The sequence below is a fragment of the Aptenodytes patagonicus genome, chromosome 2, assembly GCF_965638725.1.
Source record: "Aptenodytes patagonicus chromosome 2, bAptPat1.pri.cur, whole genome shotgun sequence".
In the NCBI taxonomy this organism is placed as follows: Eukaryota; Metazoa; Chordata; class Aves; order Sphenisciformes; family Spheniscidae; genus Aptenodytes; species Aptenodytes patagonicus.
This window is the reverse complement of record NC_134950.1, coordinates 99,184,127-99,328,305: the sequence shown is the minus strand read 5'-3', so window position 1 is coordinate 99,328,305 and position 144,179 is coordinate 99,184,127. Positions and strand designations below refer to the sequence as shown.

The window sequence follows — 144,179 nt, the reverse complement described above, 5'->3', positions numbered from 1 at the left end:
TCCAGCCTGTTCAGGTCTGATGTAGTCTAGCTAGTTGGATTTTCTAGGGTTTCCAAACGCCTGAGGACCCTTTCTGCCTTCTACCTGCCCTGTTCTTTTGGAGGTAACACACACCCACAGCGCTAATACATAGCTGCAACTCCTGTCTTTGCTAAGGAAGGATCGTTTCTGCGGGAAGCAGGCTTTCTGAAGACGGGCCACAGAGGCACTGAGGTGCCTGCAGGCTCCGGTTCACTGTCCGAAGAGCTGAAGCTGCAAAAGCTGGAGGAGTCCTTGTTGCTAGAGCTTGGTGCTTGCCCCTGCTTCAGCCACAGCAGCCCAATGCAACAGGGATTGCAACCCAGAAAACTCAGCTAATACGCTCTGCGGCCAAGTTGAAGCTGATACAAGTCACTTTGGTACACTTGGTCATACCTAGAAACGTAGGAGCAGGTATGTTAGCCAGGCTGCTGCATCTGCAGAGGTAATAACCTTTGGACCAGGGCAAGGCAGGCCATCCATTTTTGTGGACCTGAACCTGAAGTCCTGATCTTGCCACCTCAAAATAAATTAGTAGATACTAGCACCCATGGAGCTAGGAGCTGCAGCCAGCTTGGTTCATAAAACACAAGGGAAATGCAACTTCAGGAAGGAGACCAGCATGACCGGCTGCTAGCTATTAGTGAGCACAGAGCTTGGTCTGGGTCCTCCTATCTCAGATGTGAAGACCGGTCTTCGGCAAAATGTTCCACAAGCAATTTAACAACCCTGTTTACGTAGGTGAGCAACTGATTAGTCTGGAGATCAGAAATATTTGACAATGTTAAAAATGTGTTATGGGTGGAAAAAGCTAGGACTAACAAACAGGCAGTTTAGATAAAAATAAAAATGTAGACGGTGCTTGCTTTGTAAGGTGATTGATCAATCAGCTTTGGTTGCTTATCTCTTTCAGAGCAGAATAGACCTGGGGACAGATTGAGAGGGTTCTTTGTAGTTGTGGAGCAAATGGAAATTAATAAATTTACCTTTTGTACTCCCTTCCCCCAGGAAGGATTCCAGCAAGTGCCCCACTCTGAACTCATGTGCACTGAGACTAAGAAGCTGAAGTGCAACAAATTAGCCTTTCCCTCTTCCTCACCTCTCCTTCTTTTGCTAACTCCAGCTTTCTTGCTGGTGGCCCGTCAGACCTCGGTGCTTCCCACTCCCTCTCTACTCACTGCTTTTGACCTCAGAGGTCTGGCTCAATTTTCCCACTCACTGACAGAGCTCTTTGGATCTTGTCTTGTCTAACAAATTTCTCAAATTTCCTTTTAAGTCACACCATCACTTTATCTCTTTCTAGCCATACCACCCTCTCTCCCCCTTCATCCATGCTCCACCATGCAATGAGGGGAGTTTAAAGACTCCTCAGTACTGACCAATATGGAGAGATCGGTTACTCAGTATTGTTTGCATGACAGACATTAGTGCCTTTCTCCTGAGGTAATTAGATTTTCCCCTGCCTGCTTGGAGAGGCTGGCAGAAGGGCAGTGTGGTTGAACAGCCTCTGCTTGACAGCTTGTTCCCTTCAGGCCCCACAAGCAGCCACTGAAAAGCCTACTATCAGCGTTGTACTACATCTGTTGTTTCTCTAGAAATTACTAGCACCTGTGTTCAGGACAACCAAAACATCTGCAGCCATGTCTCAGAGGACACAGGAGCTTCCCTCATGCTCTCTCCTCCATTAGACGTTCTTTGCTTTATGACCAATGGGAATTTTGCCATTGAAGAAAGGCGTTGTTCACCTAATTGTACCTTCCCGCTTTGTGGGTTTAGATGAATGGCCAGGCCTTGTCCCAGCTCCACAACGACAAAGGGGTGCACACTAAACCTCCATCGCTCCCGATCCCTACCTGCATGGGAAGGAAACCTCCATCTGCAGCAACCCCAGTATCCCTTAACTCCGTTTTTTTAAAGCAACTCAGGCTCTTGGTTTCTTAATCATTTGTGATAACAAGACTGAGGGTCCTGAAGCACCAAGGCACTTCTTATTTCCCATGACCGTAATCCACAGAGGTGCTGAGCTGTGGGAGCCAGCAGCCGTCTCACCACGCATGGCACTGCTGGGCTGCACCGTGGAAAGCTCAAAGCCTGTGATCTGACTTTCCAGAGCTACAAAGCTCTTTTTTAGCACTGAAGCAAGGTTAGAAATATCCTCAGGAACCGGGACTGCCAAGTAAATCATCATAATAAAATGAAATTATTACTCAGGATAGCTCCCCTGAATCTGGTGCCTAAAAGACAGCCACAGACAACCACTGAGCTCTTCCCATGGGCTCTCTTATTCAAGGAGCACTCGGCCTGAATATCTGAGAGATCCTGTCAAAAAACAGAGTTTGCCAAGCAGAGAGGAAATGACTAAAACCGGAAGAAAAACATTTGTGGTTTCTCTCTTTTACAAGAAAGAGGGGAGATGGAATAAAAACGTACTCTTACAACCAAGCCTTCCCTAACGAACCAACGGGCAGATGTGTTTTCCTTGGGCTATGTTAACCTTACGGAGGATGCAAGAAACCCGATGAGAAGGGTTGGCGGAGGGCATTAGGAGCGGCGTCCCTGGCAAGGTAAGTGCCACCCGGCAAAACCCCTCCGCTGGCGTTTCGGAGAGGTGCTGCTGTCTAATAGCTGAGCCTGAACCTGCAAGTCTAGAAACAGTCTGGTCCCTCTTCATTTAGATGTGCAGTGACCTTGATTTTTTGAACAATCCTAACAACTAATTTGAACTCTGCTTGTTAAAGGCTAAATTATTTGCTGTTTCACTCTCATGGGCTTTTTTTGTTGAAATAATGTTTTCTGGGTGACCACTGACCATTGCAATTTACCTCCTCCGACTATTTGGATGCTGTTAAGTTCTTTAATGAAGACACGTTGCATGAGAAATCAGAGGAGTCCTGCCTCATTTCCAAAGGCAAATCAGGAAGTTGGCTGGCAGCAGAGAGCTTATCTGCAGAGTTGCCACCCCTGTTCAAGAAGGAGCCAAAACCCATGCACCTGCTGTTTGCCGAGGGGAAATATGTTATAAACTCTTCTGGAGAAAGCCCATCCTTACTCTAAGCTATGCATTACCAAACAGATCGTCAGCTCTTAATTATATCATTGATTGTATTTATCGGACACGAAGTCTCTCATTTCCTTTTTAGTGTTGAATATACAGTAAAGTCTTCTTCAGTCAGTCTTGGATGCATCAGGACATGCTAGTAGTTCTCTAAACAGAAGTTTAGGATGTAAGAAAGCTCAAAGATAATTTTAAAATAGAGTTTTAAAGACAAAAGACATAATTCTTTGCAAGTGGAAATTTCACCATAGATGTGCCTAGCTCATTCCTATTCATTCCTAGGCTTTCTAGCCTGTAGATTTTCATGTGGTTGAATTTTAATCACGATTTTTTTGCTTTATTTAGGCAACTCATAGTGACTGAGGAACATAACGTGATTGCTGCTTTGCTAGTCTGTGGTGTTGGGCAAGGTGTTTTCTAATGCTAGTGACATTAAAGAAGCAAAAAAAATTGCAAAAAAAAGCATCTGCGAACATTATTTGAATAACGACTACAAAGCTGTGTCAGCGGTACATGCCACTCTCTCTCACTTTCTGCAGCTGTTCACAACTGATCTGTGATTGTACAGAGACCAAGTACGAATACTCAGGAAATACTGCATGGTGACCTGCACCAGGCAGTCCAGCCTCTTTGAGATAAACCATTCAGGGTGTGACAGGATATGGCAATACGATATGATTTGGGTCACATTGTGTATTGTAAGCAGAAAATTAATTGTTCTGTCCTCTTTTGGCCTATTTGAAGGAATCATTTCCTGGGCTAAAAAATATGCTTGGATAAAATGCTTGTAGAGTAAATTCAGCTAAGTAGTTTGCAACACCCTGTGAATTTTTAAAGAGGGACTATTGCTTCTACTGCACTGAACAGTTCCCTTGTACTTCTCTTTTTGAGACCTGTCCGTATGCAGCCAGGAGGACAAGGAAAGGCTGGAGACACCTGTGTAGTGGCCAAACCTCACTAAAAGCAACCCCTGGCAAGCTCACTGTAGGTTGCTGAAGTCCATATCTACCAGCTGCAGATATGACAGCCCCCCCTAAGCCAGGAAATAACAGAGAGAAAATCCAGCTCAGTGCTGAGGCTTCCTCTGAAGCAATGTTGCTTCACAGGGTCAGTTAAAAAAGTAATCTATGCTGGTAAAAGCATCATATAAACAGTAGGCAAAGCTTGACCAAGGATGGGCATGGGAGTGTTGTGCTGAGGCCAAGTGTCTGGAACATGAAATTTTTTGTCTGCTTCTCAGGAAAACAAAACAAGGCTGATAATAGCAACTTGTGTTTCATCAGACAAGCCACACTGCCTCTTGGAAAGAGCTTTGACTCTCCTTCAGAGCCAGAGGCCCGCTGTGGCTTAAAGGGCTAGCCTGCACCTGATAGCAGAGATAAATGAACATGTTGGGTTGAAGCTTTGAAGGCTGGTGAGACACAACGCCTTGCAGCAGGAGCATTCAACATTCAGGCCTGTGACAGAGGAGGTGGGAGGAGTGCCCACAGGGAAGGAGGAATCTGGTGTTTCAAGAAGGAAGGGGGATGAGGAAGGGTGAAGTAGTTTGGGGAAGGTACGGCATTCTCCATCACCCTCTTAACAGTCCCCATGAACTCCTTCTGCCAGTTGTCCTGCCTACCCTTTCCCAAAAGTGAATTTTCTCCTTACCACTACACCATGCATTTCGATCTGCATGGTTTCCCACAGAGAAGCACAAACTTGAAGGGGCTATTACATAAAAACGTAACTGATTGCTGCACCAGCACCCCCTAAAGCACTAAACTATCTAATCTATCCTCCTAAATCCAAACTTACAGACTTTCTCTGCTCCTGGAGAGTTTGCCCCCAGTAATCAAGGTAGGCTAATTGATAATGATAGTTAAGATGATTCCATAACTACTCAGAATATCTTTGTTTGTAGGTTACAGGTTGTTTTTTTAAAAACAAAATAATTTTCATTAGCTTTCTCTCACCTAAATTTGCTCTTTCGGTGCAAAGCATTCTCTTGAGTGCTCTACCATACAAGCTTAGTGGCAGGCATTTTATCAGAAGCAGCATATTTTAAGCAAATATTGGCATTTTAAAGAAATTTTAAAGTTGTACTGTCAAGAATCGCAACTGGAAACTATTGTTCTTGCCACTCGGTGGAAAAACAATTTGAATGAATCAAATACTCTCCGAAGAGTATATCATGAATACTAAATACTCAACACACTCCCAACAGTGTCTGGGAAACAGCCTGAAAAGCAAAGACTGTTCTCTGTAAGTGATATAATGTATGCCATTACTTGGTTTGAAGCATGTAGTGGGCTGTGCTCAGACCCTCTGACATCCCATCTAAGACCAAATCAACAGTTTTCCTCTGTCAGCAGTAAAAAAGAGATCTAAACAAACAGATTCGCAGAATATTTAGGCAGGCCACTATATTATAGGGCAAAAATTAATGATCTTCAATTAATCTTTGTGATCCCTCTGATTTAAAACTCAGTGGTTGTATCTACATGGCAGGCCAGAAAAGAAGCTGTAAGTGCAACATGCCCCATAATTGATCCACCCTGTTTTCTTGCTGGAGAGACTCTCAAGATACTGCATAGACATCTTCCCTGAGGTAAGGAGCAAGCAGGGATCACACCCAGATGTATATCCATGTTCTTCCCTCCGTCCAATTACTGATCAAGATCCTCCTGTCCTGTGCCTGAACTGCACTGGGCTCCCTGCCCGAAAGGGCATCCAGACAAGTACCTGTTGCTGCATCTTCTACTTATCTTTCACAGAAAGCCTAATCTTGGTTTCTGGACCTTACTTCTTGTTATGGAAATGACTGCAATATCCATGCATTCAGCATGAGCAGGGAAAGCTCCAAAGGATTTTGTGGCTCTTAGGGATGCTTAAACCAGGACTGGTCTAAGCTCTGAGACATTTTCCCCTTCTCTAAGGTAGCTTCTAAACCTGTTGGCTTCCTCCCGCTGGTTGTCTGCCGGGGGGGGCCGAAGGGCTCTTCTACAGGGTGACAAGGAGTACTAGGGACTGAAACATCTGAGGAGAGGATATTTGATCATGTGGTCATGGAAAGAATTAAAGAAGGGAAAAGGAATTTTATTTTATAAAATCATCTGAACTGCAAGAAATGACCTCCGTTACCGTGATTCATAGGTTGAGGGAGGCTGCCTTGGCTAGCTGGGCATCACTGCGTCATTTCTTCACAAGTTTCACATGATGTGTTGAGACACATGGTGGCCTGGTGCAGGAACTTGGCCATAGGGGAGTAGGGGCCATGAAGCACCCACATCCCTATCCCCCCCTTTGCCCCTAGGCCACAAGGAAACAAATCAGCTTTCACTAACACTTCACCTCCCTCCGAGCAATGGTTTGTTCCACCAGTGCCATTTCTATTTGAGTCGATGAACTCTTGTTTGCCAATACAGCATCTCTAAATGTCTCATGCAGGACACCTCAGCAGGACTTTATTTTGCCTTATATTACTCTTGTATGGCTTTCTAAAAATAAGACACCCTTGTGTAACAATAGCACTGTTTGTTTCTACCCACCTTTCTGATTCAACGATCTTCTTTTTCTAAGCTGCAACCAAACAGACCATTGTTGAAGAAAAAGGAAAGAAAATGCCTAAGCAGATTTTCTACCACAATAATTGATGAGTTTTGACCCCTGCAGCCTGGTTCAAATATCAGACAAGCGATCTTGTGAGCTGCACACCCTCAATGCTGTGCTGAACTCTTCTTCTGAGCATAAGTACTCAGGGTAAGAAGCATCACTGACGATGAACTATCCCACATGTATTTCCTAGGAGGAGCTGTGCTTCAGAAAGCCCCTCTGAAAATCAAACTTCCTCCTTCCTCTAGTATTAACAGTTTGATGTTGATAGTCAGGAGTAGCAAATTATGCTGTTCCCACACCAATTAAACAGCAAATTAAAGGTGGCACAGAGCTAGGACTCCTGTCGCTCCCTGCCCAGGCCCCACAAAAACATCCCTCTTAACGCAGGCCACCTTGATCCGAGGTGAGGGAGGAGGAGGGGGAGATTTTATGGTCATTTAAGCCCCCGTGCAGGTACACAGCCCAGCTAGGCACGCGGCCCGCTTCAACAGAGATGAGAAAAGGGCTCCTTTTTTGCCTTTAGCGAGACAGACATTCTTCAATTTATTTTATGGCTACAGATGACATAGCTGTCTAGAGGCACTCTGGTGAGGGGAAGCAAGGAGGAGAACAGCCAGCGTGGGGGTGGAGAGCTGCAGCTCTGCCCCTCCATTTGATGTGGTCTCTTTTAAAGGTCACCCACTGGGACCCGACATCAGTCAAACTATTTTTGTAAAAACAACAGTGATCCCAATGAAGATTTATATAACACATTTGTGCTATAGCTCTTGGTTCCTTTTTCTTAAATTACTTAAAGCAATATAATAACTTTTGCAGGCATATCGTAGGAGACTGCCAACATTTCAAACATTTCCTTGATGTAGGATGATCACAATTGAAAGGAATGTGAATTTTATCCAGCCGTCGGTAAGGTTTTGTTTTCCTTAATCCCTGAGACTAAATCATTGGATAGTTTTTAGCCTCCAAACTAAATCTTAATTGAGACTTGCTGTCATTTAGGTTACCGCACGACTCTTCTAACCAAAGCACCAAGGAGTCTTTGAGGAAGGACTGGGACAGGGACCCTTAGCACTTCTCATTGCTGCGAGCTGGTTGTGCAAGAGAGCTCTTCAATACGTAGGAAAAAGCAATCAAAGTTTCTTTTCAGTATTAAAGTTTCTTTGTTTGAAGTGCTCTCCTAGTCAAACCTGTGAACAGTGTAACCTAGCCAGGATTCCCACAGACTGGTAATAAAACTGGCGGTTTGTGTCCCAGGGTGCTGTCATTTTGCTTTGCGCTGCACACACACGGGTGACTTTTTTCCCCCAATGTGAGAAATCAGCTTATCTCAAGAACTGTACAAAACAAAAACCAAAACCCTCCATCCCCCAGCAAAATTCACTAGCAGTTGGGTTTCATCTAGGCATCTGTGGAGGTGTTGAAGAAAACAAGCAGTTCAGCTGTGATGGCTGTGTCACTGAAATTAATAGTAAAGATCCTGACATGGGGGAGAAAATTAGGGATATTTTAGTGCCATATCTACTGAACTAATTTGGGATACCTCCAGGCACTCTGGCAGCTAAACGGCAACATTTTCCCTAGCGAAATAGGTTAGGTCCCTTTTCAACAGGAGCAGAGGGCGGTTTCTGTTCCCATTGCCAGGATCAGCCACAGATGCAAGGAGATGGGAGTGGAAACACCAAGTACAACCCCCCGTTCACCTTCCCATCAGGAACAAACCCACGCCAACACCAACAGAGCGCAAACGTCCTGCCAAAGGTGGGAGCGAGGGAGGAGGGGGAGAACAGCCTGTTTGCCATCTCCCTCAGCCCCACTACATCTCCATGGCATCCCTCAGGCAACATGAGGGATGGTCTGGAGGCTTTGTTTAATTTGGAGGAAAAACCTAGAAGCACTCACAGTTCTCCGCGACTAGTCTCGGGGAGAAGCACTTAAAGGGTAATGCCAAGGCTTAGCTTTAACTAGGATTTTAGCCCTGAGTCTCAGGTAAAGACTAATAATTTAGACTGACTGTTCAGGTTCTGCCAGCATTGGTGAAGACAGACAGGCCATTTTTCACCCCGAAACAAGTAGGGAAGGGATGAAATCCAGGAATCTCTGGAGGGACCTGTTTCTCCCTTTCTAGAAGGGCTATGGATTGCTAGCCTGGAGCTGCATGTCTAACTTTCTGACAATTAAAATTAGGTCAGAGGTGTCTGGGTTTCTGCACCATGGCTTCCCCCTTTTAAACAGTGAGTGTAACTCATTCCTCCTTCGCAAGGGAGTCACAAGGTTGAACGCGACAGTGGGCACACATCATGCACACAGTGCACTACCAAGTGCCGAAAAGAAAATAAAAAAGCCTGTACACAACCAGCCTGAGCACCTCTGCACTTCACAGCTTTCATTCCAAACAGCACCAGCATCTCCCAGAAATATATTTAACTGTTCCTTTTATTTGAGCTGTTGAGAGTTCAGATTCTTACTTCTATTTTGTATCAGGATTCAGGTAAATAATGAATCCCAGTCACCATTTTGCTTTAGGGAAGTATTCCCAGTAAACACCAATGGACTTCTGAATTTTTGAAGCTATTCTAAATGCATGGCTTAATGATAATTAATAATAAGAGTGACTGCTACTTCTTAGCACAGCTCTCAATCACTACAAAACTTCTGCCAAAATCCTACTAATCGAATAGTACAGGTTGGCAAGCAACTGACTGCTGCAAGAGATGTGGGAGCCCTGGCAGAGAGTCAGCTACATGTGTGCCAGCAGCACACACCAGCAGCAATGAAAGCTATCCGAGCGCTGGGCTGCACCAGCAGGAGCACAGCCAGCAGATATGGGGAAGTGGTTATTCCCCTTCGCTCTGTGCTCATTAGAGCATATCTAGACATTGTGTCCAGTTTCACACACCCCAATACAGGAAAGACACCCATAGCCTAGAGTGAGTTCAGTGTAGGGCCACCACGATGGTCACGGCTGGAGCACCTAACCTGTGAAAAGAGGCTGAGGGACCAGGGCTCATTCAGCCTGGAGAAGCGATGGCTTTGGGGTGATCTATCAGCAGCCTTACGGTACCTACGAGAAGGTTATCATGAAGACTGAGCTAGGCTCTTTAGAGGTGCATGGTGGGAGGATGAGACACAAAGGTTGTACATCGAAACAGGGGAGTTTCTGACTTGATGTGAAGGAAAGTAATTTCCCCCATGAGGACAGCCAAGCAGCAGAGCAGGTTGCCCAGAGAGACCATGAAGTCTCCATCCTTGGAGGTTTTCAAGACCAACTGGACAAAGCCCTGAGTGACCTGAGCTGATCCCACAGCTGGCCCTGCTTTGAGCAGGAGGTTGGGCTAGGTGAGCTCAAGAGGTCCCTTTCCTACCTGAATTATTCTGAGATTCTCATACTGTAAACTGTCGTTTGTCACTAAAGGTATAGAAACATCATCAGTCATCACTGGATAGCTCGAGAGCACACAGGGCAATTAAACTATAATAACCTGTGGGCCTTCTCTCCAATAGCATCACATCCAGTTAGTTAAAGATCTTCTGAGAAAAGAACTCAAAGGTTATCGTCATATAACTATGTGAGTGGTCATGACTAAATGCTGATCTGCCTCGACCTAGTCTGGAGCCAAGTGAAGCAACTGGAAAGTTTGAGGGTACACATCAGCTGGCTTGAGATGTAGATACCCAAACCTGGACTCATTATTGGCAACTCCATTACTCTCCGTGAAAAGACGTAAGTCCCTATCCTTAGGCAGAAAGCTAAAATAGGTCGGACTGATTAGTGCCTAAACACATTTACTCTCCCCTGACTATAAAGGGAGTCTGACTATGCCAGATGTAGCTGCATATAGTGCACACCTGTAAAGTTAGATGAGATGGATCCTACCCTTATTGACTTCAGCGGGGGTATGGATTATGCTTGGAGCCTATCAAGGTCAGCACAGTCAGGCTCAGAAGTAAAATATACAAACTCCATGCAGAAATACACTTCTAGTGCATTTTCCAATTTAGAGTTTTATTCCCACAACTTTGCGATTGTAACGGTTATTTATTGGGGAGATATTTTCCTTCCTGACCATCATGGGTAAAACAGTCTTGAGGACTATAAGAAGAGACTGGGTGAAACTTCATAGTGAAAAACATGAGGAAAGCAGAGGAGAAAAATACCCGACTCTACTAGCACATCTTACAAGTTATGAATGTACTGTGGGATCCAATAACTTTTCACTGAAGCCTACGTACATTGTGCCAGACTTCTTCCTGAGTCCACAACAGAGGCAATACGAGCCTGTCCTCATGTGCCATAGCAGTGGGAAAGGCTGGGGCCATCTTCCACGTTACCAGGGGAGAAGCTTCCAGCAGATGGGTATGAGCTGCCGAGGGTGAGAAGGGCTGTGGGGAGCCTGAAGAAGTTGGGGTTAATGCTGTAGTTTCACAGCCTGTTTCTGTTGGCAGAAGCAGGACGCCACAGGGTGAAGTGAATCGAGACGCCGATCCCGGTTAAAAATAACGGCGCGGGAGGGGAGGGAGGTTTGAGGGTGAGGAGAGGAGGGCAGCGGCCAGCTCTGCTCCCAGCTGGGCGAATGCCCGGGAGGCGGCAGCAGCCCCGATGGGAGCAGGATGAAGGGTGGGACCACTGCTCTTGGCAGCCACCAGCTTGTGCTGGCTGGGACCCACTGCGGTGGAAACCCAGCGAGCTAAGTCTGGGTGAGGGAAAGTGGAAGAGGGTCCGACTGTGGCCCGAAAACACAACCAGTGGGGAAACATGGCAGAAAAGAGCGAGTGACCAAAGATGAAAGACAGTGTTGTTCCCACACCCTGAAAATGTGTTTATCCTGGTTAGTAATTCATGTAGGTTGGAAATTAGAATAAGGTTTCATTTCCTCTTAATTTCACTTATTTTCTTCAGTCTTCAGCATTTTTGCCTCCACAAATAAAACAATGCCCAAACCAGAATCCCTTCGGCATCCACCCATCGTTAGTGTTCCCTGCAAAACAACTTCTCTGTCAGCATCCTAGTGATAGGCAGAGCCACAGTATACGGATGCAAATGACAAACAGGTCTCAGAGAGAACCAACAGCTTGCGTTAGGCAAACTGAACTTAAGAAAACAACAGACAAGCTTTCAAGTACACAAGTCTGAAGAAATGCTGCGTGCCCAAATCTTACGTGTTTTCTCTTAGTGAATATGCCAGCCTACTAGAAATTGTGGCCTACTCCTACCAGCCTTCCCTCTCTTTTCAGTGGTGTTTAGTTTCCAGCTCCCACTGTCCACGTTTCCATTTTATTTTACTTAGTTTTATAGTGGCTGATCACTCCATTCTTCCTATGTTTACTAAGCCACTTCCAGGCACCCACCACCTCTGTACCTACATAATGGAGCTCATGAGAGAAAGTGTTAAAATGGGAGAGAGATGATCAGGAGGGACGGCATGAGCCATAAAGGTCCTCCATGCAGCCAAGACACTTGTTTTTGTGTACTTCAGAAATCCTTCAATACAGACCAGTCCCTCAGTATTCAGGTCTCACCTCTAGTTTTCTCCCTGCATGTTTTCCCCCTCTCCTCCTGCTGGTATGAGAGCAGGCTCCCCAACACTTGCTCTCTAAGTAGCTGGCAGCAGCCACACAAGAAACTATGGCTTGTGCTGCAGGTGTAGCCACAGAAAAACACACACTGACAAGCCACACATCTAGAAACAGCCCCCATCCAAAGGAAAGTATTACAATTACCATCATTAGCCACTGCCTAATGTGGCTCTCAACCCCCAAACACCCAGCAGAAAATTCAGATCTCTTTCAGTCCCCCTCTTCCTACATTTGGAAAGTAGCTTTGCAATTCTTGTGTAATTACTCAGAAAAAACCCCCAACAACCAATTATCTTCTCCTTGAGTCATGCCACTTGCTGGCTGAGTGCTGCCGAGTAGCAGGCTGAATTTCCTGAGTGACCCAAATGAGATGGCTCTGTGGAAAGTTGACACGGTGTTTGGGAATGCCAAGCCAAGCAAGCAAGCAGTTTATCAAAACAAGCTTTTCTAAATCTCTCCCATGAAGCAGAACAAACATGTGGGCAATGCCATTGCTATGAAAGGAAGATATGCAGGACCCCAGTCCTTAAACCTACTCTATACTTTGGCTCTAGCATAGCTGTGAAAATGAATACATTAAAAAATCACCCCATCAAAAATTTTGATCATAGCGAAGGCCCCAGTGTAGGCACAATCATACTAACATTAGAAGTCCTTCTTCTGCTGGCAAAGTTTATTCAATTTGGGAAATTAATCTGAGCTACAAATGGATGTAAAGTTGATGTTCTTCCAGCCTCCCGAGAAGTCAAAGTGCATCAAAAAACCATGAGATGCGTTACTCACTGCCCGTGCAAAAAGCCTTGCTCTGCAGTGTTTGTGCTGGAAGTAAGAGGAAGGCCTTACAGAAGGAATCAAGAGGCTTCTCAAGTGCTGCAGGCACTTTGTCCTGGCCCGAGGCACCTTAAGCAGGGTTGTTCAGGTACAAAGCGCTCACATACAGGATGGATACTCACATGCAGACACATTCTACTGCACCATTGTAGCTCACACATGCCAGACAAGCTTCATAAATTGCCCATGCTGACCTCTGCAGTGGTGGGGGCAGACCATTTATCCAGCCAGTTATCTCTACATTGAGTAATGACCCTCTATGCCTCTCTCATTCAACTCCGGTCTCCCTATCTGAGAGATTAGTGACCCCCTGCCCCTCACTCCTACTTTACCCCCACCACACATCACACTCTCCAAAGTGCAATTACTTCATATAAACCGTATCATGAAGATAGGTGTGCCTGCTAGCCTACTCCTTTCAGCCCACTAAGTTCACAAGGAATAGATTTTCAGGCTGCATATGCTACCTAACATAAAATGCCTCCTCTTGCATCCAAGTGCAGCCAAATGTCTATCATTTGTGTTCCTGCTGCACCTATGTAGGAAGAAAACATGGTGATTCTTACTTCACAGGTGTACAAGCCAGTACTCTCAGTCACTGACAGGTTCCTGCTGTCCCAAAACTAGGATTAAGATCCCACGGTGGAGCAAGAAGTTCCTCCTGATCTAGACCTTCCTACGTATATACGTACAGTACATCTGTTACCTCTCAGTCTTTAATGTATTTATGCACAGAACTTTTCCTCACAGAGCAGCAGAAAGGGAATCACACGTTTCTCTTCCCATCTTTCTTTGATGACCACAATATGCCAAGCTACCTTACAACCTATAAAATGCCTACCTAAGTCAATTTTTCATCTCTATGCTTTGTTCCGAATTTGGGTGTGGGTTTTTGTTTGTTGTTTTGGGGTTTTTTTTTAGTTTGCCTAATATCGTGTTCTACATTATTTATATTCTGATGATATGCCAAATTTGAAAACCAATTGTAAGCTGAGATAAATATTCAGTGCCTCATGGACCCACAGAAGCGCCATACCGGTATTTTCCTTTGTATTAAGAACTTTGTCTTCAGCTCAAAAACTGCAGTGAAAAGGCTTCACCCTTACTCAGTATTTGCAGCGTTCAGAAGTACAACAAAACCAATAGTAACATCCTGGCTGTGGGACCATAAAAATCATTGGCAGCCATGAGATGACAGGGGTTATTAGATTTCATCCTTGTTTGTGTTTTGAACAGGTTTGAGATACTGACCCAAAGTCTGGCTGACCCTCTCTCCAGCAAATTTAACCACTAGGATAGCATAAAGCATCCGTAGGGCCAGACTCGCCTCCCTTAAGGCTCCTGCGTTGCTACCGCAGAACTACCCCAGTGACCCCTCTGCCGGGTCTTCGCACGTATTACAGCTCCCAAGCGCAGGACACCCTTCCTCCAGGGACCGAGAGAAAGCAGCACTAAGTTAAGGGGACAGGGGGGTACCCTGCCTGCTTTAACGCACACCAGGAACAGCGTTGAGTTAGCAGGTGGACTAAGCTAAACAGAGCGTACCGTACGGCTTGCTGGTGGTGAGCGGCAGTGTCCCCGAGGAGCTCCGCGCCTGGCTGGCAAGCTGAAAGATGGCACTGCTGCCTGCTCTGCCATTTCCACCTGAGATGCTCAGATCAAACCAAGTTTCCCTACACCACCGCCCACAACAATCGAACATTTGGTTGTTTCCAGGCATTCAGTGTTTTTACTCCAAATTGCTAAAATTATGTGGGAGAAATCAGTTCTCTCTGTCTAGAGCCACTGAAACCAGTAAATTCACGTAGCCTGACCTGACTATATCACCCATAGTATTTTTATCACACCACTTGTGTCTCACACAACCTTTTGTTTACCAGCATCCTATCTTTTTGAAAAAGATTCATTGCCTACTTACAGACTTCATCTAACAGGCGAGCCCCACATCCTAAGTTAAGTGGTTAGTTGCTGACACTGAAAGCAAAAGGCATTTTTAGTTGCCTGTTTTCTAATCTGAATTTGTCCACCTTCAGCACCTAACGGTTAGATCTTGCTATATCCAGAGACAGTGTTCGATTATTAATTATCTCTTTGCTTTCAGGTGTTAGAGGAAGAATATAAAATCTCATCTTCAACAAAATAAACTGATTTAGCTTCTCTTGCCTCTCTTTAGATGGCATGGTTCAACCTATGCTCGTGCCGCTTGGCCATTCTCTATTCTCTGCCCATCTGTCAACATCCTTTTAAAAGCATAAACACCAGGAGCGGACTCAGTATTTCAGTAATGGTCTCATTAACGCTTTACACATGGAAACATCACCTCCTTGACCTTTACACAGCAATCTGCTCTAATCCGAGACAGTAGCATTTGCTTTCAGGTACACTGTATCACACAGGGAGTGCGTGTTTAGCGGATTATCCATTACAACAATGAGCTGACTGAGTCACTGGTTTCCAAAACACAGTCTCCCAGTCAAATGGCATGGCTCTAAAGGTACGTTTTTGGTCTGTAAGTACCTTGAATTTGACTGAAGATTTAAATACGCATTTTTTTGGATGAGACGAGTTTACCAAACAATCCAGAAGACCCTGAAAAACAGTTCTGTCATTGACATTGTTCTTTATTACTTCATCAATGGTTGCATCATCATCGTTGTCTTTGCCTAATGAAATACGACATGCTCTCAAGTCAAAAACCAAGAGACCGAATAGCTCTGAGCCTAAGAATGAGCCCTTTGGTATATCTGTCAGGAACACCCATTCCGAAAGCTTCCTCATTTATAATTACTTTAGAAAGTGTGACTATTAGCCAGATTACAATTCACCTAATGCCTTTAATTAGTCTTATATATTTATAGTTTTGTTTTTTACTCAGAACATCATGTGGAACAAAATCATATGCCTTATAGAAATTTCAATAGATGTATGTTTAAGTAGATATCAAAACCATTACCTCCACCAACCAAACAGGTGGCATCTTACAAAAATTACTTTGCAATTATTTGACAAGACAGTTTTCATAAAACTACACTGATTACCATGAATTTTATTACCACCTTCTGTCCCCTTCCTAACTTCCAGTCCGTATCAGCCTTCCTGTGATTTGCCCCAGAACTTACCAGATTACCACCTGCTCTTCAACTATTTGAGTCATCCCTCCCACCTTTTCCTTATTTGACTTAGCTGGCTGGCTTTGGCTTCAATGTCTTGACAACTGACTTCATTATTTTCCAGTTCTTGGTGCTGAAGTATGATGGAGGTACAGGTGTAGTAAATGAGAACACATTTTTCCTCAGACAGCAGTAGAGAAAATTGTGATTCTGTCTTGGCCATTCTGATTTCCTCTACGCGTTGTCCCCTCTGCTGGGTTAGAAATAAAATTTCTACACACAAGCACAAACACGGTTGCTTTTAAAAAAAAAAAAGAAGGTAGAAAACCTGGTTAAAACTCTCAAAACTTTCACCTTTACCCTTCTTTTGGTCAGGGGAAGGAACCTGCTGTAAGAGGTGCAGGTGGAAGCTATCCCTTCTCGCATCAACCTCTTACTGAGCTTACTTGAAGTGATGCAACTCCATCACTTCAAACCGCGTCATTTGTTAAGCTTTGTGCAGCGCTTAAGACAAACAAAGCCCGATCCGACAGGTCCCTTCACCAGCGCTGCAGTGCACACGACCAGTAACAAGAGGATAACCCTACTGCCCTCCTTCAGCACCTTCTTTCCCTGAAAGGAGCAACAGGTTTACTCAGGGAAAAGAGAGGTGGCAGAAGCATTATGGAAAGAAAAATCTCCCTTCTCTAAGAACCTCAGCTCTTGATTCCTCTGGTTCATTCAGGATAACCTCTCCGTTGCACGCACTAGGCAAAGGCAGCCACCGAAGGTGGAAGGAAGGGATGACTGACCTTCAGGAGATGTCCATTTGTGTTTGGTGCATCTCTGTGCATTGTCATTACCCTGAGTCTGCCCAGCTTGCGCTGTTTAAGGAAGGGATAAAGCTGTGATAATTTGAGATTGGCTGCCTGTGTAAAATGATAGCGAGTGACAGGAATGTCCCAGTCTGGGACCAGTAAGATGGATTACTAAAAAGCAGTATCCCAAATTCCAGGCTGGAGTCTGCCGCTGTTTCTAGTTACACAAATGGTAATGCAATGCTATCTATCAATTCACATACCAGTTAGCAGTGCTACCTCACACTAACTCGCTGCTAAATGCCTGCAACAGGAGCTCAGGTGACCTTCCAAATCCAGGTGGAATGTTTTAAGAACTGAATTATTACTTACATACCATGGGAAAGTAACTGATACCCTGAAGTGTCTTTGACTAATGTATTTTGTCTAACATTTCATCTGCTCCAAAATTGTGTCCGATTTATCACTTCTGGCAAGAAATAGGATCACTTGTGTGGCAAGCTTTACTGATTAAGGTTGAAAACAATTTGTACAATGTTATTGCCACCTGTATTGAAGAAGGAACAGCTGCTACCCCTCACACCAACTTTAAAGGGTAAAGACGGATGGCTAGAAAGCTGCATGCACATTTGTGTGGGAAGCATGAGGAAGGGAAAACGCTGGCAAGACCCATGCTATAAGCACATCTGGACTCAGGGAACAGACATCCACTATTGAAGGAATGGCTCCCTGATGCTCAGCTTTGAAAGTGGAACAAATATTTAGTGCTGGCTCTGAATTTTCCAGCTTTCGAGTTCAAAACAACATGAAGCAGCCTTTGCAGCACGGAGCCATTCCATGCCGATTTGCTCATTGTCTTTAGCTTATGGGGCTACTCTGGGGATGGCCAACCTTCAAGAGGTGATCCGCTATGCCTTGGCTGGCTCCAGAGTCAAGCCAGCAAATATCAACTCAAGGTTTCTGAAGGCCCCAGTAAAACTTGGTTTAAGCATCATTTTCCTACTGATGGCAATACTTAGTAAACTAGGTAAGGGTTAAGGACTTCCTGGAATTAAATAGGAGGCACTGGGGGTGTGACAGAACATGATTAAGGGGCTTTTGGGAGGGGGCCTTGTGCAAAGTCTTGGTCTCCACCTTCTTCTTCCTCTTCATCAGGGATATTGCTTCCTCTCCCACAACTTGCCCTGGCATTTTCCCCTTGATGAACACGCTCACTCCCAGCAGGAAGGGCAGCAACAGCTATCGCAACAGGAGAGCGGCTCAGGGGCAGGGAAATCTTGCACTGAGCTAAGTTGTTTGACATCAAGCATGTTTATCAAGAAGCAGCAGGCACGCTGACCTGCTGGAAGGGACCTCTTTGGTCAGCCTTTTTTAATTCAGGAAAGGGCGAGGACCGCTCATCTGAAGTGTCAGGGGAAACTGGAGAGAGCGTTATTACATAAAGCCTCTTTCAACCCAGTCCATGCTGTATTCTCAGAGCAAGTCCTCTGGGACTTCCCCAGCAGCTCTACTGCCATGCTCCCACCTCTGAGATACTCCTCCAAAACTTCAAGTTGGAAAATTAAAAAATTCAATATGGAACAAACGAATAATAAAAAAGCCCATGATTGCAGTGACGGATGGATTTGCTCAGGCTCTGTTCATAACAAGTCCTAGGCTGCGACTGTTCTCATCATTGGCTCTCAAAACACAAAAGCAGCAGAAAGCAGGGGGGATAAAAATGGTAAGAATAAACCTCTGAAGGAGGGAAACAGGGGGAAATTAAGCACCAAGGCAAAGGGACAGAGAGGAGAGTTCTTGAAATAAAGTCCTACAGGAGGTGGGAGAGCAGAGGAGTAGGTCAACCTCCACCACTTCCCTCCCCATCAGCAAACAAATCATCACTGCCAGGATCTCGTCAGGATTATTCACAAGCCTGTCTCCCAGCAGTGCCAGCAGCCCTACACGTAGCGTTACAGGTGGCTGTGGGACAAGTAGCGGACAGGGAAGGTGAACGATTTCAGTCCCACTTGGTGATCCTGGATTGATGGAAAACCCTTAAATGTGGGACACCGCTGCCACTACAGCCTACTTGAAAAGCCTTATGTCCATCACAAGAGATCTCAAAGATGCTCCACGCTACCGATATGCATCTTTTGTGGTCTGTGGGGGAAACACCTCCAGTTGTTTCACCCCACTCCTTGGCATGGCACAAGAGGGTCTGGGCACAGCTATCGTGGCTGGACCCCTGGTTCCTCCCTCTCTTCTCCCTTCTTGTAGGGTGAGGATGTCTAAAGAGGCTGGAGGGGGAAAGAGCCACTAGAAGAGAGCAGTGGAGGTAGGATCGGGGTGGAGCTCAACAAAACTCAGTTTTCATTTTGTCCAGCCTCTGGGTACACGCTCACGCATTCAACAGCACTCCACCACACAGCCCTCACTTCTCCACACCCCTCTGTTCGGAGATACCATGCCTTTTTCTGTATGAGTGCTGTCTGGAAAGCATCAGAGAGAAAGCAGGTACCTATAATATCATGTAGGAAAGGCCTCTGGTTTGAGTAATTCTGCTAAAAGGCTGACTGAGTCAGATTTCCTTTCCTCCTCAAACAATATTTGTAAGGTTATCTATTGTGGAATATGCAGCTTTACTACTGAATCCATAACAAACTGGACTAGAAACAATCCTCCTATGTGGGAGAAAATATTTCAGGCTTTGAGAGAATTATTCTAAAGAAAAATCCAGATTTACAAAATACGAAAATCTGAAAAAACTTATCCATTCTTTCCACCATTGTGTTTTTTTAAAATCTTTGAGCACTTCAAAATATGTTGATTTTCTTGTTTCACAGTTCTTAAAATTACGTCAAGTGTTAAAATGAAGGTAATTTTGAGCTGGAGTTTTTAGTTTTAGGCTAGAGTTTTTCTACCCAAAAAATATCAAAATGAGGCATTTTAAATAAAAAAAAAAATCTGAAATTTTACAGCTAAGTCTCTTAAAATTATTAATTCTCATCCAAAGGGTTCATTTTAGACAAAGTAGGATTTTTTTTTTGTTGTTGTTACTGTCGTGGTTTAACCTCAGTCGGCAACTGAGCACCACGCAGCTGCTCGCTCACTCCCCCCCGGTGGGATGGGGGAGAAAAAATGATCTGGAGAAAAACATTCCCAAACAACTTATCTCTAACAAGGCTGTCAAATGTCTTGTGTTCGTGTCCCAGGGAAACTGTTTTGTAAACTGAAACTTACTGCTATTGCAAAAGCAGGAAGAAACTCCTCTGACCTCCACAGCTTCCACGCTTAGGAAAGCACGTTCCAGTGCCACCAAAAAAAATGACCTGTTGTAATAGTCCTTTGAATGCACAATCTCCTCCTCCATCATCCGTCCAACAAGAAAAAAATGCTTATATGCAACTGTGAGTTTGTGACCGCTGGCAAACTGAAGGAGATATACTGAAACTGCTTTCTGATTGCCCTTGCACGCACCTTCAGAGCGCTACCAGGGCCACCAGAAGGTTACAGATCCCAATCTTGCCCTGTGTTAATCATTTAGCACATTTGGAAAATGTGCCATCTGATGAATGGTAAATCCATGTCCTCCCCCCAAGGTTTGAATCCGCTGCCAGATTTGACAGAGCTGGCACAAGCCATGGGATTCACTCTTCTTAAAGCAGATGGTCCCTATGGAACCAGGGTATGGATTCAGGGAAAAATTGGGAAGTGGTGTTTTAGACCCACTTCCCATTTGTTGCATGTAAGGGCAATCACACATTTATACAGGTGCAGCCAGGGCAGCTGAGACAAGCAAACTCATTACCACCTTTTCTTTTTACTTGCTACTGACGTTTTTCCTTTGAGATCAGTCTCAGCTGCAACTGAACACACAGTTTCCAGAGGCAGATCTCTGGAGGAGGGAAACCACAACTCTCCGCAGTACTCCAATAGGTGACTTTTTCCACCATTGAACTATTTTAATGAAGACATGACACCCTGTTTGAGGGCTGCCCAGATTAGTTCTTCGCAACTATACTGCAATGACCTGAAGTGATCAATTATCAGATTTATCTGTAGCCATGAGCCACAGTGCACGAAATAATGCTTCCACACACAAATTACTGTTCTAATTGAGTCTGAATGGCCCAGAGATCAGAGCAACATGTACAACAGCTGCTATTCCCATTCTTGAAATAAGGTGGCTGCATGTGGTCCTGAACACAGCGCGTGAAAGAGATGGTCCTTCCCCACAAGACAAGCAGAGGACATCCATCTCCTGGTCAGAGCTATGTGGCATACCACTGGACTGAGCCCTTGAGACCACTTTCTGCCATGCACCAATGTAAACGTGAAGTAGGCTTATTGACCTGGCAAGGGAAATACTCTGTTTTGACTATCGGACTCTGAGTGATTCCAGATTTGCACCGCTGTGGGCGAGAGCAGTCCCAGCCCCATGCTGCGCCGTGGCCAGGGCTGTCATGAGCTGAAATCCCCTGGAGCAGGCCAAAGTCAAGGTCGGGTTTTAGTTCCTCATACCATCTCCTAGAGGTGGTACACTCTGCAGCGAAGCTGCTGGAGCATGAAAGTCTCGAGAGTTGCTTTTGTACGTGAGAAAACCATGAATACCAGGGTTATTTGCCCGGGCTGCTCAGCCACCTAACACGCCACGTTTCCTTACAGCGCGGGCAGCCCCGCTTGCCTGCTGAAGGGCGTTCGGCCCGCATGCCGCCTCGTGCTCACTTCCCCGTCTTTGCCGTGAGCTCATCTGACCCCCGAGCCAGCGCATTCCAGGCGAGCCTTGAATGCAACAGTGCAGACATCGCTACAAACAAGTGTTTTTCATTATTGTTGGAGTTTAACGAAAATAGCTTCCAGAACTTTGGAAAAAAACCACCAAACATATATATATGTAAAAATTTATGTCAGAGGCTTGCTGAACTTTGAGAAGTGTTTGCTGCCAAGTGGTACGTCCTTTTTGTCAGCAAACCCAACATATACATTTGGGCTCAGATGACCGTCTAACTGACATGCTAGTGAGATGTTTATCTAGGGATGTAACTCGCTGTGATTGGGGGCAGAAAAAATCCATAAAAACAAAAACACAAACCAAAAATGAATGGCTTAAAATGTCACAAATGGTGTTTTCATATTTATCCCAATGCTGAAAACAGTTACCCTTTGGCAAATTTTCAAATTCTGATTATTTGATAGTGCTGCAAGTAAGCCAGGGGAAAATAAGCATGAAAGGGAATGAATTCCTGAAGCAGCACTGGACTGGCGCTGAGAGGAAAGCATACTCAAGATAACCTCCAACTATCATGCACGTCTCATAACACAAAAATGGATGAGGTACTATCTATAGGGCTTCAAATGAGTAGTTGACAACTGACACTTAACTATGCACATTTAAATATGTATCTTTCTTAGGTAACTCCCGCCTTTCACATAAAGACATTTGGTTTCAATAAAAAGGTATGGGATTTTTTTTTTTTTTGAACACATGAGAATCTAAACTAGTTCTTTTGTCTGTAATTACCGTCCTGACAGCTCAAACCATGATTTACTTCATTAGCAGTCATTCATCTCATGAGATACGTCAATAATAAACTACTGTCACCTTGGATGCAAGTCCCTTCCACTAATGTTACAGTGCTCTAGATAGTCCAACAAGTCTCAACCTCTTATGGAAAATCATTCATAGCAGCTGAGGGAACCAGAATATTTCTGCCAGCCTGCAGGTATAGGAGCATTCAGTCAAAGTCAGCTACTCCACTGTAACACACGGTGTTTAGAAGATGGACTTTGCTGGCCAAGCCCCTTGTCTACCTTGTATAACATATCCTGTCACTATGGCAAGTGTTTGTGCAAAGCAGGGGTGGCAAACATCTTGGCTAACAAAGTTACAGCTGAACAACCAGCTGGTTTGCTCAAGTTCAGATTTAGAGGGGATCCACAGACTAAGACTTCATTTGCCTACTTTGTCCAAGAGGCCCAGTTTAGTAGAGAACTAGAGCTATTACTCACGGGTTTGCTAAAACAAAACTGGAGGCAGTTGTGGTTCTCCTCATACCCTATAGCTCAGCTGCGATGCAAGGAAACCAACATTTAATTTTGTTCCTCTGTCTCACTTGATCACCCATGCCTCAACTCTTGTGAACATACTTAAACTACCTAGTTGTAAAGTCTTGCGGGAAAAGGGGGAGGGAGTACTCATCTGGTCTGCTTTCAGCTCTTCAATATTAACTGTCTGCAAGTCTAGCCTCTCAATCCACCGGTGCCCTAGCGCTCAGGCCAGAGTCACAGAGCAAGTCATCACTAACACAGTACAAAACCAGGAGAGCCATGCTGAGGTTCCCAGTTCACCTCACGTGGTGGAGGGAATGTAGGCACCAAATTTAACTGTCAATTAGCCAAGTGATGAGATTAATCATCATCCTGCCAACTATGGCAGTTTCTACGTTTCTTTATAGTTCTAATTTCATGCTCCTTCCCCTAGAAAGTTCATATTAGACCAGACCACTACCCACCCCATCTTATAACAAAACTGTTTAACTAGATTATTTGTCCTCCTCCTGTCAAGTCCAAGCGACATTTACAACTACTAATTCAATGAGCTGATGCATTATTGCTGACGAAGAAATACGAGTTGCAACAAGCTTTCAATGGCAATTGTAAAAATTGAAGCAATGCAATTGCTAATTACTCATCCAAAACACGTGATAAATTTTAAACTTGGATGCTCTGCTATGGTTTTGCTCATTTTTCTTATGTGCTTTGTTTAGAGTATGGACTTAGGCAGCCAAGAAAGCCCCAAAAAATGGGAGAAGACAAATAAAACCAAGAACTGGGAAGAGGTGAAGTCATAATATGGGAAGTAAATGGACCAGGAGGTCCACAGGAGTTAAAGAGCATAAAGCCTTTAAGGCAGGATGAGGGGCTGGATCTAAGTGATATTTCCTAACACATGACTTCTGAGCGGGGATGACGAAGCGGGTGCCTCAGAGCTGTGGAAGAGGTCTGCGTAGCAATTATTTTACCTCCCGTAATATAAAACTGGTGAGGTAAACCAGGCAAGGTCAGAAGCCATTTGCAGTCCCTCTGGACTGAAAGCTTCTTCCTCACTTGCCAGGGGCTGGGTAAGCTTCAGCTACTGCTGCTACAACAGAAATATTTGAAGCGTGGCTCTCAGCCGCACACATCAGAGCCCAGCATCCCTCCTCACACTGGCATTGACCTCAGCTGGCGCTAGCGTGTGAGGCTGCAAACTGCATGGGGAAGAGGGGAGCGTGCTGCTTCTCGTCATCTCTGCCGCGGTGGCAGTAGCTTCTGGCAGAGGGGTCAGGCACACCAGCACGGGTGGCAACATCATCAGCTGCTGCTGCAACTAGACTTGAGAGGAATTGCAAGCCGTGCCTCAAACTCTGGGTGGGGTAAATTGAAGTGTTTGATGTTTGTCTTGCCTTAACTCAGAATGGCTTGTTCATAATGGTTAACTCAAGGGGGGGGGGGAAGTCACTTCTTTGTAGCACCAGTTTTGAAGCCAAACAGAGCTACTGACCTATAACCTTCTCTCCTGCCTTTGGCATAGCATAGAGCAAGCGTGCGCTAGCGTACGCTCAGGCGGAAGATCACAGCTGCAGTTCTGGGTTATGTTCACATAGGCAACAGCAGTTTGTGACGATGACTTCCTCAAAGATACTGCCTGTATGCCATGGGTGCCAGTCAGAGTGCTCCCATCCCTCTGACAAACACCTGGGCTTGCACAGGGTGGAACACTGTCCTCCTGACAGCTGCCCAGGCAGAACCCAAGCACCTGCAGCTCCTCTCCACTGCCACATCAATCTTTATTGCTCATTTATTGCCCAGGACCAAGCTAGTCCCTGATAAATTGAGCTTGTGAGCCAGAGACTGCAGAAGGATACAGGCTGATGCCTGTTTGCCCACTGGCAGACACCAGGGGGGCTCCTGGCATGCTCATGGGAAGAGTGGGGCTCTGGGAGGCAGCTACGGGCATTGTTTCACCTCCCTGAGGCTCTGCTCTGCTGCCTGTGATTAATTCTTCACTTAAATTAGAACACAGGGACTCCTGCTGATACATGCACTTCCAACAGGACAGCCAAAGCTTTATTTTCCTTTAGCTTTTAACTACGCTTCTTACTCTGCTTTTATATTAACTCACGTCTGCTTTGCCTGCTGTTCATTAGGCTCTTTATTACCTCCTGTTTTGTGTGACTTACCTCCTCCTACCCCCATGCGCAGTTAAAGACTCAGTGGGTGGCAAACATCATGCTTACAGCACTGCGGATGGGATAACGCGAGTCTGTAGATTTGCCCGGGAGCAAGTACGTGTATAGGTGTAATAATCTTCCCTAGGCAACTCATTCAGCAAGGGTACGGGTTTGAACCCTAGCGATGAGTCACGCCTCCAGCTTTTCCACTACCAGGTTGTACCTCCCAAAGTGTGATGTGCCTGAACAGAGAAAGTGGCATGGCCTGGTGCACACTGAGCACTTACTGGTGCAGTATTTGATCCCTATCAATCTCTTTAACATTGCTCCATATTTGCAAACATGTTGAAAGAGGCCCAAAGCAACAGCTTATACCTGAAAGTTCATGAAACTGCAAAGTACAGAAGTGTACTTCAGAGCTTGCATCCATCTGTTGTAACTGCCCATGCTGAATTTCCCAACATTTCCCTACTGCTCTGCGACAGAAGGGAAAAAAGCTGCCAAACACTCAGAAGACTTAGCCCAGCTTGTTTTTTCTGAGCACTGAATTAGCGTTACTTAACAACAGGCCCAGCATGGTTTGCTCAGGGAGCCGACAGAGCTCAGCCCAGGAGCCACAGAGCACGCTGTTTACAGAGCATCGGCAGCGTTTGCTGTGCCACATGGCACGTGGAGCAAGGCTGCAATGTCCATGCTCACCTGACGTGGAAACACAAACAGATTTCATCCACTTCCAGGAGCAAAAGGCTAGAAAAATTAATCTTTGGTTTCATTTCCTTCCTCTTGCTCACCTCAGGCAAGGCAGTTACCATCCTGGCGCAACCTGTCACCAGAACCAAGCACCTTGCATCAGCAGCATATGTGCTGCCCGCTGGTTTTTTTGTGAATTAATGAGGCTAACACAGGCAGCCACCAAAGCTGCTCTTCTCCCTTGTCCATGTGAAGCTCCACTGCAAGGGGAGTCCTATTGACCCAAGTAGTTTGTCTGCCATCATGCGTGCCACACGCAGCTGGTACTGCAGGGTTCTGCATCAACCTGCTCGCTTGTATCTCTCAGGAAGGCTGAGAAGGTCCGGGTCCCCGCTCCCTCAATTCTCTCCATGCAGACAGAATACAGGTTGGAAGAACAACAGAGTATGGGGTTTAGACAAATATATATGTTTTAAATATGCATATATATATTGCATATATATATATATGCACACACACAGATCAAACCTCCCTGCTACACCTCAGTCCAGCACTCCTAGCATCAAAAATGATTACAGATTAGAAGAATACTATAGCTACAAAGTCAAGTACTCTGAATCTAGACTGCGCAAATAGCCTTTATATCTGCATTTCTTAGCTTTAGTCTTCACCCATATGCATTTTATCACATACTATTTTTCCATAAATCCCCTGCCTCATTCAGTGCCAATACTTCAAGTGTTAGTCAGGGGCTGTGCCCTAGTAAGTATCCTGTCTAGAAGGACCCTGCTTTATTTGTTGTAAAGTCGTAACGTGCTGCTGAAGTAGTGAACGCAGTTTGTTGAAAGGAAAATCATGGTCTCTTTTACAAAAAAAGTTTCTGTAGTCTCAGATTGCATCCATAGTATTTGCACAGTTCCTACAAAATGCCTATTACCTTATTTAACCCCAGGCTTTGAAAATAGATACTTCATATTCATCTACTTCCAATTAGTTACACTGAAATATTTTTGGCCTGCTTTGCTGGAATAGTAAGCGTGCACAACAGCAACCAAAAGCAGAGGGCTATACTTAAATTGATCAAGTAGTATAAGAAAAATGTTATGTACAAGTAAGAAGGGTTCGGGATTTTCTCCTCTCAATTTCACAGTTCGTTTTGACCTGAAAACAAATCTAGTTTTCAGTTAAGTGAGCCTGTGAGCAAAGTTGGGTCAAAGTCAGAAAATAGTTGTCAGCAAGTATTATCAAAAATTCAAACATTTGGCTTTACTGTTTTCCAAAACAAAACTGTTTAAGAACACAGGTATCTAAATTTTGATATAAAAAGCATGTTTTAAATGGAAATGAAAAGCAATATTTTTGATTGCATATTTCTCCCCCCCCCCCCCCAATAATTATGGAAGAAGTAGACTTCAGCTGAAAAGAGGTTTTGGAAATGTCTTTCCCCATCCATTGAGAAGTGGCTCAGGTGAGATGCCTGATGGCAGGTGCAGCACATCCTGCCCTGGATGATGCTGGATTAACGTTCTGTGCTTCTCTGCTCTTTCCAAAGTATCTCCTCTCATCATTAGGCAGATAAACACTGTATGGACATCTACAACAGCAGCACCACCTGACAGCTGAACATAAAAATAAGTATGTAGTTCAGGGCTGAGGAGGACATACGGTATTGTTGTGGTTTAACCCCAGTCAGCAACTAAGCACCACCCAGCCACTCGCTCACTCCCCCCCCGGTGGGATGGGGGAGAGAATCAGAAGAGCAAAAGTAAGAAAACTCACGGGTTGAGATAAGAAGAGTTTAATAATTGAAATAAAATAATAATAATAACAGTAACAACAACAATAATAAATTGTAATGAAAAGTAAAATGATGAGAGAGAGAGGGGAACAAAACCCAGGAAGGAGAAAAAAACCCCACACAAACAAAAACCAAGAGGTGATGTAACCGCTCACCACCCGCTGACTGATGCCCAGCCAGTCCCTGAGCAGCGATCGCTGCCCCGCAGCCAACTCCCCCCAGCTTCTATACTGAGTATGACATCACATGGTATGGAATATCCCTTTGGCCAGTTTGGGTCAGCTGTCCTGGCTGTGCTTCTTGTGCACCTCCTCGCTGGCAACACATGGGAAGCTGAAAAGTCCTTGACTTAGTACAAACACTGCTCAGCAGCAACTAAAACATCGGTGTGTTATCACATTATTCTCATGCTAAATCCAAAACACAGCACTGTACCAGCTACTAGGAAGGAAATTAACTTTATCCCAGCTGAAACCACGACAAGTATATACCAGATAACGCATGGAGCCATGCAGCATGAAAAGGAAACAGAAAGGGAGTGACTACACTGAGTGATAAAGAGAAAAGTTTTATCATTTAAGCAACTTAACCTCAAGTAAAGGTCATACAGATGACCTTGACTTCGGCATTGATTCATTTTTAAAAGCACCATCAGTATCATCAAAAAACACCAATCAAACATTAATAGGATGCTTCTAACATCACTTTCTTAATATTTTACAATAAACACACTGAAACAACAGATTTTCACTTATGAAATGGGCTCTTGTGAGCAACGTTTACACCTCTCTACTAGAGCTAGTGCAATAACCCGCCATTATTCCTTTTACGGTCCTCCTCCCAGAAGGTGAGACAGACAGCTTCCAGCAGGTTTGCAGCCTGTTGCAGAGAAAGGAAATGCAGCCCAAACCTCTGCTCCAAGGCCTGAAAGAGAATGACCTCTGGGGTAATGCTCTCCAACCAGTTACCCTCCAGCTTGCTTAATAGATTGAAAGGTATTTATGGTTTAAGTGTGGTGGTTGAAGTTGCAGTTCAGTAGCAGCCAGTAGAGGCCCATCCCACGCAGCCACGGCAGGAGCAGCTCTCGGTTCAGGAACTGGGGCTGATTAAAGGATCTGTGCCTGCAGTTTGACCCCAAAGCCATCAACCCATCCAGTCAAAGCCTGGCAGACACATGAACATCTTCAAGCAGGATCTTCCAAGTGAGAAGCATCAGGTGATTCTCACTGCAGGTTACTCGGGAATTCGGGTACATTCCCTGTAGTTTAAATTAAATGCACCCCTGCAATCTCTCAGCTCCCATGCCCTTTCTGAACAGCAAAACCAAACACCCATTAATCAAGGTTTATGCCTCAGCCATCTATCCCTGCTCTTCACCAACTTCTCCCAGCTCTCTTCACCCCTACCTGCTAACACTTTCCTCTCCATCTCTGCATCTAGCTAGAAGAACTCTTCTGACAAGCTCCCCTGTGAGCAGAGCAGGTTAGATGGTTATTTCCAGCTACAACAGTGACTGTTTTCTGGGGTCCTGAAAATCCTGCCATCCAGAGTTGTGAAAGATGAGACCCTCCTGTGATGCAGAAAATGTGGACTCTGTTCCCAATGTCACCACAGATCTTCTGCCCGGCTCTTGTACATATCACCTCAGGTCCTCATACCAGTGCTTGCTCTCTCACTGTTACCTGCTCAGGTGGAAAGGACTGCCTGTGTAGCCTGCCCCTCAGGCTGTTCTCCTAATTAGAAACTGATAACTTCCCGTGGCACTTCATTCAGCAGAGAGGCATTTTTCAGTGCTCGAAGAGCAGATACCTGAAAGAGCAACTTTCAAAATACACTGGTGAAAATAATATAGCAAATAAAAGGGGAATTCAGTGTCAAGCAATAAATAACCTGTTTGTGAAGCAAAGGCACAGAGCAGTTGTTCATTATGGAGCAAGAGGGGGGGAAAAAAAATGCCTTATGGCAGATCTGGAAGGCATGCGGGTTGTACCTTATTTTCTTTCCTCAGTGCTATGAAAGGGTACAAAGTAAAATCATGCAGTATATAGAGCAGCAGTTAGCCCTTTCAGTACAATGTGGTCCTTCTTTAGAGGAGGGGGGCTTAAGATTGTATGTTTGCCTTTCTTCCTTAAACACAGCTGACAAGGATTTCTTTAGTGTTTTTATTTAAAAAAGGATTTTAATTGGATCTGTCTTTCCATCATTTTTTAGTACTATGATTTACCCTGGTAAACCACATGGATCATAGAAGGATAATTTTGCTCTTGGTACCATTTGGCAAAACAAATGTTTTCTGTGTGCCTCAGACTGCGCTATAGGAATGAACATATTAATTGAAATGTAAGGGTAATAATCCCAAAGCACTCATTTGAGAAACCCTGTTTTACTTCTGGAGTGCTGTTTGGTTGCCTAAGCTATGAAGTCAAGTGCTAGCTGAAAGCTCAAGTATCCTGCAGCTTTTGGTTCACGGGATTTAGCACGAGGTTACCGCTGCCTAACATGAAAGCAAGTAATGCAACTCCCTTCGAGATTCTCTTAAGTAAGCAAGAGGGATGAATGCTGTAGGCACTTCATAGGCAGGTTTCATGCCTCACTCTTGGGCAGTGGAAAAAACCCAACATACCAACAGATGAAATAATGTGCCAACAGACTTCAGACTCTCACTTGATGCCCTTAACAAAAGGCCATCCTGCTTCACTCTGTTGTACGGATCCCTCAGCTAGCGACTCCTCCCAGCTATATGGTCCTTCCTGGGCTGAGTACGCACCAGCAGGTCAGTAACACATCTTGGGAAAGCAGGGGCATTGCTTGGATCAAATACCTTGCCTGTCCTGCCATACCTGAGAGTTATTGCTTCAGAAATAGCTCAAACAGCCTGAACTACACTCTTGATCCACAAGCAAAGGAATCGACACTGGCGTTACTGCACCCTACAGCTATGCCTGTAAGATTCCCCACACCTAGACAAACCCCAGCAGTGTCAGCACATCTCCCAGGTCACAGGAGAGATGCACGTTCAGCAGGAATAAGAAATCCTGCATGAGCTGTTTGACCCCGTCACTCCCTGATGGGAGACAAGGCAGGCACAGACTGCCCTTCTTCAAGGTCACACCTTGCAGAAGAAAAGTTGGCCTGGTGGGAAGACAGAGAGGGAATTAACGTTCCTGCCCTCCGCTCTGAGAGCAAGGATCACAAGCAGTGCATGGCTCGTACCACAGCGGCTGGAGAGGAGGAAGAAGAGAGCAAAAGCGATTGCTAAAGCTTCTACAAAACAGAGTCCAGAGAGATGAACTAAGAAAGGCCAACACCATCGGTCCTGCAGTGAGGGAACTAAGAAAGGCCAACACCATCGGTCCTGCAGTGAGGCAGCACATACTGCTTTCATGAAGAGTCCTCCTGAAGTTGTCTCTCACCTGGCCAAACTCTTTGGCCCAATGTCTGATCACAGTTCTGGATGCATATTGAGCTAATACACTGGGCTTGGTGCAACAAGTCACCTCTGGCCCCTTCATCCCTCAGGACACTTGCTGTATTTGACATATGGGGAAGTTTTTGATCCTGTTCTTTAAATCCTCTGCAGGTTGGATGAGGGGTGAGAAATTGGGTACAGCATGTTGAACACATTTTAGAAGTCGGGGGCAGGGGGAATAAACAACAAAAAACACAACCAGCATCTGGCTGCTATCTGCACACGAAAATACAATTTCTTTTTCTTCCCTGGGAAGTGCTGCTTCTGTGCTTAAGACCCAGACAGACAGGAAAAGTCCTTGCCAGGACATCAGTTTTCCTCATTTGTTGGGAGCAGAGAAAGGAGGCTGCTGTGCAACCTTTACCAGCAGTCTGTCTCGCTGTCAGCTGAAGGACCCTACAGCTTACTCAGTGCCTTTGTTATAAATCTGTTTCGGTTGGGAGCAGGGGCAGGTGTTAGTGCCGTGATGTGAGCGTATTTTAAGGCAGCAGTCATTCCTGCCTCGTTTTGTGCAGTTGTGTCCTCCACAATTTTTGGACGAGGCATTAATGTTGTCTAGAAGAATTTGGGGGCGGGGGGGGAAGTCATGCCTCCTGGATTCTCCGCATGCTACCAAGAGGACAGTGAAAGCATTTTGAAGTTCAGGAGCCACTGTCATACCTCAGAGACACCCCCCCTGACAAGTCAAGAGAAACACAGTCATTTGTGACAACCACTTTTCTGGATTTGGAAGTACAAATAGCGAAAGTTACTGAGCTCTTCAAAAAAAAGTAAGTGTGCTCTCCTTCAGATTGACTCTCCTGGCAAACGGAAAAGATCCCAAAGCCAAGTAACTCTACTCAACCTCTAGCTCATCCTGCACGTCGCATGCTAGAAGGATTACGTTATGGCTTACTGCAGCCGTACCCTGAGCCCATCTAAAACTTCACACCCTCCACGCATAGCATAAACTCTTCGCATCTTCCTTTAACTCACAATTTTCTCACAAGCTTGCTCAGCTATTTCCTGACAACTCCCATGGGTTGTTGTGTGTGGGGTTTTTTGTTTTGTTTTTTTTCCATGCAGTTCAGGTCTTTCTTTGAAACATAAAGTGTCTCACAAAATTCACACGGAGGAACTGGTTATCAGTGGACAGTCACCTATATACCTGAATACTCAGGAGGCCAATTCCATGCACGATAGCAATTTTTGCTGAGGCCCTGCCCTTATTCTGATAAGGGACACAATGTTATGCTTGGGTTACTCAAGACAACAAGCAGGTTTAAAAAACAAACCAAAATGACCTCTGAAAGCACAACTGGTCATTTTAAAGCCAGATTAATGATCTCCAGTATAGAGATCAACCCTTTGTTTTATGTTTGCATAACCCATATGGTGGTCTGGCTCTAGGCACTGTCCCAATATGAAGAGCAACAAAAATATTTTTAAAAATGCTAAGCTATTCAAACTCATAAAATATTGTATTTTCAATCCACAATCGTGGATTTGTTGTGATTTGGTTTACTGGCTGCATTTGTCTCAAAGCTTGTTCAGTGAAGCCCACAAAGGAGCCGATTTTACCCCAGATGAGGTCTGTTTGACCTTTTGGTTCTCCAGCACAAAGCTGCGACATTAGGCTGCAGATCTGCAGATGAAGGAACTGCATTCCAGAGCTATTGAACAACTCTGGATATCAGCCTTCCTGATAAATGCATTGGGAGCAGTAAAGTAAGGCCATGCAGCATGCATCAGTTTATGATACCTGCCAAAATTTCTTAGCCCTTAACAGGGATACAACGAAAGGTCACGCCACTGATTAAAAACACATATTACTGACAGTGGCAAAGTTATTTAATCATATTTTAGAAAGAATCAGAGTTTTTCCCTGAGGTCAGTCTTGTGCATCATCAGGAGAGGCGTGCAGGGAAACCCTGCGCAGTGCAGAACTGTTTGAATTGGCAGGATGGTAAGTAAACGGAAAGACATTTTCCTCCTTTGTTCATCTCTGTTTCATTGACCTTTTCTTGCAGAGGAGGGAAAAAAAAAGTGCCTGGGTCTATGAAGAAATATTTGGAACAAGGAAATCCTGCAAGTGAAAAGAAGTCCTACAATTGGGAGAGGCAAAAACCAGCCGCTGTAACCACAATGCTGGATTTCCTATGGAGATAACCATCGCCGATGCACAAAGCTCCTGTGTTCCTTCGATTAACATACTGCAGGTGGAAGCCAAAAACACTGAATAATGGTAAGTTTCACTTTCTACAAAGCAGAAGCTGTTTTAATAGAAGCATAACTGCCTTTCTTTTCAGTTCAGCAAGAAAATACTCTCTTTCTCAGAGGCTGACTGAACACCCACGTGGTTCAGAGGTCAGGCAGAGTGCTCCTTGTTAGGTTTGGTCGCAACCAGTCTTAGTGCCAAAGCTAGCAAGAGCTGCTATCCTGGGTAGGGATAACGCTGCAAGTCTTGGTAGTAAATGTATCTTTACTGAACATACTGCCAGGAGGATTTTCTCCGGTGAAGAAAGGGAAGGCTTGTCTCTAGTAAATGATGTCTCAGGGGATTGGTGCAGCCCACTGGGGTACAGCATCTAAGTACGAAGACGTGAGCGACTTCATCCATCTCTCCATTAGAGGAGAACTTTTGACAATTGCGCTGATCACTTCTCATACTTAAGGGAAATTTCTAGATGTCAACAGGAAGAATTCAGCATCTCCTATGGACAGTCTAAGACATTTTAGGAGGCTTTGCACCCCACCACTCTGAAACCTTCACAAATGCCTGACTTCACACTCCCCATTTGCTGGTCCGCAGCACCATATCGGCCAAGTTCCCATGCAGAGGACACCACAGGTAAGGCAAGCAGGTTCAGGGCTGAGATAGTGAAAGATTAGGACATAAGAATGCTGCTGACCGACATATTTATGAAGTATTTCTTCTCTCTATCAGCCTGACTAATATGCAAACATATAGGCATGTCCGTGCATTACCATGCACCTACTCTCCAGCGTTTGAAGTCTAGATGGCCCTTGAGGCAAGAGTCACGTCATGCAGAACAAAGCACATGTCAACACTAACTCCATGCCATTATAAACATTTTATCAGTAATGAGACCAAACTGGAGCTCAGCAACAAGCTTAACTTTGCTCCTTAGCTTTCACCCCCAAAGAACAGTCTTAAAAGCTACATCCTTACACAGATGATAGAAAAGATAAGGAAGCACATTTATGATGTAATTACGTAAATCATGCCAACCTCCCAGTAATGAACCCATTTCTAATTATCCTGGAGTCTTCTTATCTTGCATGTGCCGCTTGAACACTTGTTTAAGGTGCTGCCAGGGTGCCTGTCATCAGTAGGACAAGGTTGCCAGTAGAAACTTTGCAGCAGAAACCTGAAGACAGGCTTGCATACCTGTCTCTTCATCTCTAGCACCATATTCACCCTCGAGAAAACTATTTTAAAATAAAACCACAGCGCAATTTTGAAAGGGGTCTGGGTGAAAGAAATCAAACAAGAACTCAGAATCAATGATTTCATAAGCAACATAAAAGCAGATTTCTTCACTTGTTACTGCTTTGAGAAAGGAAATGTTTTCTAACTTTCAACAAACAGGCCCAATGTAAGGTTGTTTTCTAGCTTGGTTTGACAGGGAACAGGAGGAATCTCAAAGTTTTTCTTGGAACCCATTAAGATCCCAAATCCAACCTACATGTCTTAATATTTTTCAGTGATTCTTTTAACAGAGGTCTTTTTCCAGAAGCCATACTAGTTTAAGGCTTACTCCTTGTCCTTCACTGCATTTATTTTCCTCACCTTTTACTGTTCCCAATGTAAATTAAAGTCATGGGTCTTTATACCACTTTTAAAGAAGGTAAGTGCATAAATAACCACCAAAAGTGTGCCCTGCGTAAGTCATGTCAGTTATACAATGTGGTGGGTTGACCCTGGCTGGACACCAGGTGCCCACCAAAGCCGCTCTATCACTCCCCCTCCTCAACTGGACAGGGGAGAGAAAATATAACGAAAGGCTCGTGGGTCGAGATAAGGACAGGGAGAGATCACTCACCAATTACCATCACAGGCAAAACAGACTCGACTTGGGGAAATGAGCTTAATTTATTACCAATCAAATCAGAGTAGGGTAATGAGAAATAAACCCACACCTTAACAAACACCTTCCCCACACCTCTACCTTCTTCCCGGGCTCAACTTTTCTCCCAATTTTCTCTACCTCCTCCCCCCCAGTGGCACAGGGGGATGGGGAATGGAGGTTGCGGTCAGTTCATCACACATTGTCTCTGCCACTCCTTCCTCCTCAGGGGGAGGACTCCTCACAGTCTTCCTCTGCTCCAGCGTGGGGTCCCTGCCACGGGAGACAGTCCTTCATGAACTTCTCCAACGTGAGTCCTTCCCACGGGCTGCAGTTCTTCACTAACTGCTCCAGCGTGGGTCCTTTCCACGGGGTGCAGTCCTTCAGGAACAGACTGCTCCAGCGTGGGTCCCCCACGGGGTCACAAATCCTGCCAGCAAACCTGCTCCAGCGTGGGCTCCTCTCTCCACAGGACCACAGGTCCTGCCAGGAGCCTGCTCCAGCGCAGGCTCCCATGGGGTCACAGCCTCCTTCAGGCACATCCATCTGCTCTGGCGTGGGGTCCTCCATGGGCTGCAGGTGGATATCTGCTCTACTGCGGACCTCCACGGGCTGCAGGGGGACAGCCTGCCTCACCATGGTCTTCACCATGGGCTGCAGGGGAATCTCTGCTCTGGTGCCTGGAGCACCTCCTCCCCCTCCTTCTTCACTGACCTTGGTGTCTGCAGAGTTGTTTCTCTCACATGTTCTCACTCTTCTCTCCCACTGCAACTGCGCTGTTTCTGCCCCCCTGTCCCCTCCCCTTCTTAAATATGTTATCACAGAGGCGCTACCACCGTCGCTGATGGGCTTGGCTTTGGCCAGCAGTGGGTCCGTCTTGGAGCTGGCTGGCATTGACTCTGTTGGACACGGGGGAAGCTTCTAGCTTCTCACAGAAGCCACCCCTGTAGCCCCTCCGCTACCAAAACCTGGCCACGCAAACCCAATGCATACAATTAAACATTTTCTCCTTGTCATGATGTGTTTTATTGAGGTATAAATCAGGACTAAAAGGCGATTTAGCACAGACAGGAATTTTATGGAGGGGGGTGCAGATCCCCTGGGCTTGTCTGGAAAATGAGAAACATACTCATAGATGATACATCTCACCGGGTGCAAGATTCACAGGAGCTAGAGAGCACTCCGTCTAGACTGAGATTTAACTTTCTTATTTAAATCAAGTGAAATAGGACTGTGTTGGATGCAATTGCGTAAAACCTTTCTGTGTTGGATTAAGGAGGTTTTTGCAAAGCCCAGTCACACTGAAGAAATTGTGCGGGCAGAATGGAGCATTGCCAAATCACAGGGAGTAAGCAGGAGCTGAAAGGTAGCAAGTGACTCCCTACATTTAGCAAGGTTTTAGCTGCGCTCACTTTCTTTCTTCGACTAAGCAGAAACTTTCCCTTCTCTCCTGTTACTAAGGCAGGTAGATAGATGCTTGTGGCAGACTTTGCTTTCTTCCAGTCAGGACTCTCAATTGCAGACCCTCCTTATTTCTCTCTAGGAAAGTATAAACTGAGGTCAAATAAAAACCCTAGGTTTGCTTGCATCCGGAGCGTGCCTGGGAAATGACAGCAGGATTCAGGTATAGCTTTTTTCTTACTCTCAGGAACTGACCAAAAACACCGCCCTGCACTTGGGCCAAAGTGCTCAGCTAGAAGAGAGAAGGGAAGTCTCTGCCTTGCAGCGCTGCCCGGCAGAGGTGAAGTACACATCTCATAGCCCACCAAAGAGAGGAACAGGATCACTCCATCCTCCATTAGTCAATGGAAAGGGGGCAATCACATTTGTCTCAGTGTCCGCCCATGCAGACATCCCCTCCCACTATATGCCCCAACTCCATATCCGGGATTTACAGAAAGAAGCGTTGGTCCTTGGCTATCTTGCTAGTGCCACAGTGTTTTATTTCTCCAGCCAGCCCTGCACCCAAGGATCTGGGGCACTAGCATCCATCCCACCTAACAAAGACAATTAGGCCAGGCTGTTCTCTGCACAGTCAATTGAAACTGGTATTAGACTGAGTAAGCCCTGGAGATACCTAGCTCTCAGCATCTCAGCTAGGCTGGATAAATTTCAGCCTTCCTGCCCTGAGAAATGTAATTTGTACCTAACACTAGCACCTTCCAAACAACAGCCGACTAAGGTCTGCTCACGCATCTTAATGCTTGCATGGTAATGGGGCAAGGGCAACATCGTGCCCTCTGTGCACAACCCAACCCATTTGGCAAAGCCATGCCCATGCCTGAATTCAGGGGAGCTGCGTAACTAAATTAAATTGTCCTCTTAGCTGCTCATTTGGAGGTAGATGGCAGACACAAGGCACAGCAGTTACTAACAAGCTGAAACAAGTCTGCAGGCTCAGATGGCCCCCACGCAAGTTATATTTGAATCAAGTACCTCCCTCTTGATGTGCAGCACCTTAAAGCACACAGCATTAATATTTTATCCTTATGAGCCTTCCACTGTCCAGCGCTGCCAGCTCACGATACATTTTCTGGAGCACAAGACTCAGAATACGTGCTGGTTTCTACAGTGCCCTGCCAGCTCCCAGATTTTGCAAGAATCCCAGCATTCAATTATTTTTTGTTTAGAGAAAGTTTGTTTTGTTTTTTTTTTTACTCAGCCCTCAGTGCTTTATCTGCTTCTGCAGTTCAGGCAACAAAGCCAACCTACCTGGTTTGTGCAGGCAGCTGCATCATAACATGCCCTTCCTGAGGATGTCCTCATCCCAATGTGTCGTCGGGGATTTTCACGGCACATCCCCTGATGCTTTGCACTACAGTAAACTGAACTGCTCTATGACACTTGTCCAGCTAATCATCCCCATCCCCTGACCTCCTGCCCAAGATTGTTGGCTTCCAGCTGAACATATACACCCTGCCTATTTATTAGGGTTTCCAAATAATAGCTAATCACAGGTTTGGCATCATCAGCAGGTTCTGAATCAGGCTTCAGTAGTACTGCCTGACCAAAGACTGGCAAGGGAAAAGGCCCCTTGCCAAGGGGGGAGGGAAACCGTGATTAATAACTGTATTAAAACCCACAAAGACAGACTGGGAGGGCTGGAAGAAGTCCACGTAAAGAGGGTGAGAGCTGACAAGAGAGTGAGAGCTGACAAGAGAACACAGTACCTTTCAACCATCTGTTTTGTTCCGTACTTTAAAGGTGCAGTAAAATGTATTTATACCTGATTCCTTAGTTTACAAGGAAAGCAAGTTGCCTTATAGGTTTTAAAAGTGGCCTCAGCTGAGCAGCAGTTCTCCCAGCCTGGATTTTGGGGATTACATGTCACTCCATGAAGAATACTTTCATTCATGGAGCCATAGTTTTCCATCTATAACCTCTACTTCCAGTTGACATTGATTGTTTATTTTCCTCTCCACTGAAATACAGGAAGATGAAGGCCTGAAGTAGCAACTGCTTGAAATATATGCAATTACAGAAATATTGTGTACAGAGCTTTAGGTCATTAAAAATTACCATGGAGAAATTAGTGGTGTTTAGTGTCCAGTGAAGCAGCAAGAAAAACAGAGTACCTCATAATGGATCTTGAAGAAAAATACCAAGTGCTTGGATTTTTTAGTTTATTTTTTCAAAGAAAAAAAACAAGCTTCAGACTGGATTAGAAGTGGAGGCAGAAAATACACAAACTTGTAATGTGGATAGAGGGTTTTATATGCTTTCCATTCCTTTCCCATCTGCTGTGCAAGTAGTTCTCAACACACATTGGCCACGGTTTATCTAAAGGAATCCTTCAAGGAAGCCTGGCCTGGGGAGCAGCTCCTGCATTTGCTGTTCTTCAGTGCAGGAGTAAGGCCTCAGGGACAACTCATAAGAAGGAAGTCCATCCCCTAACAAGCCTCACATGATAGAGTAGTCCTCAGGAGATGCTGGCAGACAAAACAAAGTGTGGAAAAAAGCCTAAGCCCACTCTGGTTTACGCCTGCATTCAACCCAGTAACTCCTACACTGCAGCCAGGTGCAAGTTTAAAGCTAACTTAGTCCTCTCTCTTTTCTAAGTATGACAAAGTGTAAGTCAGGCACATCTCAAGCTCTAACCTACTGGAGAGTGACGAGAATCAGAGATACAGCAGAAGGAGACATTTAGCTGAAGTTTGGATTATGGATTAATGCATCTTTGACCAAATAGGGAAGGCATCACTGAGTTACAAGGATGAGTGCAGAAGGGAAAGCCCAGAGACCCAGATGCCATGTTCATCAGCTGCTGAGTAACCAGGTATTTAAGGGCTGGGCTGTTCCAGCTTCGGTGACTCCTCACACAAGTGTTTAATATTACCTTGCCCAATTAAAGCCAGCCTCTAGTCATTACATTTCACTGTTGTGTAGAGTTACCACAGTGTGTATGTGGATCACTAGGATTCACGTAAGAAGCAGCTGAAGTTGTACACTCTTTGTAGCAATATACAGCATTTTTTGGATGGCCGTTTTACATAAACCCCTATTGCATTATCACCATTACTATTCTGTTGGAGAAGGGGAGATCCAGAATAGCAAACTAAATACAGATACATACAAAAGGGCTGGAATAGATCAGTGCTAACATTTAATGCTCGGAACCAACTTTTTCAGGGCCAGAAGCAGTCCGATACTGGGGGGAAGTCAGGGAGAAATCCCTTTTGCTTTTCTTAATTTTGATCTGGCTGAAGCCACTAGTGCTGAACAGCATGAAGGGAAAACCAGAACAACCCCCCTTCCTTTCACAGTTTCTCTAACCTAATCCAAGCCAGAAATACTCAGATTTTTACAAGAAAGACTGATCTATAGCACGCCCAGCAAAGAAAGACGCAAAGTGCAGTGAGGCAGGCCACCCTGAAAGCTGCCTGTGTGTGTGAGCAGGCCCATGCAGGTTAATAGGGCTAGCCACAACACCTGCAGGCTAGGCTCAGACTCAGGGTAAACATTTGCCTTTCAAAACAAAAACAAATGAAAGGCTTTGGGTTGCCCCAAATGAACACAAATATTTTCCTCTAGGAATTCCTCTGTTTTGTTTTTTAAAACTAACAAAGAGCAGGCTAGAAGCAAAGGGGCTCTCTGAAAACACCTTAAAGCTTTATTTGCTTTAATCCTAAAGCAAGAGGATCTAGCATCTACTTAAGTCCCATGAATGCATGCATTTCTTATCCGCGGCATTACAATGCCATTAAAGAACACAGGTTCACCAGTCTGCCTACAAATGATAATGTCTTTACTTGCTCATAACGTCTGCTCATTTCCCAGAATATTTTTAAGGAGCCTTATTTCATTGTATTCTTTTTCTCCCTTCTCTCATTCACGACATTTCCTTATGCTCATGATTATTTATTTGGCATGGCATTTTGTTGTAAGAGAACAGTCAGGCCCTGTGTGCATACATAGCACAGAATTTCCACTTTAAGAGAGCTGGGTTTTGTAATTTATAGATGGCACAAAAAACCTAACTTAAAGAGTGAATAACCTTAAGCCTAGAAAGGTTGAGAGATGTTATCTGTGTATGGCTTTTGGTCAGTCAAATCAAAGTCATATCATTACCTTCAGCTTTTGACAACTTTTGCACTGGACCCCGATTCCAACATTACACCTTGAACCTCTCTCTGCTATTGAGCCTGAAAAAACATCTTGACTATATGCAGCTGGCCTGCTCAAGGGGACTGCAATGCCATCAGCCGTTGCACCCCAAGCCTGCTCAAGGGGAGACAGGAAACACATAAGGTGGCTTGTCTCAGGCTCTCTGCTTGAGAACTTAGAGGCAGCCCCAGCTCCGTAATTTTCCCCCAGACACCCAGAACTTCTCCCTGCCCCAGATGACTTTTTTCACGGTTGAGCCCAAAGCCATTTGCAACTAGTAGAAAGACTTCCTCTTTCCAGTGCGTTGCAGATCTTGCTTGCTGTCACGAACACACCATACTTGTCCAGGCCATGCAGCAAACAGAGGTGCGCTTCCCTTCCTCACACAGCAAAGGATGACGGCAGTAACATGGGCCACTCCTGCCTGCCTACAGCTATGCAAACCCTAGCAGCCGCTACCAACACCTGGAAAAGGAACTGGTAACTGCTTCCCTCCCTGTTAATGAAACATTTGAGCTACAGCCATTGTTTATTCAAGGACCTAATAAAAGATGACTGTGGCTATTTTCTACTTAGCATTATTAGTTAAACAGAATTTGATTGCAGATGGAGAACAGCCATTGTGTTTTATTACCAATTATTTGTTTCCTGGCATTTAAGGACAGATATAGGTTGGCAGATCTGTTCCCTTAGGCTGTACACACTGCAAGGTGTGGCCACGCTCTGTGTTTACAAGCTATTATCACAGCTCATCGTTGGCTTTTTCAACTCCAGGCATGTCAGCAAGACTTAAAGGCTCTGTGTGAGGGAACATGAGAGGAGTTTGGTTTATCTGCTATCAGCCAAAGATTGCTGACACGCTTTAACTATCTCTTAATAGAAAAGCTATCCACCAGAGGCAATCATTACTTGCTTTCAGCAGAAGACCTCAGCAGCCTTGAACAGAGATGAGCAAAAAGTAACCTAAATGGCCTTTATATGTTTTAAGTCTTTCAAGTGCAATGCAAAAGATAGCCCCAACCCACAAAGTTTAATTCGGCTGGGTCATGCTGCTCCCCCTACGCTGTGCCAGACCAGACCCATGGAACTACGCCTGCAATAACGGGGATGCGAGCTTGAACTCTGTCAGGCCCATCTTTCTGCATTAATACTGAGATGCATGCAAGATCCCACTCAAAATTTTCAGCTGGTGCCTATTAAAAATGAGACCAAGCTAATTAAAACAAGCAGTGGGTGTTCTATCAAGCAAATATCTTCAGAAATCTTTACTGGCTCCCAGTATGTAGTGGGAAACAGTACAAAATACCACTGCTGAAAGTCTCTCAGATTTCTTTGCCATCAGATTTCCTGGTTTTCTGGCTTTCCCCTTTGCTCCTTAAGTGGCAGGTGCCCCAGGTTCCCATTCTGCAAGGTTTGGTGTACTCTTCATTTACAAGGACTTTAGTAAATGACAGGACTGGTAGTGTCTTGTAGGACCTGATTCTCAGCGTTTAACTATACTGTATATATACAGCTATTGTAAGAAGTTACTGGCAGATCTCTTTCACAGTGTGCTTTCACCACCTGACAGAGCTTCCCTACCCAGCCTGACAGCTGGAGTACACAGGAACCACTGTATTTGATACAACTAACTGTCCGTCTAATCCATGTGCTGGTTTTGATGTAAAACCAGCTGCCTTGCCAAGACACAAATAACCTAGCAGTTTCCCCAAAGGAGAAGCTTCTCCCTAACCTCCATTGGTTACAGGTCAGTTCATGCCTCAAGTCTGAAAATTTATAGCCCTCCCAGTGGCTTCTAACCCATGCCTACCATAAAGCCATCAAATACCTGCTGGTACCCAGATTACCACTGGGACAGATAAACTCAACTGAAGCAGATTGATAGATCCTCCTTCCAGACTCCCCATGGTCCACGTGACCAATCACTACCCTGAACCTTGCCACCCTCGCTCCCCATGACCGTCCACGAAGTCATACCTTCATAAAGCCCGGAGATACCAAAAGTGCACTTACCTATTCCTTTACCTTTTTTCCTCAAACAGAAAGTTTCAGGGAAAATGTTTTCAGAGAGTTACTGAGTCCAGTTGCAAAATGCTTTCCTAGTGCCATATATAGCAGCTGATGTAGTTAATGCCTGACATAGATTGTAATATTTTAAATACAAAGCTCAATGTTCTGCTGACCCTCCCTAATGTTACATTACATTTCAGTCTAACATCTGATTGATGACCCAAATGCAGATCAAATTTGCAGCAAGTGATATGCAGAACATGTTTTCCAGCAAATCTAGTTAGCCCAACTAAATCCCCCAGATTTTTCTTTCACATGGCTATTTTCTGTCCGGTACAATGGTGAATATCAAGTGCCATAATGGGAATTTTTTCTCATGTAAACCATTTTGTATTATTTCTCAATAATAAGCAGCATAAATAAATTCTTATTTCTCAAGACTAAAAAGAATATCTGATGTCACAATCTACACAATTTGATACCATTAATGAATGTGTTAGGACTGCCTCCTGTGTGAGCTTGTACAATAGTACGGCATTTGTTAGCTTGTTCAATATCATTACAATCAACTTGTAAATTCAGATTTCATGAGAGACAGTTTTTGTTCTTAAGCAGCAGGACTGCTGGCAGCATTGTGTATGTTGTTGTGTGCAATTGTGTGTGGTGTTTTGTGCAATATCATCTGCAAGACTTTATTTTAGATCATCCCCCCTCCTCCCTCCCCAAAATGTGACTAGACTCTCTAAGGGTGAGAATAGATCTTACAGTAGATGATTGCGACCTAAAACTTCATGGGGCCTCAAAATAAAATTCCATCTGTAGAGAAAGAATAAAGAATCAGCTGCAAATACAGCAAGATTAATGTATTAATCATCTGCTGGCATGGCGCGGTCTGGGAAAGAGGCTAATTAAAAGGGATTTGTGGAAGGTCATCTAGGATTACCTTCTACTAAGAGCAGTGGCAAGACATTTGGGTTACCAGTGATTTTTGAAAGTTCTAATTAAGGTTCTAGAAAACAGAAGTTGTACCAAGAAATTGAGTCCTCCAACTTCACCTACACTGGAAATATGCTCTTCATATTAGCTCTGCAAGCATTTATGGCTTTAGGAAACCTGGAGGAGCAAAGACTGGGGCTCTATTCTCTCTATAACCTAAATCCTCTTTCCATAAACTATCAGTGTGACTTCCATTTACATCAGTGATGGGTGGAACATGGCCTGATGAGGGAAGGTAGTAAAGTCCTGCTGATTTTATCAGCTGAAGCATGTGATACACAGAATTTGTTTCCCAGCAAATTAAACTATCAACCAACCAAATTAGGGAGTTGAAATCCCAGCTCTGCCCTTCTGACGGCAGCGGGTATGAATTTTGCCCAAAACACATGGTCTCAAGTTTTTAAAAGGAAAACTAGAGAATGAGTCCAAGGGCACCTCCTTTTCCATCTCTCATCCATTTGGAGACGCTGCTGTGCACTTCAGAAACAGGTGTTTCATACTCCTGGTTTTACCTGCTACCAAGAACAGCTAGCTCTTTCCTTGCATGTAGGGAAGGAAAGAGTTCACTTACAAAACATCTCTATGCATGATCAAAATTGTGTCTAAGAACAGGGACAGATGCAGATATACATGTTTTCAGAAGCAGGTGTCCTTCAGAGTGCCATTTGTAAGAAGAGATACAGGCTGTGTCACTGAGGGGGGAGCCTCCTGTGAAAAGAACATGGTTGCTCCCTCGAGCCAGTCTCGGTCAATCACAAGTGACAGCGTCCGTGCAGGAAAGCTGCGTTCCCACACTTCGGACCATCACTGGACCTTCCGCCTTGGCTTCAGAACAAAAGAAGCCGCATTGTCAGGGCTGCCCCAACCCACATTCTAGCTGAGGAGCAGTGAGGGGTGGTACAGAGGAGTAAATTCAACAGCTAATCCTTACAGAAAACACAAACTGTCATGATAGAGCCTCCTGTTTGGAAATGGAAGCGTCTTACATCCTCGAGCCAGAAAGAGCAGAAAACCTTCCTTACAGAAGCAGCAAGAAACAAGACAAAGAACCTTTTTCCTTTGCTCAGTAACAGCCCACAGGAGAGATACTTCGTGGGTTTGTAATGCCCTGAGCAAAAGTAGCTTCATGCACAGATGTGGTTTGGTGGGATGAACGATGATGTGCATTTAATTCCTATTTTGAATTACTGAAGGATGGTGACTAGAGAGGGTCATCAGCCATAAAGTTCAGATCCAGGTCTGAAACAGCTCCAAGCATTTCAGAGCACAGGGTCATGGGGATGGGGCTTGGGTTTTGCTTCGGGTGATTGGAGAGAAAATGGTCAGCTACACAATTTAGCTCTGGAACCATCCCCGAATTTGTCCAGATTCATGGCCTTGGCTTGGACCCATTAGCAGTAACAACTGTGAGAGAAAGCGCAAGGGAGGAAGAAAAGATAAAATAATGGCATAAGTTCCAGTAGCTCCTGGAAAAAAATACATTTGACCTTTATTATCTACTAACTTCTAACTCTGACGCTTAGCTCTGGTTTTTGCTTTTAAAATATTGTCCCTGGCAGAATGGAGTCTGAAGAGAAAATAGACTCTGGAAAAAGTGTGAGACTCTGGGGAGACAGTTATTTACTGGCAGTTTCACAACCGCCCCTGCACTTCTAATGAAATTTCATTTGTCAAATTCAGTGCAACTTGGTGACAAGCCAACCTTATTCTGCCTTTTAGCTTAGAAACATCCTTTTGGTCTCCTGCTCCCAAGCATACCTTTATTTCATTTGAGAAAAAAAGAGTTGCAGCTTGTAGTTAAAAAGCCGGTCTCAAGTTCTCATGGACACGATTTCTTATTTTAATATGAAAAAGGAGTTAAAATTTTGAACTGGTGTTAATAAAACATGCTCCTCACCAAAGTACTTCAAAGGGAAATGTATTCAGCTTTGGCAAAAAAAACCCCCACAACTGGTTGTGATTTTATAGGGACTCACCACTGTCTGGGATGAGGCCACCTAATAGGAGTCTGGACTCAGCATCCTTCCAATGTAGGATGAAATCCGTAGCTTCTAAAGCGGGGAATGGATCTTACTTCTTATTGATGTCTTTTAATATGTGAAGCCTGGTTTGTATACATAGCTTGTGTTACATTCCAGTGGTGGGTAAAACAGCTAAGCTATTTTGACTTATCCTGGTTAAAATACTACTTTAAGCCCCTTGAAAGTTTTTGCATGTTTAGGTCTTAGGGTAGAGTTGTCAACAGAAACAGTCACAGGTTTTGTTTGGGTTTATGGAAAAGGAGAATTAAAAAAAAAAAAAAAGAGTTAGCACAAACAAACTCATCACACTTCCCCCATTGTTCAGGGAAAAAAAAAAAAGAAAAAAAAGACAGTGATTTATTTTAGACAGCCTGAATAGCTGGAGACAGAGATCTGAAATATGGCAAGGAAATTGCCACCCTAAACAAGTTCCTTTGAGCAATGTGATGATTTTTTTTCTTTCTGCCTGAGTTATGAGTCCTTGGAATGCACATACCATTGATTTGCTTGGTAATTTGCACAAACAGCTCTTCCTGAGGTCCTAAAGCCACTGTATATCCCAGAATGGAAATATTAACATGATACAGAGAAATGGAGTCCGATTGTTTGCCAGAGTCAGGCTCCCTAACCTTGTAAATGGACACAAGCAGCGCTGGCTTCTCCCATGATCAAAAAGCAGTTCCATCCTGCAACTAAAATACATGCGCTGTCACACATACAACGGTGAACATACATACACACCCCTGCCCTTTGCTGAAGCTTGAAACTTCTGTTCTAAACTACCCAAATTCATCATGGAAGCATCACTGCTGTGGTATCAAACACCTCCTGGTTGCACATCAGGTGGTGTGATCATCCTCTATCACATAGGGCCCCTTCTTCTTCCCGACAGAAATGTTGTTTGTGCAATGAGTTATTTTCTTTTGTTAAGGAGGTTTGTTAAGAATTTCCCTTTAAAATATAAAAATAATTGATATAAACATAAACAAACATAAATAGTCTAACACCACAGTTTGATGGGATGAGATTTGTGTGGGTGGTTTAGGTGCCTAACTGCCATGTTCTGCACAAAGCCTGTGGTTTGCATCCTGAGAACCCAGACCTCAGCCTAGAGACACTGAACCCCATTTTCTCTTTCATTCAGCTCCAAACTGCTTTGTACCTAATACATGTTACCTACTGGTCCTACAGCAGGCCTGTTCATGACAACCACCCAAAACCCACACCCAGGAGGAGGCTACAAGGACTATGCCTCTCTCTTATCAAGAGGCCCATCGGCTAAATCTTATTTCTGAGATACCAGAAGCGAGAGCTCAAATGTTTCGTTGCCTGATGTGAAGCAGGCACCTGATGCTGGTTTCCCAAACTCCTAGGAAGCCACCTTAGCCACTATGTTACGTGTTGTCCTGCAGTGGTCCTCCCACTGTCTCACTAGATGGACTTACTTCACTCTGCTCCCACACGTAAACTGGGACAGAGATAACGCAATGCAGAAAGTGAGAGGGTAGATCAGTAACCCAGCAAGCTGGACACTCACCTGGGATGTGGAAGCTGGGCATCAAGCTGCCTTCCAGCAAACATTCAATTACATCAGAGATGCCCACCAAGTCTCAGCAGGGAGTCAGAGACCCAAACCTTAGGACCCCTCTTCTTTCAGCCAGTTCTTCATCTTCTTTCAGCCAGTTCTTTGCCTGAAGAGTGGGCAAACTCCCTTCAAACTCTTTCTCTAATACCTTGCCAGTCTCAGAGGCCACTGTGATTGGCGTTGCTCACAGCCTCCATCCTGGGGATGTACTGCCAGCATCCTCTCATCTGTCTACCTCCTCCTACAGCGGCACAGCTGTCAAACAGAGGGGTCTGCTCTTACCTTTCGAGGAGCACGGTGGGCACCCTGATTTCTAGCAGTAGTGGATTAGGTTCAGTGACTCACACAGCTCAGCCTCCTGTCTAATTTGAATTTAATCTTAGAAAACTAGGGCTGAATGAGACCTCATGAGATCATCTAATACCATTTTTTGCCCAGAGGCAGGGTCTGATATCCCTAGGCTAACCCCAACACATGTTTAGCTAACATGCTCTGGAAAGCATATGAGAAAGGAGAGCCCATAACCTCATTTGGATACCTGCTTCAGTACTTTATGCTCCCAGAATTTATCCTATTTGTCTTATAGTCAACTAACTAATCTTTGCTGCAAAGTTGTTTTCTTCCTCTCCCACCATGTATGAAAGAAAACATTAACTTGGTCTAGAAATACTGAAATTGAATTTCAAAGTTAAATCTTCCCATTGAAGCTAGTCGTTAGTATGACAATTTTGCAAAGCAAAATAAAAGGGAATTGCTAAAAAAAAGTAATCTCTTAATGCTGTGTCACTGTGTATGGGGCCTCCTTTTGGAGCTTTGCTGTGGATGTGGCAGCTCTTTGTTTATTTTGAAGGGATAAGTTAAGCAGTCACTCAAGGATGGGTAGGAAAAGCCTGAGGCTGGAGATTACCATGTAGCTTTCTACTTAGACTGGAATGAAAATAGGTCTAAATCCATTGAGTACACAAAATATGTTTGCATACTTAGTGATTGATAATAATTATGGTTCCCTATAACGACAGTAAATGCCTAGTTGTTATTTTGTAACCTAAGACAAATGAGTAGGGTATTTGTTTTACTTAAGCTGACAAAACTTGTAAAAGAGGCCACCACAATGACATTCCAGAGCACAGGGAGAGCTGTCATTTCATCTGCTGGCTGATAAAAAAATATATTATTTCATAATGTTATCCTACTGAATAGCTGATGACTTGCACATCCCGCTTGCTGGAAGGATCCAAGGAACTAAACATTAGCCAGAGAGTCTAACTCGGTCCTACCTCAGCACAGTATAAATAGTCATGTACACCAGCAGCAACAGAAGAACGAGCTTGTTCTCGAGAAACCCATGGAAAAGTCTGACCCTCATTTCCTTACACAGAAGAAATCACATAAAAGCAACCAAGCTGAGATTCAAAATACTTGAATACAAACTATATGAAGAACATGTGTTAACTGTCAGCCAAAAAGTACCTAAAAATCCATCCTAGTTATCTAGGGAGGGAATGGGAAACAACATGTGGACAGTTTTTATAATGGATGATCATTAAATCCTGACCTTTTTTGTCGGGTTCTGATTTTAATGGTCAGAACTCAATTATGCAGGAAGAGGAGAGATTTTCAGCTGCACGAAAAAAAGTTATGCAAAAGCGCTACCAAACCCACAAGTTCGGTTAACATGTAGAGAAGTAGAGATTTGCAATAACACGTATGTTGAAAGCATTACAGCAACCACACATATTCCCTTGTGCTTAGTTCCGAAAGTCAGCTACTAGTGCAGCCTATGTAAATGTGCAACAGGACAAAATAGCACTTCAGGGACCCGCACAGCTCGGTAAACTTGTCAAACTGGTTCTTAAATCGATCTACAAAATGTCTATCTCTATGTGTGTGCATCTTGAGGGGGGGCGTGTGTGTGCCTGGTTTCCTAAGGAAATGAAAGCTTAAGGGATAACACTCTGTGCGTGTGCATGTATGTATTTCTTAGAAAACTTCACCACGTGCATGGATGACCATTTATCTGAACTTAAGAAACTCACGACTCTTGACTTCCAGGGAGCCAAGGCTGGTAGCTCATCCAGAGCCTAGCCCATTGAGATGAAATTCCAAATTGCCTGCGAAGTCCTTGATGTACATAAAGCAATACCACCATGAAAACCATCTCCTTGCAATGCAGAAATCCCCTTTGTAGCAGTTATGCAGCTGCAAGCTGATTTTGCATATTGAAAATACCGGGGATTTGACTTTGCAAAAGGAGATGATCTATCTGCACATAGAAGTACCCCTGCACATTTTATAAGCCAGCTTCTTTCTGCACTTTTAGTATTTGGGATTAAACTTTGGCAACAGATGTGGTTTGCAGGTCTGGGAGATATTTAATTTATGGGCATTCTCAAAGCAAACTGCTCAGATTTCCAAAGATTTGGAAGATTCATATGTATTTAAAAATACTTTATTGCATTTCTGTGGATGAGTTCCAGATATTATGGTGTCCTGCAAATGCTTCTAGCTACCTCCTTTATGGCAGCCTGGATTTTAGATGAGGTCTTATTCACAACAGGCAAAGGTCCTTTATGGCACTATCTGAGAGAGCAAGAACTGTTTTGCTAGGTAGGACACGGCCTTAATCTTGTTTTGCTAATGTGAACTAATAAACTGCTTCAGCTGTACCCAAAGCTATGATGAGTAATAAACATGAAGTTTTAGTCTTCTAGTGGATGGTGTTTACAGTGATGGACACTCACAAAAAGATTGGTCTAGAGGAATGAGTGGTGCTAGCAGTACAAGCGCTCCCTGGAAGAGGGAGAAGTAGACCAAGAGCTAACACTTCTGAAAGGGTGTAGAACATTTTAAAAAAAAAAAAAAAAAAAAAAAAGAGGAAAACCCCCAGATATTATAGAGATTTTATTCTCTCTCATTTAAAAATGCAGGAAAATATTTTTAAAAGCTTAGAAGGAAAAGGAAATAAAAGAGTCTTTCACACATCTATACTCATTTCACAACTGGAAATGGGGTACTTCCTCAGACTTAGAAACCCCACAGTTTCACCCTCCTTTTATGCATGAGAGAAAAATGAGAGAAATTGGGTAGAAATACCCCAAAATACAAACATGTTGTTTCTCTTTCCAGAAACTAAATAATTACATTGACATAAAGGTCATCTGGCTTTGTTTTAAAATCTCTGCCAGCAAAACTTAAACAATTTCATGTAGAAAAGCATGGGGGTTTTTTTCAGTTTGCCTCAGTATTGTTACCTGCGGCATACAGATCATTTTGAATACACAGAACTTATTTGCCATTGTGTCACTGTCCTCAGGATACTGTGTTCATTTGATTTCATGTACCAAAAATCTGATACACTGCAGTCACTAGCTAGGCTGTCATAAGGAGCTATGTGAATGCTATTTCCCATCCTATCTGCCTGTATTTTCAATATCAGGGGACAACATTAGTAGGAAGTACAATATTCATAGATATAGCATGGAGCAGAAGGAAAAGAAGAAGTATTTTTCCCCATTGTCTTAAAGGCTTCCTTCGATAGTGAAGCAGGAAATAGATAATTTCTGTAAGGTTAATTAAGCTCAGAAAAATATCTTAAGATATACAAGTTAAACAGTTTTGTGTCCTAAAGTAGCAGCCATTTATAAATCTGCATAGAGGAACAACACAATATAGATATATTCCCAAAGCTATATACCAGTTGGATACGAGTGGTTCATATTCCAGGAGAAATGAAGGCTTACTATTCTAAAAACACCTGCAGAGGCAAGGGGAAATTCCCAAGTTCCTTAACACTCGTTTTTTGCTAGGTGAACTGCAATTCTAAGACACTTTCTGAAGAAGCATGAGAAGGTAGGGAACAATGACTTTCAGCAAAGGAAACCTACAGAGGGAAAATGGTGACCATCTTGACATTTCCAGTTCTTCCTTTGTTCTATCACCCAGAAGGGGATCAGGTTAAATTTCTCCACATCCATTTACTGCTTTTTAAATGCTGAACTAGAATGATGGAAAGATTCATAGGTGCAACTTTCAGAAAGGGGGCAAGGGGGACAATTTTTTCTCAGTAGCCACCCAGAAGCCCATCCCATCAAGGGCTAGAGACAGTTTCCGACCAGAAACAGCTGTGTAAACTCCATCTGATTTTTGTCCTTTTGCAGAGGACTAGCAACAACTGCAGAAGCCAAGGATCTAAATGGAAGTAGAAGGGAAAGGGAAGAGAAGTTTTTTGCTTGAATCTCTAAGTAGAGGCAACTGAAAGGTGGGAAGCAGGTCTGGTATCTATTGCAATCTAGTAGAAAGACACTGGACCTTAATGCAGTTCAAATTAACAGAACAGTCAGTCATGGATACTGTGAAAGTAGAGGCCATTTCACACAGCCATTTCTAAAGGCCAGATCCTTGGTTAGTGAAGATGTGTGTTGATTTATTCAAATCATTGGAACTAGGATGATTTGCACTAAGCTAAAGGACAAGCCTCAAATTTTTACGCTCACCCTTCAGTCTGCACTTGACACCAAGTGGGGCTTTATTTATATTTCAGATAAATCAAGTTTTAGGGGTTGTTATTGAAAAAAATAAACAAGAATTTTTAGCCGTTTCTTTTCCTTACACAGGAGGATACCTTAAAGGTGGAATCTCCAACTCAACCTTTCAATAATCAGTGTAATATGGCATAAAATAGGAAATAAATATGTCAAATTGATTTCACATCCTTTTTGTATATAATTTTTGCAAAATTATATACCATATTAATCAACACAGGTGCTTGAGTCAGACTTGGTTACTCTTTCTCAACCAGAATATTTACTTCTCAGTTGGACTTATAAAAGAAGATAGACAATTTAAGATGAACGATTATTACCCAACATGAATAAAGAAAGCAAATACCAGTGCTTTGAATGAAGCATGCAGTCAGTACTTACTGACTGTGTTAAGGTACATTTATTGTACTTAAAAAGCAGGGGGATGTTTTACCATATTAGTTGTAAACAGGATAAACTGTAAAATTAGCATCTTTACATGGGGATATAATTTGCCCACATGCAAACATCTTAATATTCATTATCAATTAGAAACTAGATTACTGAAAGCAGGAATCCTTTTTAGAAGGTAAAGAATCCAGTATTTTGTTATTCTGACTGAAAACACCTCAGTTGATGAGTAGCATCACTGAAATCAGTTATGATACTTCACAAATAAAGTTGAATACCCCCTAGAGAGAGTTTTAATAATCTGGCCTATATAAGACTTCTGTAAGAGCTGCTGTGCGCATCACCACTTAGGTATTTACATGCCAGACTGGTAGGAACAATTTGAAATTTAAGCCTTTAGAAAATATTCAGAGACAAGAATGACCTGGGAGCAGATCCTGAGAGTGCTATTCAAGGGGCAGAGCATTCAGTTCCCCTGGCAGCCTTTGTTCCCCATGAAATAAATTACACTATCAGCAGAACAAAACATTGCTAAATGTATGTAGAATCAGGTGGGCTTCAAACTGTTAGAACCGCTTACTAGAGTGCAAAAATGGAACAACACTGCTGGGTTGGTGGAAAGGTCAGGGACTTTTTCATCTGTATTTGGTATTCTTTGAACTTAGAGAATTATATTAGAGAGAAAAGAGATGCTCGCATGCTAGCACATCAAACTGCCTCGCTGTTAAACTGGGGGCCTGGCATATTAACCACAAGATCCACCCATGAGCAGAAGCCCCCTTGAAGCTCTTTCACTGTTCCAGGAAGAAGCTGCACAGTTGCAGAATGGGGCTGTAAATATTAGATTAGATATAAATATTGCATACTGCCATGGGTAGTTTTGGAAGATGCACTGTGAAAATCCAACTAATGCAAGCTTTTAGAAACTTTCCATTGCTGAATGTTATGAACAGTTTAGCAGACCTGAGGTTATGTTTGAATAAAAAAAATAAGCTGGAGAATGTATCTAGTTCCTCTGGGTTAATGCAAACATGCCCTGAGCTAGCTCTTTGCTTTTGCAGTCCCCACACTACCATGTCTGTCTTGACTCTATTTTTTACCGTATGGGCTGAAATTTTGCAGTAACATCTTCTCTATGTAAAATGTTACCTTCTGTTAGAAGGCTGAGAAGATACCCAAGGTCCGCCAGCAATTACTGTCTCTTAAGTCATCGTACGTGGTCTCCAGCCCTACCAGGAGAACGATGAGCTGTTTAGGTCAGAAGCCATTTTGACATCGTTGTGCATCCCATTAAAAATCCAGATGAAATCAAGACCAAAAGCAAATCGTTGTGAAGCCCGTGTTTCACACTCAAACCAGATTTATGGGAAAAAGGACCCAACCTATGTATGATGATTATGCTCTAAACATTTTCTTTTGAGAAAAAGCCACTTCAGCATAAATGTGATGGTCTGGAAGTTTATTAAAATGTAATGCATATAATTGGTCTAGTTATTTTAATACCAACTTTTCCTTGAAATGAAATAATTATTTGTAGCCAGGTGGTGGTTTTAGGGAAGGGTCACTTTTTTTCATTATGGGGTTGGAGACTGGGAATTATGCAATAATTTCAAGAGCTTGTCCTTAAAGATCAGTTTGCTAATTGGTTGGCCAAATATTTCCTTAAAACTTCTTTTTGGTAGCAGTTTAAAACTATGATTTTGAGGGATTTTTTATTATAAAGCTATTTTTTTTTGTTCTCTAAAGGAGAAGAAAGATGGAGACATGATTTCAGTGCTAGCAGTAAAGAACTCAGTGCTGAGTATGTTCAGCAGTTCCAGTTCTGTCAAATGTAGTGCAGCTGCAGATTTACTAAGGAGCATTAGCAGGCATTGACCCTCTGGCCAACAGCAGCGAGTATGGCGAATGCTCCCAGGATGTGGGTGGATGTTTTAATTGCACAGCTATGCACATCTCCTAGTCACATCAGGGCTATCCTCAGCACCTAGCACAAGAGGTGTCCACTGCTTGCCAGTGAGTGGAGGAATGTCATTAATGTGGTGAGCCCTTTTTCTTCTCAATTTATTAGCAAATCTATCAGGAAGGAGGACAGAGAACCTTTGGTCCTCATGCATAAAGACCCACGGACTGCTGAGCTCCCAGCAGAGTGTTTCCCTCCCTGAAGATATAAATGCACTGCTGATGAACCATGACTGCCTGCCAGCAAAAAGGAAAGATAATCTTCTTTTCTGTGTTACGACATTTAGCAGGATTGGGTTCAGTGAATGAACAAAGCTTCTTCAGTGACACAGCTAGTCCCCACGCAACGAGCCCTGTGTTCCTAGAAATGTGTAGCCCTTCCGGCAGAAGCTTCAGAGGAACCACTGCATCTGCTTATCCCCCTCATTCGGTTTAAGGAGCAGAAGTCCCCACCTACATTTCTCCCATACTCCTGGGAAGTCTGCTAAGCCTCTCGTAACTGAATGAGAATTGGTTGCACAAACTAGCTCCCGTGAGCACAGTGAGGCCCTTTGCAGACTCCAAAGCCAGAGGGCTCAGACTTAGACCTCCTAAGCACTGACAAGGACTTAGCAGATGTTTGGCAAGCAAAAAGATGGCATGTAAGGATTCCTTGTATAGTGCAGCTTTGTGGGTATGGAGTCAAGCCAGGATGCAAAGTCTAGTTAGGTACCTGCCATGGAGGTTGAGAGAGTCAAGATTTATTGTAGTGGCACCTTCAATATGAGCAGAAGCCAAAGCAAAGAGTAAGTAAGGGCTAGTTTTACTAAGCACTTGGGTGAAAATCATTGTGCTGCATGTCTCAATTTGTCCCTCTGTCCTTCTAGTTATTGTTCTATTGTCCTACTGTGCCCAGCGTGCAACTTAAACCTGAGTCTAGCCTTCCTAGCAGGCTAGCTGCAGTTCAGAAGATTAAAACAGTGGGTTTCATCCTTTTGCGAAGAATAATGGTGAAGCATTTGTCACGGCTAGCACCACACAGCAAGCTTTCTCAGAATCCATTTTGGTGCAGCTCTACATCACAACCTACAGAACAGGAAAACCACATCCTTTCTGAATATGAGCATATGACCTAGAAACTCCCAGTGTGAGGTGTGATTTCACTCTAAAAAACCAGAAAGACACATTTTGTAGCTGCAGCTAGCAAGGTAGTTAGATTGCTGGTGCAGAGAGTAGGATATTGATGCAGAAGTTACTGAATCAGTAATGGATTTAGGGGTCTTTTGTTTTTAAGTACGGCACAAATTAGTAGAAACAGAAAGCAACTGAAAAGAGTCATTTCGCTCTACCGTATCTTTGCCTTCTGTGTGCATTCCATCAAATGAACAGGCTTTTTAGAAGTCCTGGGAAAAACTTACTGGCTACTTTGAGCACTGAGATGCTTGACTGCAATGAATCATTTTCTGTTCCTTGCTGGACCAGGGAAGAGGTCACTTTGTATTTACAGGATAAAAGTGGCAGAGGTCATGGCCGCCTAAGCAAGCAGGCTGTGACAATTTCACAATGGATGAATTTTCACTTGGCTGAACCTTAGGGACCGGAAACTGGCCTGGATTTTTCTACTACTATTACTCTGACTACCAAATCGCTCCTGCTCCCAGAATTCCCGGACCAAAATTTTACCTGGAAACAGCTCAAACATATTTTGAAGATGTGATGATTATTATTTTATGTGTTTTCTCCTCTGCATGTCTGGTTTCTGCCAGAAGAAATGCATTTGTGGACAGGGGAGATGCAGGTCTCAAAATCTAGCTCAGCTTTGCTGAGCCAGGACATTTGGATATCTTGGCCATGATCCCAACAAACGTTCAGGGGTTGGATTCAAAAGGCTCAGGCACCCAACCCTCAGCTGTCCATGCAAGGATGGGCATAATGCAATAGGACTTATTGGATATCCCTGCCTTCCTGGAGTAGCAGCTATATGTCAGCTGGGATACCCTAAGATACCTGTCCATAGACTCCATGCTTAGGCAACCCAGACCCATCCCTAGCAGACCCACATTTACTTTTGAAAATCTAGCCCTCAAACATTCACATGCCTAAGTGAACCGAACCTCCAAACCACTTTGATTTTTGAGGGGAAGGAAGACACAGACACGAGAGCAAGGGAAATCCAGCTAGATGCTATTTGCAGCATTACAACACAGCCAAGGATATAATGAGGGAGATTCAGTGAAGATACAGCAGCCCCATCGAGCAATGTCTGTGCTCCCCTATTAAGCAATCGTGTCACAGCCGAGTAGCCAATTCTCCCTGCCATTCAGCTCACGGCTGCCTGTACCTCAGCTGTTTTGCACTTCTTGTGTGATCATGAGCAAATCACCAAGTGCCTCAGTCTTCCTTCCTGCAAAATACTGATGATACTACTACTCTATCTCAAAGAACAGCCAGCAGTTCAGAGATTGCTGACCTACCACATACGCCAGGGAAAAACCTGTAGTAGAGGATGCAGTAAATTTTCTTAAATGCACAGGACTACGTGATCAAATAGGTGTATTACATCTCTGCCATATATAGTTCTAGGTCAATATATATTTAAATACTGGGAGATGTTCTTTTAACCAAAATTTAACCACAGTGTGGTCAGTAAACCATTGACAGACTATAATGTATGTAATCCTTCCCTTATTTTCCTCTGCTAAAAAACACAGCTAAATGAACCAACTTCTTCTCCAGTACTCCTTTTCTCACATTAGTCATGGTTGTGGTCTAGAGATGGGTTCATATTAGCATCTCAGCACTTGTTTTCTAACCTCATCTGGTCCAAAAGTGTCACTCTCTGCAATCAATTCATTTTTGAAACCTTGCAGGGGAATGGATCAGAGAGTCAAGACTAGCAGGAAAAAAATTCAAGAGATGATTTTTCTAATAAAAAGGAGCCATGATACGAGCAAAAACACCCCCAAATTCTTTTGAAAAGAAATTGGCCAACCTGAGAAATATCACAAATTGTTTGTAAGTAAGTAATGGACAGAGAAGGAAGCAAAATTCATCCAGCTCATATTAGCCATCTGGCTCTGAACTTTGGAACTTAATACTGTTATGAAAAGACAGGTTCTTGATTAGAGAGAAGGTAGTTGCTGCTTTGAAGGCTGGACTCACTCTTAAGTTAAACCTTCTCATACCCCAACAGATTTTTCTGTATCTAACCACATCATTCATGGTGAGCATTTAGAATTCATCTATATGAATTCATCTACATGTAGTTAAGTCAGAATTATTACCCTACACACACGAATGCAACTGTCACCTACTTCAATGTAGCTTTACCAGCTGGACTGGTCCCAAGAGGCAGTAATCACTCATAAAACTGAGCAGCTTCAGTACAGCTTGTGGCTTCTCAACACCACCAAGATCTTACACGAATCAAAGACAGATGCAGTCTCTAGGATGTATGGCTAGTTTAATTAAGTGGTTATATCATGTATATCTATAAAAGTGGCACACCTGATAGATTTTAGATTATCTGGGGACACCTGCTAACATACAAGACATCTGAAGTCTAGAACCATGACTATATAAACATGTCACATGTATGTTTGGTTTTGTTTTCTGAGATGCAGAACAAACCCTGCAAGAGAAAACAATACCACAAACATTAAAGCAGAGCTGAAAGCTGTCCAGAGCTGCAGGTGGAAAAATTCCTCTCTGCGTCATGTGTCTTTCGTTGTATCACTGTGCAAAGAAAAGGCTGAAAGATACAGATGCACTTTTTATTTACCCATATATTTGGGTGAAGTAGTGATAAATAGCAAGAAGGAATATAAATTCACAAGTTTTTAAGGAAGTCTCTTATTTTTCTAAAGAGTGAAATAATGAAATAACCACTGTCAACCTCAAAGAACAGAATTGAGGTCAGCAAACAGAGCAGCCGCAACGCCTGAGGGAAGGGGGCAGGAGGAGCACTTGCTACTCACCATATGAATGGCAAGCAAAGAGAAAAGCAGACCTGACCTTTCAGGGAGACCTGGAAACAGCCCCAAGAGCACTGGTCATTAAAACAAAACAAAACACACAAAAAGGCATTAAGAAAACCTCACTCCAATGGGAAGAGGAAGTGGTTTAAGGGGATTAGCTCCCGAGTAACAAAGCTCCACTCTTCTTCAGACTGCTGAGGAGTCCCAGAAATATTCTTCTATAGCATTGATGGGGCTCTGAAAACGGACAAATGTTGGCAACTACTCAACAAATGATAGTAATGGGAGGTGACATCTCTGGACCTCAACCAGCTAGCACATAATTGTCTCATTTTCATGGTTTGTCAAATTAAATTTAGACTTTAGCGCTTTGCTTGTCTTGCGCCGTTATCTCCTTTCCAGAGCAGAACACAGAAGAACATTTACAACTTTACACTGACTTTGACCTGCAAACACAAATGCCAGCCCACAAAAACTAGTGCTGAATCATTTCTTTTCCCACCTGCAACCTCTTTACCCTCTTCCCCTTCATGTCGGTCCATTTCTTCATGAGTGGCTGTCATGCATCTATATCACAGAAGCATTTCAGAAGATTTGGTGGATTTGTACTTGATGAGCTGCAGGGAAAATTCTCAGTCAGGAGCCTTTCATGGTGGGCAACACACACAGTTCCCCTTTTCTGACAGTCCTTCTCCAACAACCATAACAACAACTACAAAAACCACAACAGCCTAGTAACCTATTTCACAAAACTGAAATGTCCTAAAATCTTGGGATGTTACAAGCAGACACAGTGGCAAGGCATTCATGGATACAAAATAGACAGCAGTTTTGCCTTGGCACTGTAAGACTGGGATAGCTGACTAAGTCTTCTCTATCTTGAGACTAAACAGATGATACCGTGGAGCCACAGCCACACTTGAGTCAGCTTTGCTAGGACCGGGATTACACCCTCTCATTCTTTTACTGAAGTAACAGCCTCTTCAGCTGTGCAAACCCAACTCACCTGGAAGTACTGCTATTGAGACCAGACACTTTAAAAGCATTGATGCTTTTTTGAAGCTGGCATTAAAAGTCTGATGTCTTGCTGCCTCAAGGCAAAAAATATCAATCCCTTGAGCTTCAAAATTATTCAGAGATTTAGGCTTTAAAATGGGAGGGAATTTATGGACTCAAAACAGGGCTGAAGTTAAAGTCCCTGAAGTTGGTTAGTTGGTTGTGTGACTTCAGGAGACTCTGAATTTGAATCTAAGACTCAACAGAGAGCAGTTGTAGAGATGGACAAGGAAAGAAAGGTATCAAAATGAAAGCAGGCAAGACAAGTTTCAGTTAACTGCATGGGGACTTTTTGGTATGACTACATGCTAGATTAGATCTGAATTAGTCTGAGTTTACCACAGACTAAGAGGGGATGTCTAATACCACCTACTTCTGCTCAAGCTGGAAATACGAGAAAAATTCCCTCTGCTTGTGGTATTTTGGCACTTCTGGGTTCAGAAATCAGTATACAGAGATGAATAAAAATTAGGGAAAGGCCTGAACCAGAGCTCCACCCAATATCCATAAATTTGAGAACTCATTGCAGATGGTGCAAACTTTGTGGATAAGTTCAAAGGGAGATGGATGCAGGAGAAAAAAAGCTATGATGACTTCTCAAAATCTTGAAAAACATAACTCTTCTGGAACACAGTTTTGTTGCACAAGCAGACAAAGACTCATCAAGGACCCAGTTCAGTGAAGCACACACATACAAATGAATAAGGAAGGACCTGAGCACGTGCGTAAAGTTAAGCACGCGTTCAATCACTCCACTGAACACAGGTCATAGGTTCTACTCCCTAGTAGTCACTTCCCATTTGGAAACCCTTGTCAGGGAGAGAAAGGGGAAGAAGGAGGGTTGTTTAGCATGATATTTTTAGATAGATTTTTAATGGAATATTTGTTAAGCTTCCTCCCACCCCGACTCCCCCCTGCCCGCTGTCTGGGTTTTGTGTGTGTTTTTTAATGGTTAGCAATGCATCACAGTACGGCTGCTGTTTAAATATCTGCCTGAAAAAAATGTAGTCTGTGCTTAAGAAAAGTGGTTTGGCACAAACCGGACATTTTCAAACATCCATTTACCAGATGGATCACTTTGTTCAATTACAAAGAAAAAAAAAAAGATGGTGAAGGAGTTGAAAATCGAGTGGAATGTTCCTAAGTACACAGCATTGTTTACTATCTGCATGTCTCCTGGCATCGTGTGAGAAACTATCAATAAGCTCTTCAAAAATGTTCCTTTCCTTTAAAGCAGTCTGCATGTTTAACAATAATAAAAAGGCAGTAAATATACTCTACAATAGCCTGATGGAAAAATGTGCTAAAGTATTTCTATAAATCAAATGTAGCAGTTTGGCATCAGCTCTGAGGCAGTAAATTTAGTAAATTAGGACCAGATGATTTTAAAATAGAATATTACATAACTTTCTAGTGTGATATATATATTTTTTAATTTAACACAAGTTTGTCTGTCTTCATAAAGTTATCTTGGCTGCTACCAGAATGTGGTTCGGTCTTTAAGAACCATACTTTTTGTTATTTATCAAGTACAGAATGTTTTAAGTATCAAAGTAAGGAGGGGAACAGATTTCTCAAAAGACAGAAAAGGCTATAATCTGTACTGATCCACATAAGGTGTGGGGTGCTTTGTATCCCTAATGCCCCTGACTATTTCTTTCTCATTATTTTGATTAATAATAGTCTATTTCTCTATCCATCTTCCTTTTCTTGCCCTTTTTCCCTTTTCCCACAAATTCAAAGAAATGTCTCCCTCCATTCCTCCCCACAGTGGTTACAGCTCCTACAAATGCAACTTGGTCCGACAGACTTTTTCACCCATGTGCTTAGGTCAGGAATCAGCATTTGGGACCTTGCATTTCTTATGCTTTCCCACTTTTGATCTCTGCACCAGAAGATCCATCTCTGAGAAATAAGGAAAATGAAATCATAAGACCAGTCTAAGGAGCCTATTCCACCAGCTTTAGTCCAAACCTTTTGACCCTATCTACACATATATACCTGAAACCTGCTCTCCCAGCACATCTTTGACTTTCATGTTTCTGAGCCAGCGTTTACACCAGATGGTCATGTCAGACCACTGCTTATGTTCTGGGGACAGGGGATTGCACACATACGGCCTTCATGGTCTTCTTTTTGGGCAAAGACTCATCCATACCATGATCTTTCACTGGAAGCAACAACTTCTGGAATAGCTACTGTGGACCCATGCCACGGCAGCTGTGCTCACTACAACGCAATACAGTGCCTTACTTTTGACAGCATGACTAAGGTCCGTTTACAGTGCCTACGTACTGTCTAGAGAGCCAGAGCCAACACACTCTATCTCAAAACTTTAAAGGAGAGCCTCTCCAGTACCCTGACACTCCCAGGGATTTTTAGCAATGGCTTCCAGATGTACATTCTCCAGGACTTTATGGCACAACAAATGAGCTAAGCCCCTCCTCAAAAGCCACGAGTACGTGTGGAAACAGATCCTTACAGCTCCCAGACAGGGCTGAACTCTGAGGAGGTGAGGAGTCAAATCCTTGTGTCAACCCTTATGACTCAAGCCCTCATCAGACTTCAGGAGCAAACACCATGAGTCAATTCGGATGTGAGGGAAAGGGCAGACAGAGAAGAGAACATAGGTGTTGAAGGAGGGACCAGCAAACGGTTGTGTGCAGCCTTCCTTTCATGTGATCCCAAGACTGGTGCTTCTATCAGCTGTGCAAGTGTAAGTATTCAGACTGAAGCAAGCCGAAGAATAACTGTGATGCATACTCATGAGAGCCGAGTTATCTGCAAGCGCTGCCTCCCTCAGCACAGACAGTCTACTATGAGGAGCCAATTAAGTCAAAGCCAAGGCTTGGGATGCTACGCAGCATGGGCCAAATCCTGGTCCCAGTGACGTCGAGGGAAGCTTTGCCAATGGGAACATAATCTGTCCTTTTCACCCCATCTTTGGCTACCCCATTGCTGGAAGCATTCAGAGTTTGCAAATGACAGCAATGGAAAAGAGAGGGAACAGATTTCCCACATTCCTTCTCTTCTAGTATTGTTTCCTTAGAGTCCTGCAACACGCAGTAATGCAATGATCTTTTCTTTAAACGACATCAGACTGAATTGCTTGTTAAAAATAACAGAAGAGAAGGAGGGGTTTGGAAATCAGTCATTTTCTTTTAAAGAATGATTTTGGGAGAGTAGACCATAAACAGATTTCGATGGCAGCAAAGATAACCATTTTTGGCAGTTTTGTGGAGATGCAAATGTACGCTGAGTATGAGATAAGAGCTTAAACACCAACACCCAAAGAAGAGAAAATAAGTCAGACAGTGTGAGACATTTCACGTGCCGTTCTCTGTTGTTATGGCTGTCAACTGACCTCCACAGATCTGGCTCAGGTGAAAGAGAGAGAAGATGATCACTTTCCTATCGTATATAGTGCAAAGTCCTGCACCTGGTTTGGGGCAACCCCTGGTATCAATACAGGCTGGGGGATGAAGGGATTGAGAGCAGCCCTGCCAAGAAGGACTTGAGGGTACTGGTAGATGAAAAGCTGGACATGAGCCAGCAATGTGCGCTCGCAGCCCAGAAGGCCAACCGTATCCTGGGCTGCATCAAAAGAAGCGTGGCCAGCAGGCCGAGGGAGGTGATTCTGCCCCTCTGCTCCGCTCTGGTGAGACCCCACCTGGAGTACTGCGTCCAACTCTGGAGCCCTCAGCATAAGAAGGACACGGACCTGTTGGAGCGGGTCCAGAGGAGGGCCATGAAAATGACCAGGGGGATGGAACACCTCTCCTATGAAGAAAGGCTGAGAGAGTTGGGGTTGTTCAGCCTAGAGAAGAGAAGGCTTTGGGGAGACCTTCTTGCAGCCTATCAGTACTTAAAGGGGGCTTATAAAAAAGGTGTCGGCAAACTTTTTAGCAGGGCCTGTTGTGACAGGACAAGGGGGAATGGCTTTAAACTAAAGGGGGTAGATTTAGACTAGATAGAAGGAAGAAGTTTTTTACGCTGAGGGTGGTGAAACACTGGCACAGGTTGCCCAGAGAGGTGGTGGATGCCCCATCCCTGGAAACATTCAAGGCCAGGTTGGATGGGGCTCTGAGCAACCTGATCTAGTTGAAGATGTCCCTGCCCACGGCAGGGGGGTTGGACTAGACGATCTTTAAAGGTCCCTTCCAACCCAAACTATTCTATGATTCTATGATATACTCCCTCCAAACACCTCCAAAAGCAGCAAATTTCCCTGAAATTTCTCAAGCCTCAGAACGCCTCCAGGCTGAGACTTCATGGGAAGCTTGGTGGTAAAGGCAAAACAGGAGTTTCCCCTTTGGACTGATTTTTTTTAAAATCCCTAATTTGCTTTTTATTAAATTTTCATTTTTGCTTCCCCTCCTCCCACTGGAAAGAACTGGTTGCTGGCTAGTGGACAACAACTGAGCTGCTGGCCCTACCAGAGAGAAATGTTTTTGGTGCTATGAAAGAGTTGCTGGTGAGAGATGGGGAGAGGGAAAACACGAGGATATAAAATATAACAACAGCAGATTACCTTTGCTAAAGAAGTGTGGGAGATACGCAACAAAAGGTTCTTAAAACCAGAGAGAGCAAAAACTACGGGCTTTGCAAGCAAAATGGACACAGTTGGCTAGTTCGGTCACAGGACGATTCCTTGGATGATGTGTAAAACTGACGGACAATTTACAGTCAGGAAAGCTTGTATTTTAGGGTCAGTTTTGAGTTTTTGCCAAGTTAAAGTAGCGTGCATTCTGCAAATCAGGGGGAAGGGGAGAGTATTTAGACAAGGGTTTCTTTGATACTGGCTCCCTGAGATGGGGCTAAGATGCAGAATGCTCTGCACAGAGGATTCATGGGATTTCAAGGATTTTGATGCAGTATTTTAAATCTATCTAATATATGTGTAAGGACTTCAACGCACCCCCCTCTTTATACGCCATTTTGTAGCTTCATGTTTCTGTACAACCTCCTGCCTCACAAATTCAGCGGAAAGTGCTGGCACGTGTGTTTGGAAGTGGGGCTCTCCACCCTGTCGACTGCAGGGCTGGGGAGGCAGGAGGAGGGGAAGGAGAGGCAGGCAGGAAGAGTAGGTAGGAGCAGGGAACCAGAGACTGGAAAGAGCAGAGCCATGCGCTACCACGTTCAAGACAGCTTCTGGGGATGGGAATTGCTGCATATTACTCTGTGTGTGCACGTGTGGAGGCGAGAGAGATCACACCTGCTGAGAAAAACTTACTGATGCTAGTCTACAAAACCTTATCTTTCTAGACGTCAAACAGGATGTCACAGGAAAGTGAACCTTTAATTGTCCACACTCACACTCCTGCTGTCATGAAGGAACTCCTGTGCGGGTGGGTTATGTGCTCTTTGAGTCAGGACTTCATTCCCATAAACCCAGTATGGCGGACACATGTATTCAAAAGAGCCTGGGGTGTTTCCAAACTGGGATAATAGTGCTGTGGCGGGCTGGTTGGCCTCCACCAAAAAAAAAACCCCAACCTAAAAACAAAAAGAAAAGAAAAACCCTACTCAATTCACTCCTATTTTAACAATTTTAATACCTGGTGGAGTAATGTAACATGATCCACGTGGATAAAATCTCAGCTCCAGAGTTTTGCCCAAACTGGGGAACGTTAAAGTAGAAAGTTCAGGTAAAGATCTGATCTTTTGGATGCCAGCACTGTGACTTCTTACGACTGCATGAAAAGCTTAACATGCCTAAGCTTTGTGCCTAAGTTTCTCGTTTGAGGCAATTCCGGTTCCAATTCTGGATTCCTTTCACCTTAAACAAGCTGTGATGTCTAAACATACATTTCCTCTTGAGCAACCTCCCTATATTACATTTATCATATTTCATCTGCACAATTGTGAACCAGAGAGAACAGAAGCCTTTTGCAGTCTCCATAGTTGTGCTATTTCTCAGCTTTTCTTAAGAAAAACAAAAAAAACCTCTTTTGGCATCAGTAGGTTGAATGGCATGCACGCCACACGTCTGGAAGCAAGCCTGTATTTTTTAACCCATGTATTAAAAATATTCAGTGCCGGAGGGGAAAACAAAGGAGTGTATTCTGCGAGCACGACTGTTAGACTGGTTTGTTTGTTTGGGAAATGAATAAGCCTTTGACAGTATCTCTGGAAGGAATAGGCCACTGCGTGCTCCGTCCTGACATTCTCTTCCCTCTCCAGTCTTCCCCACATACCTTACATTCTTCTTGCCCTCCGAACACCACCAGTTCACGGGCAGGCGAGCACTGGGGACCCAGTCCGCCACAGCCCTGCACCCATCTTGAAGCCACCGGCTTCTGCCATGTCTCCTGCCCAATGCACCAATGTTATCTGCACCAGTGCACGTATCACGGTTCGCAGAGCTCTTACTTGCCTCGGCTTTGCAAAGTGCGTGTGGCAGCTCAGCTACGATCGCTGCTGTCTTCCACAAATTCCTTCCAATGCTGCTGAGAACATGAAGTCCCCCTGACTCACGTGCTCTACACCAGCCGGATGGCTGGGGAGCTGCTGTGCTGCACGGACCTGGAAAAGCTATTCTCTTCCATCCTCATCTGCAGTTAGTGCTCAGCGTTGGACCAGAGATAAATTTACTTCATTTCAATTTTACATTCTCTCCTTTCCTTTCTCCAGCGTGAGATGGGTTCCTCATGCTGTTTTAATAGTGATTCCGTTGTTTCCCTTTCCCATGTTCATTTTCCCTTGAGAAGGTCACCGCCTGCTTCTCGTAACAAGTGGAAATTGTGGTGGTATTTATTTTCCTCCTTTTTTTTTTTTTAAACTGAACAGACTTTTCAGTTTTTATTCACTGGGTCAGGCTAGCGGCTTACTGATAGCCAGTGCCAGAATATCTAAACTCCAACTGCCTTCCATGATTTCTCAAGCTAACAAAGGCTGGATTCACTTTCAAAACCTTTTGGGTGGGAGGACACCAGTGTGTTTCTTTCTGGCTGGCATTTGAAGCAAAACAGAGAGGACAGAAGGAGCTGCATTTATTCCCTTTATCTGAAGGAGGGTCACTAAACAGGGCCTTGATGGTCGACTTTCAAAGTTAAATGAGCGATTCCTGAAGAAACACTGCATAAAATGTCCTTCTTGAGAACGTGAACAGCTTTTGTGCTTTATTGTGAAAGGAGGTGGAATGTCTGTAAGATTAGTTCATATATATTAAAGGAAATGCAGAATTCTAGAGCAAAGCAAGTGAACTAGCTCTGTGGTTAAAAGGCATCTTAGGTAGAATGGCAAAGGACAATCAAATTTAAAAAGATACTTCTATTAACAATTTTTATTCTCACAATTTGACCCTTGCACTTAAACCTGAGCACTACAGCGATCGCTACCCACCCTTCTGTCTGCCAGGGCAGACTTCTGTTACTGTTAAATGTAATAGACCGCTTGCTTGAAAAGATTTCCATCACTGGTCAAAGAAAAACAGAGCAGACTTTGTTCTGATTTGCTGAAATGCAAAATATTCCCTTCTTTGGGTGAGAATGAAATCTTTTTCTCATTATCTCCTAGAGAGGTTGGAGAGGGGGTCTTTCTATGCAGACAGATAAAGAAGCCTGCCCATGTCACTGGTGGATTTTTGTTAATGTTCTTTTCAGGAAACAGCAGCGTTTCATCTTTTTTTAACAGATTTGTCCAAGCAAGCAAATTCCATCACTCTGAGTATGTATAAAACCATTCTATACTGAAGAAATTCCATCCACTGCATACCCACTGAACCAGTCCGGGTAGCGTTATAGAGGCGGCAGGACCAAGGCTAATTACCACAACTCCTTTGCTCGTAAAGTGCAGTGGCACTATAACTAAATTAATTTTAATCCCAATCCCCTGGCCAAATATCACAGCAAGAAGTGATGCAGATGCCACACAACATTATTCAAAGGATAGTTAGGGCTTTGTGCAGGGAAAAAAAAAAAAGATGGCTCAGTGTTTCCCAAACACAGAGCTCACAGACCTTTCCTGAAAAGACTCTCTCAACTGTGAGGGAGACACTCTGCTGTGTCTCTCCTTTTCAAGTTGTGTCATGGGGAAATAGGAACAAGGGATTTTTGTTTGAGTAACCTTTCAGAGCAGGATATCTGTCTCATGTTCTTCTCCTATCAATTGTCACAGGGCGATAGCTGGCTGATTTGCTTCAACGGGTATTCCCTTCCCAGCCTGGCTGACAGCTCTGTTTCACGTTGTGTGCTGAGAGTTGTGGCGGGCAAGCCGCAGAGCCCGGCTGTCAAGCAGTCCCTTTGGCTACCCTACCATTTCATCTGCTGCTGTATCGCAAATATCCCAGAACCCCAACTGGCAATCAGGAGGGCACTGGGAAGACACAGACCAGTGGTGTGGTGAGAAATAAAGCAAGCAATAAGCTCACCAGGATGGTGTATGAGAGTAGGAGACAAGCAGTAGGTTGCCCAAATGAGCAGGAGTAATATTAATTGCCCTCGGCAAAAGCAAAGAAACAAACAAAAACCGTTGATCCAGGCACAAGATGAAGTCACAGAACCCATTTGCTACTCCGCTAGAATTGCAGCGGCATAAAATATGAGGCGGTGAATCAAGCCATTGCTGTGCTGTGAAGCAAAAAGACACATTACATGAATTACCCTCCTGAGAACTTCAATAGGGCCCTGTAGTTATAAATCCTGGCAATATAGCTCAAGTTGCCTCTACAACACAGACATCAGTAATGCCAGGTCTTGGCTTCCTCATCAGCATGTTCCATTGTATAATTGAGCTGATTATCCAAGGCAACCAATTCAAAACTTTCCTACACTACACCTGAAATACAATATTACATAGTAAAGGCACAGCAGTCGACAAGGTCATCAAGAAAAGCAAAGTGCTTGCACTAACCACAAATGTGTGCTTGCCGCAATCCTGACTTCTTATAGTAATGCGTCAAGGTTAGAGGATCATATTTACAAATCTCTCTTTCAAGGTATATCTAATTCCTGATATTTGTGATAGATCAGGGAGCTCCGCCACGCTGCTAGCTCTGCTAGAAGTGTTGCACTAAGCGGGAGTATTTCACCCTTGGGGAAATTAAAAACCCCCTCAAAGTGCAAAGAAAACCTAAGTCGGTAAACGGAGTAGGTGAGAGAGAGGGAGGGAGGGTGGGTGCGTGAATAAAATGAGCAGTGGGACTTCACTGAGGAGGTGGTGTGTGACGGCAATCTCTTTTTCTCCCTGTAAAATACCAATTCTTGTATCTGCTTCTTCATAATTGTAAAGTATATCTATCAACACCGATAGACTTTGTGGTTTTGTGCCCAAAGTGTCATTCCAGTGGCATCTACTTAAAAGTTTTTAATATGAGTTATGGAGAGCGATAAAGGCGAAACAATATATACAAGGGAACAACCCAACTAGAATTTTACATTAACACATCTGTTACCTCATATTAAGATCAGTCCGGGACATTTTACGTACATTAAAAGCAATGCAAGCTAAAACAAAAGCAGAAGGCACAGCTTTTCAAATGTCCTTAGGTTTCATAACGTGATTGTAAAGTATTCTGAAAAAGGAAAAACACCAATTACATGAAAAGTATCACTAGTGGTGGGATGACTGGAAACCAGATGCACTCTGCATTTAAACATAGGTGAAGTCAGAAATACGATTCTACTTTTCTTATTTTTGTCTCTGATACTTATCCAATTCTTATTAATGTGATTTTACAATCTTTAATGCATTTATCTTCATGACAATGGTGCCACATAAAGAGATTATACAGAGGTTATTCAGGGAACAAGATTTGGATGCTAGTCCAATACCATGCTAACAGCTTAGCCATTGCATCCTCTGTACTTAGGAGAAATTTTCTCCTCCCAGGAGAAATTTTTAGCCTTGGAGTATGAAGGGCAAAAACATGCAAAAAGAAAATAAAAGGTCAAACTCTACAGTTAAGAAACACTCCAAAGAGATTTGCACTCTCCCAATAGTAAGCTGGTTATGCATAATCACTGGAAGAATTCTTAAATAAAGTGTCTAAGGACACACCATACAAATGAGCTGTATTGTCTTGAAACTACGCAAATTTATTTTGATGCTACCCTTAAGACAATGCTGCCTCAAACTCAGCACATATAAAATATTATCTATTTCAAGTATCTTCTTGGAAAACCAGAAGAATCAATATCAACAACAAAAACGGAAAGAAAACCCCAGAGAAAAACCCCCATGAGGGGTTATGGCCAGTGAAGCTATAGCACTGTGTAGGGAGCCCGTTCACAGCGGCATGCTCTGCACTGCAGAAAGCAGAAGCTCACTTTTCTCACTAATAGCCAAGACATCTTTTGTACTGACGGGGACTCATACCGACGAAGTATTAGGGCATGTGCAGTCAAGAAGACGCTACAGAAAAAAAAATATTTTTACATTCATTTAGTAAAGTTGTATAGTACAACCACATATTTTATGCTGGAACTAGAGAACAGAGGAGATTGCAGATAAAAGTATGACATTCTTTAGAAGCCATGAAGCCATTTTAGCAATAGGATCCCTCTCTAAAGGATTAGTCACATGAGAATTTAAGGATAGCACTGTACTATGGAATGAAGTTATGTTTGTAATCTGGTAGTGCAAGATTATTCTTTGCTGTTTTTCCTTAGACCACTAGAAATAGTCTTGAGTCCATCTGTGACCTAGAAATGTTGGGTAAGATCCAACTCGGGCAAAAAGGAGAGATTTATTTCCTGTTCATCTAAACAAGCTGGAGTATGTCCCATATACAAAGATTCCTATTATGTGCACCATATTAATCATGCCTGATTAAGGAGTCTGACTTAAAAAGCATGGAGAATCACCACACATTTATTTTCCCTGCTCTTTCCTGTCCCCGAGATACCAGAGTTAATTATCACTCTCTTCCAAATAATCCTTATTTGCCATGGTCACTCTTTATAACAGACATCACTAGATCATTAAAGCCATCTTGGCCTCTGGTGTCTAATCACTGTTTAAATAGCAGGCTTTCCCAGGTGAAGTGAACACTTGGTGTTTTGAGAGGTAGTAGCTAGAAGACCATCTTTTGGGGACAACCGAGAACAAAAAGTGATCGGAAAGACAGACTGGAGCAGCACAAAGTACTCAACCCCTCCAGAAGCTGCACAAGAAAAAGGCCATGACGGAAAGGATGGACGGAAGGGGTTTCACAGCGGCAGGCAGGTTTGGCAGCACACAGGGCCCTCTGCGCAGTCCGGCTGGCAGAGCAACCTCTGGCCCGGCAGACCCCAGACCAGGCCAGGCTGCGAGGGGCGTGTTTGGTGCCTCACCACTTTGTCACTTGAAAGCCACTCTTCCCAGAGCTGCCTTCACTAATAGCCCGGACGCTTTGAACCTTGACAGGCCCAGAAATCCCCCAGCACAGGAGGCAGCAGCCGGGGCGGGGGCGGCAGACAGAAGGCCTTTTGTTCCGAGTGTCCGTTTCATACAGAGAACTCGAGGTGAGCGGCTTTTGAAACGGCACGGGCCGAGTCGCCGGGTCACGGGAAGCAGGCCTGTCAGCCCTCGCTCTGTGCGGGGCCATCTCTCCCTCCACATGGAAGGGGGGACCCGCTCACCCCGACGAGGCCGAGGCCGCACCCGCTCCCCTCAGCGCCGCGGCGTTAACGGCCTCCGCGCGCGGCGCCACCGGCAGCACCGAGCGGGGGCGGAGGGGGGAAGGCAGCGGGCGGGGCCGGGGAGGGTCCACCGTGTCCCCGAGCGTGGCCAATGAGGGGGCGCTATGCAAATGAGCGGGGTAGCCTGGCGGCGGGGCGCGGAGAGGCGGCGGCGGTGCGGCGGGAGGCGGTGTAGCGGCCCCGCGGGCCCCCTCAGCGCTCCGCAGCCATGAAGTACAAGGTGAGACGGCGGCGGGGGGCGCGGGCGCCGTCCTGGGGCTGGGGCGGGCGTTCAAAGTCTCACGGGCTGGTCAGCGGCTTCCCTGGCGGCCCTCGCTGAGGGGCCGCAGCCCTGACAGGGGGCGGGCGGCGGCCGGTTCGGGGTTCCCCTCGGCACCCCTTAGGGCAAGCGGGTACCGCTGTTGGCCCGGCGGGGCGGCCAAGCCTCCCCTCGCCTGCTCCGGCGCCGGGTCTCCAGGCACCGAGCCCCCAAGGGAGGTGCCCGGGGGGGGGGGGGAGGGAACGAGGGGGCGGCGATAGGGGGGCAAGCCGGAGGAGAGCCCCCGGGTGCTCTGGGGGTGCTCGCCGTGGGGGGAGAAGGGGCTTTTCCCCCCGACCCCCGGCGCTGCGGGTGCCCGGCCGCTGGCTCGGCGCCTCTCCCGCTTACGCCGGCGCTGGCTAACGGTGTGAGCCCCGTATCCCGGGAAAGGCGGGTTTGTACGCGATGCCCAGCATCGGTTTGGGACAGGTATCGCTGCTTCTCCCCGAGATGTAATTCACCCGTTTTCCAGCCCTTTGTGAATGTCTTGTTCTCGCAGTGCAGTTTTTCAGGGTGGTCTGTTTGATGGGTCACAAGCAAGGAAAAAAAAAAAAAACCCAAACCAAAACACAACTGTATATTTAAAAAAATGGGTAGCCTATCCCCCTTTCCCACATTAAATAAAATAAGTGATTTTAGCTTAACCTTTTACCAGAGGGTTTTTTTCAGAAGACACAAATGTGGAGGCTTTCATCCTAATATTACTCTACTTAAAAACGTCTGGGCAAGGTACTGAATTGCCCATAGGGCATTAGATTACTGTACAGACATACCGTAATGTTGTGTGATTGGAAAAAAAAAAGGGGGGGAGGGAAACTTTCCTTCCTCTGCCAAAAATAACTTCAACATCAATAAAAAGGTGATTTCCAAATGTCACACATTATATACTTGGAGACTAACTTGCTTTGGAAGTGAAGTCCATCTTCTTACTGAATTTAGGTGGTGTAGTGTAAGAGAGCCCTGAAACTATAACATTGTATAAGGCTTAAACGTGGGCAGAATGAGATAGGCAAGTGATACCTAGGTAAACATACACAGATTTTTGTGCTTTTCTTTATATCTCTGAGCTCAGCTTAAGCTTTTAGGATCTCTGATAACCAACCTTTGGGAAAGTTCAGAGTTAAGTTTTCAAATCTGCTGCCAGTTTCTCCATCTCATGGTGGTTAAGAATAACCAGGAAAAAGAAATTATGTAAGAGAGAGACAGACAAAGATACTCCCCGAGTTTGAAAATTTTGATCTGGATCTGATGGCTTTTTTTTTTTTTTTAAATTCTGTCTCAAACAACTGACTGATTTGAAGTCTGAGATCAAATTAGTCTCCTGTCCCTTTCTACTCCCTCTCAAATCAGTTCAGGTAGACTTTATACCTGCTTAGAACAGCTGCGGTTCTTGCCACAAAACATCAGGCTCTTGGGGGTAAAAGAGCAGTGTCACTGTCCAGAGCTCATAAACTGCTTTCCAACTGCCCATGGTTAAGCGACACTTGTATCCCAGTGGCAAAATAATGGTCCTGCATAGTTATACAGTTTCCTGACTTCTCATGTCACCATCTAGCCTTTCTCTACTGCAAGAAGATCATGCTTCATATGTAGCCCAGTGGCACTGCAAGAATAGGGACCGATAAGGTGGCTCAAAAGGGGGAAGGCTTTCCTGCTCTGTAATGTTTCCTTTGCCCTGTCTGGTTGGAATGAGCATTTTGGTTTGGGTTTGTGATTACGTAATTCTAGACAGAGAAAGCTAGACAAAGACAGACCAAGCCATTTAAAAAAAAAAAAAAAAAAAAAGAGATGAGGGTTTTGGCCTCAAAAACCTTCTTGTCAGACTAGGGTGTTTACTTTTCCTGGGAAATGTGAAGTAGTTACTTACACTGTTTAACTAGGACAAACATCCTTAGAGCTATTTCTTATCCCTATATAAAGAAAATACCTGCTCATTCAGTCTCTGTTATTTTCTTTCTTTTTGTATTTTCTTTCTTTCATTTTCTATAGGAAAACAAAAGTCCTGTAGTTTTTATTGTATACAGAAAATAAAGGAACAGAGCATGCTCATGGCCTGCCTGGGGACATACCGTTGCTTAAGAGGTGGCTTAGCTTCCAGGTGCAGAGTTGGGTCTATTTAACTGCTCCTGGTCTTATATTGGGGCCTGTCATTCTTTACTTTCATTGTGATAGTCCTCATTTAAAGCCTCATTTAAAGAAATGATTGAGATGCTTGTTATAGTTTAATTAGCGTACTAACAGTTGGACAGAACAGGAACTGACTCGTGTGTGAGACCCTGAGTACGTCTTTCCATCACTCCTGGCTTCACTTTCAGTGTGACTAAACCCAAGATCACTTCTGGTCTAGAAATCCTTTCTGCTGCTCAGTCTGCCCTTTTTTTGCTCAAAGGTTTTGAAAACTTGTTCCCTCTTTTCTTTCACCTAAGTTTCTTTTATTGTCCATCCCACTCTTCAAACATTCTTCCAACATAATACTGAAGTCCGAGTCCTCTGAAAGCCAGTGGGAAAATCCCTGTGGATTTCAGCAAGTTCAGAATTTACCTTACGCACGTCTCTACGCTTCTGTCTATCTTTTGTGCACTGTGTGCAATTCAGTGAAGATGTGACTGTTTAAAGCAAAGACAAATTTGACCCCAAGTTAGATCCTGTTCTACCATTCATGTACTAATTAAATATTGGAGAACACAAAAGTTACTCTAACTGAGCCATAGGTAATGTTAAGCATAACAAATACTTGTATGTTGGTTGTGAGCATTTCTTAGTCCTACTTGTCTAAAAGCTACTTTAAGAAACTAATTCCTGTAGGGTGCAGTTGTATTGTCACCATACGAAGAACTGGGGTATTGCCAACAGCATCCTTTTGCACTAAACCTCCATGTACCACAAAACTGCATCCCATCAAGTTCTCACAGGGTGCTGCTATTCCAGTATTCTGTAATCCAGAAGGTAGGATCAACCCTTTCTGAAACCAAACCCAGACTGTGATTCCAAGGATGAAGCAGTTACAGCTAAAATGTACACTGTAGGAACAGAAATACCAGTGGGTTACCATGATCAGAGAAGAACATGGAGAGGATATATCTGGCCAGCAATTCCAATGCCCTTATTTCGGGCAATAGAAGTGTGACAAGCAAAAGGGAGAAGACATTATCATAACAAGGCTTTTGTAGCTTGTTGGCTGTTCACAAGCAAGACAAAAAAGAGGGGGAAGGAGAAAAGGGGGCTTATCTGTTTACTAAAAGATCCAAACAGTTAGTGAAAGAGGAGAGGGAAAAAAAAAAACCTACATTCCTTACCTCATTTAAGCCAAAAGGAATGACGTAGATGTAAAGTATGAGGTCTTGATTATGTATTTTTAGACAATTTGTTGGGCAAGGAAGAAACCTAAGTAAATAGGGTTTGAAATGCCTGCCATTTGTGCTAAGGCACAGTCCTGTAATATATAGACTTGATTACAATGCCTGCATGCCAAGACAAACAAAATAGTGTCACTAGGAAGAAATACTATATTCCCAACCAGAAATGCTTGTGAAAAGCTGCTTGTAACCCTGGCAATGAAAGACTAAGTGTCGGGCCATGTCAAGGGAAAAGGACTGCCTGTACTTTACTAACCAAATCCTCTCTGTTTTGTTTATTCCTCACACTCCTCTTTGTTTTCTTTTTTTTTTTTTTTTTGTGTATCAGTGATCACAGGGTGACAATCAAACTTAGAAGTAAATAGGAACTGTAAAACCTTATAAAAGGTAATACTAGATGAACAAACCAACAAGGGAAGAACTGTCCAAGTTTGTGCTGTCTCTGTTACTGTTATGAATTTGCAATGGAAGTTTCGTGATTTTTCTCTCTCCTCTGTGTGTGTAAGGAAGGGAGGTGGCAGAAGTCTGGCAGGGTCAGGCCTAAATCAGCAGCAGCACTAGTGAGATGTAGCAGTAGGACTGGCTCATACCCAAAGCTTGGAGGGCCACTGTCATTTTCAGATTCCCACTCTTCCCCACTGTGGCCTCTGTGTGCCCCCCTTCCCCTCCTGCCTGTCCCCCTGCCCCCCCGTAGACTTATGTACTGCTTATAAGCCTCCAATTTTGGGTCAAGTATGTATTTGTATACTTAGTAGAGGTAAGTGCCTCAATACCTCAGGGTATTTGAGAAACTCCCACGATAGAATTTGTTTGCCCTCCAAAGACTTGGTAGGATAGCAAGGTGCCGTTAATTCTGTTTTACAGATGGAGGTGCTGAGGCTTAGGGAAGTTACAGGACTTGTTTCAGAGGAAGAGCCATCACAAAGCGTTACAGCTAACACCGTGCAGTTTTTTTGCATGATTTCTAAAATTCTATGGGTTTATGCTAACAGCTGCTCATGAGTAATGTAGCTGTAAGTCTATTTCATCAAGAAACTGGTAGTGTAATCTGTCTCTCTCCAGTAGTTCCTAGTATATGATGGGGAAGTAGAACTGCCACATGAACAGTCTTCCTTATATTTTTGGTAGTTCCAATTCAGTTTGACCCTAGATAGTACAAGAGGCATTGGATACTAATCTGGGGGTTTTGCTTGTGCTTTTAAGGTCCTGCTAGAGGTTGCAGTCACATTAAACTGTTAGTTTGCCTTGAGGTACCTTGACCCAACATTAGTTATTCCAAACAGTGCCATACTATCAAAAGACCTGATCAGAAGCGATCCTACCGGATCCGAGAGCAGGAGAACTGCCTAATAGCAAGACATTCATTTGTCCTTTGCAGAAGATGTTTCCATAAAGTACATTTCAGGAGAGTTCTGTACCCTTCTAAGCCGATAACCACCATTTTGCAGAATACAGGCTAGTCTTTGGAGAAGTCTCATGAAGCGTTATTGTGAACTCGTTAAGCGTTGGACCACAATTCATGAGACCACGTACAAACTCACCTTTGGAATCTTATGATCTCAAGCACAGCAACAAGCAGGTTTAGAAAAGATTATACTTGCACTGATATCTTATCACTGAACATTGAACTCCTACGTGTGGTGGCTCAGGAGAAGCTTATATTATTGAACTGCCTGTGCTCCATTACAAATACCAGAATCATTGCAGCAAGGCCAGGTGCACCTAGTGAACCAAATAAAAGTTGGAATGAGGCAATTCTCCTGAGTCACACACCTCCATGCACCACTACTGGAATGGGTGTGCCTACTGGCTACTTTGGCCAGCTTCAGAAACAGTAGGAGACAAGAAACCTATTTGTCTTCTCACAAAGAGCTTGCACTCATGGTAGTCCTTGGCCAAGCATGAGGTCCTGCTCTTGCACAGAAGTGCAGGAGAAGAGGATGTTCCCTCAGTATCTGGAAATAGCAAACAGCCTTGTGCCTCTGTGCATACAAAGAGTAGAAAACCATGACTAGAGCACAGGGCTTCCTCCTTGTCATATTGCTGTTATCAAAGATGTTAGGGGCATGGGAATGACTTGCATACAATAGATGGGCTTAGGTCACTTAGGAGCCTAGGTAAAGTCACTTTGGCTTTGCTTATTTTCTTTGGACTAGCTTATCGCAAACATTTATGTACTTAAATCCCATTCATACTAACAGCAGTTAGGAACCCGCTTGTCTCTAAGATCTAGAGTTTAATTTCATTTTTAAAGCAACATAAGCACTTAAGAGGAGCATGCACAGGTGTCTGCCTTAGCTGTAGCAATGGTAGAGAACCCTTATCTTCTACTGTTCCCGCTTCTGGCTGCACTTGATGGTGACAAGTAGCTGAACGTCTTGAGACATTAAAGTCGACACACCTCTGCAGGAGCCCACATTCAGTGATGTTTGGAATCATAAATGTGCAAGTCACTTCTCAAGATGCTTCTTTATGCAATACATGCTCTCTGAGCATCCAGGAAAGCAATGGACATTTACCTGTTACAACAGCACTCTGACTGCTGAAAGATGCTTTATGCTAGGTCTTCAGTAGGATTGATCAGACAGTCCTCTGGGACTGTACTACAAAAGAATATTTATGGCATGTATTCAGCAGTATTTGTTAAGTCGGGCTACTGCTGAGTAGAGCTGCCATTAGAGGTACTCCTGGCTGCAACTCTCAGTATCAGTGAAGCTGGATCACTTTATAGCAGCTAGGAGTACAGCCCTTAAATATTGCCACCTGTCTATCACAGGCTGCTCTTGGCAAGTGACCTTTTTCTTTTGCCTTTTGGTCTAGACATTACAGTAGTGGAAACTCTCTTAATTTTAAGGAGTTCATTTTTCCACAGCAGATTTGGACATAGCTTGCATTTGACAAGAAACAGGACTGCTAAAGCTATAGTTTGCAGTCCTAGAAACTCAAGTGCATAGCATGACAAAAATTGTGTATTTTTTTTTTTTCTCTATAGGGATGAGGCCCATTCTCGCCTTTCTATTTTTGTGTTTGTTTTAAAAACAATTCATGCACAGTCAGAGTGGATTAGCCTGCCCAGAAAAGGAAGAGTAATAAGAATGGATTTACTCTACAGGAATGCAGTCGGCGCATCAGAAGCCCTTTCTTAAGCAGGCCTCATTCACAGCAAGGTTGAAATTTTTAGCAGGAGCAATACTGTGACTCATTTGGTGACAACAAATCTCAGAAAACGCTGAAGGATCCTAGGAGTAAATCTCAATTCTTCCAATGAATGTCCTGCTTATTTGAGGGCAGGGGGAGGAAAATACAGACCCTGAAAATTCAGTGATTCTCTTTCAAAGGAGTTTTTTGATCCAAAGGGTTAAGTACAAAACAACTTGAAGTGTGCACTCTCTGTTTAACATACAGCTTGCAGTAGGTAGGATCATGAATGCCCTTATCCTATGGACTTTACATCCAGCTAAAATGCTTAGGGTAATAAACCAATTTTTATTGTTATAGAAGGGCCTAGTTTACAAGCAGATATCTTCTCTTTTTTCTCTCTCCCTGCTTATACTTCTTTATCTTGTTCACAGCCCAGAAACTGCACAAACCAATCTCTCATGCGATCAGTAATACAGTTAAAGTTGTATTTCAGCCTGAGACTAAGCATAGTAACTATAACTGGTTAAAACGCACCCACACACTCTCGCTCTCCCTTCTCCAGGGGTATGCTTCCCTAGAAAATGTCAGCTTCCCAAAATCGAGTTGTTCTGGGAGGCTTGTTGACTTTTGGCCAGTGCCCTGTGGTATGGAGAAGATCCTGACCAACCCTGGCAAGCCTCATTTGCCAGCCAGGCCCTGCTCCCCTGGAAGTGTGTCTGATTCACAGGCAGCTTGCTGCCTGTCCCCCCACCAGCCTGCTGAGGGCTGGCAGGAGCCTGGAAACATGAATTCCCAAGCTTGTTTTTCTTCAGTAAGCTGGATTCTCAGGGTGTCCCAAGTTGCGGCTGCTGTGTAGTATCCCAGATGGTGACACTAAAGTGACAGAGAAGGGTGGCTTTCCCTTCTATGGAGAATTTTTGGAGAGACTTGGGGAAAGAAGAGCATGTCCCAGTTCAGCTAAGTTCTAAATCTTAAAGACAAAAACAAACAAACAAACAAAAAAATCATACTTTCCAAAGCTGAAGACATCAGACAGAAATAATTTGGTGACAATACTGAGGTCCTGTGTCTACATGGCTATGGTTTCTTGACAATCGAGTTGTGATTGTTTCCCCAGAGCTGCACAGAGAAGGGTTAAATTTGGGAGGAGGGTTTTATTTTTTTTTTTTTAAGGAAACTTTGTCTGGGAGAAGACTGCTTGCAAATGCCAGAAAATGGAAAACTGAGAACTCAAAACACAAGTTTCAGGATTCTTTCTTTCTTTCCATCCTTCCCCCCCCCCTTCTGCTCTGTTCCTTCAATTTTTAAGCATTCAACATCCGATCTCCTTTCATTAAGTTTTTAATTGCTTGCCTGAGGGAAAGAGGTTAGGTTTTCCATCTGCTTTTTGATTTTGATATACTGCAGTTTAATCACAGTGAGATCATATTTACTCTAAGGCTATTGTTTGCATGCTTTATTTTTTCCTCCTCCCCCCCCCCCGTTGATGTCACAGAAGGCACACAGCCCTCAGACAGATTTGAAAAGGCCTTTTAAAGTCATGGAACTAGATCACACCCTTCCTTGGGTGGGGGGAAAGGAAACTGGTTATGAGGGTAAAACATACACAGAAAACTTTGCGAGTTAGGGTGTGGTGGAATTTCCCAAAGTATTAATAGGTCTTGAAGGTAAATCAAGGGATGTGGTTTGCATTCCCAGAAAGAGCAAAAGAAAATGGTATTTCAGCACTCCTGTAAAACCCCAGAAACTCAGAGGGCAGGGGAATAAGATCAGGATATGTCAGTGGATCCCTGCTCTGCTTCACTATAAATGTTACTGTCGTTAACCATATCTGCCTTCTATGATAGCTCCAAAACAGGGTGGGTGGTCTGACAACACAGGAGCAGCATGCATTAATCTCAGGGGTGTTCCCCAGGGCTGAGCGAAAGAGTATTACCTCAGATATGCCGGTTTTTAGCATAGCTATGACCTGTTGCATCTCACTGCACAGACTCCAAACAGAAGGTTGCTATGTATTAAAAGGGAGTTTCCACTTCTGTTAAACTCCCCCTACATGCTCACTGAGCACCTCAGAGGTTTTGTGCAATTCAAATGGTGTTTGTGACACAATACATCCATCTTTCACTGGATCAGAAACAGAAGGGGTAAATCAAGTCCTCATTTAACATCTGACCTAAAATTATATTTCTATGATTACTTTTGTAATGCCCAGGAAAGCAGAGCAGCACTCCCACACCTCACATCCCCCCCAACTAAAAACAAAACTGGCCAAGCCAAAACCCAAAACTCAATCAAGAGACAAAAGAATATCATCCAAACAAACAAAGCCTGGCCTTATTGTCCTTCTAGCCAATGTAGAGTTATCTTTTTGTTGCTCTTAATAGATACAGAGACAGAAAACTTTCTTTTCAACTCACTTGTCCAGTCTGAAATGTCAGGCACAGCAATGAGCTGATGCACTCAGTGCAGAACAATGAAGTATTTTATTCACACAGGCCAAAGCTTCAGTTAGGATCTCTTGCTCTAACCTTCATTTTCACATTTTTCCTTTTTTACTTCCTCCCCACCTTTTCCACCCTCCTAATTCCTTCTTTTGGATTCATGCATTTGGATTCCTTCCTAAGTTGCAGGTTAACCGCTGTGCCTCAGTTTCACAAAGTACTTTGCCAACTGCCTGCAAAAAACTGGATACACAAATATCTCCTATTTGCTTAAAATGGAACAGTTATGCTGAAACAAAAAAAAAAAGTGTTCTCAGACCAGAGAGCACTCGCTCGCTCACATGTTTACATTACATTTGAATCCCAGCCTTGGGCAAACTGATGGATCGCATCAGCATCTTGAGCAGGAGTGTGAAGTGCCTGGGCCCTAGTCGGTCTGCTCGCTGCCTGCCTGCCACCCCTGCTGCGTAGAGTATTGTGCTTGCAAAAACTGACTGAGTATATCCAGAGCATCCAGTAGCCATAATGCCTACTTCGGCTTACCCAATGTGAACCAGTAAGGAGGGGACATTCCCATTTTTCATCGTTACTTTCTGCGTAACTGGTCACACTACAAAAAAACCCATCCAGAACAAACTCTGAAATTCAGGCCTCTCAGGCCAGACGGAGGGGCTGGGACAGCTTGGTGGAACACTGAAATAAGACACTTGCCTTTCTTCCCTGCAGACCCAAGGTTTTCCATATCACAACCTCTAGGCAGCTTGGCGTACTTTAGCATGACTGACAGCCTCTTTTCCAGAGATGCATGGGACTAGACGGCAAGGATACTTAGGGTGGATGAAGATATGTCCTCCTTAAAGCTCTGCTCAGGCTGTTAACCTCATAGCTCACTCTCTCATTAGCTGTAAAATCAGCCTTCCAAATCCGTGCATGGAAAACTGCCTTAATTTCCATCCAGCAGGACTTGTAATTATTTGGGCTAGCAACACTTGACCAGAAAAGTATCTGCACTAAAACAAAACTTGTTTGTTTGGGTTTTTTTTTTGGTGGAAGAAAGCAAGAGAGTGCCTAAAAAGTGGAATTGTGGGCTTTGCCTCTAAGAGTCAACTGAAACATTACTATGCTGAGCATTTGCAACCAGGCTCCCTCTTTTGTCATTAGCTGTGAGCCAAGGAAGTTCACAGTTCCCAGAGCCAGCAGGCAGACCCACAGTCTGAATGAGATGCTAAGGGCCTTTCAGAGTCCTCTTGCTTAAGTTGTGGTAACTGCAACACCCTGGTAGTGCAGCGAGCTCTTTCATACATGTTGTGGTAGCGCTTCCTGCCTCCTCTACATAGCTATTGGCTAAAGATAAGAAGTAAGTACCTGCACACAGCTTGTTGCTAGCGATTAGCTGTTACAGGTCTGCACACATGTGGGGGCTGTTACAGCCAAGCAGCAAGGTGCCATTTTGCAGTCCATTCCCCACGTCAGTGCCCACAGGGACATGTCTAAGAACATGCCAGTGCAGCTTTCGGTGTACTAGATACTGCCTTTGCTGCTTGCACTGCCTTCTTCCACATTTGAGGAGACCAGCAACAGACATTTTTCAAGGCTGAATGTCTTACTCAGCGGCCTCTGTCAACTTGTATTAAGTAGCCATCATGAAAAGTTGCTTATAGATAGACCTGCTACCTACTGTGCCTCAATAGTTTCTTTCCTTGCAAACACAGCACAATAAATTCTTTATTTCAGGGGCAGTGACAGTGAGAAACAGAAAAGGAGATGGGAGTTAAAAAGCACCAATGTTAAACTGTCCAATGACTCTTGCACTGAAGCCCTTCTGTCAGAAGGCACAACAGAGCCTGAACTTCCCTCTCTTCTACCAGTACTGCTTGTAGTCAAACTATTTCTCTCAAAATAAAAAACTCAACTCTGTTGGATTCTCAGATCGGTTCTTCAGTCTCACAGGCAAATCATTACTATTAGGCCTATTACAACCACAAGGGTACGTAAATGCTTAAGCTTACTTTGGAATGACAGTGATTAATTTTAAAGAAACCTAAAGCACAAACAAGGGGTAATGAGAGAGGGGAATTATTAAAAATATTATGTGATGGATAATCCATCACATAAAATAAATCCAACCAAAGTGAAGCTACTGGTTTGTGCATACACTCCTTTGGGGTGTCTCTCCCTACCTTTCCTTCCTTTGTTCCTCTCTTCCTTCCTTCTACCTAAGCTAGCTAAACATAGAAGAGAAGCCATTTTGCATTTTAAGAAACAGTTTATCCAATAATAGAAAAAAGGGGTCCCACCCTTTTTCAGTTTAAGGGCAACGGTGATTTCCCTGCTTCTATTTTCACATAAACTCTACACATAGGAAGCAGTATTTAAAAACAAGACAAAGCAGAACAAAAGAACACACCCCACCAGCCAAGCACAGAGCAGGGATCAGTATCCACAAGCCTGCGTGCTCTGGAACATCCTCATATTGCACCTCTGAGGGAAGCGACTGAAATTCTTCGAGCTTATGGTTGGTTGAACCTTTTCCTCGAGCGTTCATTCATTGCAGAGCTGGCTGAGGAGTCAAGTCAGCAGCCCTACACTAGGAGCTTGGCACCACAACACTCAGCCCTTAAAGAGTCCATTGTATTTAATTTCATAGCGTGTCATTTATTATTCCTATGTTTGCTTCCATGGCTGTGGGCACCTCACACGCTCTTGTTACCCACGTCACTGGATGCGTTTACTCTAAGAGAAAGAGTAGATGTTTCCACCACTCTCCTTAACTCTTGCCTCTTCCGCCACTCAGCCTCATCAACAAACAGCCTTTTCATCCTCCAAGCCACGAATTACAGAATTCTATCTGTTCCCTTCGTTGCAGAGAAGGCCAACCAAAACAGATCATATTTTTCAAGGTGTTTTCATGCATCTTTATTCAGCTGCAGGCATGTTAACCACCAATTGCAGTCGATTAAGAAGAGAGGAGACACCTTTGACTGTTCTATAGTAGACCTCATTTATGGATCTGAATCTGGCCTGTAATCCCATCAGCATCTGAGAAGAAAAATAATTTAGAGTTGTACTTTTTTTTGCTTCAGGTTCTCCAAGTAGAACAGCTGACAGCTTTCAGGGCAGCATCTTTTGCTCTTAGTCAGGTTTTACTAGGACATGCATCCTGGACACAAAAAGAGAGAAGAATCTAAGGTGTGCAGAGAATACAAATTACACCTTTCCACGGTTTATCTAATGGACTTGCAGCTGGCATTAAAGGAAAATTTGGACAGAAGTTTAAAATCGCAGGTTTACTTTACCTAGAGAGAGCTTGAAAGCTTTACTTTTGTCTCAACCAATGTAGAATGTTGGGACCACAGGCACTGTAATCTGCATTTAATCTAGAGAGTATCCATTCCAGTTTTAGTTCTTTTAGACAGTTTCTGACACAAGGCATTGACAAAGTCTGCTGAGCCTTTTCCTCCAGCACATTCTAGCTGAAATCCCCAGGTAGCAGTCATTAGGGTCAGGCTCCCTTTCGCTTTGACCTGCTGGTGTCTGGAGTAGCACTTTATTTAACAGAAGACTGAAAAACTTCCTTTTTTTCAGTGATTTTACAGAAGATGCTTTCTACTGCACTCAAGAGGCCAAGGTTAAGAGGAATTTAAGCTTCTTGAGAACAAATGTTTTTTTTTTTTTTGTTTTGCCTGTACAGAGTATTAACACAGTGGGGGCCTGACCCTGGCTTCAACTTCCAAACATCCCAGTATTACTAGCAAGGCTTGAGGATACAAAAGCTGACCTGAATCTTTCCAGTCAGGGATTAGTTGTAGAGAAGCACTCATTAATTGGAGTATGGCTGCTGTAACACAGAGGGCTCAGGAGAATGGAGCTGTATATAGACCACAGGTACTTTCAGATTTTGAGAGCACCACTGCACCTATCATGCAGCTGATTTAATTGGACCGAAGGAGAGCAACAGAGACTTCCATCCTTAATCTTATTTAAAGAAGGTGGTAGCTGCCAGTATGTTCATTTTATGAAGCATGGCTGATTTCTATGGCAAACCAAAATTTTTTCCCTATCTAGGATCAGATCGTTTCTCCCCTGCCATTACATAACTTGAATTTGTAGTTCTGAATCTATTGCCCTCCTTTTTTTTTCCTCTTTGTATTAGAAATATAAAGGGACTTCTGTGCAGCTTGTCTTGGAGCTTGTTTTGGCAACTGGCAAGTTTCTCATCAGCCCTTTCTCTATTGCCAATTTGTTTAGGAAATGGATGAGGGTTTTTTAGCACTTAGTCATACAAAAAGGTCACTGCAGTGCCTTTGCCTTCTCGTATCAGATGTTAGTGCTTCTTTGGTGCCTATTTCACAGACAGATGAGTGACAGATCCATGCCTCTAAAAGCAAGTCCAATTAATTCCAGATAACCCTTCCCAGCTGATGAGTCCAATGAGAGAGAGTGTTGTGAGATGTGAGCTATGATGCCCACAGTATCCAAAAGTTATTAGAATTTGTCAGATCAATCCAGATAAAGCCTACAAGTGTTGAGGGTTGTCTTCGATCAGGACTTCTTTCTGTGTGTGGAAAAGTAGAGACTATCATTTTGATCACCACAGCAGGTTAAAGGTACCTCTGTGGTTTTCAAAAGCTTTCCTGATGATCTTCTGCGGTGACAATTTCATTTTTCTCAAGACTGACTCAGCTGACTAATGAAAGCAACAGTGCCATTGTTCCTGAAGCTCATATTAAGAAATCCTGTGGAGGAAGAACAAAGTCAGGGAAATACTGAAGACACAGAAGGTTTGCTTAGCAGGAACAGTGCCTACATTGCTGGCAACAAGCAACAGGCTTAGTGTTTGTGGTCCCAGTGCTTATTTGCTTATTTGGAGGAATATTTTGCCTGCTTCACTGCTCCATCAGTGACTGATGCTGGTAGCATGGCTCTGGGCTATTTAAAAGGCCTTGGGGAAATTGCTGTGAAACAAGTGGCAACCAATTAGTATAATTCACATGCTGGTGCCTGAGTTAACACTGACAACAAGAATCTGAAGCTGTTTGCAGCAAAGTAGTTCTTGAAGCACATCCAGAAAGTATTAACATGCTGCACGCCAGGTGGTGGGAAGGTCACTGGGACAGAGATAATGAGCAACTGGAAAAAAAAAAATTCACATGGGAACTTTTATCTGCTCTAATTCTACCACCATTCCAGCTTTGTTCCAAGAATTGCTTTGCTGTAGAAGCTAAATCAGGCTTTTCAAATACCTTTAATCACCAAAGTATAGAAGAATAAGCATTTATTGTTGATTTTGCCTGCTTGTTTTGTGTCCCCCCTGTAATCTTCCTCCTTCTTGAAACAACATCCTCTGCAAAAGTCTCCTTTAAATAGTCAGTTGCACAGGCTGGGCTAGTCACGTTAGTAGATTTCGCCTGTGAAAGACGAATTAGAAAGAAATGTAGAAAGATAAGAGATTAACTTGAATATTCAGACTAGACAGGAGCTTTTCTTTTCTGAGCTCCTTGGGCTCAGCTAAGCAGCCAGGTCAACACGGCAAGAGCATAGATGTAGTGTTCAAGAAGAGACCACTGGTTTTGACCATGCTAAAGAATAATTTTACAGTTCTGCCAAGGCATGGACAAAATTGCTCCCTGCTTTATCTCTCTTCGCATTTCTTAGTGTTGTTGACTGATGAGCTGAGTAGACGTACATCAGAGAGAATAGTGGGCCCCAGTGCTGCTGTTTACATGGGAGTTCAAAATGGCAGTCCTGCTTTTCCAAGCCAAAGCTTAATTTATACTGACCTCACTAATGGTGCTGATGAAAGGCAAAGCCAGTGTTTCTCATGCATTTGAAAGCTGATCCCCCATTCAGAGAAGAGAAAACTGATCTCACGTACCCTGTTTCAACACCACGTCTTGGAAAAAGCATATTCATCTACGTTTTATGTGATATCTGAGCTTCCCCTTTCTCCATCCACCAGTCAGTCCTTCATACAACCTCTTGGCCGTATGCTACACTTAAAAGTTGAACTGAGCAAGGTCAAATGGAACTCTGCTGTCTTGATGAAGCACAGAGATAAGGAAAAAAAAAAATCAGTGTGTGTCAATGGGACAAGATACAACAAGTGGGGGATAAAAAAAAAGTTTTGTTATATCCAAGAAGGAGGATAAATATGACAGATAAAACCACTAAACTGTACTTGACACTGTCCCTTTAAGAGAGGGAAGATAAATCTTCAAGGCAGCTGCATATCCTATCTTACAGTGGATTAGCACCATTTCAGTGTGTGTACTACATCCAAATACTTTAGCTAGAATACTCCAGATCCAGGGCTCCCTATATTTTTTCAAGTGCTTACAATTACTTTATAACCGTCTCTGCTGACTGTCTTCAACGAAAAGCAGGCAGGCATGGAGCAGTTGTTGCCAATGCATTTGGAAACATCACCAGAGCCAAGAAATTAAGTGTTGACGGCCTTTGTGAGGGGTCCAAGAACGTCAGTACAGACAGCCTGCCTACTTTCCATCGAATACCTAAGCTTGGCCAATTATTCAGAACTGGATGTGCCATACAGGCCTGTAAAGAAAGAGGGAAGGGAGCTGATTCAATCCGTGAGAGGAGATGGCGCTTGTTAGTAACACATCTGTACCTCACAGACCACAATCTTACATCAGCTCGGAGTTGGCTTAAAACTTCTTAGCAGAGGTACTGCTGGTAGCATAGCCACAACAAAACGGAGGTCAGGGCAAGCTGCAAAGCCTGCCTGAAACACTAGGCAAATACTTGGGGGTAGACCTGTGTGAAGTTCCCTGTACTAGTATTACTGCTCCACTTGACATCATCAAGCAAAACGCATATAAGTATGCTTAAATATGTTGACACAGGTCAAAGACACTCCTTGGCTGCCGTTAGACTTCTCCCAAGTTACATATAGACGCACTTTATGGTAATGTTTGGTACCTAAATTCTTGCACTCTTTGACATAAAGACAGGCCCACATAGATTGGTACAGCTTTCCCAGTGGCAAAGGCATGACTCCTCTGGAGTCACTGGACACATTTTTTAAATAATGTTCTCTTCTAGATCTTTCTACAGAGAGTGGGACTCTGAGGAACCTTATCCTTTGAGGTTGGTTTTTTTTTTGGTGGTGGTGGTTTTGAGGCAGCAAGGGGGGAGGAAGCTTTTTACCTATTAAGCTAGCGCTATGCTGCACTGTGCCACCAAGGAAGTTTACAGAAAGAATGAGAAGGCACAGAGCTACATACCAACATGAGCATTGTAGTTCAAAAACTATGACATTTTGTCAATTTGTATTTTAGGCTGGTTTTTCCTCGCAAGGTGGTCTACAGATCCCTGACATTAAGGAGCCTGCAGGTGGCAGCTAAGAAAAGCCAGCCCACTGTCTTTACACTAATGGGATCTGCACCTCTACTGGAAAGTCTTTTGGGACCCTGCAAATGTAAAAATGTTTGGAAACAACTGCTCTGGATTATGTCCCTGAGCGTCTTGTTCAAGTTTTATTTTAAATATCAGCTGGCTAGCTGTGGCAGTACACAGAGCATATTAATAGGGAAATCGATGTCAAGAGATGAAGGTACAAGCCCCCAGTCACAGGAAGAGAATCTCAATGCCAAGAGCAGAACTCTCCTGACTTCTGTCCAGGTGAACAGACCATGTAAAGAGCTTCTATCTGACCTAGTATTACTGGAAAAGTTCTCACTAGCAGTATTGCTAATGCATAAGCCTCTCATTTCTCCAAACTGGGACAGAGGAATTCTGTGCTGCATTATTTTCTGTGTTATTTTGATTTCCTGCACACTTCTTTTTCAAATTCAGTTCTTATTTCTCTCCCCCTAGAATGTGCTTGAAGTTTTAGAAAAATTCTAGCTTGTTTGTTCATTTGTTTGTCTTGCCCTTCTTTCTCCACAGAATCTTATGGCAAGAGCCCTGTACGATAACGTCCCTGAATGCGCAGAAGAGTTGGCCTTCCGCAAAGGAGACATTTTGACGGTGATAGAACAGAACACCGAAGGTCTCGAGGGATGGTGGCTCTGTTCCTTACATGGCCGGCAAGGCATTGTTCCAGGCAACCGTGTGAAACTCCTGATAGGTCCAGTGGTACAGGACAGTCCTGCCCAGGATATGTCCAATTCAGGATTGATGCATCAATCCTTCAACCAGCAAAAGATCTACCAAGTGCCAAGCTCACATGCCTCAGCACGGGACCCTGTCTACCAAGTGCCACCTTCCCATCTGAATCAGGGAATTTACCAAATACCCACTGGTCACGGTCTAGTGGGACAAGATATTTACCAGGTGCCACCCTCCATGCAGAGATGTATTGACGGTCCAGCTTTGACTAACAAGGTGCGTGCATTTGCTTTCATGTCATAGCTCCAAAGCAGATCACTTGTGGTGACCACCAATGAAATGGTTAATGTCTAGTGATAGCCTGTGGGGGGTGTGTGTGTGTGTGTGTGTATATATATATATATATATATTTATCCTTCCTGTATCTTAACTATATAAAGTTACAGCAGTAACTTTACTGCTGTGGGAGGAAAAGAAAGGCCCAGTTCTTAACAGCTTGCTTAATTCACAGCTGAGATACACAGTAGAGCATTTCAGAGCTGTGCTATTGCAGCTCCTAAAGGTGAGGGGAAGTATGTGATCTTGTGTCCTCACAGGCTCCCCAGGGAGGCTGAAGCACATCTGGCCTATGGCACTCCTGCATTATACGCTCAAAAGAGAGCTACTGCGGTAAGATCAACTCTCCCACAAATTAAGGAACAGTTACATCATCTGCCCAAGTAATTTTTGTTTAATTAAAAATGATGTACTGCCTTGCTGCAGAAGTCCCGATGGGTCTAAACTACTAAGAGAAAGCAGTGATTGACGAGACAAGGGCCATACTTGGAAGAGCGAGGGAGTAAGAGGATGGTTATAGTGAGGGATGTTTTAATACCAAACCTAAAGTTTATGAGAGTGCACTTGATGTTTATCTACAGCTAAATTTCTTGATTGAAAGTGGGAGCTGCAACAGCTCCATAGTGCAGCCATTGTTGCAGCAGCTGAGAGCTCCCAAAGCTCCAGTGAGAGGTGTTGCGTTATGTGGGTCCCCCCTTATTCCTTCTGTCCCTCTCAGGCTCTCCCCATCTCCTATCACTCCCTCAATTTTACCTTCACAGGGTACGTGCCAGGCACCCTGGTGGCACACAGTGCCTTCGTGGCTGAAAAGGGTTAGGGAAAGTACCTGAGGGAGAAAGGAGATTCTCCCGGCCTTCCAGACCCCTTATTGCCAAGCCAAGAAGTTGTTCCTACAGTCCTTCCATTCCCAGCTCAACAGCTCCAGCTATTAGCATCCTCCTTACCTTTAGAGCTTAAAGCATAGTATTATATCCAGTTTATGTGAGCAGATGTCGTCTCTGTCAGGAAGTTCCTGACTGGTTTAAACTTTCATCTCCTAATTTAGATTGGAAAGACAGTCTGTTTCAGGTTTTTCCCCTGCCTCACCCCCAACTCAGCCTTTTTAATATCAGGCCTTTGGAAGATGTCTTCTGATGCTTTTATTTCCTTGCTATAATTTCATTTTCCTTGATAAGAATAAATGGATTTTTTCCTTCTGAGCAAGAGGAAAAGATCTGTGAAATCATTCCAAGTCAAGTTATAAAGAGGTTTGTTTGCTCAGCTTTTCCACAATTATGCTTTGTAGGGTGTGCAGGAAGATAAAATGAGAAAATTGCACTTGCTGCACAGGTAGAGATAGGATCTTTGTTGGAGCAATTATGTGGGTTTTCTTGAGAAATCTCACATCTTTTCTCTCCTTTTCTCCTTTCTCTGTAGACTAGATAGAGTGAAATCTTTTTCAGGGGCAGTACAGTTTACCTATCCACAGTAGCATTTAGATACCCTCCAAGGTAGTTAGTGAACACCTGGTAAATAGCCTATTGATGTGACAGCACAGAAGAGATCACATTTTAATGTATGTCTGCATGAAACATTACAGTGCTATGCAGAGATGCCTCAGCTAGCCAGCTTGGGCCACAGGAGATGCACCATACTGCAGAGCTGTGCTGAAGTCTGTTGGGAATCCCAAGATACTAGCTCGGAATAAGTGCTATGTACTTTAATTTTAGGACCTGACCTGCCTATTACATGACCATTAGCATAGTTTACTTAGCATAATGCAAGGGTGTGTGTACTCTGCACAGCGTAAGCCTGAAAGGAAAAAATTCTCCAACTGCATGAAAAGTCTCTTCTCCCTCTCTCCACCTCCACTGAAACTAATAGGACATTCTGCATAAACCTGGTTGCTACAGGGACTGTGTTAAAACCCTAGATACACTGAGAAAATTAAAACAAAGATTTCAGTTAAGTGCAAACTTCTTGATGAGATGCAAAAATCAGAGGCACGAAAGCACCTGTTTTCTCTAAGTTTCTGCCTAGAAATTTTTCAGCAAGTTTGAATATGCATTTTTCTGAATTCAAGTCACCTACTTCAGAAAATTAAGACCATTTATTTGGCTGACTTATAACTTGTTTCATTTAATTCCGTGCAACCTATGAAAGGTCAGCTATGCTGCATAAAAACAAATGGCTATGCTGCCAACTGTAGAATAAACTAAACTCGCACATTTACAAAGCATTTTACCCTCAGCAAAGTAGCTACCAACCTGCTTAGCACTAACCAATTCTTGTTACTTAGGATAGGATCGCTTTAATCCTGACTTTAAATTTATTTAGCTTAAGAGTCCTGAGACTCAATATTCACTGTGTATTAGTGGCAGGCTTGCTGGATGGCAAACCTCATGGCAGTGTCCTGCTTGATCAGAGGCAGACATGTCTCTGGTCCCTTGGAAGTGCTCAGTTCTACACTAAGAAGAGCCCATTGGGATTGAAACCATGATAGACGAGAGAACTGTAAGGTTTTCAATCAGGGAAGAGTCTGAGGTAAAACATACTCCATTCTTTATCATCATAACTTTGCAAAAACTGATTTTTACTGCTACAGCTGCAACTATCTGCTAATGCCTTTGTGAAAGAAAAGCCTAATTAAGGGGAAGCACTTTAGCACTTGTCTCCTTTGTCTGAGGAAACAGTCTGTCTTCCAAATCCTCCTCCTCCTCTAGGGATCAGTAAAACAATCCTTAGTATTAAGGAAAGCCGGAAATCTTGAAGATTTGATTTTGGGAATCTTTGCTTTGACTTCCAAAATGATGAATCTCTTTTCTCAGACTTGTGACACCTGCCCCAATGGCTTAAGTGAGCCACTCTGCCTCCTTCCATGAGCAGACACGGCTGGTCAGCAAGCTGTACATTTTGGCAGTTTTAAGGACGTTGAAAGGTTTTGCTATGCTGTCGTCCTATATGTAAGCCTTCTCCCTTCCCATAGCAGTAGCTAGAGAAGACCATGTCCTCTAGACACCATTATAAGCAGGACCAAGCAACAGTTTTATCCTATCCATTTCTGTGCACGTTTGCCTGTTTTCTTTGTGCAAATGTGTGGTTTGGCTGCCGTACAAGTTTTACAGGCAAAGCTTAGGAGCTGCTGTCAGGCAGGAATTGTCTAGCCTCAAGCAACAGTAAATCAACAGCAGGCATGTTATAAAGCTGTGCTGAGGTAACACATCTCATTAGCCCGAAAGGCAACGCAAGTCAAAAAGGAGTCCTGAGGCAGGTAATTATAATGACGAATTGATTCTGGCCAAGCTAGTTGTTGACAGCAGAGCTGTATCGGCTCCTTCTATCAAATAAAAATACCACCTTCTAAAACTTACCCTACAAATGACAGAGATAATGAGGGATGGTTTAAAATTAGCCTTGGTTAGCCCCAAGCTTTTATAGCTGTGCTGCAAGTTTAGTCACAAAATGGTTACACCCCTAAGTGTGAAGAGTGTCTGAGGAGAATAAAGATACGAAAGCTGTATCTTAGAATTTATTCTTTCTTTTTGTGCTCTGCCTTCAAACTTACTCTCTTTTGCTGCAACCAGCAAAGAGAAGGAGCCTTCAAACAAATCTGACATTCCGGAAACCTGGGTTTTATCTTTGCCATAGACTCCTGCATAGTCTCGAGTGGTGTTTTTGCACCTCAGCAATCTCATCTGCAAAATATGTGGGGTAATTATGAGGGAATTCATTCTGTACAGACTGCTTTGAGAACATCCTTTGGGAAAGGTGCTGTCAAAGCACAAAGTCTGTTTTGCATCTGTGATTAATCATTAGTTCACACATGAGCTTTAAACTGGGGAAAGCTACATGTAAAAAAAGTCACCACTGTAATTTAAACACTCTTTTTCTGGTTCAGTGTTTCCCCTAACGGATCTGTTGTGCTGTCTCTGCCATCCTGAAAATAGCATTGGCCAAAAAGTTTAAGGGAAACATTTCCTTGTTGTAAAACAGTTTTGACAAATTCTGAAAGCTTTCTGTAGGAACCAGTAGCTTTCAGGAAAACTTTTGATCAAGGGAAATCAGCACAAAACAGAATATGAGGCTGATGCACCACAGCTGTCCGACCAGGGTAGAGGCTGCACTGCAGGGGTTACCAGCCCTGAACCACAGGTCCCACAAGGCATGGACTAACTCAGGCAAACAGAGATTAATGCCAACTTGGAACACATCAGCTTTTTTGTTTGTTGGTCTGTTTGAATTAGAACTTTACAGTTCAGGAAACACTCAGATTTATCCACCTTTTAGAAGTGGATAAAGCAGAATAGGGAAGGAACTCTCATTCACACGCGAGCATCCCTGACCTATTTCCAAGTATAAACATGCCCTTGACAGAAAACCCCGCCATCCTGCGACCTCCACCTTTTTCAAGAGTTCACTGCCTTCAGCAGGAGGTTTGGGTAAACCACAGCTAAAGGAATGGACCTTGTTCCCTGGTCTTTATTTGTGTTAGAGTCATGTTGGTTGAATCCATGAGAAAGTGGAAACACCACCCCACAAGCAGCACCACCCTGACAGTTGTGGCACAGACTTCAGTAGCAGAAGCCAGTTAGCCACGTTAGGACGTTTTTCCCTTCCAATTAAACAAGTACTGTCTTAGCTGTGAGGAAACAAATGGCAGCATATAACGTTTGTTCCAAAAATAAGCCTGCCTTTACATTATTATCTTTTTTCTTGCCTATTTTCACATTTATGAAGCAAGAAGAGACATTAAGCATAGTAAAGAGTTGTGTGGCAGATATATTTTGTCATCAAAAAACAACAGGAGCATATCTAATATTTTGTAGTTTGTTGGCAAAATGTATTTACATTCCAAGATAGAATAACGTCCCCATTTACCCTCAAGTCTGAAATACCACAGCTTCCTGTGATATGGTTTACTTAAATGGCCCAAACAGTCATCTTATAGTCCCTCTTTTCTACTGCTTTCACATTACAAATTCTACTTTGGGGATTTGTATCCCTCATAACAAAATATTGCTTCAGTGTTAAAAGTGCTGAACACACAGCAAATTTGCTCAGTGGAGCGGTAATGGTAACACATACCTCAACACTCAGTGCTCTGTTTCACAAAGTGCACTCTAAAGGATGAAATTCTCTCAAGTTAAATGCAAACTCAGTGGTAAAAACAGCACACAGCCTTTTCCTTAGACTCGGGAGTTTCACTTCTAACTTTCTATGTGACATTAATAGGAGAAAAGCCATTTTACTGATTAAAAAGCCTGTGCAGTTAATCTATCCTCAGTGATCTCCATGAAAACCAGAGTGAAGAAACCCTCATCCACAAGTCAGAGTAAGCAGTAGTTAGTCACTGATGTGATTTGTAGAGAAGTATTTTAAGAAAAAGACTGCATTTTATTAGGCTGAGCAAACATATGAGCTCAACATTACTCCCTGTTTCTCCCTAAGCGCAGAGCTCTTTTTAATCAGTTCTATTTGTAGACCAGAGGCATGCATTTTTTCCCTGTAGTATCAGAAAAAAGGCCAGTCCTGCAATCTCATCCAACAACTGAGGTCCCCAGGGACACAAATCTGCCTGCACAGGCACAAGTGCAGGATCAAACCTTAGCTAAAAAAAGAATAATAATAAAAAGAAAAATGCAAGCTTATGGGCTCTTTCTTGGTGGTTAGAAACCTAACTGGACCTCTGGTTACATCTGAAAACACACTAACCAAACACTAAGTTTGAGTAATCTAAATTTCCCTGTAAGTACTAAAACCCAAGCACAGCAGCGGAGCATTTTATGAAAACGTGAGTGGAAAACTGATTATTCAAAAAGTGAATCTCATGATAAGGAGGAAGTGTGGTTTCTGGAGATAGGAAATGGATAGATGAAGACAGGTTGCTGACGGTCAGAAAACATAGTTCTATTGAAATCTAAAGGCTTTGCAGGCATTCAATGATTTTTGTAGATGTTCTGTTTTGGAGGAAGACTAACTAGCATCAGAATATCATCATTCCACATGTCTGGCATGAAACATTTCCATTTTTCTTTTTTAAATAGCAGTAGTAATATTGCATCGGTTTTTAAAAAAAAAATTAATCTAAATTAAGCTTTCTCCCAAAACAGATTGTTAGAATAGAATCAAAGTGAAATTAATGTAGTTAAGTTCTTAGGAGACAGAAACCTTGCATAAGACAGTCCCTCCCTAATCCTTAAAAGATACTAACATATTCCCATTGGGTCTTATCATCACAGTTTTTTTATATGCACAATCAGTCCTGACTGTGGTCTGGTATAATTATTATATAGATGCAACAGACAATTAAGGATGGAGTTTATATCTATTTAAAAGGTGTCTATCTTCCATAAACTTGCCAAAGCAAGCTATGCTAATCTAAACACCAGTTAATAGGAGCACTTGTCTGTACAGCTTCCCCGAGAAACCCATACAGAAACGGAGCCAGAATATAGCTTGTGAGCCATAGAGCCTCTACAAATCAAATTAAATCGAGCTTCTTCCTGATGGAAGGTTTTCTTTGCCTACTTCTCTCAGAGCAACATAGTTCCCAACCTAAATGATTAGAGACACTTCCATTGTTTCTGCCCAAGTGTACCTCCGAGAGCACTCTTGTGGAATTGAAACTCTTTGGCAATGTTTCATCTCAGCCATTTTTTTTTTTCCCACTGGGAAATGCCAATTCACCAAAGCTGCAACTGGTGACAGGGAAGGATCTGTTTTGAGAAATGTCTTAAAGGAAGAAAGAAAATATTTGAAAGGAAACAAGAAGTCATGGAAATACCCTACTTCAACAATACCCAAATGAAGCTTCCCACCCCCCCCGCAAAAAACTTTCCATCTAAAAATTCATTATAGGAGGGAAGAAATAACAGAAATAAGATGAAGCTCCTCAAAAGAATTAAAATAAGTTGTTTGGACTGAACCAAACTGGTTTATTGTTTGTGACCCTTTGGGATTTCATGTCACTCACAACAGTAAGACTGTCCTCTGCCCTACCTGTCCCAGCACCTCATCTTCTCATCCTTTTTCTTCATTTCCTCTCCTCCTCCAAACGTACCCTAAATTTAGGCTTCTGTCTTTGAGACGAGACAGCCATAGTATTATCAGCATAGAAAACAAGTGCATGTTTGCCAAATGGTTCCTCGTGTGACAACCTTTTTGAAATGGGAAGTCTAGACAGACTGGGATGGCCAAAGCAAGACGCTGCTTTAAGTATTTATCATGGGCAAGATACCAAAACGCTGAGGTGCTGAGTTTCACCACACACTTTTCATTAATCAAAACTCCAGCTCAAATTTAATCGCAGGTTTCCAGAGAATGCTTTATCAGATAAATGTATTTCTCCACTAGAAGAACTTATCACACAATAATTTGGGGATTTTGTTTCTCCGTAAGATCTATCCACAGACATTTATTTCAGAGTGCATGCCTGTTCTATCACCAGTACTGTAATGTGTCAGCTCATTAGCCCTGTTGGCCAACACATGCAGAAATGGTGATGTCACTGTCTGTCTAAAAATGAGTAATTGTCATGGGGATGGCACTGGTAAAACTCTTAGCAAGCGTATTGGACAAGTATCCTATTTCACACTTCTCTTAAAAATGCTGATAATTTAATAATAACGGGTATGTTTTGTTCATGTCTCTTGTTCTCTTCCTCTCAAAAAAATGGGACATCCTCAGAAGTGTTGGTTTGACTCTTTTTAATCACATTTTGTAAGCAAGAATGACTCCACCAGAAGCTAGGAAATACCCCTTCCCAGTCAGCCTTGCAATTCAAGGCCAGCCAGCACCAAGCCTGTTCCACTGAAGCAAGCAGAAATGTTGCTCATAACACAACTGGCAGAAAGCCCTAGAGTTGATGTGAGTGAGAACAGGATCAGGTCACAAAAGCATCATTAAAAGAAAGAAAAAAAAGCAGTAAAATCTTGTCAGTTACAAAATTGTTGAGCTTTTTTGTGCCTTGTACTGCTCATTCAGTAAGGTCTGTAGAGAGACAGACCTTTGTATCTGCATTTAGTTTGCCATCATGAACACCAGCAGCAAGCAAAAATTCAGCACGGTAATCCAAAGCTACAGCTGATGCAAGTCAGCACCATTCCACTACACTTAATACAGCCCTGTCATTTTATGCTAATTAGAGCATAGGTCACTTATGTAACTCCACAGATAAAAACACCCACACAAATAAAAAAGTTGTTTGGAAAGACAATAAACCTGCACTTTAGATTTAGGAAAAATACAAAGCCGAAAAATAGGGTAATGAACCTGTTTTTGTGTGCTGACTAATGGAAAGGGTCACACCGGAAGTTGAAAAGTCAGGATTAGGCTAGTTGCAAAGCAGTTGGCTATACCCATATCACCAGCAGTTGAGGGTTTGAATTAAGGCCAGCTCGTGATTTCACACTTTTTATTTTAAAATCAGTTTCACAACTTCTGCTATACATCTTCAAGACTCACAACCCAAAACTTGCATAAATCTGGTTGAAATAGTACGACCTCAAAAGGAGAAAAGTGTAACACCCATTTTCATTACTTGTTGTTATTTGCATTACAATACCATGGGGGCGTTTTTTAAGACTGGGCATCTACTGGTAAGGCACTTCATAGCAGCATTTAAAAGTTTCTGTTTAAATCCCTGAGCCTGCGAAGTTAAGCATTTTTAATTTAACACACCATGAATCAACGTCATCTGGACATGCTTTAGCCCTGAGAGCACGTATGGTTACAGCAGAAAAGCAGATCTTCATAGGTATGGGTCTTGGACAACAAATGGACATAAATGGATGGGCCCAGGCCAACTGTATGAGGTTCAACAAGGCCAAGTGCCGGGTCCTGCACTTCGGCCACAACAACCCCATGCAGCGCTACAGGCTTGGGGAAGAGTGGCTGGAAAGCTGCCTGGCGGAAAAGGACCTGGGGGTGTTGGTCGACAGCCGGCTGAACATGAGCCGGCAGTGTGCCCAGGCGGCCAAGAAGGCCAATGGCATCCTGGCCTGTATCAGAAATAGTGTGGCCAGTAGGAGTAGGGAAGTGATCGTGCCCCTGTACTCGGCACTGGTGAGGCCGCACCTCGAATACTGTGTTCAGTTTTGGGCCCCTCACTACAAGAAGGACATTGAGGTGCTGGAGCGTGTCCAGAGAAGGGCAACGAGGCTGGTGAGGGGTCTGGAGAACAAGTCTTATGAGGAGCAGCTGAGGGAACTGGGACTGTTCAGCCTGGAGAAAAGGAGGCTGAGGGGAGACCTCATCGCTCTCTACAACTACCTGAAAGGAGGTTGTAGCGAGGTGGGTGTTGGTCTTTTCTCCGAAGTAACAAGCGATAGGACGAGAGGAAATGGCCTCAAGTTGCGGCAGGGGAGGTTTAGATTGGATGTAAGGAAAAATGTCTTTACTGAAAGAGTGGTTAAACATTGGAACAGGCTGCCCAGGGAAGTGGTTGAGTCCCCATCCCTGGAGGTTTTTAAAAGACGTGTAGATGAGGCGCTTAGGGACATGGTTTAGTGGGCCTGGTGGTGTTGGGTTGACGGTTGGACTCGATGATCTTAGAGGTCTTTTCCAACCTCAATGATTCTATGATTCTATGATTCTATGAAAGCGTAGGAGAAAATAAGCAGGTATTTTGAAGATAGAAACAACATCAAGAACTGTAAGTTAGTTCTGTATCAGGGTAGTATTTCTCACGTATCCTTATCTTCACACATCTTGAATCTTACTTCTCAGAAAATTCACTGAGGAACTCCCGATCAAAGACAAGCAGCAGTGTCACTATGTGTGTTGATATCACATTTCTTTCTGCCACACAGTAGAGCTGATAACTCACTCAGCCCAGAAAAGAAAATACAGTCATTTTGGTTGATTTCCTCTTGCCTTGCGGAAACGTTTGGGCTCATAGTGCTAGAAACAACTCATAGTTGCAGCTACAAGCCCAGTGCACTAGGAGAAATACCTCTGTAGGCTTCTTCCCCTCTCTTTCAGCTTGTGAGCCTTGATCAAAAGCCCTCCCAACAGTTCAGTCTTGGCAGAAAATACTCTACTAGACCATTTTATAGTGGCCTGATGTTCATACATTATTTAAGTTAAAATAAAGTGTTACTATTTGATAATCCAAAGACCTATAGCAGCTTACAAAAACAAACATTTATAAGAGCAAGTATCCTTAGCATGCGTGAGAACGAAACCCCAACCTTTACTCACTGGCAGCTAGGAAACACATTGTATGTCATCGTATATAGCAAATAAGTAACTCAAGGCTACTGCTTCGTAAAAACATTTTTGCTTTTTTATTACAGCAGACTGAGTGATACAATAGGTATTACTGTCAGGAAATTCATTATCAGTCACTGGAAATCTTGATGCAGCTTGCAAAAGACAAGAGAGGAAACACTATGTGCTTTCTGTAAAAAGGACAGAGTTTTAGCCAGCTAGCCAGTTTTTTTCAAATACCCAGATTACCTTAGAGACTCTTTAACACAACCTTCTTGCAGTTCAACTTAGCCACAGAACCTTTCCCAAGAAAAAAACATTTAAGGAGACACACCTAGCTTCCTAAGTACATGCAGCAAAACAGAAAGAAGGGCCGAGAGGTGGCTCACTACCTGATCCAGCATCGTTCAATGGCTCCTGCCACTGCCTTCCAGAGGACTAGGAGTTCGAGAGAGTAGGAATTTGTTTTTTTCCCCTAATTCTCTCTCTCATAATTTCCCCATAGTCTCTCTGGCTATTTCATTCTCCTTACAAGCCTAAGAGAGTCCAGGTAGCTGTTACATATGCCACCTAAGCAGCTCAGGAACAGAATTTCAACAACTATTAAATTTACAGAAATACTTTACAACAGAAAACAAACATGCTCTTTTTCCTTTACTTACATTTTGATTAATTTTTCCCATGTCCAAGCTTTATAACAGCCCCATTTTATGCACTACCATTTGGTCTCCTCCAGGGCAGGACTCTTCCCAGGGTAAGCTACAGCTGAGATTAGCAGCAGTTGATGGCAGTAGCTCATCAACTGCTGAGAGTTACCCATGAGGTGAAGAGGAAAGCATCATGGGAGGAAATAAATTTTAATACAATTCTTCATCCAGATTTAAAATAAATATATAAAATTTACCTCACATGCCTCTTCTTTTCCACCTCCAAAAAGCACTGATCTATTTTAAAAGCAGTCAGCAAGCATCGGTAGGTTCTTGGGGTTAAGAGGCCATACTGGGAAATAGCAAAGTGCCCTTTTCAGCTCCCCTGTTTGCCTGTGGTTTGGGTGGGGAAGGGTGTTGCAGAGGTGCAACATACCTCTGCTTCAGGTCTCTTACCTGTAAAACTCAGCGAAGCTTGTTTCCCATCATTCTGCCTATCAGGCATTGCTGTTCATGGGAACAGGCCGAATTCTGCCTTGCACAGTGCTGCTATAAATTCAGAGTAATTCTGTTGGCTTCAGTAGGTTTATTCGCTCTTTGTCCTTGTTAAACAATGTAAACTACCGTGTTGTGCATGTGCCGTAAGCACGAGAACTGCCTTGTTTCTGCCTTAGTTAGGAATGTTCTCTATTGCAGCCTAACATCCATTTTAATTCTACAAGAAATAGAATGGTTTGGGTTTTTTTTCCCTTATATTTAAGGAAGAGGGATTTAATGAAGCACAGGACTGGATATTTTGCAAAGTACATGCACATTCAGCTCTTTTTCTTGGTTAGGAACATGCCGTTGGCATGGAAAAGACCCAAGTAATTGCTTTTGGAAGAGCATGGTCTTCAGCAAGAACAGAACAAACTTTCTGCTCAATTGTCTTTGTTTTGCAGTACTGAAAGTTTGAAGTAGGCTCATTACATGTTTCATCAGAGCCAAACCTGGTCCCTGTTAGTTGCTCTGCATGGATTAAGTGGTTAACGATGTTTTGAGAATGTTGGGCTAGATAGTTTGTGGGAACACCATCTGTTTCCTTTACCGCGTAAACAAAGAAAATCGCTGGTTTGAAATGCAAGATTATTTAAACTCAGATGACCACAGGCATTCTTAAAAGAGAAGTAGTAAAAGGAAAAAGAATCTTCATGAGGTCTGAAGTTGTGACATTTGTTAGGAAATAAATTCCTGAGTACCAGAGGGGGCTGCTATCCCTGTTCCAGAAGTGGGAGAAGGGCAACTTTTCTTTTGCAGCCACCTCCTTCCTTCTGAAATCCATCTTCAAGACTAAACTCCTATCAGACATTCAAAACCATAAAAAAATGGTTCAACAATGCATTGAAAAGGCTGAGCATCTCGTTCAGAAGCAGCAAGTTCATTAAATATATTTGTGGTTGAATACTTGAAATCAAAAGTTCTAAAAATATTGGGTTTGGTAGCTTTCATACTTCACCTACCCAGCTACCTCCCTCTTCCCCATACAGAAACAGCAGTGTAACCGCATGTCCTGGCTTCCCGTGTGAGGTACTAGTGTCCTGGGGACATGAAAGTCAGAACAAATGTTCCACATTTTCACTTCATCAAGTAGCATGGGTATTCTTTTAATTACTGTTACAAAACATTCATTCAAGATATGTTTTGGTGATGAGCAGCTTCTGTTCTGAATTGAACTAGGAATGAGCAGTCCAGAGGGACGTTTAACCTAATGAAAACGTTGGAAGGGAAGACGAGCGGAGGTACAACAGGAAACATTCTTGTACTCAATGCAGACCAGATCAGCAGTTGTGGAGGATTTTATGATGAAATCACTCAGAACATGTTGTTACTGGATAATAATCCTCCACACAGGAAAATATACCTGAGTCACTGGGAGAAAAGAGTTGTCTTTCATGTTATCCACAAACCTTGGTTGTTGCTGGGTGTTGCTGGCTTTCTTAAAGTTTCTTTCTTATTTTCTGTCTTTTATATAGCTATTTCAGAAGCCTAAAAAGGAGCAGACATAAAAGCCTCTGATGCTTTTTTATTTAGAAAATAAATGCCATCTTAAGCGGAGTGCACTGCTAAGCACAGCCCTGCAGATAGCTCAGGTCTTCTGTCCACAGTCACCTATGTAGGCAGGCTGTACTCATGAATACCCAGAATCAGGCACTTGGCGGTTTAACCTCTCACTTCCTTTGACAACAGCCAGAAGCACCCAGAGCAGGGGTTTGTTCCACCCAAATGAAGGAGTGACCCTGCTTGACCACTGCGTCAGGTTAGTCAAGTCTGGGAAAGAGTGAAAGTGTCAAAATACATGATAAAAAAAAAGTCCTGCAGCACTGAGTGAAACTGACTTCCTTCATCTGGCCAGTCTAGCTTTAGTGTAGTTATTTAGGATTGTATCACGGCACAGTAAATAAAACCAGCAGCCTTGTAGTAGTGTAAGCTTTTCATATAGCATCTGGTATGTCAGCCTTTTCTGAAAAATGGGAAGGGTCTCTAAGGATGAGCTACAAGAATAACTGCAGCTGCATGACACTCCTGTATGCAGAGTGAGGGAGGATCTCTCTGTAAATACTAGGCATGAGCGCAGCTTCTCTTCCACATATGTTCCAGGCTTCATGGTGTAAGGATGTCATCTGCTTTGCCACCAGGGCTTCTATTTTTCAAAAGCAAAATATCATGTTTACCTATAACAAGAAGAGCAAATGGTTTTACTTGTGCATGCCTTATTACCTGCGCTGCGTGGATCAGCTCCCTTTTTTATGAGACCTGTGACTTTTCTTTGAGTTTGTTCATGGAAATTCATTCTCTGAGAAAGGAGAGAGTAGTGGTGTCAATGTATCCTGAGTGACTTTAGGCATGAGGTGGGTAGGACAGTTACTGCTGAGCCTGTGTAAAGACGCTTCTCTAAACTGCTGTGCTGTTTAGAGAACTGAGGTGCCATAAAGCTTCTACAGAGGTAGAAGCTTCTATACATCACCTCCATGGGCAGGACCATAAGGAGCATCACACATCTGAGGCCTGGAGGAGATCTGGTCAAATTTGACTACTGATCTGGATTTAGGATAGAGTTCAGCTTCTGGAGTAGACCACAACTGAGCAAGGGTTTATAAAAATTTCAGACAGAGGGACCAATACCCATCTTTTTGGAGCCTGACACAGCCCAACTCCCAGCCTTGGGAGGCTTTACCTTACAATCAGCAGGTAAAGCAGAGCCAAACTGCAGTGGTGCACCAGTCCTCCCCGCTTCCAGGGCTGGCATGGGACCTCTGGTTGCCTGCCATGAACAGTCTGGTTTGTTTTTTTTTTTTCCTCTGGGATGGTCAAGCAGTTTCCCAGCACATTAGCAAGCAGCCTAATGCCACAGTGTTCACAGTAGCAAAAGGGTTCGTGGTGATGGGCTACCCAGGAAACAGCCCTTTGGTTTTTACTGTGCATTGTCTGTTCTCCTGGAGGTTCATTTTTAAACAACCAGTGACTTATTATTGAAGCAACGCCATGATTGTAATTTTGGAGCCCCTGTAAGGAACCTCTGAATAAACATTGCTTAAAACCAAATCCTTCTGTTCCTGACTTGGGTGGAAAGCATTTGACTGGCAGCACCCAACTGAAAAAAAAAAAAAAGGATGCAAAAAATATACAGCAAACTATGCTAGTCTGATCACTAGCCCTCACTGACAGAAAAAGCATGAGGAAGCAATGTTGATACAAGTTTCTCAGGCAAATAGCGTAATCCCAGTATTACATAAGAATAGCCTGGGAGGGATAATGTCTGAGTGATCCACTGTGGGAACTTCCAGTAACTTAAGGGAGAACTTTCTTAAGAAAGTTTTGTCTGTAGATACCTTTTACAATGCAGTAGGTGACTTTGTGGGAGAGGAACGGTCTGTCATAAATTCAATACATTTTTAGATTCTTTTTAAAAAGCTCTTACGTATGTAAGCCCTATTAACCCCACACCCAATTCAGCAGGAGTTCTGTCACGGGCAGCGAACTGACCCAGCGCTCTGGAGACCGTATTGCGTCCAGTTTCTGTCTTCCCTGCCCTCTGATGCTAATTCAAGGAAAAGCACCTGCAAAAACCACTCTCTTCCCCCGCCTGCCAGGTGTGGATGTTCCTCCCTCACCTAAGGCACACACAGTCAGTGCAGTAGCTGGCACTACCAGGAGCACTGCCTTGGGCTACTCACATTGAATCAGACCTGTACTGTAAACTGGTATGGCAGTCACCTCGGGGAAAATCCAGTGATTGTTTCATGGTACAGGGCCAGAGATTACACAGCAATATTTGGGCAGCAAGTAAAAAGAAGAAAAGCCTGCGTTGTTGACATAGCAGAGAGGAGGTAGCAGGTTAGCATCAGGGACTTTCCCTGCCGACCTCAGTCAAGCAAAACTCACTGTGAAAGCCAGGATGCTAGGATTCGTTACAGCACAGACTGTTACAGGACCTTTACTGAGCATTTGGGCAGAAAGTCTGTTCTACATTTTGCATACATTTCTAAAGACACTTAGGTAGCTCTGGTATAGAATTCTCCCCAGCTGAGCACAAAGCCACATCTTGTATGGGCATATGTAATTTGTCATTTTATGCCTTTGGGTTACAGTACTTATATTTTTTTGTTAGAGCTAAGTAGCACCAGCAGAGGTTAAGATGTCAGCATTTCCACTATAAACCCAGCTCTTTCTGAGGGTTAGGTAACATTTCTTTTATACCACACTATACTGAAATTCTGCCATGCAGATGCTGTCCAAGACGTAAGGCATTTATTTTTCACCAAATTTGATTTGAAGACATTATGGTAGTTAATGGTTTAGAAAAATGTCAAAAAAATGTAAATTCTAAGCTTTTTTTTTCGGAGGCTGTTCTTGCATTATATACTTCAAGAATAGCCTAACATTTCCTATCTCTTAGCCGCTAATATAGACAAAGCAAACGGAGGCAGCATAAGTGAATGTCCCGCTTTGGAAGGTTTAAGCATAGCCTTTCTACGTAAAGAATTTCCAAAGCCACAGCTTACACTCAGTCATGCAGGATGTTGTGCTATGTAGCACAGTAACACAAGACATCCTGCTGGAGTAGGTGGGAAATACCTCCGCAAGCAAAGGGGGAAGACTCCCAGAGCCTGAACGTAGTATTTTAAGCCTCTGTCAGTAAGTGGGGACGCTCAGCACCTCAGTGGGAGGAGCAGAATGTACACAGCTCTGATCTCAGCGAGTGGGTGGTGCAACATCACATTGTGTGGTCTGTGCTAATGAGCAGTCAATGGGAAGAAGGGACCAAGCATCTTAGACCTGCTGGAGAATCTGTGCTTGACAAATAGAAGATACTGTAGCGTTAGCAAGCAGCTATGTCAGAACTGGTCTGGAAGGGAAAGGTGGTGCATTTATAGCTACTAATAGTCATTTTGCAATGTTCAACTGTCAGAAGTATATGTAGACTTGTGTTACTTACATTGCCACATAAAGCGTGAATGTTAATCGTACTGGATCATTTATACCCTGTGCAGTTACAGAGAGAACATGCCAAGATCCTCAAAGACTTATGTTTCCTCTTTTTCTTTTATTCCCCAGGTAATAACTCCAGTCAGGTCGGGACAAGGTTATGTTTATGAATTCCCTTCCAAATACCAGAAGGATACCTACGATATCCCCCCTGTTCGCCCTCTCCAAGGGGTAGGTACCAATAAAACTGCCAACAGCACTGACAGAGCACAAACGGTGATGAATTTCTACCAGAAGTTTATGAGCAAAGCAAGTTCTCTCATTTCAGAGAGAAAATGTTTTAATTAGATGCAGTGGCTTATTCACAGAGCGCAGAAGTATTTCAAAGTTGTATTTGATGTTGACTAAGATTTGGCAGCACACCAAACGCTAAAGTCCCATTTGTTTTCTGTGTTTTGATCAAAGAGTGTATCTAAACAGAATAAACTTGCTGCCTGGGAACAATTTTTTTCCCCTTACTTTGTTGTTGCATAGTTGACAGTAATTCACTCAGTAAGGGTAAGATTATCGCCTCGATGAACAGCTACTATGCAGGGAATTGTTTTCACCACGTATCTACTGCACCATGTCACTGAACTTGAAATATATCTTTGTTCTGGGGAACATCCTTAGCATTCAATCCCCAAGACCACAGACATCTAGAGTGGACGCTTGCAGGACCTGTAACTCAACAACCCTGCAAATCTCCATGGCTCTTTGACAGAGCCGCTCCTCTGGGGAACAACATTGAAGCCAAATAGTACATAACACAGACTGACACCAAATGGCTGGAACTGTTGGGAAGTCTGGGTTAGGAGACATTCAGACAGTGGCCGTAGAGCACACGCAGAACCCACTGTAACCTAGGACATGCCACCAAGTGGGCCACTTGAGACATCTGACAGCTGTACTTTCTGCTAGTAAGACAGCTCACACGGCAGCCAATAAAGCAGACAGGCGATGCTGACAGGGGCAGCCTTAGTTTCAGGGAGTTTAGGGTGTAGTGGTACAAGCTTATTCCTCAGTCCCTCTAATATCTGTCAGTAAGGGCGTGATCAGTTCTGGTCACATGAATATACCGCACCCCTGTTCACCCCAACAGGTATCTGTAACAGATTGGCCTTGATTTAACACTTGGGATGGAAGTCAGCCGTGTCTTCATCTCTCCAGCCTACCGTCCACACAATTGCCCAGAGAGGACCCAGCAAAGTGCATTTCCTAACTGTCCAAAATACCTGGCAAATCCAAGCAGCTCTCCCATATGAAACAAAGTTGAGGAGCTCTGATCATCTTCAAGCTGTTTGAGAGGAAACATGGAAACCAAGAAAACTCATCTGAGATCAGAACTTTCCTGAAGTGACTTGTTTCTGTAACCAATTTATTCTTTCTTTAGATCTATGACATTCCCCCCACATCAGTCAAGGGGCCTGCACTTCCAGTTCCCATGGGAGAAGCAAAAGCTTTAGGAGTCTATGACATACCACCTGCCAAAGGGGTAAGTATTACGCCGTTTCCGCAAGATACTGTATTTTCATGTCTGACCAAAGACATGTTTAAACAAGAGTTCATGTATGATCCTGAAGGAAAAGGAGATTCAGTACTTTAAAGATTTCCTTAGGTTTTTAAACTGTTAAAGCTGGTAAAGTGAAGCACTGCATCAAAATTATTAATGTTATGGAGTGTGAACTGATAATTAGACCTACATTATCTTTGTGGCAGCATGCTGCCTTTTTGAATTTTGCTCCTTATGAGAATTTGCATCAAGATGAATGTTAAAAAGTGAGAGATTAAAACTGACGCTCAGTCAAACTCAGGATAAGTAGCTGACTCCGTGAATGTCAATGGCAGATCTTCCATCCCAGTATTTTCTAGGCCATATAGAAGATGTAAAATATTTTGCTATTCTAGCCAAAGGTTTCATGGTTTGCTTTTTGTGATTCAGGTCTATGCTACACCTCCATCTGCATGCCGAAATGATACAGGCCCGAGGGAAAATTTGCAGGGTTTTTCATCTCCGGTGGGCCACAGTGTAAGACCAGAAGGAGTATATGATATTCCTCCTCCCATCACCAAAGCAACTGAGAAAGAACTTAATAAATTTTCTCCCGAGAGCCTTTTATTGCCAGATGGAGTGCCACAGAAACAGAATGTTTATGACATCCCTATGAACCATCAAAACCACTTTCTTGGACAGCAAATTGCAGCTCAAAAAGATGTTTATGATACCCCAAGGGGAATTGCATTCCCAGGACAACAGACAGGACTCAGTGAAAGTCTCATCCCAGAAGGAAGAGAAGGTGTCTATGATGTGCCACCACCAGTCCTCCAAGACACTAAAGGCTTACAGGATGTGACTGATGGGATAAATAGGTTGTCTTTCTCCAGCACAGGAAGCACAAGGAGTAACATGTCCACATCTTCAACAACGTCAAAAGACTCTTCTTTCTCAGCATCAACTGCACAGGACAAAAGACTAATCCTTGATCCAGACACTGCTATAGAGAGGCTTTATCGCCTCCAGCAGATGGTGGAGACAGCTGTCAATAACCTCATGGCCTTCGTTACAGCAGACTGGCGGTCTTATGCATATATGGAGAAACACATCAATGAAATTCACACTGCTGTAGATAAGGTAGAGCAGTTGCTGTTGGAGTACCTCCAGTTTGCGAAAGGATCAGCAGCCAATGCTTCCTGCTTATCTGAGTTCAGCCTCCTTAACAAAATGAGGAGGGAGGTGCAAAGGCTGGAGGACTCTCACCAGATCCTTACCCAAACCAGTCACGACTTGAACAGCTACAACTGGTCTTTGAATGTTCTAGCTGTCAACAGACTGCAGAACAAGTGTGATGACCTGGATCGGTTTGTTATGGTGGCGAGGACAGTCCCAGATGATGCCAAGCAACTAACCACTACCATCAGTGTCAATGCAGAGGTGCTCTTCAAACAGGCGTTGAGCAGCTCACGTTTCAAAAACATACCAGAGAATATCATGAACACTCCTGACTATGTATATGACAATCCTCATATGCAGCATCATGGAGAAAAAGCACAGAACCACTGCAGTTCCCTTCCTCCGCTCCTGAGTAAAGGTCAGCACCCGCACAATACCACCAGTGACAGCTCGGAAAAGAGCTGGATGGATGACTACGATTACGTTCACCTGCAGGTAGGTAAACCCAACACCTTTGTCTGTACAAGGCCAAATAGGAGTTGTTGATACTTCTGTTTGCAAAAGCTGTTGGCAGGAAGGTAGCAATCAGATTGTCACACTAATACACATTCAAGAGTAATTTCATCAGGGCGATAACTTGCTCTCAGATACGACTGTTGCATGCATAATAGCAATAGCCTTGTGCTCTGCCACACTATCCTTTTCTTCCCCATACTCTTAGTGGTGCACTACCAGTGAAAAAGTCAGTACAAAGTCTGTTATTTGACCTATGAGTTGTCATTTCGCTCAGGAGCAGTTTTGATTTAACACAGCGTCTTCTTATATTATGCAAAACAGGGGAAAGAAGAGTTTGAAAGGCAACAGAAGGAGCTGCTGGAAAAAGAAAATATCATCAAGCAGAGCAAAATGGAGCTAGAGCACCATCAGGTATGTTCGCTGAGGTGCAACAATCACATTGAAATGCAGCATTCCTTGCACATAAGGATTACTGGTCAAATAAAGCAGGAGGGGCCCTTCCCTTAGCAGTGTGCAACTGGTAGCATCATGGCTGTGAGGTGTGCATGAGTGCCAGCACATGCAGTTGGAAAGTCCCAGGTGCTAAATGGCGAAGACGGCAGGTATTCGGTCTTGGCTAAACGGTGACTCCAGGTTAGTTTCTTTCCAAGTGGGATTTGTGCCGGTCAGGCTCTACCATTAATGGATTTATCAAAGCAAAGGACAAGGACACGCACTGTCATGGGCCAAGTGGGAAACGGCGAGCGCCAAGATTTTAGCACCTTCCTGGCCCCATGCATCTGTGTCAGCGATTGCTTATGCCAGAGACAGCTGGAGTATTTACTGCATAGTAGCTATTCTAAAGATCAGCATCTCTGCCCTGTTCATTTCCTCATTGCCACTTAGTAACTCATTGGAAGCACAGCCACAGCTCTCAGTGTTTGGAATGACACCTCTTGTGTCAGGAATAAGCCTTTCCCTTGAAAACAATTTCCAACCATCTCAGTTTAAGAGACATTATTTTTTTTTATACAATGCACCATTGCCATGAGCCCAGTGCATACGTATAATGAAAAGCAGTCTCTGATTCCAAAAGTTTACCACAGAGGAGAAACAGACTTCTGCAGTGTGTCACAGTGGATCAGTCACAAAGCCAGCTTGAGAACTTGGCTTTCCTGACCTGCAATCCAGTGCCTTAATCACTGGACCACACTGAATACACATGCCACCTGCGCATCTGTTCAGTGAACGTCAATACCATTAACTTAAATACTGTGCTTAAATGCTCTTTAGCATTTAAAGTGATATTAAGTGGGCTTTCACTTAAGGTTGAGGGCTGTCACTTTGCCCTCATAATAATTCTTCAATATGTTGTTGCCATATTGCATGGAAGAAAATTGTACAAGCAATGAGGACGTGAGAGTTAAAGGTTTGTCATCTCAAAATCCCACAGAGATGGCAGCTTTTTAAAGATTGCGTAGGAGTCATTGCCACTTGGATCCATCTCTCTCACTTGCGATTTCAGAATCTTCAAAATGAGCAACAGCCTGTAAATTCAGGAGGTTTTGGGTTTTTTTTAAATGCAAATAAAGTGTTTTAGATGTTTTTCTCTTCTGAACTCTGTGTATTTGGATTTATGGTAACCAAAGCATTTGATTGCCCCTCACTCTCCAAAATAAAAGATCTTAGAAAACACGTATACTAGTTTTTATTTAGCATAAGGCCAATCTAGGATACCTAGGGGTATCCTGAGGCATAAGGTGAAACTGTTATACGTAACAACGTCTTATGAGAATATTCTTTGAAGAGCGCCTTTTTATTTGCCTTTCAGATTAATCAGTTCCAACGCCTGGAGCAAGAGATCACAAAGCCGGTAGAGAATGACATCTCAAAATGGAAGCCGCCTCAAGCTCTCCAGATTGCAAACAGCACCGCCGCCTCCCATGACAGCCAGCTGCTTTTATTCTATTCTGACCAATGTGAGACTCATTTCAACTCCCTCCTAAATGCCATCGACGCCTTTTTCAGTTGCGTCAATGCTTCTCAGCCCCCCCGAATCTTCGTGGCTCACAGCAAATTTGTCATTTTGAGCGCTCATAAACTTGTGTTCATTGGGGACATGCTCACCAGGCAAGTGACGACCCAGGACATATGCAACAAAGTGATGAACTCCAGCAACCAGCTCTGTGAACTGCTGAAGAGTGTTGTTCTGGCTACCAAGATGGCTGCCTTGCATTACCCCAACACGGCAGCCCTACAGAAGATGGTGGACCGAGTAACAGAGCTGTCTCATCACGCACAGTTGTTCAAACTCTCGCTGGTCCAAATGGCGTCCTTATGAAACCCAGTGGAATCCAATCCATGAGCAGCAAAACAGAAAAGCAAAAAAAACTGGAGCTATTTTTATGTAAATGTAACCATATATTTTTTCTAGATATTTTTAATGAAGTATTTTAAATACATTCTTATGCGTTAGAGAATCTAATGAAATCAGGGATCTGGGAATATATCTGGTTCTGTATTATGTTTCTAATACACATTTAGATATGTATACACTGCATATATGTATATGTTGCTACGTTCCCTAAAACATCAATTAAGCACCTTAAAAATTATGCGTCGGGTAAGCAGTGCGTATCTTTTGTATATACTGCCTGTTTCCTCAGTATATTTGTTAACTGGATGCTGCACTCTTCTTGTTTCATTCCATCTTGATTTTCGCACATGGACTTGGTTGTGAAACCTACTTGTAGCAATCCATGAAGCAAGTGTAATGGTTCTCATAGAACTCCATTCCCTTCTTAGAAATTACTTTCTATAGGTTAATTCCATGAAATTTAACTCCTCTTGACGTTACTTTGTTATGTACAGCGTTCGATCATTCTGAGTAGCATATATGCACAACTGCAACACGCAGCACACCAAGCAAGGCATACAGCATTTGGGAGAAAAGCGTTTTTAGGCCATATAAGAAACAGAACCTTCTAAGGAGGAAGGCAGAATCGTATGTATTTAATATCTTGTGGCATTCAAATTTTGCTGTTTCTAATAACTGTGCAACATGGGATTTTAAAACATGGATGGATTCCCAGCAACGTAAATTCATACACGTTTACCTTGTATGACCTTGCATTGGCAATTAAATTTAACAGTCGGGCTCAAATGCCGTATTGTTCATGGACTCGGAGTTATCCTGAGAGCATCCCAGGATCCACTGGGCTCATCTTTGAGGCCGCAGAAGAGCAACGTCTCAAAATACCAGTCTCTTCCAGAGGGATTAACGTACAAATTGTAATTCATATGGAAAGAAAACAGCTTAATTTGAAATAACAGATATTTAAACATCTCTATAGCATATACACAATTTAATGAAGAAATAGCACTTATTTTTCTAGGACATATTCTTGGGAATTAATTGCATCTACTGCAATTCTGACTTCCATTCAACTATTGGGCTTTTTTCCAAATTCTGTTGCATAGGTGCTGGTCTTTCTGCACTACACTGTTGCCAAAAATGACCTCCCGTTTTAATGGGGCCATTCCATCAGTAAGTACACACAATCCCACCCAGTAATTTTCAATTTAGACCCTTAAAAATTGTTAGCAGAGTGGTAGACTCCTTTAGAAATTTCACATATGCTGGCTGCTCCAACACACGTATTAACTTATTTGTCTTCGTTGCCTTTTGTAAACCCCCTAAAAATAAGGCACAGAACGCCAGTTGCCTGCAGTCCTCAGACTAGAGGCCGCGCTTCAAAGTAGACAATAGCTCAGGTAAATTCCTGGTGATTCTGGTGTTTTTAAAGCAGAAACACTACTGTCCTTGCATAATTGAAGGTAGTCCCACATTGATGCGTTCTGAGCGTTTGCATCAGCGAGCAGATCACTGGCAAATACACACTCGTGAGATCGGTAGCAGCTAGAAAACAGGCACTTCTGCCTAACTTTTTGCTTTCCCGGTTTGTATCCGAACACGTGCCTTATTGAAACGGGATTTGTTGTCTTAGATAACAAAACCATTGCAGCAGCGTATGAAATCTTGCAGCCTTAATGTATTGTCTCAGAGTGAGGCTACCATACTGTCGCTTCCCCAGTCTGCAGAACGTTCCCAGGAAGGCCAGCGGGAGCCAGCACAACCTCACCTGGCCCAGAATCGGCTCCGGGGCTTGGCTCTGGCGTAACATCCAGAAAGGGTGGTTATCCTATTGTAACCAACAGCCAGTTGCCAAAAAGCAATCCGCGTGAACCTGTTTTGTACTAGTGTTGTTTGGGATTCTTTTGGATTTCCCTGTCCATTTTTTTTTCACTGTATATTCTTAGAAAGTGAAAAAGTGTTTTGAAGCTTAGTGGTTATGTTGATAGTTTGTGCTTTCAAAAGGAGAACCTGTATTGCAAGCCTGTATTACAGTTTGTTATCTTGTAGAGAGTCATTTTAAAATGATTAAATGACTAGCTTTTTTTAATATAAAAAAGGCAACACTTGGTCTTATTTTTTCTTGTTTTCAGAGTCCTCTAAGCATATTAAAAGGAAATATTGCTGCTTGCTGATACTATCAAAGCCATTCTAAAATGAAGAGTTCACTTTCCATCTTTTCACTGATCAGTGCTTACAGCGTGAAGTGAGAACTTGAGGGTAAAAGAGGAAGGGACAGACAGTTTCTCTGCCTGTCCAGAAGCAGCAGGTGAAGCGTTTGTCCAACTCAGCTACACAAGGCATCAAGTCCAAAATACAACCATCAGGGTCTACCGTGCACTGGGCCATGCTCCTGCCCTATTCCCAGCGTCTATTCCTGCCGCGTGAGCTGCATCCCGAACCACCTCATCATAGCACAGGCACCGGTCCTTGAGGTGGACGGGGCAGTTCCTCTCAACACAATCCCACGATAAGGTGGGGTGGCAGGACACAGATGTCACTGTCCGCCCATTCTGGCCTGATCCCCCTCTCCAGCATTTAACCGGTGAAGCCACGATCCACGCAGGAACTGGAAGAGCAACTTTGCTCAGTGTAGCCACCCTTCCCCCCCAACCCAATGGTAAGAGCACCCCTCTTCTACTACACGCCAAGTTGAGCGTTATCTGGGTGTGGGTTCCAGCTGAAACAACCACGCGGCTTTAAGGATCACGGAGTCTTTCCCAAAAGTTACTTTCCCATTTCACTGTCGCCAAGGCACTGCCCTACCTCCTGTCACACACCCAGGGTGTGCAAGGAGGAGAGAAAAAGCCTGGGACTGGCTCTGTGCTTACGCCAGTTCTCAGCTGCCAAGGAAAGATGTTCCTGCTGGGGAGCGTAAGTGCAATGAAAGCCTCGAGAGCCAAGCGCCTGCTCTGGCTCGTTGTGTCCTTGCAAGGGGACAGCCGGTGATGCAGGGTTGCTTCCTGAGAGTGCTCCATTTTGTTCCTCTGCTAAATTTAAAAAGGTCAACTAACAACAAAGGAGGGACTGGACAACCAAAATGGTTCAGAATAGAAACCAGAGCCTCTTTGCTCTCCTCCCTGAGCCACAGTGCCCCCGCGCAGTTGCCACGAAACTGCTGCTGTTTGGCAACCAAGTTGATGGCCAGCGTGAAATGACTGTCTGATGTCCAGTGTGGGGAAAAAAGCCTGCCTCACACTAGTGGCAAATGCGGAACACACTTGGCTCCTTACTCCAGACATTAAGTACATACTAATTCGTGTTAATTAGAAAAATGCTTCCTTTCTCTTCCAGGATGATGAGCAAGGGAGAAAGAGGAGAGACAAAAGCCACCCTTGAAATGGGCAGGTTTTAGAGAAATTATCAATTCATACTGATATATGACACAGGACATACTTCATTGCGCCCCATACTGCACAACCCCCTGCTGCTACCTCTACTGTTTCTTGCAAGCCAGGGCGGCTGCGCAGCCTCTACATTTTCATTAGCTGTGCATTGCTGCAACCTTGGCAAACCCACTGGCTGCCGTTCCAGCAAAGGCAACACGGGTGAAGGAAACCAAGTTCCCACACCGTTGCCTGATGCTAGATTACACCCCAGCACCTTCACACCCCCCGTAACTTCTAGACCCTAGAGCTGTTGGCACTCTCCGACATGTACATCTGGGCTACGTTTCAGAAACGTCCCTCCCACACCTACTGCCAGCACTCTTCAGAGTATTGCTACACCGCTAACACCTTCCCTCTGCCCACGAGCCAAGCATCTGTAGCTGTTCTGCTCCGAATCCAGCTTTTCCCTGTTGAACCCCACCTCCAGGCTGCCTGTTCCATCTTAACATGCCTCAGTCTCGATCAAAAGGCTTTAGAAACTCATAGGATTTACTTCAAAGGTAGTTCTTAACCCTGCCTTGCCCCTTTCTCCTCTCACAATGTTCACAGCATTAGTCCATGCTCAGACAGGAATATTTCCAGGGCAAAGACGGGCTCTTGCCAGTCTCAGAGGATGACACAGAGCATTCCTCCCAACTCGGAAATGTGCCTATTCATTTCATCTTAACCTGTTACGCTGGCAGTTACAAAAGCAACATATACACATCACTCTTAAATCAACGGAGCCCTTTTTCTGCTAGAAGATTTTTCCATCTCAGAGATGGACTGTCCAGATAATGCGGATTTTTTTTTTTTTAAATAATTTCTTTTTGCTATTTGCACCCAAATTCCATCTAAGACAGTAGCTTTCTCTGTCTGAGGAGCCCTGGATATAGCTGTGTGGCTTTTCAACATCAGAGTTAATCCACAGTTATATCTAGTACTGCAAAGTCCTCCCAGAAATTCTTCCAACACAAAGAGGACGTTGAATCCAGGCTTGAGAGTACCTGGATAAAGTAAACGGCAGCAGGAGAAACATCTAATCCAGCCTTATCATAAACCTGCTGACTTCAGAGAGAGCAGGAGTGACACAACACTTAACCTGGGAGCTAGCATGAGGGCTAGCACAGACCTTTAGTAACTCGTACCACCTCAGTTTCCCTCCAAGAACTGCCCAGGGGCAATTTTACTTTGATTAAATTAGAGCTAAGTTTGGAGTGCAGTTCACATCATTAGCAAGGCCTGATCACACTGGACACGCTGCCGGCCGTTGGAATCACTTAGGAATCGCTAGTACATCGTTCTCCATTCAAAACCCAAATATTTAGCCTTCGGTGCCTGTGAGTTATGCAGGGCATGAAGCAGTCAGTCAGCAGCCTGACCTCGGAGGAGACACCTTCCCAGGGCATTGCTTTGTGCCTCTGGGGAGCTGCTGGGTTCAGAGCAGGGTGCTCTTCATCCACCACCTCCCAGGTGAGTGGCTAGGACCGCTTACGGGTGGCCTCCCAGAGCAAAGGACCAACAAGGACAGTTTCAGGTCAAAACGTCAGGGCATGGCCAGGCACGCACGCTGCTGGCTGTTGCAGAGCCCTCCTCTTCAGCCTCGCAGGGCAGCAGAAAATGAGGAGTTGGCAGTTCCACGGCAAGAAGCAAGGAGACAAAAGCTCCTTGTGCCTCCTGATAAACCCATGCCTCTACAGCGACATGGTCTTGGCTCGCAGTTGCCGTGGATTTCTGAGCAGGAGAAGCTGAAATGCTCTGAGGGAGAGGCAATGCTGAGCAGAACATAACTTTCCCACCTCTCCTGGGGTTTAATTTGCAATAGTAACCTCCTCACAAGAGTCTGTGCTTCAATTCTGTCTTTTCAGCAGACAGCATCAGGCTGGGCTCAACCCAGAACAGATCTGCAGTTTGCTTTCTTCTTTCTGCGCCTCTCTGCTTGTGGGGGTGCAGGGCCAGAAGTTAAACCCAAAGTCCATCAAGTCAGCGTTCCTCCTAGGAATCCGCCTTGTTGCTATTGACCTCTCCATCTCCATGAGCCCTCCGAGTCCCTGCCGAGCGCAAAGCCCAGCGCCTGGGAAACCTGCGCCCAAGGAGCACTGCTGCAGCTGCAATGGACTCGGCGTACGTACCGCCTCCCTGACAGGGGTTTCTTTTTCTCTGCCGAACACCAAGAGACACGCTATCTTTTTCTGTACAAGCAGCAACTTGATACATCAGGCTGACTACAGGAAAAACAGAACGGGGGAGCACAAAGTGTCGGGTCTACAGGAGATACATAAAGCTCATCTCCTCTGCAACATGCTGCCTCGGCTTTGCAGCACAAGCAGCAGCAGCCTCCTCTGCACGCAGCGGGCTCCCAGAAGGTTACACATACCATAAGCACAAACAAAAAATCACGTTTCCCTGGTTCCATGCACGCTCGCGCCCACGGGGTATCAGTTTCTGTCAGCCAAGGGAGGGATGTAAAAATCTTGCTGCTGGGTGGGGGGGTTGTCCCCTGAGATCAGGGGGATTTTTTTTTCCTCCTTCCCTGTAATTTCTCTTCATTACAGGAAAAATGATCAGAGCTCTTTCCTTGATGCAAAGCTGCAGGAAACCAAATCCAAGAGGCCCTTCGTAGCTTCCTACTTAGCTAGCTTTATCTTGCTCAACACTGCAGCCGGGGCTACCCAAATCATTGCCAGCCAGGAAAGCGCAATAACAATGTCACAGCAGCATCTGCTATTTATATGAAGGCAGACTTAAGCATGGTTAAATGAAGGTTACAGTGAAGGATAAGCAGAAAAATCTGAAAAAGGAGAGCAGAGGGGAAGGAAAGGGGGGAAAAAAGCCTGTCCTGGCTTTAGATTGTCTTGCAGAAAGGAATCAAGGTATATCTTAAAGCTTTTTGGGCAGGTAGAAGGCTCCAGTGCGTTTCCCTGTGCAGTGATTCAAGTCTGCGTTTATTCCCAGCTGAGCTCAAAGAGGAAAAGCCACAAGGGTGAGTGGCTATGAACAGGAAAAAGAACAAAATGGACTTTTACTGTTTTTTCACCTTGTGCTTTGTTTTTATGAAGGATGGTAGGAGCGGCCCACCCAAAAGCCTTTTATCTCAGGAGGTGATTTGAGCTGGAAACAGGTACCTGTAATTAACTTGCATTCCAGAAGGGGAGAAGTTAACTTATTTAGCTTTTCTTCATGCCGCATTTCAAAGAGAAATTAAGTTTTGATAAATGAGAATGAGCATGTGCATTCTGCAGTGCTTGACCTGCAGTTATTTTCAGGCCTCACTACTCAAAACATGGCTTTCGGTTGTTCACTCACAGATTTACTTAAGGAATGAGCAAAGCCCCGCTGGCAACCTAGATCATTTTCATAGGAGTTGCTACGATGACCAAAAGGACGTTCCTAGAGCAGGGCTGCACTGCACAGGACACCTCATTCACCTGCATACATACGCAGAAGTAGGTGGATATGGGATCCACCATATCCATCCCGCAGCAGGTGGAGCTGCCTCTGCATACTGAGAAGTTAAGGTGGAAATCCACGTGTCCCACAGACACCGGCAGTACACTGAACCACCAGCTCCATCCGAGGAGTAAAGCTGCTGAAGACACAGGGATACACAAATGAGAAGGCCTCTTTCTTGCTCCCTCCTTTCTTCTCTGTGGGGATGGTGATGTTCAGAAGTGCCCCAATTTGGATTAGCCCATCTCTGCCCTCAGTGTGAGACACCCTGGATGCAATTCATCTCACCTACCTGAAGACATTTGCATGCGAGATACCATCAGGGTCCCCTTTAAACTGAATAGAGAGAAATAGGCTCAGTGAAGACCAAGCCATGTGATTAAATCTACTTTAGGATGAGATAAACCCTCCCCAGGCTCCAATGATTAGGTCTCCTTAGGTCTTCAAGGGCAACTGAGACAAGTAGCTGCAAATGACCATATCATGGGCTCCTAAATGTTGAGCATGACGAATCCTACCCACAGACCCTACATCTGCCTCCTGAAACTCGGTGCAGCCACGTACACAGTTCAAGTCACAAACCGAACACTAAAACACCTTAGAAACTTGTGGATCCCTCCTGGCCCATCAAGCCTGAAGCTGGTATCGGTACCATCAAAGCATTGGCCCCGAGGGGTCAGCAAGTCAGAGCAGTCCTGGAGCCTGAGCCTGCAAATGTCGCAACCCACATCCGAGCGGAATCCCCCCCCATCTTGCCACCTCCCCCTGCACTCAGGCAGCCTCCAGGCTTTGGGGTCAGACCTGACCCTAAAGTCTCATCAACCAAAATGTGCTCTGTGCACAGGGGAAAAGCCGGACACGCAGGTAGCTCTCACACCTCTGTGCCTCCACTCTCCCGGCAGTTTTCTTGCCAGCTCTGGGCTCGTAGCAGCGCAGAGTCCAGGTAGTTACGGAGGGCTTGCCTAGGAGCTCACAGCTCCCAGCCTACAGGCACTCCTCGGTTAGTTTGCTTTTTCCCCGTACCGGGGCAGAGAAACACAGGGGACTGGACGGGACAATCAGGCAGATGTTCTTAGGGTCACAGAGGCAGTTGTTTAGGTGATGTTTAGCTCCCCTTCAATAAGCAATCCTGCATACATCCCTACCTTGCTGGAAAAGCGTAATACACAGCTTCAGCCACTCATTTCCAGGGAGAGCGTGCGCCAGATGCGGAGCTAAGTAGCTGTACATCTGGAGTGGGTGTCCTTTGGCACGGGAAGGACTGAATCACCAAGGAAGGCTAAAGGAACTTCATGCGATTGAACAGCATTTAATTTTGAAATGTGGGTTTCAAAATGATTTTCTGACAAAGTGAGTTTGCTTTCTTTTACTAGTTAGAAACATTTTGTGAAAGATCTTTTGCATTTACTCTGACTGCTTCTCCACTACCAGCACATATGCTTCATCCCATTTTTGTCTGTTTTTTTTTCTCCTCATATGGGGACGAGGATGACACAACTGCAAACAATATGTACCTTACATGGTAAGTACGTACACCCAGCTGAATGAGTTTTCATTTCTACTGTGTTTGCACATTTTTGTTTTTCTCTTCACAGTATTTAGGAACAAACTCTCAAAGAGCTTGTTCTCAATGCTTTATCTAATGACACAAGCAAAGCCTTGTATCAGCAAGGGCCCGCCTGTGCAATGAACTGCAGGGGCAGCTGGCAGCACAGGAATAAACAGCCAGGTATTTGGGCACTGTGCTCATTAGCAGTTAACCAGACAGGGAAGCATCAAGGTACCCAGGAGTTGCTCCTGTACCACAAACCAACGATACTAGTGCTGGAGGAAACAAAAGCGCCCACTTAGAGGCCTGTACGAGATGCCAGACCATCACCATGCAAGCCAGACTCCTGCAGTTTACTGGTTTTCCAGCAGATGAATCTGCTTCAGGCAGCGCTAGCGTAGAGAGTAATCCCACAATTCACACATTTCATATGGACCAGTTACATCTCATCAGCTACTTAGAGGGTCCCTGCTACAGATAACTTTGTCTGCTCAGGGTCCCACACTAGGGCAGTAGCACAGGACCCTGTGGTGTCTCTTCTACAGCAAACCAAAATCTTTGGAGCAACCCATCCAACCCATTTTACATGGAATAACTTCAGTAGAAAATGCCAACCCCTGCTTCCAGGCAAAGCAACAGAGAATAAAATCTCCATGCCCTGTGAACATGGCTCAGTTTTCCATCTTTCAGAAAAATAATCAAGTAGAAAAGTGAAATAAGTGTTTCGTACCTGACTGTATCCATACCTTCCCAGGAGAGCACTTCAGCAGACTCTCCTCTCTGTTCCCTTCCTCAGCAATGCTTCTTTTCCACAGACACAAAGATGAAGGCACAAGCCTTATGCACAAAAAAGCTGCAGCCGTGGCCCCACCACCAGCTGAGATGCACCTATTTTTAAAGCTCATTCCACACACACAAACAGCAAGTCCTCCAGGCCTGATTTGTCTCTAGCCCTTGCACTTTAGGTAAAGGACACAAATTAAAAAAAAAAAAAAAAAGGCTTTCTAAACCCTACCTTTTGCACAAGTAGGAACTAATTAGCTTTTCACAGCTTCCTCACACAGGTGAAAACAACAGAGGGTGGGACACTCACACCTGCTGACTGCAGCACAAAGCCCAAAAGCAGAGCCCAGCATCGCAGGCCGGGGGCACAGGTGGGCAGGAAAGGCTGCAATCTCATCCCATGTGCTGCACTGAATGCTGGTCTCTTGCTGGTCATTTGTAGCAGTAAACACGACAAGTATTTGTAAAACAAAGGAGTTTTTTTTTTTCATTCTGGACTTCGGAGACGTTTTTAGTTGGGGGGATGTGTGTGTGCAATATTCCATTGGTTTTGTTCTCTGAGCATCTCTAGCTATCAGCCTGCCAACATTTAAGAAGGTAAGAACTGCCCTGTTGGATCAGGTCGTGGTGCACATAGCTCCATATTCTGTTTCTAACAGGGGCAGATGGGTATGCTCAGGATAAACTCACAAACCTGACTCTCCCTAGTGCTCGCAATCATTGGACCAGGGATGTTAGGAAATACAACCCTGCCTATACTTCTCATTATCCTATGAACTTGGGATTTGCCCGTGGAAGTCTCCATTAGCCTGTATCTGCAGGTTCATGAACATATCTTCATGACATCCTGTGGCAGCAGGTTGCAGGCTTTCATTACCTACTGTATGAAGTGCATTTGTTTATCTACATGCGGGACATCTCAAGAAACCTGTTGCTGCAGCCACCACTGAAGTACTTGGCATTCCTTGAAAAAACACTGCTCCTGTCATGTACCTGCACCTTGAAACAGTGTCCTCAGTCTGTTGCGTCCTCTTCCCAGAGCAGGAAGCACACACCGAACACCGCCAGCCCCACACTCTCCTCCTGTCAGCACACTTTCTCCCTTTCCCTAGGACAGGCCCACCCCGCTGTCCCTCACAATTACTTTTGAAGCATCCTCCGGTCCTGGCTGAAGGGTGGACGATGAGCACATCTCACCTAACGTGAACTGAGAGGAAGGGTATTGGAGAGGGGAGAAAAACTGGTGTGATTGTTGTACTCCCTGATGTGATGGATGGATTCTGGCTAGGCAACCTCAGGGTGGAGTCTGGACAAGAAAAAAAAAAAACCAGAAGCCCTGTCTGGTTTAGGACCCAAGTAACACACAGGCAGGAGGCTGGCTTCAGCCATCGCTCCTGCTGGCCGTAGGGCCAAGGCTTCTTCCTCCCGCCCAAGCCCTCCCAGGGCAGGCAGGCAGCCACAGCTACAGTGGTCCAGCGCACGGGCAAGCAAGTCCTTTCCAGCGGCGGTCCCATGCCCCCAGCAGCACTCCTGCTTCCCGTGGAGCTGCCTGCCGTCAGACACAGCTGCAGTGTAAGAGCCAGTGTCAGGCCCAGCCCTGCTAGGTGATTACAGACAGCCCACTTTTTAATCCTAATGCGTTTACTCTCAGTTTTGAGCTAGACGGTCTCGCCAAGTGCTAGGGATCATTAACACAAGCGCAGGAGCCCTCCAGACCCAAACAGCAGACGAAGGACTCTTCAGGCACACACCCGCACAGATGGGATAAGCCTTGTTTCCCTGGCAAGCCACATAGACTGAAAAAAGAATTAAATAATAATTAAAAAAAAAAAGCCAGCAGCTCTCTAAGTGTAAATGTTAGATCTGCTAATGGGGACTCGCTGTTACTCCTAGGTAATAAATGACGGGCTCAGTAGAAGGAAAACAGGTTTCTCCAAAGCCTTGTGCAACAAAGTGCTCCCTCCTTCTCCCTTTGCCTGAATAGAGATTCATCAGTAGGATAACCCAGCTAGGCTCTGACTGTATCTCTCTCTCATTGCTTTTCTCAAGGATTTCTGCCTTTACTGCAAAGAAAATGTTATATAGGCTCCCTGTCCCCAAGTCTAATATTAACATTAGATTATTAACATTGTAGTTTTAATATTAGACTACTATTGGTCTAATATTAATATCAGACTTGGGGAGAAGATTTTGAAGTGAGCTGATCATAAGCCTTTGTTTTACCTGCTCAGTAACTAGCAGGATTTAGACCAGCTCTGGTGGGGTGGCATTTCACCTCACATCTCTGCAGCAAAACTATGAGAAGCGTGAGGACACACAGTTGTGAACTGGCTTTGAAGAGATCTGGACGGCAGGCAGCTTGCCCTTGCAATTAGCCTGGGGAAAAAACCCGCAAAACCAACCCATTTCTTAAGCTGCTGTTCACAATGTTACAGTATCTTTGTAACCCTGAGACCTGAAGAAGTGCTGCTGTGGTGTGTTTTGGTGTTTTTTTTCTTAAGCACCATGAGAGGTAAGAAAAGCAGATCCCTCCTGGGACTTTTAAGACCTCCCTTCTTCCGACAGATAATTTTTTAGGTCACTTTCCTTTACAAAGCAAAATCCAGTGTTCCTTCTGTGCCGCAGAGCAACGTGCAAGCCCTCCTAGACATGGGACTCCACGTGTCCCACAGCTTTTTTTGGCATGAAGCACACGGCCAAACAAGAACCAGACTTAGCCGCTGCAGAGAGCTGCCCTTGTACTTCCCAACCCCGCTAAACCCCAACAGAATTACAAAAAACAGCAACAGCAAACGCAAAGGAGCTCGACAGCATTGGCCCTGATGGACGCTCAGTGTTTCTCCTGCAAGGTTGACCTCTACCGGCAAAGCTTGAAGGCCCGTGCCATCTAGTGGTGAAAAGCCAGCTCCAGCGCTCCCTTTCTACCCATCTTTGATACTAAAATCCTGCGGGGTTTCAGACTGGATCTGCACTGTGAGCAATTCACCTGTTTAAGCAGCAAGTCCGGGAATAAGCACTTTCCCCTATCCATGCCGTCACTCCGGGATTTAGGAGAAATGTGAGGACATCCTGGAAATCAGGACAAGGAAAAGCAAAATCAAGTCTGCCCTCAGTATCCAAATCCTTTGGAAAGTGTAAAAACTAAGGCTGCAATAAGCATCATCGGTAATACTTAAACCTTGCAATTGTTAAATAAACCTCGTGATTTTGGAAAATGAAGAGGCTAACACAGAGAGTCAGTAGAAGACCTGCAAATCAGAGCCACAGAATGAAACTCCCCGCTCCCTGCCTTCTGCCTTGGCATGCCCCCTCCGCTGGTCTGGAGGAAGGATGAGCATTTTCCGATGTGGAAGTACCTGTGCCGGTTGTTTGTGAACATGCCTCCACCCCACTGGCACCAGAGGTCGACCAGACCAGTTCTCTTCCTGGAGAGACAAAGGTCAAGTTGTGCCAGGAGCAGAAGTCACAGCTGATGTGGTGCCGTCCAGCCACAAAACCAAGCAGGCTTCAGCAGGTTTATCAGCGTTAGAGAACGCAATCCATGCTGCATACCTGGTGTGCCTGAGCTAACCGCGTTGTCTCTTAGAGCTGCCTGTTCGTGCCTTGCAGACACCAGCGCCCTGCACCAAGCTCAGCCCTCTCACAACTGCTCAGATCCCCAGGCAGCGCCTCCTGTTTCTTCTAGGACGTCCTCAGTGCAGGGTCTCACGGGCCTCAAGGGTAACAACTCTTCACAGTCTTAAAAGCCAAGACCACTCGCGTCAGAAACAACTGGTGTGCAAGAGACTTATTTTGACATTTTCTACCACAGCAAGGATGTTGCCTGTTTAAACACAGAAAAGGATAACATCAGATCAGCTGGCATTGAAGTGATGATTCGAGACACAGGAACTGCAGTAACTCAAAATAAACAAGTTCTCAGAACGACAGAAGGCTCCTGATTAGGTCCTTAAATGAGGAGTGGGGCACTGTACTAGGAAGTTCAAGACTGATTGCAATAAAAATGTAGCTCCCGTGGTTCGACCTAGCACACAGCGGCAGCAAAACTTGCTCCAAGCCAGAGCTAGCGTTATTTGTGAACAAATGCATTTATTGATAGGAGGCTTTCAACTCCCCATGAGACATTCAAATCCTCCAGCACAGAGGAGAGGAAATTGATACTACATTTGGAGAGCTATCCTCTGCTGCGGTGGTTCTGAGGAGGACATAGGGTACACATGCCTTCCGGCTCCTATGCACAGCTGTCTGCATAGAAGGCTGGAGGTTTTAACAGGGGGTAGAGATCAGCCACCTAAATTGTACAGCAGACAGACCTAGGCATGAGGGTACAGATAAGTACCTCTCAGGCCACAGCTCCCTGATACAGGACGCACATCATCTTATCCTTTCGAGTTCAAGTACACTGCCAGCATTCAGGACGAGTCCCTGTGGCGGTACACACAAAGCATGCTAGCAGAGGGAGGTACACCACAAACAGTATGTCTGCAATACTCTGACAATGACCCCGAAGTGACCGCGTTATGCCCTGTCCCACCCTCCCCCAGATATTAGGGTCTCTCTGCTACCAAAGTTAAAGGAACATTTGTGTTACCCGTTTTCCATGGTGGAAGCTGAAAAGCTCTGTGAATAGAAATAGAGGAAAATAAAGCATAAGATGTATCTCATCTCAGTGTTGCCATTTGTAAAAACCAGGGTGTTTGCCTTCTGAATGGTTCAGAGCTCCACTGGTGAACGAGGGCTCCTAGCCCCAGCCTTCCATAGCGGTACCTCCTCCAAAGGTGACTTTACAACCCAGGAGCTCTCAAACATTAGCGCTGGTTAGTTCTGCTGTTCACTCCATGATGCCGCTCTGTCCACCCACAGGTCCATCTTGCCATTCCTTTCGCCTGAAGCAGAGTCCAACATTGCTACACGTCACCATAAGCCCTACACCAGATACAAACCCACCTCTTCCCTTTTACACAGGCAGTCTACGAAGCAGCGTGGAAAAGTCTCCATTCTACCCAGCTTTCAGTGACAATGCTTTACTGATTATAAACACCCACAGGGATAACAGAGACACTCAAAACATAAGAGCTTCTGATCTACGTGAAGAACATAGCTAATATACATGTCCTTAAGGTTTAATATAAAACCCAGCATATTTACACTGCCAACTTCCAGTCTAATACCACATAAAAAAAATCTTCATGTAAGTACTACAAGCAAGGTGAAACACCACTTGTGTTTTACACAGGTTGTGTATTTTCACTGTCTAGGATCAAGGCCACAGGAGAACCCTGAGGACAACACACAAGTGCCCATGGGGAAGGAGCAGTATCAGTTAAAACAGCCTTTGGTGGAATGTGGGGCGGGGCAGAGCAGAGTTCTACAATGGCACCTTTATTCGTTCCACTGGAACAGACCATGAAGCGTTTCTTTGGGATCAGCACCGAAGCAGAAAAGCAAGCACATGTTTTACAAGCATCTGACACTGGTAGCCGATCACCGATCATTCCCACTTACATTAACCCCCCAAACACACCCCGTGACATACAACTCAAACTTTTTGAAGTCAAAAGACCCAAGTGCTCAAGTTACGCAATGCCATGGCATTTTATGGTACTCCGTTAGTAGCCCGTTTTTTACAAGTGAGAAGAGTAGGACAATAGCAAAACAGCTCATTCTCTCAAGATTAAAGATATTTTCTCTTTTTTTTTTTTCCCCAAAAAGTCTTCTTTTAATCTCTTATTTTTCAATAAGAGGTCCCAGGATTCAATTTATGCATTTTACTTACAGAAGCAATCAGGGATGAAGCACATTCTCATTTCCTTCTCCTTCTCTTCATTTCCAAACTAGAACTTCCTGCTTTACCAACATACTTTTAGAAAAACTACACAGTCTACAACCAATCTTAAAAGTATCAAGGACAAAGGAGGGAGGAAGTGGTTTGATTATTGTTGGGTTTGTTTTGGTTTGGTTTCTTTGAATTGCTAAGATAAAACAACAACTTTCAAGGATAAGGCAGAAAAACCACCTTTAATAACTACTGCTCTACAAGATACACACTAACTGTTTTTTAAGATGAAGTATTACACCAGCTAGAATGTGACTTCTGACAAGTCATCTTTTGTAGCGTTGCACACTCAAACGAGAAATCTTGTTCTACAGGCAAAATCCCATTCCAAAAAAAACCAGAAAACCACTCGGGTTAAATATTCATATCAAGTCTGGTTACTTTATTTTTCATCTGTGCAGTTAAAAGAACAGTTAACAATGAAAAGAGACAACCACAGAAGCTTTAGGTACAGTATCGTAACACTGAAGAAGCAAATGACCACACTGAACACATTCTTTATGGCGGTCATTTCCAAACAAAACAGAAGTGCATACACAGGTCTAGTTCAGTGTAAAACCTGATATTAAGCAGCAAGTTGCTCAAATTGCAGCACAGTATATGGCAATTACTGCAAATAGCTACAGCAGCAGTGCTTAGTGGATGAACTGCATAGAATTAGCCTCACGGGCAAACATTAAATCACCACGATAATAACCTTAGTGGCTCCCTAACAGGTCTGAATTATGCAATTCAGCATGAACAAAATTGTTTACACTCCTCAAATTTTAGCAATAGCTTTTGTATTTTTTTCCACCAGTCTACGCTGTTTGTTCCAGCCTTCATTGCAGTAACTTTTCAATTAACTGTCACATACAACATAGGTAGTTACTGCTTATTCAAAGTTACACAGCCCCTGCAACAAAGGTGATAGGACTATATTTAAAATAACCCAAAATACATTCAAGAGAATGGCTGCACCAATAAGGCAATAAACAATTTTAAAAATAGATCCTACTAAACAAAACAAGACCAGCTGTGTAACCTGTTGCCTTCATAAGGTTTTAGACTTGAGTGGGTCCATTAAAAGTTAAGTGCTTACCTGCCAGCACCATCTCAGAAGTACATTGGTAAAAATATTCAAAGACCTGAGTATATTGGACTGCCAGCAATCACAACCCAGGTCTTATCACAAGTATGCTTTCGCACGTATAGCTTCGCTTTTACAGGTTTGCGTGAAGTGCCCTGTACAAAGATTTTACTATGGACTCCTTCAGGAAAAACTATTCATTGACAGAAGACATCAGCGTTCCAAAATTCTTCCAAACCACATAATATAAGCCTTTGGCCTGCTACTAATAAGATCATTAAAGTTATACACTAGGCAGACAGCATTATTGGCAGCTATGTCACAGCAACATTAAAAACATAGCATCAGCTGTTTAAAAAAAAAAAAAGACTGAAAATAACTTTGGGGAGTGAAATGTACAGCTACATACAGCAAGGAAGGGAGAAGGAAGTTGTTTGGCTAGAGCGGATGAGCTACCCAGAGGTTCCAAACATTGCATATTTGATCAGCATCAGCATTCAAACCCGCATGGATTTTTCCTTCGTTAACTGGCTGCAGAGTCTTGATTCTCGCACCTTTAGAGCTACCCTGACTAGCTATGTGTATTGCTGTAACTTCACATTTCTTCATAGCTACTAGAAGGAGAGACTGAGTTAACTGTTACTTATCTCAGCCGAGGATACTATAAGCATCAGCCTTTTGCCATCTTCTGTGCACTAAAGTCTAGGTAAAAGTGAAATGCAGTGGAGTGTCAATATCCTACACCAGTACAAAAAAAATTTTTATTTGTAAGCCTATATTAGCAAAGCTTAAGACAAAGACGCTAAAGACGTTTCTTAAGAAAAATGTACCAGTATTTGGTTAGCACTGTTAAACTGAAAGTCTCATCACGTGAAAAGACATACAGACACAAGAATATTGTGACATTAAGTTTTGCAAGGCAAACAGCTGAAAAGCAGCAGGGAATAGAATCTGATTGTTTTTGCTCAGTTTGAATAAATGGGAATTTTACTGATTAAGAAAACCCCATCATTAGGCATTCCCTTGCCAACAGACAGGATAGAGGAAGGAGACTATCAATATTGCTATGTGTGTTTAAAGGATATGTGCACAGCACTGCCTAATCATGCTTGAAAATGTAACCCTGTAATACAAAGCATGCTTATACGTACACGCTAGTAAACAAAACGAAGACTCTGGAGTCTAAAAGGAAGGTCAGGTCTGATCTTATATATTTTAATACTGAAACATCCAAATCGTTTTATGAAGCAAATGCTTTCCTTAGCTTTTGAACAATATTCACAGATGACAAATTAAAACATAAAGGCACTAGAAGAGTGCTGTTTTCCCAGATGTAGGCCTACTTGACAAAAAAGCTAAATGTTGCCGCTTTTAGCCATATAAATGAACCAAACCACAAGTTTGGAAGTCATAGGTTTAAACTTCTTAATAGCTCAAAGTACAAGACCAATTTTGTAGTCCTGTTCAACAGTTTTTATACAGGGAACAACGATCCAAACCACACACATATCCAAGCTTTGAGAGAAAACTGAAGTTGTTCATGACAAGACACATAGGTAGTTCTCTCTCATATACACACATCAGAGGTGGTACATGCATGTTCCTCCTCTTTCCAAAGATCTCATGCATCAGTCTTCAGAGTTGCTAGATAAACAGAAGCGGAACTCTTAATTTTGAAATGCAATGTCAAAATAGCTGTACAACTCAAAGAAAACAGGAGCAACTGCTTATTACTGGTAAAAATCAGTAAGTCCTCCACCAAACATGAGGTACCAAATTCATTGCTATAACACTATCAAGTGTTACAGTGACGTCTACCAAATTGGTCAGAATGCCTTAACTGGTTCCAGGAAAGAAGCTATGTCAGGTATCATATACCTGACGTGAAGGTGTACAAAGTGAACTAGAGAAGTGCTTAGTATCCAAAAACCACAGATGACACTTCAGAATACTGAACAGCGAGTACATAACCTAGGCACCTTCCCCTCTCCAACACAAGTTGGACTTAGAGTAAAAGGTTCAGGAGAAACATACAGAAACCTAGCAGGACTGTTTAACCTGCAACCCTTCTTATGTCAAAACCAAGAAAACAGGTCTTACCTCCCGATTCCTTTTTCTACCTTTTTTTTTTTTTCAAGGAGATAATAAAAACCTCCAAATCATGTGCATCTAATATTGATTTTTCATATTTCATTTATACTTTTTATATATAAGAACATAACTAAAATCTCACTTTAGAATACTTTCTAAAGCAGGATATTCTTTCAACCATTTTTCAAGTTCACATGTATTCTCAAGGTTGAAGAAAAAAATATATATTCATACATAGCTAAGGAAATAAAACTTAAATTTCACTATATGTAGTTACAGTGCTGTAAAGAAAAAATAATTTAGAAACCATTTCAAGTCTGAAATGTTTACTATGTTCAGACTAATGCAAAGGCTAAGCCTATGGTCCAGGACCTGTTTTTAATCTGTGTGCAGAGATAGGAGCAACAGCAGCTCAGCATTTTTCTGATGGAGATTTCTCTCCACCCCTCCTTTCTTCCAGTATTCTATGACTTGCTGCTGAAGCACCCCCTGAACCTCTACCGAAGTAGGATATATTAGTAGTTCAGAAGTAAAGGTCCACAGGTATTAATATTACCTCTTAAGTCAGCTTTTCAGCAAGATCAAACCACTGAACAACACAGTGCAGAGGTGCTTAACCATTCACAGTTAGTCAGAAGTTCAATGGAGTACTTTAAGTTGTGTCTTCTGTAGGTGCCCTTCGCTGTCGAGCAGATTTCTGTCTACCTCTCTGCGGCGAGGGCGGAGTCTCCTGTTCAGCTTCAGCCTCTGAAGGCTCGTTGTCTCCCTGTTGGGACCCTGTATCACCTATCAATTCTCTCAGGAATTTGAATTTAGACAAAAACAATTGCCAGACCACGTACCAGCCTGCAGGAGAAAGAAAAAAGGTACTGCTTAGTTACTTCATAGAAATTCATAGTCAGCTCTCAGGCAAAGTATACTAGAAAAGTGAGAAAAAATTTGATCATCTCCCATCCCCTAATTGCCAACTCTCAACCCCAACACCCTTCCACAACACATCCACTCCTTTCTACAGTCCTATAAATACCAACTCGACTTGATAAAGTTTGTCCTCATCCAGAAGCAAACATTTAAGCTCCAGGCAAGGACCTACACACTCCAAATTGTACTGCCACAGCAAGCAGTAGGTGGGTGATCACCATTGCACAGATGAGGGTCTTAACTGTCAGGAGAAAAGGAATTTCTATGGTTATACCTAAAACAAGGAGTCAGGATTCATTACACCGGCACTATAAAAAGGTAGCACTAGGGTTCCTACCCTCACTCAGCAAACACATCATTCTGAAAATCACATTTTAAAAGCTGCATTACATAATTGCTATTAAACGCACTTGTGGAGATCTTGAAATTAATACCATGTTTTATAATAAATACTCTTCTGAAATGCACAAGGTCTTCCTTATCATGTTCCCTAAAAGACCACATCCCCTAAATTCAGGGTGTTCCCTCACCATGCCCAAATCCCATTAAAGTAAAATTAACATTCTCTGGCAAATTTGTGTTCTGCTCCACTGCTAAAATGCTCTGGGTCCCAAAACTATGCAAGTAAAGAGTTGAGACGGTCACATTTTTAGGATATGTCTTGAAAAACATTTAAGATCCAGCTCCTCAAGTGTTTCTATAACAGGTAACTGAGGAACTTAAAAAAGCAGATATAAATGTCTAAACCTAAACCAGAATCTTCCTTTTAAAAGGTCTCCCTTATCTAAGCATTCAGGTCAAGAGAGACTGGAGTTTTACCCAGCTGAGAACTAGTGATACCCCTTTCCCTCTAGCTAACCAGTCAAGTTTCATCATCCATAAAATAGGAATGTAACTTGTCTGTGAAAAACACAGTTAAGCAGCATAAAATTTAAACAGCTATTTGAAAACATGTGCTATATAAGCATCGTTTGCAACACCAGAAACCATCTGTCTTGCATAGAGCTATAAATTAATACTCCCATTCTCTGTTCAGAAGGTCTTGCTAGCTATTCAAGCCTATACTGCTGACCTATGCAAATACGAAGAGCCCTATTTTACAGAGCTAGGGAAACCCATCCTCCCAGTTACACAGCTGTCAGCAGAAACAGACTTCTGAGCATGGACAACAGGGGTGTATTAGGGAAGGGGAAGAAATACTAACAAGTGGCACTTGTGTAACCACAGCACCACTATTTTTCTTCCTCTTCTGTAATCAGAGTCATGCCAATACAAGCAGGCCATCGCTTAGGACAAAAAGAGATCCCACCCTTCCCCTTCCTCCTGGAATACTTTTCAAATCCTGCAGACTTTTAATTACCATAACTTCTCTGCTGCTGAGGACAGTTGGAGGAAAGCTTTTCTATGACAACCTTTTATGATCTAAATTAATTCCTAACGCCTACGCCAAGTATTTCCTTTTCCCATTAATACCTAAATCTTTAATGACTTGTGATTAAATTGAATCTGATGTCCCACAAATGCCTTAAATCGCCCTGCACCTAGAAAAAACCTCAATGGCAGATGTCTGGGTTTGGCATCTTTTTTCTTTCAGATCGAGAAGTAAAAAAATTGAAGTAGCAACTCTTTGAAAGTTGCTTCCATTGAGGGGTATTTCAGATCTCTGGAAGCTTCAATGCTTTGTGCATTCCGAAGACCATAAATCAATCCATTCTTCTCATGGGTCTAAACATCATTAAAAGTAATCAAATTTCCAAAAGCCATGCTCATTTCTAGTCCACATGGGAAAGAAAATGCATGAAATATTCCAAGTGAATATAGGAAACTTGCAAGAAAGTGAGACCTAAGCAGAATATTACAAGCCATTTAAACATGTCTTCAATTCCCCAATTTGTTGACAGAGCCAAAATTTGGGACACTAGACTTAGTAGTGCATGAAAAGCATGCGGTACATTCTACTAAATCCACTTAAGCATCTGTGTGTGCATGGGAAAACTCTCAGCCACAAATTGTTTGGTTGGGTTTTTAATAGTTTCTTTAAAATCCTACCTAAAACACCTGTAAAATGAATTACTGTGAAACAGACACATGACTTCCAGAGAACACCAGCGGGGGGAGGGGAAGGGGGAAGCCAGAAATATTCAGCGCCTTCCCAAAAAAGAGTTATAGGGCACTTTACAGAAGCATGACTTGAATATATTTGGTATAAATAAAAACCCCATTAAGGGAGGAGTATTTAACTTAGGCTAGATAGAGGAAGCATGTGGTCCACTTTATCACTGCAAACAGGCCACTTAACACACAGAGTTACTATTTGGGGGAAAGGAGGAAGAAAGAACATTTACACTTCATTCTCAGACACTCTCAAGAAAAGCAGCATTAATTTTTTTTTTTTTTTCAATGTTTGGTTTGAGTTAGAGCACAGTGGTCTGAGTATCCAAAACACTGAGTGCCATAAACAGACTTCAGAGCTCTCTAGCTCAAGACAACAAACAAGACACTGGTGTAAATAATCAGCCAACAAGACTGGTTACAGTGGACAAACAACCAGACCAATGATAATAGACAGGTGAAACAAACCATGATGCAGTGCATTGAAAGGAAAATTACAACAGGCTTAGCCAATGATAATAGTGGGATGGTAATCAGGCTTGAAAACTAGAGTTTCAAAACCTCACAAGATCTCCCAGCCTGCACCAGAGACATTTAGGTATAAGGTAATCAAAGCAGAAAGATTTTTCTTTTGCTTGCTCTAGTTACAGTGCCAGCTTGGATGGAAAGTAAAAGAAAAAAAAAATAATCCCCAAAATAAACACACGTCTGAAACAAGTTAAGACTGCCTCTTCAGCTGAGACTCCCTGTCGCCTCACTGTTACTAAACCCTTAAGTAAGAATTCCCTTGGAAATAACCAGACTACTAAAGAACAAGTTATTCTGGGTAAGAGAAACTCTCTCCAGCAACAATATCAACTAAATACACCATTAAACAAAAACCACACACACAGACAAAGCCTGGAGGCAGATTCACAGTACCAAGTTACTTCTGAATCAGAAGACGATGCATTTTCTATTAATTTCGCAGCCTCTTAAGAACATTGCAAAATGGTAACAACTGACATCATGCCATACTGAAGAACTGTAAGTTACATAATAGTGTATTTTAAAAGATAAAGTAATTGTAAAGTAATTTAAAATACACAAAAAAGGAAAATGGGCATTTCCATGCATTCTTGTCTTTGCAGCTTAGTTTAGCTTTGCAACTATTTTGCTGCAGAGCTCTTCCTGGACAGGTAACTGACACCACCGGTTTGCATCTCAAATGCTTCCACTTTGTTCAGGCAAGCCACTCTCAAAGAATTCCTACTGGTTCAACTTCACTGCACACAACATACTTGATTTGAATCAGTCTTCCAGTGCTTACTTTACTTTCTTTAGCCATTTGATTTACCTTTTCAAATCATCCTTAGCTTGATTGAACTTGTGGAAGTCAAACAGCATACCCACAATACACACACCTTCAGCAAACAAGCAGTGATGACATGCAGACTATAATATTTCTATGTTAATTAGTGAAAGAAGTTGCCTCTCTGAGAAGTAGGACGGGTCCAACAGTACAGCATCGCAATGCAAAGCCAGGGCTCCAGCTCTTGGCATAGCAGATACCTGAATCCAGAGAGAGTTGGGAAATCCCATCTACCAGACAGTATTTTGCATTTAGGCAAAAGAGCAGCTCCCAGCCTCTGCAGCGTTTAGTACTCACTAAAAGCTGTGAGCCACTGTCTCACTTAAAATGCCACAGCCAGGTGCCATCCAAAGACATTTAAGCCACATTTGGCACTGTGCAATCAGTATGTCAACTCCTCTTATAAATCATGATGCAATGTGTTTGTGAAGATGAGACCATTAGTCAAAGCCTGTTCTACTGACTCACGCATAGATGTATGTAACATCTATGTAATATCAGAATGTTAAACATTTTTTATGATTTGACTGTTTCATTAAAGCTACCTTTTCTGTTATTTCCCACACCACCTCTTAGTTCTTTGTAAAGGGGAAAGAAACAAAGTGATCTGACTGCAACATTACTCCCCCTCAAAAGATGAGAGGTACAACTCTCAGGTCCATGTATTTCATTCACCTTACACTGGCTTGTACACAAAAGCTAACACAGGGAGGGTTTTCTTTATTGGAGCACATTTTCCTCCTCCATTTGAATCAGGAAGAGCAAACAAAACAAAAAACCCAGGGCTAATATGGAGTGCTAGGGCAAAGCAACACGATTTTTCTTATGTGAAATACGAATGGAATCAAGATAGGAAGGAAGGTGATGCGGTAACGGTGCAAGACAGAGTCTGAAGATCTGGCTTCTATTTCTGACCTTACTACAGACTTCCTGTGCAGTCTTGCAAGATCACTTTACCTCTGTGTCCCTACTGATTTGAAAATAGGATGCTACTACTCCAGCACATGAAGACTAATTTAGAACTGGGTTATTACCAAGGTGAATGTTGCCTGTATTCAAATGCTAAAGTGTCCATCACAGAAAATCTTAAGCAGCTTTAGCTGAAGGAAAAAAAAAAAAAAGAGAAGAACAGAGCTTTAGATGCTAACCTGAGATCTGGGAGAACAGGGTTCTGCTCTGCTCTGAGCTCTGCGTCAGATTTCTTCTGTGACCACAGACAAGTCAAAAATAGCACAGCATTAAACTAAGATGTAGATAAGATACTGCCCTAGTGGATAGCTTTGCTATGGAGAAGATCAGACTGAAGGAAGCTGTCATGGTTTAACCCCAGCCAGCAACTGAGCCCCACACAACTGCTTGCTCACACCCCCCTGGTGGGATGGGGGAGAGAATCAGAAGAGTGAAAGTGAGAAAACTCATGGGTTGAGATAAAGACCATTTAATAGGTAAAGCAAATGCCGCACATGCAAACAAAGCAAAACAAGGAATTCATTCACTACTTCCCATGGGCAGGCAGGTGTTCAGCCATCTCCAGGAAAGCAGGTCTCCATCATGCATAATGGTTACTTGGGAAGACAAACGCCATCACTCCAAACATCCCCCCCTTCCTTCTTCTTCCCCCAGCCTTATATGCTGAGCATGATGTCATATGGCATGGGATATCCCTTTGGTCAGCTGGGGTCAGCTGTCCCAGCCGTGTCCCTTCCCAACTTCTTGTGTACCCCCAACCTACTCACTGGTGGGGTGGCGTGAGGAACGGAAAAGCCCTTGACTCTGTGTAAGCACTGCTCAGCAATAGCTAAAACATCCCTGGATTATCAACACTGTTTCCAGCACAAATCCAAAACATAGCCCCATACTAGCTGCTATGGAAAAAAATTAACTCTACCCCAGCCAAAACCAGCACAGAAGCACACACTACTCTGATACTGGAATAACAGAAGACATCAGGTGATACAGTGCTTGGTTCTGCACAGCTCCTTGAACCTGGTCCCGTTTAATGCAACACTCTACCACATGCTGCTTGCTGACTGATCGCATGGAAACTCACTCTCTTCTGATCTCCCATTTATAAGTTTCAAAACTCAACTTCCAATTAAAGGGTATTTTCTCTTTATCACTGGTCTAATCAAGCATGACTTTCCTCATCTTTTGAAGTATTTTACAAGATTCACTCATTTAAGATAGTTACAAAATTGTTTAAACAAAGCATTAAAGAACAGTTATTCAGGTAGAATTTAGAGCTCAAATGTTTTCCCATCTGCAACTGAATTCAGACTTGTGAAGCAAACCACACACTTGTTTCAGCACTTTGAGTTACATGATTTTTGTTTTAAGGTCATGTCTCTCAAACCACATCTCATTAGCCTCTCTTGCCAAATGAGATGAACGCTTCCATCTGTTCCACTGAAGGCACTTCTGCAATTTCACATGGCTTCATGCATTACTACACTGGGAAAATAAAACAAATACACAGCGGTAAGCAGTACTAGAGTTCACCTTAGCCGGTATTTTCTCTTATCCTATATCCTTGACTATGCATGAATTCCTCCCATCTGCAGAGGAAGATGAAATACACAAAAGCAGCAATGAGACCACCAGAGAGACACCAGAGAAAGGAAATCAGAAAAGGTAGGAATAAGAAAGTGGAAGCAAGTTACCTTAGTCCCACTTTTAAAAGAGCAACTGAAAAATTGCTATGTCTACAGTCCCTCAATGGTTTTTATGTCAGATGTGATCAGTTTACAAATAGAGATGTTGCTAGCTGCAAGCCTTCCGTGCTTCCTAACAAATTCAGATTAACATTGAAAGTAGCAGTTGCAAGCATCCAGAAATGTTTAAAAGAAAAAGAAATCAGGTCATGTATTCAAAGTACTTTCATAGACATAAATGTCTAATTGAGGCATAAACATTTGCTTTTCACATGGCTGAAGTGGTCAAAATAACTTCTGATAGTTTTGTGCTTTGAATTTTGTCTTCTCACTTTAGAAAAATGATTAAATGATTTTTTTCCCCATTATTTAAGTTTTGATAGCACTTATCACATCATATTTGTGATGAGCAGCAGAAATCCATGTAATCCTAGGATGTCTCCTGGATATTTAGGTCTAGTGTTCTCTGCAAGCATTCACACCACAAGTCCTTTTATAAGCCACTCAAAATCCAAGTCACAGCTCTTTAGGCTCTTGACCCCGTAAGTCCTTTTTATAATGCTGTTTCAATACCTCTCATCAGATGGCTGTAAAATATTCTTATCACTAGATTAAGCTTACTTAAGTTTATATCCAGCCATTCTTGTGTCAAGTTTGTCCATTAATTTGTATGTCTCACTGGCTGACGCTTACTCATATCCTGTCACATATAGCACTCGGTCTCCCTGGGAGTCTAACAGGCTATAAAGAATAGAGACCTGTAGGTAAGAAGGTAGATAAGAAACTGCCTATTGCTGGCACAGATAAACAACTAAATTGGAAGTAGCTTGTACTCAGTTTTTTCTAGTAGTGGTCTTGACACTGTTTTCCTTGAATATTTTCCATTAATAATCATGGCACAAGAACTAGAAGTGTACCAATATTAACTAATAAATGCTGTATTATGAAAAAAAAAATCATTACCAATACTGTAAATCATTATCAAATCCTATTGAGTCACTTCTAACAGGGTAACAGTTCAAATTCCCCCCTTCCCCCCCCCAAAACAATGAACGTGTCAGCTTCCTGTGTTCAGTACTTTTGAAATCTAGGTGACTTTTAGCAATCATTTTATAAACTCCGATACTGTTGAAAGTAAAATACAATGAAGGATTCAAAGCAAAGTATTCCATGAATACAAACTGAATGTACAATACGGAACTCCAAACTGCTAAATATTTATAAGCCACTTAAAAATAAAGTCATTTATTAATTACTGTTGCTCTCTTCAAGCAAGAAAGCACCAGAAAGATGTTTAAGTTAGCAGGCAAACTTAGAGATCCTTAGTGTTTCAATTCTGTTTGTCACATACAGACAAAAGCAGAAAGGCCTGGAGAAAGTGATCCTGGTTTCCAATTTTGAACAGCATGTTGCAAACTCAGAATTATCCTGCTGTATTTGGTGTAGCCTCAACTTGAGTACTGCGTGCAGTTCTGGGCTCCACAATTTAAGAAGGATGTTAAGGTACTCGAATGCATCCAGAGGAGGGCAACAAAGCTGGTGACAGAGTTGGAAGGAAAGTCTTATAAGGAGCAGCTGAGGACTTTCGGCTTGTCTAGTTTGGACAAGAGGAGGCCGAGGGGTGACCTCGTTGCTCTCTACAGCTTCCTGAGGAGGGGAAGTGGAGAGGGAGGTGCTGAGCTCTTCCCCCTGGTATCCAGTGATAGGACACGTGGGAATGGTTCAAAGCTGCATCGGGGAGGTTTAGACTGGACATTAGGAAGCATTTCTTTACTAAGAGGGTGATAAAACACTGGAACAGGCTTCCTAGAGAGGTGGTCGATGCCCCAAGCCTGTCAGTGTTTAAGAGGCATTTGGACAACGCCCTTAATAACATGCTTTGTGTTTTGGTCAGCCCTGAATTGGTCAGGCAGTTGGGCTAGATGATCATTGTAGGTCCCTTTCCTTCTATTCTAAAATTATTTTAATCTTTCAGCAAGAAAGTAAGTAAAGATCTCATATGCATATTCTGAAAACATAAGAACCCTAGTAAGTACCATGTTTCATCTTCTAAAAGATTAAAAGTGGCTAGACAACACCTAATGAGCATATAGAAACTTGAATTAAAAACACACTCAGAATAAATATCCACTTAAGTCACCATTTAGTCTGTAACAATGGACAGTACAGGATGCAGAGGAAAAGAGCAGAAGACCAGGGAAAGTACACAAGGTACACCCTCATATACCCTTGCAGTCCCAGTTATCTCTATTTCAGAAGTTTCCTTACCCGAGTATTAATACTCGGGTATTAACACTATTACCTTAGAGATGTTGACCTTTCGTCCATGTACTTTAAATGATAAAAGTTTCAGCATCCAAAACATTGTTAATGAGCTTGCAGTTTATTTCCCCATTGTATAAAAGAAAACTTTGTTTTAAGCCTGCTGCTTGATCATTTAACTTTATGTACTCCAATTCCTCCATAATGATGAAATTTCACAACCATTCCCAGTTCACCTTTTTCATTCTACTCAGTTTTATAACCATCACCCTTCTTCCAGTCATCTATTTTCCAGGCTAGACAGATTTAACCTATTTAGAATTTCTTCATGAAGAAATCATTACATAGCGCTCACCAACTTATCTTTAAAAAAAAAAAAAGGATTTTTTTTTTAAATAAGGTAACACACTTTAATAAGAAAATACACTGTTTGAGACACAGGCACACAGTAGATTCCTGTAGCAATAAAATAACATTTTCTATTTTATTTTAAGCTCCTAATGTTTGATTTGCTTATTGGCTTGCTGCAAAGCATTAAACAGATATTTTGGAGAAATGCTTGCAGTTAGTTCAGCTAATCCTTTCTTTGGGATACTAACAGCTCAGCTTGAAGCCATTATATTTCCCCACATAAATTATACACGCACATATTTCACACTTTTTATGTGCATTACTCCATACAAGTTACTACTAGATTTCACCTCCCATTATCCGGTCCCTTGATACTGCAAAAATCTTTCCACAATGCTTTGCCATTTTAACCACAATTAACAATTTTTTTTAGTATTAAATGTCAGCTGACTCTTCACTTTGCTCCTTTGGTTTTCAAAAATCACTTGTAAGTCCACCTGGCATTGGCATTTGCTTTTTATCTCACAAGCCTTTCACCACAGGCTATGGTATAGCTCAAGTTTGGCAGTGGTGGTTTTTGGGGTGGTTTTTTTTTTTAGAGCTCGAAGTTCAGCATATTGATCACAACACCTACACACACACTACACTGCCGATTCCTTCCAAGAACTCCAATAGACCTGCAAGTCCTGCCTCCCATTCAAATAACCCTTCTCTTTGCATTAAAAAACAATACAAGTCTTGGATCCACATAAGGAAAAAAGCCTCCCAAGAGCTGCTCTCAATCTATTCTAGCAAACAGATGTCAAAAACTGAGGAGTACCAGTAGAAAGTTCACTTCTTCCATTCACTGACATTTCAGACCCACATACAAGCTGCACAGAGGGACTGCTCAGTAGTCCATTCACTAAAAAGGCTGTCAGCTACAGATTAGTCACCGAATTAAGCTCTGGAAGCACTTCAAAGCTCAAAGTTATTTGGAAACGAAGAGAAGGGGGCGCTGTGAACCACACACCCTCCCCCACACCCCGGGGCATCGTGCCCTTTCATTTCCTCCAGTCAATCTCAGCAAAAAGGAACCACCAGACCTTGAGAAAGCGGGGGGGGGTGTGAGGGTGGGGGAAACAGGCACTGCACACCGAAGCCAGGCCAGCCCTCCCGCACCTCGTCGCCCCCCCGCCGAGGGGAGCGGGCGGGACTCACCGCACAGCATGAAGAGCAGCACGCAGGCAAGGGTGGCCACGATCACCAGCAAGGTCAGCCCGATGCTCTGCCACATAGCGCCGGCCGCCTCCGCCCCCCCCGCCCCGCCGGCGGCGGCAACGGAGGCCCCTCCTCGCAGATGACTCCCCGCCGCGGCAGCCGCTCGGCCGGGCTGGGCCGAGCCCCACCGGCGGCCGTCAGGGCCCGCTCAGCCCTGCGGAGGCTGAGCCTCCTAGGGGCGGGCCGGCCCCTCGGCGGGTCACCCCACAGCGGGCCGCCTCAGGCGCCGCGGGGCTGAGGTGAGGGCAAAGGCCCACCGGCGGCTACGGGGAGGAGGCCGCGCCTCGCATCGCTGCCCGCTACCCCCGGTGAAGGGAGGGGGCAGCTCCGCGGCCCAGCCGGAAGGGCGAGAGGAGCCGAGAGGACCCGGGCTGAGCCGACGCCGACAGCAGCACCGACCCCGTCTCCTCCCGCCGCTTCACAACCCGGCGCGAAGAGCGGCGGCAGAGAGACGGGGCGGGCCTTCAAGCGCGTCGTGGTGAGGCGGAGCGGCGTGCGGTGCATGCTGGGAGCCGTAGTTCGCCTCCCGCCCCAGCGGCCGGAGCGGGTAGGCGCCCCCCGCCAACGGGGACAACAAGTCCCGGCGTGCCCCGCGCCGCCCCATCGCGGCGCGAAACGGCGCCCGGCGGCCAGGGCAGCCGTTGCCCCTCGCGCGGGCGTGTGCCGCCCCCGCCCCGCGGGAGGCTGAGGGGCGACCGGCTGCGGCTCCTCCGGAGCGGGCCCGGCTGCCCGGCGAACGGCTCACCGCCGCAATGGCGCCGCTCCCTCAGCAGGACAGGCAGCGCTGACAGGCAGGGCTGAAGGCAGGGCTGAAAGCAGGGCGGGCTGGGTGGGTGCCCGGCCAGGGGCCGCGGCCTGTAACGGCTGCATGAGGCAGAGGGGAGAAGAGAGGGGCAGCCGGGGTGATAAAATACAGGTGCGGCCGTGGCTGAAGCCCTGAGCAGAACAGACAGTCTGTAGGACAGATTGCTTCCCGTGCAGTGATTTAGGTCAGGGATTTAGATTTAGTAAGGATGGGGCAACCTGATCTCTAGTTCCTTTTTCTCCCTCTTGTCATTGCTGCCCTTGCTTCCCCCTGTTTGGTCAATAAGGACACAGCAGGGCTACCAGGCCTTAGCCAAGGCAGCGTTTTTACTTCTGTGCCACCCCACTGTGGTTCAAATTCCACATGACCTTGGCTCTTGCCCTCTGTTGACACTAGCGTTACACCAAAGCTGGTCTTTCCCTCCTAAAAGAAATCTGAGGAAATAACAACTTCCAGGAATCGTGAGATAAGTGTGAGATAATCTCGATTCTGATACGGACTTTGCCTTCAGCGCTGGAATAAAGTTATAGCTTTCCTTTGGAGCCTAGGAAACGCTGGTTAATGTTTCTAAAACTACTGAAAATGTGTGTTTAAATCCACGACTACAGAAGCCTAATTTCCCATGAAGATGTCACCATTGCAGTGAGATGTCAGAGAGGGCTAATCCAGTTCTCCTTTGTGTTTCTTTTATGGGTTATTTAAAAATCTCCCCTTTTAAGTGAAGCTAAAATCCTTATTTTTCCTGCTCATTGAGCATGCCACGTGCCCCCTCCTTTCAAGAGACCTGTAAACCAAAATCACCTACACATGCAGTCCCCCATTCACAGCCTTAAATTTGCTGTCACTTCACCAAATCGAACCAAAGTTCTCTCTTTCCATTCCTAGCCTTCTCTCCCAGCATTCCCGGCCCTGTTTAATACTCTGCCTAACCCACTCGTCATTTGCAAGTATCATTTAATTTGAAATGTCTTTTCAGTTATTTCCCAGTAACTTTGTACTTTGACATGTCTCCCGATCTTTAAATGTCACTCTAATTCTAGCCTAAGCAGTTGTTACACATACTTAAGCAAGGTCTCTTCTGTATTGCAAACAAACAGCAAACCAGTAACCGTTACTACCATGCTAACTTTTGAAAAATATTTAAGCACCCTCCTAACTACACTGTTCTGTTTCTCTGATTTTTTACTTTTCATCCACAGTTAGAGTGAGTTCTCTGGGTATGGGACCGTCACTTCTCTTTCCTGTAAAACAACTGTCATATTTTAGGGCTACTAAAATATTTCATATACATCATCCTATGGTTCCAAACTGGTTTACTAATAGTAGTCAATTAATTCACATCACATCCCCAAGCGTCACAGAACCACCCAGCATTCGTAACTGAAGAAAGAATTATCTTGGAATGAAGTCATTTTGGAATGATAAGTATGTATGATCCATGTATATAGATCATGTATATACATAGATACATACCTATACATGGATCATATATACATGATCAAATATACGTGATACCATCCAAGGCAATATACTAGGAAATAAAGACGGAAACAGGTAGCAATTAGATTTCTCATATTACACTGCACAGGTAGAGGGCCTTTTAATCAATGTATGTTCAGTTTGGAAAACCCTAATTGTATTTATTTAAGTGTCCCTTTCTCTAGAATGTAAAGAAAGTGTCCCTTTCTCTAGCTCATCCACCAAGCCAGTCACTTTGTTGTAGAAGACCACCAAGTCAGTTAGGCATTACTTCTCATTCATAAATCTATGTTGACTACTCACAATCACCTTCTTGACCTTCATGTGTTTGGAGACGATTTCCAGGAGGATTTTCTCCATGACCTTTCCAGGCACTGAGGTGAGGCTCACAGGCCTGTAGTTCTCCAGATCTTCCTTCTTGCCCTTCTTGAAGATAGGAGTGATGCTTGCTCTCGTCCAGTCTTCAGGAACCTCTCCCAGTCACCACTGTGTTTCAAAGATAATTGAGTGTGGCCTTGCAATGACTCAGCCAGCTCCCTCAGCACCCGCGGACACAACCTGTCAGGCCCCGTAGACTTACGTATTTGCAGTGTAACTGCTCCCTAACCTGGTCCTTCTCTGCTGAGGGTAAGTCTTCCTTGTTCCAGACTTTCCCTCTGGTCTTGGTGGCCTGAGACCGCTGAAGGCCAGTATAGGTGAACTGAAATTGTCCTCAGAACAGACAACAAGCAAGTAAAAAAGACTTTCTAGCGTAATGGCTGAAGCACTTAAATAGCAGGTAGAAGTTCAAACCCCACAAGCATAGGCAAGGGGTAACTGTGGGTGTTACACTGTAACCAAGCCATGAGATAAAAGGAGAAACACTTCCTCCTCCAACCGTTTGGTGAATACAATCTTTGTTATCCTATTTTTCCTAATACATGAAATAAAGCCTTTTATTTGGGCCACTTGGAACACTTTGTGTCAATTGAAACATATATTCAGATTTCCATCTGAATGAAAAAACCCAAACATAGTATTATATGTATTTTATCTAAGACTTTTCTTCAGACCAAAGTTAAACTATATGAGCACATACACATCTGTCCCGCTAGATGTCATTCCATGTGCTTATGTGCCAGAAATCTGTACCAATACCAACGATGATGCATTTGGGATGTGAGCTACAATGTGGGTATTGTTATTTTTCAAAAGCCTGTGAAATCACACAAAAGAAAAAAAGATTAGTGTTGGACAGATGAGGTTTTCTAACCACTGAAGTTGAGAAATAAGGTTGTTTATAGTATAATCTAAGCTTGTTCTATCCAGTTCCTTATGTGTATATGTGCAATATGGAGTTACAGAATTGAATGTAGCTCATCCGTTCCCTGAAGAGGATGGAAAAACTCACTGATGATATCATTATGGTCTTTTATCCATTATTTTGCAACACGTGCTCACTGCACGCTATCAATATTCTACATTTAGTACTTTCTCCTATGATGCCCAAACTTTTCACATCTTCTCTCTCAGTGTGTACAACCACATACACATTGAGATATGTTTTGGGGGTGGAGGAAAGAGGATGGTCAGGTCCTCAAGCAACAAAGGGACTGCAGCACAAGACTGGTGAGCAGGTATTTAGAGGGCCTCTGCCAAACAGTACACCAGACCATGGGTCGGGTCAAAGCAGCAGCATTTGCCGTGCTTCCACAGAGCAGCAAGGCCACCAATGCTGCAAATCAGAGAGCTAAAGACTAGTGACAAGAAGAGAGATGCAGATGCTGAGGGCACAAGCCTTATTTTCAGGGTGTGAGAGCCGATGCGTCTAGACTAACCAGTAGTTTCACAGCAGTCAGTTAACTAGTGTTTGTGTTTGCATAGCAAGGCAAGGTGAGGGATGTTATTACTCCTCCTTCACCAGGGAGAGGACCGAGGCTGAAATATACATTTGAAGTATCATCCGATTTTGGATGTGCCCCTTTTGGCCTCCTTTTCAGCTGGGGAAAATCTCATGTTTCCCTTGCATTTACTTTATTTGTAGCACAGCTTTCACTGATGTCAGATGCAGCTGTAAGTGCTCAGCACTTTGACAAATCTACACTCAGTTACCTTGAGGCAGACAGCAGAAGGAAGAATAAAATCATTGACTAGCTGTAGAAAAAAGATATTTAAATGATCTCCCGTAACCACATAGAAATTTTGTTATATAAGGAGTGTATTCTAGGCCTGAAAAGGAATTTCAGCCACTTTAACGATTATCTTCCCTCCTTTTCCAGACCCTTGCATCATTCATGGTCTCCTGTTCGTTTATTATCATCCACCCCGTGCATTGATGAAGCAGGAGTCTTGCCAAAG

At 43.6% G+C, this 144,179-nt stretch overlaps 2 protein-coding genes across 5 annotated transcripts; one reads left to right on the top strand and one right to left on the bottom strand.

Moving 5' to 3' along the window:
• Positions 1-33,337: 33,337 nt before the first annotated feature.
• On the top strand, positions 33,338-112,563 carry NEDD9 (neural precursor cell expressed, developmentally down-regulated 9). 4 transcript variants are annotated; one of them, XM_076330535.1, is made up of 8 exons: positions 71,142-71,163; positions 87,242-87,286; positions 88,088-88,525; positions 105,016-105,117; positions 106,319-106,420; positions 106,868-108,091; positions 108,434-108,523; positions 109,923-112,563. In XM_076330535.1, exons 3-8 carry the CDS (start codon positions 88,094-88,096, stop codon positions 110,430-110,432), a joined length of 2,460 nt encoding a protein of 819 aa, XP_076186650.1. In that variant the 5' UTR covers positions 71,142-71,163; positions 87,242-87,286; positions 88,088-88,093; the 3' UTR covers positions 110,433-112,563. The 4 variants fall into 4 exon arrangements, with proteins under 4 accessions (XP_076186649.1, XP_076186648.1, XP_076186650.1 ...); XM_076330534.1 differs by lacking the exons at positions 71,142-71,163; positions 87,242-87,286 and adding an exon at positions 33,338-33,358; XM_076330533.1 differs by lacking the exon at positions 87,242-87,286 and having other exon boundaries at positions 71,102-71,163.
• A 13,281-nt stretch (positions 112,564-125,844) lies between these two features.
• Positions 125,845-140,005, bottom strand: SMIM13 (small integral membrane protein 13). The gene is made up of 2 exons (XM_076330532.1): positions 139,499-140,005; positions 125,845-129,496 (listed from the first exon to the last, which is right to left on the bottom strand). The coding sequence occupies exons 1-2, from the start codon at positions 139,572-139,574 to the stop codon at positions 129,303-129,305; spliced, it is 270 nt and encodes an 89-aa protein (XP_076186647.1). The 5' UTR covers positions 139,575-140,005; the 3' UTR covers positions 125,845-129,302.
• Positions 140,006-144,179: the final 4,174 nt, after the last annotated feature.

Coding starts and splice junctions, on each gene's coding strand:
- NEDD9 (XM_076330533.1), top strand. Junction 88,526..105,015: donor GTCCAGCTTTGACTAACAAG/GTGCGTGCATTT, acceptor TTTATTCCCCAG/GTAATAACTCCAGTCAGGTC. Junction 108,092..108,433: donor ACGATTACGTTCACCTGCAG/GTAGGTAAACCC, acceptor TATGCAAAACAG/GGGAAAGAAGAGTTTGAAAG.
- SMIM13 (XM_076330532.1), bottom strand. CDS start 139,574: ATGTGGCAGAGCATCGGGCTGACCTTGCTGGTGATCGTGGCCACCCTT. Junction 129,497..139,498: donor GCTGCTCTTCATGCTGTGCG/GTGAGTCCCGCC, acceptor TTTCTCCTGCAG/GCTGGTACGTGGTCTGGCAA.